At 45.9% G+C, this 138,055-nt stretch overlaps 2 protein-coding genes and 1 pseudogene across 5 annotated transcripts; 1 reads left to right on the top strand and 2 right to left on the bottom strand.

The window, feature by feature from the left end:
- Positions 1–13,306: 13,306 nt before the first annotated feature.
- On the bottom strand, positions 13,307–59,356 carry ALPK3 (alpha kinase 3). Its single transcript, XM_068537799.1, has 14 exons — positions 59,214–59,356; positions 54,040–54,078; positions 50,359–50,480; positions 39,931–40,048; positions 38,117–39,344; positions 22,344–24,435; positions 21,546–21,693; positions 21,043–21,170; positions 20,853–20,888; positions 18,354–18,634; positions 17,707–17,795; positions 16,680–16,903; positions 14,260–14,308; positions 13,307–13,652 (listed from the first exon to the last, which is right to left on the bottom strand). Exons 1-14 carry the CDS (start codon positions 59,354–59,356, stop codon positions 13,307–13,309), a joined length of 5,043 nt encoding a protein of 1,680 aa, XP_068393900.1.
- A 12,741-nt stretch (positions 59,357–72,097) lies between these two features.
- ZNF592 (zinc finger protein 592) lies at positions 72,098–127,250 on the bottom strand. Of its 4 annotated transcripts, none has more exons than XM_068558425.1 (10): positions 127,167–127,250; positions 109,405–109,488; positions 97,459–99,721; positions 82,656–82,834; positions 76,676–76,852; positions 76,236–76,395; positions 75,835–76,122; positions 75,495–75,607; positions 74,695–74,830; positions 72,098–73,474 (listed from the first exon to the last, which is right to left on the bottom strand). In XM_068558425.1, exons 3-10 carry the CDS (start codon positions 99,700–99,702, stop codon positions 72,974–72,976), a joined length of 3,798 nt encoding a protein of 1,265 aa, XP_068414526.1. In that variant the 5' UTR covers positions 99,703–99,721; positions 109,405–109,488; positions 127,167–127,250; the 3' UTR covers positions 72,098–72,973. The 4 variants fall into 4 exon arrangements, with proteins under 4 accessions (XP_068414526.1, XP_068414498.1, XP_068414507.1 ...); XM_068558397.1 differs by lacking the exon at positions 127,167–127,250 and adding an exon at positions 113,779–113,876; XM_068558406.1 differs by lacking the exon at positions 109,405–109,488 and having other exon boundaries at positions 127,167–127,237.
- A 6,804-nt stretch (positions 127,251–134,054) lies between these two features.
- Positions 134,055–134,543, top strand: LOC137760890 (large ribosomal subunit protein uL23 pseudogene; annotated as a pseudogene).
- Positions 134,544–138,055: the final 3,512 nt, after the last annotated feature.

Raw genomic sequence — 138,055 nt, 5'->3', positions numbered from 1 at the left:
TCTTTCTTTCTTTTTTTTTTCTTTGCTGAAGCTCAGTTCATAGGCCTAAACTCATCTGTAAATAAGAGCCCTAACGAAGACGCCATCTCTCTTCACTCCTGTCCCCTCTCTTTTTCTTCCCCTTGGGTAGCACCCTACCCTGTCCAAGCGCCAGCCTGGCTAAGCTCACATACCCAGGAGCACACACGCAAGGGCACACATGAGCAGGCCCATGTAGGGAAGTACACACACAGGCAGAGCCTGGGAAAGCCCAGCCACCCATGCACACACGCAAACGCAGACACACAGCTGCACGGAGAGGGGCAGGCTCCCCTTCCTACTCACATATTTGTGGTCAACAAGTCCCTCTCAGGGACAGACGGAAGCGCGCGTTTCCACGGGGACGGGCTGGATCCAACCTGCTTTCGCTTTGGCCTGTCTTCTCATCTCAGTGGAAATTCCTGGGCAGAGTCCAGAGTTGGAGTTGGCTGGGCCTCCCACCTAGCTCTGTCCAGCACGGTCTCCAGAGCCCAGGACCACGGCCGGGGCAGGGACCCCAGCCTCTCTCAGGGAAAAGAGGAAACGGGGCAAGTGGGCCCCACTCTAGGCCTGGCCTGCGGAGCTCCTGCCTCATAACTGAATCTGCCTTCCTCCTCAATGACGCCTTCCTCTCCACTCTTTCCTGCTCCCAAACAGGCCCACCTCTTCCAGGAAGCTCAGCTTTATTACTCTCACTCTCCCCATATCCCCTCCTGGGGCCTCCTTTTCCACCTGCCATCAGTGCTACTCAGTTTTTTGGATCATGTGTTTTATCGTTCATTTTGCATCTTACACAGTCTCCGTTTTCTCACTGGATCAGTAATTATAACAGCAACCTATTTTCCTGAGCTTGAAGATGAGGAAAGCAGTGTAGTGCCATAAATAGTAAAAAGTGTTTCAGGTCTAAGTGGTCTTGAAAACAAAACCAAATCACAGCTTGCCCTTTGGTTCCATTGCTTTTTAACTGACACCTAAGCAACAGCGTGCAAAGTCAATGGACAAAACCTTTAACATTTCAATTCTCAAACTAAACATTAAACTTATCTGACAGGATTGACAACATCTCCTTAATAATTAATCATACACACTCAGGACAAAATCCTTTATGATGCATAAACACTTCCTGGTAACACAGAGGCGGAGTTATCAGCACATGCTGGTTGTTTTGGAAGTCTGGGGACCATGATGGATGAAGGGTGGGGGGTACCCCTTCTCTTTAAAAACATTTTTTCGTCATTCTGATTACCAAAGTATTACACGTGCATCAGCAAACATTTAAACATTATAGAAATACACAAAACACAGGAAGTTAAAAATCCCTCTAATCTGAGCCTTCCAGATATGACCACCACTGAGCTTGTGGAATTTTTCTCCAGACATTTTTCATAAGTGAATACTCTTTTAGGTTATTCATTTTACAAAAGAGGCTTATACTTCACCAGCTTTTTTGCAATTTGCTCTTTTGGGTGGAGATCCACACTGTGCCCCACTCACTCTGTTGGAGGCTTGTGTGCTGCCTTGATTATAAACTAAACGTTTGTGGCATCATCTGGTTTATCCTGAGCAGAACACCTGCCACCATGGGCAGCTTCCACAGGGATGGGCTTGCAGCTGCCCTGGCAGGGGGCCTCATCAAGCCCCAGTGAAGGGCAGACGGGACTGTACCTGCTTCTCTGCCTCTGCCCACTTCTAACCTCTTCCTCCCCTCCTTCCCCCCTTTCCTGCTGCCTCTCCCCTCCCCTTCCCCCTTCCTCATCAGTCCTCTCCTCTCTCCTCCCCCTCCTCTCTTGGTTTCTCTTGGTGCCCAGAGAGAAGCCAGGAGGCACAACACATCCAGGAGCAGCCAAACTTGTTCCAAAACATTCCCTACACTGCACCTTAGAGCCTTGACATCTTCATGTGCCCTGATGTCTCAAACAAGGATTTAATAGGCTGTGTGTCTTGAAATGAACCCGGAGCTTAGAGCCCAAAGGTCTAGATTCAGTCCTGGCTCTGAAAGTTAACTGGTTTCCTCATCTGTAAAACGGTGGGTAATAGTACCTACCTCATAAATAAATACTGATGGGGATTAAATGAGTGAATGCAGGTGAGGTGTTTGGCAGAGAGGCTGGCACCATCAGGCTGGCAGGTGTCATCGCTGTCACAGGTCCCATCTCAGGGCTGTCTTGACGCACTGCTCTCCTCCTCCAGGCCATGAGACCCTGTGTTGCTCCCCTGCTCGTGGAAGGGCAGTCAACAGTGATCCTGGCCCCCAGAAACCAAGTGTTCTTTTCAGGTGAAATTTGGCTGAAAGCCACAGGCTGGGCGGTTGGGAGGCTGGGTGGGTTGGGATGAGACCCCAGGGAAAGAACAAGAGCTGGAGGACCTCAGGGGTCCTGGCTGTGCCCCATCCAGCTGTGTGATCTCAGCGTGTCACTTGACTCCCTGTGGCCTGCTTCCTGAGGAGATGATCTCACTGGGGTGATACAGTGAGGCCTGGAACTGAGCCAGGGCTGGGGTGCTGGGTCCAGAGCAGGGCGAGGCAAGGAATATATATATATCTAATGACACAGACTTGTCACAGTTGCAGCATTTGAACTTGTTGTATAAAAAGGAAATCTGTAAATCTATAACTTGGCAACATTTTACAACGCTATATATTAAAGATGGCTTTCTCAAGAAATCCAGAACCACACAGCCCTATGGTCAAACACTTGTGACGTCTGTGCCTCTGCTTTTAAAGGTGCTGTGATGGACAGTTGGCATGCCAGGGTTCGAGAAGAGTGGATGGTTTGAAGTGCTTGCCTTTACCTGTGCAAAATCAAGTGGCTGCCTCTGTTGCTATTTTACTGTAAATTTGATGGTGTCTGTTCCTGTTCCATTCTCCAGGGAGCTTCTCTGTAGACTAACACCACCACCCACCAAGTGGTGGAGATGCCGGTGTCTGGGTAGTCATGGTTTTCTGTTGGACATTTGAATGTGATAAACAATCCAGCAACACTGGGAAAATACTACATGTGGAATGTGCACGTTTCCAGGGGGCGAACATTGTCAGTCAAGAGGTTTGCAATGATTTCCTTCCTGCCAAAAATAAATATGTGAAACTGCAAACAAACAAACAGAAAGGCCTGCGCATTGCTATATATATATATAGCAACGTGTGTGTGTGTGTGTGTGTGTGTGTGTGTGTATCGTGTATCTTTCCCCCCTTCCAATCAAAACAAAACAGAAGCACTTAGAAGGATTTATAATGAGAAGGCTGCTCCACCTCTCCCATCCCTGTCCCATTCCTCAGAGGCAACCCCTTACCTGTTTCTGGCTTCAGTTCTCTGGGGTCACTCGTGTTTCAGGGGAATTCTTGGTCTGAGTGGTAGAGAGTCCTTTCTCCTTGCCAGACTCTGATATAATGAAGAGGATATTTTTACAAGGGGTGAGTGAAACACTCAGAACTGTAAGAGGCAGACCTCGTCAGAAGGGACGTTCAACAGTCCCCTTATTTTCTTCTCACAGTTCTGCCTGCTCTCACCTCTTGGCTCTTCATAGATAAGGTCTTTTTCATCACATCTCTTCATGTGTCCAAGCAGTGACTAAAAAGAGAGGCTCCTCCCTGGTCAAGTTCCATGAGCATGAGCTTGTCATTCCTCTTTCCTAAACCTGCTTCTCTCTCTCTTACACCTGGGCGGTTAGCAGAAAGGACATTCAATACAATGGTCCCTTTCTCATTTGGGGCATTGAAAGATGGGATTCCTATAGTCCTAGTAGAAATATGCTAAACTAGAAAGCGTGTACAAATTCTGATGACACAGAGCAACATACAAAAACTGAAGAAAGGGGACTTCTCTGGTGGCGCAGTGGTTAAGAATCCGCCTGCCAATGCAGGGAACACAGGTTTGAGCCCTGGTCCGGGAAGATCCCACATGCCGCGGAGCAGCTAAGCCCGCGAGCCACAACTACTGAGCCTGTGCTCTAGAGCCCGTGCTCCGCAACAAGAGAAGCCACTGCAATGAGAAGCCCGTGCACCGCAACGAAGAGTAGGCCCCGCTTGCCGCAACTAGAGAAAGCCCGCGCACAGCAACGAAGACCCAACACAGCCAAAAATAAATAAATTTATTAAAAAAAAAAAACAACTGAAGAAATATCTTAGACGTGTATGCCCTCTGCTTGTAACTCTTACACACTTTCCGTAAGAAGGGACCCTCACGAGACTGAGAGCACAGTGCTCTTCTAGCACCTATACAGCAAGTCCAGGTGTTCACAGAGGAAGGAAATACTCCAAACACCCAAAAGGCCAAACTCCCCTGCCCCAGCTTACTTGCCGTGACTATCCCAGCGTCTCCTGCTAGAGTCCACCCCTTGACCCTTTCTATTCATTGGGAACAGATGGGCACAAACGGCCATTATCCAGTACAAGATGAAAGAATGGGTGTGGGGGTTCATCTATCTCAGCAACAGTGAAGGGCTGGTAAAGTAAGACGCCTGGTCCCATGCCCATGAGGGCCCATGGCCACCAGGCAGGGGGATTTTCCCCAAACAGCTAAGAGATCACTCTTTCCAAATATTTAACTGGCTGCTACAATGTGAAATGTATTTCCCTTGTCTCTGTTTTCGTTTTACCTTCTATCCCTCCTGCCTTTCCATCTCATATTAGCTTTTTATATAATGAGAGGTTGAGATGTTTCCTTTTTCAGTTTGAAGCAGGTTAAGATGTTCCACAAAGGTAGGTCTTATTAATTCACGTCATCCTGTGAATGACGTGATTCAAGGATGATATCCGTGGCTTTTGTGGGTTTTATACCAAAGGCTATATCCTCCTCTGGGAGGCACAGTATTTCCTGCCAGCCATTGGCAGGGGCTGTGGGAGCTATTAATTTGGATCTCCATTGCCTTGTTGGCCCAGAGCCTGACACGGAGTCACAGTTGATAAGCTGGTTAATTATATAGGCAAAGATAGTTCCTTGATTGTTCCATTTTTTCCCTCTGTCAGGGCAGTGGTCTGATGTGGCATCCACTTAGAGCAAAGCCAGCTATTTTTATAAAAGTTTCCATGAGGAGGGCTGTAGGCCTCCTGGGAGGAGCCGGTCAAATGAATCTACCACAGACCAGTAGTGTCATAGGGGAGGTGCTGACAAATGGGCATCACAAGTTAAATACAATGGTCAGGAAGAACAAAAATGAACACCTCTGAGTGTCACATCTAGACACTGAGACTTTCCAGGTGCAGCTTGCTTCCCTCCACCCAGGTGGGATTCCACCAGTAACATCGTGCCACAGGATGCAAGGCACGGTCGCCTCTCTGACTGGCACCAACTCTCCTTCCTGCATGGGTCTGCCAAGCCTATATCGTGCCTCGCTGTGAGACACTGCTTTCCATGCCACTGTGCCTTAGGAGCAAGGTTCCCTCTTCCAAAGGCTGTGTCCCAGTCCCTTCACTTCCATGCCTGTTGGGGTTCGTGGAGAGCCTGACCCAGCCCAGGGGCTAATCACTGACCAGCTTGTGGGTCAGGAGGCAGTACTGACTGTTTCCCATGGGACGAGAGCTGGAAAGACGGTTTTCAGGGGTGGGGTGGAGATGTTGTTAACCACCCCACACTGAAGGAAGGGAGAAACACCAGGGTCTCCCAGCTTGGAGGAGAAGAGCAGCATGTGAGTGGGCCCGGAGATGGTGACAATGGCACCAGCTGACGGGTTGGCATGTGCCAGGAGGTGGCTAAGAGCTTTCCCTGCACTATCTCAGATAACCTTCATGATAACCCCATGAGGTAGATTCTGGTCACCATTTCCCCCCCAACCTGTCCTCCACCGAGGTGTGTGATGGAGGACCCGGCACCACAAATGGAGCGACTATTGAGAAGTTGAACAGCCTGGGGTAGAACCCCAGGCCACTGAGCCACGCGTTTTTATTTGGGAGATCTGAGCTGGCGTTTGAGGTGTCCACACCATGTTTCTATCTCACCTGCAGCTTGGCAGGCAGGATGGATTCTGGGCCCACACTTAGACCTAATGGCTGTGAACTGTATTCTCCAGTCAGACTCCATGAAACCAGGGATACTGTGTCTCTGAGCAACTTCCTGAGTAAGACCCAGCACAAATTCTACAGGGGTTGATTTAATGGGCACTCAGCCACATAATCTGAATAATTTGACTCCAACTGCTCTAAGAATATACATTTTGCCCTGTTAGAAAACAAGAGCCCTAATGAAATTTCTCTGCCAGTGACACAGTCTACACAGTAGGACACCTGATGCATCTTAAGCAGATTCCTTAGCCTGAGATGGGGATTCTCGTTCAAGTGATTTACTTCATACATCACGCATGAAGGTCCTTCATCTTCATGCGTGATGTATCCCCTGAGGCTGAGTAGACGGTAGCTGCTATCTCTCACTGCCCTTTGGAAATCATAGGAAAGAGCCATCTCTGAACCACATCAGTTCTGAGGTCTGAGGACAGTGCCTCATGGATTCCAGGACCTCTGGGTGTCAGTAGGGGATGCCTCTATTAAAAAAAGGAACACAGGCACAAAATGGAGTCACTTGTCCCTAGGACAGCAAACCAAGACTCTACTACAGTTTCAGCCACTCCCAGGAATGCAACCTTTAACCAATCAATCTGGAATTACCTGATGAGCACAGTGAGGTCATCTCATCTGCATGATAGATTTCTCCTTTTCCCCCAAGGGAAGGTGACCTTGCCTGAAATAATCCTTTCTTTCCTTTATGACTTTATGGTCCCACCCTCTTTCTGCCTTTAAAAACCTTCCACTTTGTACACCTCCTCAGAGCTCCTTTCTATTGATGCTTGCCAGATGCGATGCTGCCCAATTCATGAATAACGCCAATTAGAGCTTTAAATTTACTCAGCTGAATTTTCTTAACACTCCTGCCTAGAGCTAGCTCCAATCATAGCTCCAATCACTCACGTGCATCTCGGTTCCAAGGGCTTAAGCAACAAGCCCAAGCTCACATGGATAGTAGAGGTGGATTTGAACTGAGGTCTGTCTGACTGTTCTCAGCTCAAACAAACTTCTGATAATTTGGCTCCCCTTGAAGTTCTCCTTTCAGAAGAAGGGAAGAATTCCCTTGTCAGGTAAAGTGTCCAGTCTTCTGGATGGTTACATGTCTCATAAAAAATTAGCAAGGTGGGTTTTTAGTGTGAAAATTCCATTTCCTTGTAAGTTTAATGAATGAAACGCTCCCTGAGTGTGATCAGCTCAGGGGTACTGACAACATCAAGGTACAAAACTGAGACCCAGACCCTGTCCCACACAACACTGCTGGTCTGCCAGTAACCAGAATCCACAGTCAACATAACCCAGGGGATGAGAGGCAGAATCAAATCGGGAAAAAGAAGAGTTACTCCCAGAAGAAACTGTATGAGCTAGCTAATATACATTGCCAAAAAATATAGGGGAAATTTATGGAAACTTTTTAAGGCTGTTTGACCAAGATAGCAGAACAGAATTTTGATTCAGGTTTTGTTTATTGATATGTTCTCACTCACCAGAGATTCTATAGAAGCTCACAGCCAGATACAGTTCTTACCATTTGGGCAGGGGGAGGGGGGCTATAGATGGGGGTGGATAATACAAATCTGGACTAAATACTGACCCATGCTAAATTATAAGAAAAGACCAAAATTCCAAGAAAGGCAGGAACTCACAGATTTCAGGAAACAAGAATGCTTTATTGGGTCCCTGACATGCATCCAGCCCATCTGCCCTCTGTCCTCTGACATGACCCAGAAGATGGTCTCACTCCCTGCCGTGAGAAATTGGCGAGGCTCTGCTGGCTTTCCTCTCTAGGCCTGGAATTCTGGTTGGAAGAGCGCCTATGAAATGAACTTCCTGATCTCAGCAGCAGAGATAGACAGAAGGAACAGAGTAGAGGAGTCATCATAATGGACACGGGCATGGAAACCAGAACCCTAGCTGTGGTTAATTAGTCATTGGGTCCCAGGAATGAAAAAGACCAGACAGTGCCTAAGATACCAGCTAGTTACTACTGTAACCAAAGGTTTCTGATTGGGCAAAGAGGTCTGTCTCAGCTGCCAAGGTAGAGTCAAAATCTCCCACTTAATTTCCAGACTTTCAATGGAGAGGAAGTCAAATATCTTTGAAGAAAAACCTTATTTTAACACTTAGATGCATATTGTTAACCTTCCTTGCAGCCTTCCCCAAAGGGATCTGTGTTCACTTATCTGGGAACCGAAAGGAAAGGAAAGTACTCAGACTTGGGGAGAGGGGTTTTGTAGGACACTGGCTCCAAGCCAAGTCCAATTTCTGGGTACAATAGAAGAGCATGTGGTCTGCCAATCCATAGAGATGTTTAATAGACTAAATTTTGCGCCATAGTAGACCCAGTGGAATCTCAAAGCCAATGAAAGGTTATTTTGAGGGTACAGTTGAAATGGATATATTCTGAAACACGCATAACCCCCACAATGGCTCTGATTAGTGGGGTAAGAATGACTATAATAGGATAGGAGAAGCACAAGCCATCAGAATTCCCCCTCCCGACCGAAATGGTAAATCAAAAGTGATTCCGTATTTGTGAGGGAATTGTAGAAATTAGTGTTACTATCAGATTTGAGAGTGAAGTCATAGTGATTCTTACCACAGCTCAGCCTGGCCAATGCAAAACACCAGGAGGTCTTTGGATTGTTGTAAACTTTAAAACATGATGACTCCAACTGCAGGTGCTGTTCCAGAAATGGTCTTCTTGCTAAAGCAAATTCATCCAGCTCTTGGCATTTGGTATGAACCCTTTGTTCTAGTGAATTCATTCTTTTCCTCGATTTTGATGAGCAAAGAACATCAGAAGCAATTCATCTTCAGCTGGCAGGGCAGCAGTACTCCACTGCTGTCCTGCTGAATGATATATATTATCTTAGCTGTCCAGCTCTGTGCCACAGACTGCCTCACAGGGACCTTGACCTCAGCAATGCAATGTTCCAGCACGCTGATGGCATCATGCTGATAGGGTCTGGAGATCAACAGTTTCCCTAGATGCTTTGGTAAGACATATATATATGTGAGTCAAGAGGTGGGAGATAAAGCATGTGAAAATGCAAATGTCTGTTCCTTTGATAAAGTTCCTGGGGATCAAGGGGTCTATTGAGGTCAGAATAGATCCTCCATTAACGTAGGACAAATTCCTACATTTTGAATTCCTTACCACTAAGGCCCAATTCCAGGCAAAATTGTCAGTTTGGGGCACCTTGCTCCAACCCATTTACTGATTGACCCAGAAGACTGCCAGCTTTGGGCAGGGCGCAGAGCAAGTGAAGGCTCTCCAGCAGGAAAAGCCTTTAGCACAAATGATTCTGCCACCAGGCCACATGACCTGGCAGAGCCAGTGGTGCTTGAGGGATCTGTCTGTGGCATACTGGGGAGCCACATGGAGATTGTGACAAGTCTTGATTTTAAAAATATGGCAGGAGAACCCAGAGTTTAGAATCAAGTGATACGCTGGCCAACAAGTAACTATTATCCTTTTGACACACAGCCCTCTGACTTTACGCTGGGCTCTGGGGAGTCTAACTGCTTGGCTACAGCCTACCAGGCGGCCATGCTGGCCCTTATGGACAGGGCTTGTCGGATCCACCCAGCCCAAATCAGGCATGGCCACCAGCATTAGGTGAATGCTCCAGGATAGGGTTCTGGAGGCACAGGCAAGCTGTGTGTGGGCGTCACTCACTCTCCCATAACGCCTCCTCCTGCCCTACGGCTGAACTCGCCTCAATCTACACTTATGCTACGGCTTTAACAGGGCAGGAACTTACCTTGACCATTATGGGCCCTTCTTCTGGATTTGGATTTGCTTTCCTTACCCATCATGCCTCTCCCATCAAAATCCATGGAATTATCAACTGTTGTAAACAGCATTTTGGTATCCCCACATATTGCATTCAACCAGGGAATATACTTTATAGCAAAGTAATGGGTTGATGCCTATGGCCTTTGCTCATCTTGTCAGGATCCCCACAGTCTAGAAGCAGCTAGCTTGATAATATGGTGAAATGGTTTGTTGAAAACTCAGTTACGGCACCAGCTGAAAACAATACCTTGCAAGGTTGGGTAAGGCCTGCAAGATGTAGCATAAGCTCCAAACCGGCGACCAATTCATGGTGCTATTTCTCCTACAGGCTAGGAAGCAGGGTGAAGAGGGGCATGTTATCACTACATCTCAATGCGTTTCTCATATCTGAGGTTTAGGACGAGACTGGTGTAGAGGTTTTAGTTCCCAAGAAAACATATCTTCAAAAATTCATAGTAATGATTCAAGTGAATTAGAAGCCTAGGCACCTGGCCATCTCAGGTTGCTTGTATCTCTGAGCCACACATAGCTAGGATAGGAGTATATCTAGGATACGAGTAAATATAGTGACACGTAGGAGTAGCTAGGATGATTAACTCTATCAAGGGAAAGTATGATTGCGGCTACTTAAAAGGGGGCAGGGTACAGATGGACGTGGGGGTTTCCTAAAGTGCTTCCTGGTACTGCCATGTCCAGTGGCTAATGCCTGCCACACAGGCAGGACTGCTTAGGAACTGGACTTTGGAACTGAAGATTTGGGTCACTCCAAAGGGCAAAAAAATCCCTAGTCATAAATACTAGTTCTCATGACCAGTTATAGGAATGGACCGTAGCCTTTACTCATACTTCCCTTCTTGTTGGGTTATATAATTTCCACAGGTTGCAGAATTTCAAAAGGAGATTGTGATAAAAGAGGGAAGAGTATCATTAGTGACACTGGACTTTGGAAAATGGTAGCCTTGGTCATTATCCCTGGACTTAGTCATTGACTATGACCTTGAATGGTCTCCTCAAGCAGAAAGCGATTTGCTTTTGGTTGTGAGAGAGTTGTAGTGCATCAGATGGGAAGAAACGTGTGTGTGTGTGTATGTGTCAGGGTATCTTCTGTGGTTGCCTGCCAAGCCCTTTCTACCCTTCCACCCTCCACCATTCTTCTGGTAAGAATCCCCATCCTTTGGAAAACTACCTCTCTCCCAGTCCACGATGCCCTGAGCTCCAGGACAGGAATTTGAACCTTGAGTGGAGGGAGACCCACTGGAGCCAACGGCAGCAGCTCCTGGGAGGCAAGCTCTGGAGCTACCCTGGCTCCTGCCCTTCTAAAGGCCAACTGTTCAGCTATTCCTTTGGTTCTGTGAACTACCCCCAACACCCTTCCCATGAAGGTCCAAGTCCATTTCTGTTGCTCAAAACCCAAGAAACCTAATGGAAAGTGCCTCTTTTGAGACCACCTCATGCATCTTTGCCTCCCAACAGTGGTCAGCTCAGGGTCTGGCATAAAGTAAGTCTGCTCAGTATGTCTGCCGAATGAATGGATGAATGGATAAATAAATCAACAATATTCCAGCTCTCAGTTCACCAAGGCAATCTGGATATGCAGGCTGGGAGAGTTGGGAGCAAGAGGAAAAAGTGGGCAGAGTCACCTGAGCACAAGAGGAGGTAGAGAAGTCAGAAATGTCAAATGGAGGGGGGTAAAGATCAGGCAAGGAAAGGCCTGGGTGATGGGGTGGGGCTGGGAATGAGAAGCCTCTGCAGCTTGGGAGGCAGGAAACAGTCAGTGAGTAGCTGAGAGGCAGGAGCTGGTCGTCCCCCGGGCTGGTCTTGTCCCAGTGGAGGCAGCCAAAGACACTGGGCGTTTCCCCAGAGCCCCAGCTCTGCTCTTCCTTCCTGGGTTCCTTCCTTTGCATTCCTCTTCCAAATGAATGAGCAATTCCAAAGGCCTAAGAGCCCTCGTAAGGGGCACAAGCCATCATTCCATTAGTACAAGAAGCACAGACTGTCTAGCTGTGGCCACGGAAGGCTGAGGCTGAATGCCTCAGGATCCAAAACATGGATCTAGGATCCAAAACATGGATTCATTTTTCCAGTGGGTCCAGGGACTGTAGGACGCCTTCAGAGAACTGCCTGGGGAGATGGGACCCTGACCCCATATACCTACAACCACACCAGATAAGGGCGAGCAAGATACACAGTTGCTGCCTTTATTGCATTCCAAGGGGAGCAGGCTAGCTCCAGACCCACCCCATCCCAGGCCTCAAGGAAAGGTTCTCAGGAAGGGCCCAGGGTGCTGGGCCGAGCACAGCAATTCCTTGGGAACCTATATTGAGGCCCAGAGCTGGAGTTCCAGGGTAAAGAGCTAATGGTTAGGGGCAGGGGTCCTAATTCCCAGGCACAGAGACACTCCTCCACCCTGCACATGGGTGGATTGCATTCTTCCTACACCTCCCAGGTGCATACCCTCTGGAGAAGAGTCCCAGCCCTCTATCCCTGGTCAAGAGGGGATGTGAAATTCACTGTGACCCCACCTCCTTTCAGTACGGAGCACAAGGTCCCACAAAGTCAACACCTTCCCTCTGGCCACAGCTGCTGATGCAACCCTCATGCCAGCTCTCACCTCACGGGCAGAGGGCCTGGGAGAAGTAGGGGAGGAGTGTCCTGGGGTGGGCTGAGCGGCCAGAGGGTCTGCTCCTCACCTATGTATGGTGGGTAGGGTGAGGGTCAGGCTAGGGAAGCCCTTGGGCAGGGGAACAAACAGAACTCAGTGAAAGGCAGGCAACAGGCTGCAATTGGGCTCAAAGCCAGGGATGGGGGACAGGGTGCAAGGGAGCATGGGAAGCAGGTGACTGAGTGCCTGAGTGATGGGGGAAGGAAGAGCATGAACACACATCACCAAAGATCACTGCACAAGGATATGACAGTCTCTGGAAGGGCCCTGAGCCCCATTCGGGCTCAGGGACAGGTTAGTTGCAAGATAAGCTGGGATGAATGAGGCAAAATTACTCGAAGGAAAAGACACCCTGAGAGTCACCAGGCCAGACACTGCAGAGGAAGTCTGGAGCCCTGAGGACAGGGAGGGATCAGGGCCAAGTGAAGGGAAAAGGGTAGGTGCTGGCCTGCGTGCCCCCAGAGTACAACATTCACGGCAGGGCCTGGGGCAAGGGGTTGGTTGCAGAACTCATGCAGAGGACTCAGGGAGCCTCCAGCAGTGGCCAGTGTAAACTTCAAGGAGGGCTAGGCTGCCAGGCCCTGGGAGGTAGGGCCTGGGAGCCGCGGTGACGATGGCACCAGGAGAGGGCACCAGGAGAGGCCACCGGGCAGGGTGTCATGCACCAAGCATCTGATGAGGAGCTGAGTGAGGAGAGGCTGCGGGCAGAGGCCCCGAGTGGTGCCTCCTCAGTGCACCTGCTCCAGTTAGTCCTGTACTGGGAACGTCTCCATCGGTTCAAGCTGCTTCCTTGTTGGTCTGCTGCTGGGTGGAGGCCCCCAGCCTCCTGTGGGGGCTACCGCATGCCCTGGGCCTTGGAGCTTCCATCTTGGATGGGATGCTGTCCCAGTAACTGGGTGGCGACTGCCTCTGAGGCCTGAGGGGTGGCCTTGGAGCTTGGGGCACTCTTCCGGGTGCCCTGGGGACTGGGGGGGCCTTTCCTCTGGGGCTGAGGACTCAGCTGGGGGCCCCTCCTGCCGGCAGATGGACTCTTGGAGCCTTTGGCCTTGGCTTGGGGGTGGGCAGCCTCAGGGCCCTTGAGAGGTTTTAGCCCCAGCATCTCACAGAAGGTGTTGCACTGGTGGGAAGAGGCAAACTGGTCCAGCAGGGCAGGGAAACAGCTCTCCTTGAGGCCTTGGTATCTGCAGCCAAATAGTAAGAGCTGAGTAGGAGTCCCACCCAGAGAGAGAGTCCTTGGGGGACAGACTGTGGGGTGGCCACAGCCAGGGTGTCGTGCCCAAGGTACACCCTACCTTACCTCGGGGTGCTGGGGAGTCCACCTGGGGTCACCTCAGATGGCAGCATCCAAAACCTCAGTTCTAAACTGAGGTCTCATTACACCCTGGCCTGTGGAATTCATCAGGTGGGACATCACTTGGTGTGAGGATGATCTGCCTTATTAACATAAATTAGAGCAGACTCCAGCTCACCACTCTACTCACAGGGCCCTGCTTATCTGCACCCTGATGAGCTTTCACAAGTGAGAAGGAAGAGGAGCAGGTACACTGAGAGCCCAGGACTGTAGGTGGTCCTGTGCATGGGCGTCAAGAGCTACTGGTCCAGATCTGGGGTCAGGGGCACAGCAGGTGGGGATCAGTGGCCCCTGAGACATTACTACATGGCCACGGGTGCAAGTGGGACTCTTTGGTCACAGGTCTAGCACCTCAGGGATGGAGAACCAGAAGAACTTTGACATTTTACACCCTGAGCAGACTCTCAGAGGGCATTCTGTCCCCAAGAAGCACTCACCCTCGCAGTTTGGTAGCAATCTGCACATCAGTCATTTTCCAGTTAACCCCTGAAAAGAGAGAGAGTGGGGAGTTGATGGCATCCTGGACTGGTTCTACGGCCCCCATGTCTCCAAGATGGATATCACTTTAGATGGGAACTTACCAGATTGCAGGGCACATCTTCAGGTACCCTCTCATTGGGCATCACCCTGGCCTGTCTCATGGGCAGTGTGGGTATCTTTGTATTATTAGTAGTAATAATATTCCCATTTTCACAGGTGAGGAGATAGGCTCAAAGTTAAGTGACTGCAGCAAAGTCACATTTATTCATTCATTTAATAATTGAACACGGTCTGTGTGCGATGACCACCGTGAATCAAAGTTCAGTCTTTCTTACTCCTAGATCCAAAAGTCTTCCAGCTGTGCAATCCTGCCTCTACTGGATGAGATTAGGTCACAAACTGAGCTGGCCTCTGGCTTTGAGCTAAAACTCTCTCCTTCCTCATAACGGATTAGCCCATCTGGGCAAGAGGGAGAAGGTGGAAATGTGAAGGTATTTCAGGGCTGGGCCAGCAGAAACGTTAACACTGGATAAGACTGACTTCCACCTACTCATAAAGGCAGGAAGCAAGCACTTCAAGAAGCTCAGATGGGCTCCTAGGTTAAGACAGCCTTGAAGAACAGATCCAGGCAAGTGGTGACAAAGGAGACATTTCCCACCCTGGCCAGGCCACCCCAGCATCTTAGCATTCATGCGTCAGGCCTGTGACTCTCCTTCCCTGTTTGTACACTGTCCGGTTGCCTTCCTCCAGGAACCTACCTCTCACTAACAAGCCTGAGTACCCGTGGATGATAGAGTGGCACAAATGTGGGCTTGAGAACCAGGCACACCTGGATTTACATTTCAGCTCTGTCACTTTGGAGCTGTGTGTGCTTGGCCAGTCACTTACTATCTCTAATCCTCGACAGTAAAAGTAGGGATAATGCTGCCCATCTTGAAGGGGAATTGAGAAGATCACAGTATGTGTAGGACTATAACTTAGTGTCTGAAACACAGTAGTTATGCAATAAATATTAATTTCTTTGTCATTTCTCTTTCAGCATTTATCACAGTCCATTTTGCATTATAATAATGATGATCCCTTACACTTGCACAGAATTTTGGTTTGCAGAGGGCTTTCACAAATACAGTCTCATTTAATCTTCTTAACAAGTCTGAGAGATAGGCAGGGAAGATATGATTATTCTTAGAGAGGGAAAGGAAACGGAAGCTCAGAGAGATTAAATGATCTAACCTGTCTGAGCTTTTCTTCTCTGTAAAACACAGACCCAGCTAGAAAATGATGAGACCTAGGCTTGAATTTCTTTGACTCTCAAGTCTTTCTACTATATTATGTTATCATCTCATTGTAGAAATTGGTATACTTATCATAGCTTCTTGAGGACAATGGCTATTCCTAATTCACCTTTTTATCTTCCCAATATTTAGTAATGTTGGAAGGAAGAAAGGAAGGAAGGAAGGAAGGAAGGAAGGAAGGAAGGAAGGAAGGAAAGAAAAATTTATGAGTTAACAAATAGAGTGAATGATAATGGTTTGATGTGTTACTAGCCCCCCTCCCTTCAATATATAGAGTTGTATATACAATATTTATTGTATTAATATTTATTCTTTAACCCCAGTGCAAAGCACATTTAAGCCAGTTTTCTATCTCTGGCCCTTGGTTTTCTCACTTATTTACATCAGGGATAAAATGTAATAGTGTGTGATATTCCCAGCATTCCAGTCCTCTCACTGTAGAGAGAATTTTATCTTTTCCTCTCCCCTGCCCTGTCTGGTTACAGAGAGTAGGCCTGGAAAGGAGTGGTCAAAGAAGTAAGGAGAATTCATGCTTGCTGGCCTTCCTTTGTTGGGGAGAATCTGAGTAATGGGAGAAATAGAAATAAACTAAAAAGAAGCAAGAGAGACTAAGTTTGTTTACATAATAAAAAGCTACCAAAGACAGAGGGGGGAGCGGGGAAGGAGGAGACTGCAAAGCTATGTGTGCGGGGATGGAAGAGAGAGTTTAGGAAGTTGGAGAGTAAGAAAGTTCAGAGCAGAGCTGCAGGGAAGAAGGAAAGGGAGATTTTGAAAACGCGGTTGTGGGGTTTGAATTAGATCCCATGTAACGGTCTTTGAAGTAAATTCCTTTTTAATTTTAAGTGAAGCCTGGAGTGTACTCCTTTAAATACAACTGCAGTTATAGACTAGGCTCCATGAGGCCCTGATATGTATTAGCGTTGCATACAAAGTGGTTCCCGTCCAATGCACTTTACAAGGTTACTGTGAAAGCAAAGGAGAATACGTGCAAAAGTACGCTGCACACTAGTAAACGAGAACTGTGACCCTGCCCCTCCGCATGCTCTCCTGCACATGTACATGCACACCTCACACCCTCATACCTGCCAAATCTGTGACAAGGAAGCTGCCATTTGTCCACAGATACAGCCAGTGCTGGAAGGTCTGGCATTTCTGCACGGCCTCAGAGCTGCTAGATGCTGCTGGAGCCGCAGCAAAGCCCCATTCCCGGGAACAGTAAGACTCCATGGGCTTGCCCAGGTCCTCCTCCAGGGTAGCATATGGGATATTGTTTGCAGGCCGGTAGATCAGATACAGTGGGATGATCCTAAACATAGTGTCACCCTGCAGTGAGCAGGAAGTATGGCCCCAGAGAGCTCCTCCCTCCACCTCAATTCTACAATCTTGGATCCAAAAGGAAGGCCCTTCCAAGAACAGAACTCTCAGCTCTGAGCCTGAAGGACAGCAAGGAAGGGGGGTTCCACCCTGAGTTCAGGAAAGGAAATGGAGGCCTCCTCCATTCTCTGAGGTCAGTGGGATTAGAACTGAACCCTGCTATAGCCCCAGGAGGCCTCTGTGCTTGAGTGAGGGACTAAGACCTGTATGTGCCAAACAGAAAGGAATACCCCTGAGAGGATTCAACCAGACTGTGCTCAATGCCAGCTAGACCCTAATACTCAAGAGTTGAAGTTCCAAGTCTCAAAATGAAAACAATTTCCATGTGTAGCTGACTCCTACAAAAATCCACACTGACCCTGCCCACCTACCACATTAGAATCCTGACCAGTTTGCCTGGAAGCTTTAGCCTCCCCCATCACCTTCAGAGAGGCCCAGAACCTGCTGTGCCCAAACTCTGCAATCAGCAAAAACTGGGCAAAGGAGTGGGGAATTAGGGTGGGTGGGAGGAGACTGAAGACCAGAGCAGAAGCTCTTCTAAAGTGGGCAGTGAATCTTGAGGTCTTTATTTCTAGATTTTGTGGAACCATTGAGCTGAGCATGGGGTTAGCTGGGGGCCCATTTGCACATGGCCATTACTCAGAAGGCCCCCAGGAGGCTGTGAAATCATGGTTCTCTGCAGAAGCTCAAGTCAGCACGTCTGCACACTGCACGGCCCCCTCCCTGTGCACTTACTCAGGCACGTCCCCAAAGCCAGGTGCAGCCCGGGCTTCAGCCGCAAAGATTTTGCAGTACTCTCGACTCATGTTCTGGATCTTGCACCCCTGTGGATTGAAGAGAACCAACTCTGATCAGCAAGGAAGCATCCCGGTTCTCTATCGTGCCTGGCTCTTGGTGGGAAGGCCATCTGCTAGAGGCTGCAGGGAGGATCCCAGCCCTGGGGGAGGTGGGGTTTATTCCTACCCTCCTCCCTACTCTGCACCTCATTTTTCTCATTTGTAAAACAAGAGGCTTTGGACTTGTTTTCAAAGTGGTTTCCAAAGTGTGTTTCCTGGAGCCCTAGTGATAGATGGCAATGCCCCACGGGCCACACTGCAGAGAGCAAGGTACCGACCCCGCCCACAGTCACTCCCCTTTTAACTCCCAAATAAGGCTTCTGTGAAAGATATCTTTGAGGGCAGTGAAGAAAGTTTTCTGCTGAAAAATACAGTTTGAAAACTATGGCCCCAAAGATGTAGCCTGGACTACATCTCAGGCTCTCGTCGAGGTAAAGTTGAGACTAAGGTGGCTTCCTCCTCCATACCGGGCTTCCCAATAGGACCCAGGCTGGGAAGGGGAGGGATGAGAGAGTGGAAGGATGGGGCAGGGGGATGGGACAGTACCTGGATGGTGACGTCATAGTTTCTGCCCAGGAGAGAAGTCTCACTGCTGGGCCCAAACACAAGCAGGCTGGACACCTTGATGATGCACGTGAGGCCTGACTCGAAGATGGGTTCCAGCCCGTAGATGACCTTGGCCTGGGAGGCCTTCCGAAGGCCACACCCGTGTCCACTCCCTCGTAGCTCCTCGCTCACCAGGCGCCCAAAGAGCTTGTCCCCCCAGCAGCCAGAGTCAGCCAGACCCTTAGCAAACACCATGGGGGTCATCTCAATCTCTTCTCCAACTGAAGGGGAACAGGAGAAATGTGGAAAACTAGAAGCTCCCCACTGACTGCTGTGGGACCCATAGCACCCCACCACTCTGTCCATGACTGCTCTTTGGGTGTGCACGGGGGGGGGGGGCCCTATGGACTATGACCTCCTGAGGGCAGACACTGTATCTGGTAAAACCGCCGTCATTCAACAGTGCTCATGTGTGCACAGAGCAAGGGCTCAGCCAGTGTCTGTGGAAGGCCGGGGTTTTCTGAGGAAGCAGCAATCAATACAGAGTATCAGAATTACTTTGTTTTAGAATTCAGTGTCTTGATCAAATGAATAAATGACTCCATCTCAACCAACATGTTTGACTGAAACAAAAAGTTTGTGAGACAAATCCAGTAGCAGTAGCTCAAATTGGGATCACTAAATACCATTCTCCACTAAAAGGAACCAGAACTCCCTAAAGAAATGGTTGATTCCAGGTCTAGGGCAGGAAGTGTCCTAGACTGACCTGAAACATCTCTGGACCATAAAGCAAGTAAGGTATCATAAACAATTGGCAACTTGTCAGAAAGACACACAAGCCAACCTGAAGAGGCTTCTACTGGCAAAAAATGAGACAATCTTACCAACAACAACAACAGCAAAATAATTGCAAAGTATTGAACATTCAAATGTGTTAAAAATCCATACTTTCATAATTATAAGTTTAAAAAAACCTTCCCTCTGGAAAAAAAAACCCTCATTCATGACCTTTGGAGGATGTTAGGGCACCAACTCATTATTCTGAAATCTAATAAGAGCAAGGAGGAAAAGAAAGTATTTTTTCCTTCATTTTCTGTTGGACCTATATGTATCAGGATTACCAAATAACCATTTCTTCTTTTCCAAAAAATTTCAGCTAATGAATAAAGAAGAAATGACAGAATTAAAATACTCCATGTTGCAAACCTTAATGAAATAAAGGACTTAGGTGATAATCAGTGACTGCTAAAACCCCTAGATGATGACAGGGGTTGTATCAGATACCGTTTTTTAAAGTTTAAAAGGGATAGATCAGGCAGAAAACACCTGAATGAACCCAGTGATCACTCTTAACATTACTAAAACAATCAGACATCACATGCCTCCAGATAGGATGCAAAAGGAAATACACAGCACACCTGTGAAATGTTCACACAACCCAAAATTTGCACCTGAATTGGAGCAAGCATCTCAAGCTAATTACCAGTTTAGAGGAAGCACATCAATGAAGCAACATGTTAAATGGTGATATAATCAACAAAATCCAAAATGTAAGAAATTCTTCAACAAATAAATGGCAAGGGGGGAAAACAAATGAGGGAGAAGGAACTATTATACATTTGATAGATTTAAGGGATTATATTAGCCAAAAGCACTGAGTGGTTCCTAATTCAAATAAACCAACACTTATGAGAAAGTTGGGAAACTCTGATTGGATATTTGATGATAATAAAGTATTATTACTAAGTTTTTAGGCTTTTTTAGTTTTTAGGTGAGGTTATATTTGATATTGATTAAATTTGACTTGATAACTGAACAAAAGGCACTAGTTGAATGAATGAGTAAATAAGTGAATGAAGGAAGGAATTAATGTATTAGTTGGCAAATGAAGCTCTAGAAACCTTTCCATCACCAGCCACCTTCACGGTCCTAATCCTTAGTGTGTCTTTTGCAGGAGCAATACATCTCTTCCCCTAATATTTGAGCCTTTAAAATGCTTATCAAACTTCGGGGTGTATCACAATCACCAGGGCATCTACTGACATGCAATTGTGTTAGGTCCTACCCCAGAGATTGTGATTAAGAGTATCTGCAGTAGGGCTCAAGTAACTGCATTATCAGCAAGCTCCCTGCGTGAATCGAATGCAGGAGTCCACAGACCACTGTGAGAAACTCCGGGGAGGGAGCTGGCAGGGTGAGAAGTACCCTGGTGGCCAGTCCTGCTCTTGATCAAGGGCTCTGACATGGGCAAAGGGCACAGGCTGAATGAACTCCTTGTAGGACGTCCCCTTAGCCACTTCCTCCCCCCTCATCTTCTGAAACAGCTGTCCCCCCCCCCCATCCTCCTCCACAAACCATATCCTAAACTAGGAGGCAAAGGGTAGCTGTATGTGGAGATAAACATGGCATTTAGAACAGATTCCAAGTCTTTAAAGAAGCCCCTGCAGATAGCAGGGTAGGGACACAGGCCCACCCATTCCTCCCCCTGAGGGGAACTACCTTGACCTTCTTCTCTGGAGATGAATCCTGACAGCACTGTGTGGAGAAAGAGAAGAGAAAGCCGCTATCCTCAGGCAGGTCTGCCCAGAGAGAGCTCCACCTCTGCAAAGAGGACTGTTCCCCGCCGCCCCCCCCCCCCAGTGGGGGCCAGGCAGAGACCCCGGGGAGGGTGGGCAGAGCTCACACTCACCCTCGGGGCTGAGGCAGAAGTCAGTGGAGGCCGAGCCGTGCTCATTGTGGATGGTGCATCGATACATACCACAGTCTACGGGGGACGCCTGCACGATGGCCAGGGCCGCTGGCCCTTCATCCCCTGCACTGCAGAGAGGAGACCCTCTCCGTGAGGCCATCACCATGGCACAGCCCAGGGCCAGCCTGCGGTCCTGAGGCTTCGCAGACCCCGCTCTCAGAGAATGCTGTGAGCCCTGTCTCTGAGAGCTCTGGGAAGAGCTGGGCCTGCATCACACAGGTCAGGACTGCACTAGCTGTGTGACTTTGGGCAAGTGACTTAATACATCTGAGCCCCAATGTTCTCCTCTTCACTATGGGAATACTAGAATCTCCCTCATAGGGATCTTGTGAGGATTAAATGAGGAGGTAGATCCAAAGTGCTGGGACAATGCCCCCCACAGTATTGCTGCTGTAATTTATTAGGGAGCCAGGTCAGGTGGAGGTGGTACCCAGCTGGCTTACCTCCTGCCCACCTCGCCCACTGGGCGCTGATCCTTGGCCCATGTCAAGACTGAGTCACTAAGAATGTTGAAAAACTGGCACCAGAGCTTCAGGCTGCCCGAGGCATCAGGAAACTGCTCCACCCGAATCTTCCGGATCACCTGTGGGGCTGGAAGCAGGGGCACAGTTGAGAGGAACAAACCACTTCCCCTCCATCGTGTGCCCTCTCTGGCCCTACCCCTGCTTCCCAGGGTGTCCTTGGTGGCACAGGCTGAGAGAAAACGGGATTAAGCCTCCACACAGCCCTCACTTGGGTCCCACCTGTATCTCTGAGGCTTTTGCCCTGACTTCAAAGCACACATCTTAGCTAGAAAGAACATAGTATGGCACCTCCACTCCAGGCCAGGGAGAGCCTCACAGCTGAGGCTGCAGACAGCAGTCAAGAGAGGAACTTCAGTTTGCAGCCTAGGCTCCTAAACCTAGGACCCTGCGTTTGAATCTTGTCCATACCACTCTGTACTCGAGGGACAAGTCTGCAAAGAGGCGATTATGGTGGTGATGATGATGATAGAGCTAGGATACTACTGAAGCCAGGCCCTGTGCTGAGTACTTGATTTATTCTATCCCATGTAACCCTCACAATGTTACAAAGTTGGTACTATTTCCAACTCCAAGTGGCCTTTCTGATTCCAAAGCCTGTGGGATTATTACGTAAGAATACCCTTTACAGAGGTACGCTAAACCTCTAGCAGGCAGGGTTACCCCAGCAGGGCCCTGTTCCGGGCAGCCCGCTCCTGTGAAGCCGTACCTGTTGCTCACCTTTTAGCAGGTCTTTGGCTCTCCTTGGCTTGGCCGGAGAGCCCTGCTTGCCTTCCTCCAGGGCCAGCTCTGCTTCCAGGTCGCTGGCTCTGGGGCTGGAGCCCAGGGTTCCTGCTGCCGGCCCCTCCTCTGCCCGCGGCACCTCCAGCATGCCTGCCTTTCTGCCCTGAGTAGGGGAGCGTTTCTCCCGCCCTGGACTCCCCGGGGGCCCAGGTGCAAGACCCTTCCGGGGCCCCCGGGGGGAACCCGAGGGGCTCTTCCTTTCTTCGGGCTTGGTTGGCTCCCCGTCTCCTGCTGCTCTGACCTTAGGGAGAAACCTCTTCCTCCGGGCCCCCAGAGCCAGTTCCTCGGGCGTAGCTGCGGGGAGATCTGTCAGAGCTTCCCCTGGGATCTCCTCCTCTCGGAAGGGTTCCTGGGCTCCGCTCTCTGCTGACAGCAGTCCCTGCCCAGGGGCTGCCTGCCCACCCACCCCCACCAGCGCCCCACCCATGCCGCTCTCCTGGGAGGTCGGCAGGAGGCCAGGCCCCTCAAGGGAAACCTCTCCCTCACCCTCACTGGATCCTCCTGAGGTCAGCCCAGGGCCTTCCTCCTCACCTACCACGATGGCAGGGATAGAGAGGGGGCTGGGGCCAGGGCACCGGGCAGCAGCCAGGGCCTGACGGCCAACCTGCACCTCGCGGTCCAGGAGGCCGGTGAGGCGGCGGGAGGTACAGGGGCTCAGCAGCAGGGTCTGCGCGCTCTGCACCAAATGGTTGTTCTCCACATGCTCCAGGATGCGCCGTGACGTCCGGGGACTCAGACCGGCCACTTCCACGGTGGGGGCCAGATAGGGTGAGGGTGCCTGATCCCCAGTGGCAGCTTCCCCCTGGGCCCCGGGGCCCCTGCCACTCGTCTCTGAGCTGGACAGCTTCAGCAGCAGGAGCAAGTAGCTCTTCAGGGAGTCTATGAGGCCAGGGTCACAGGTCCGGGAGCCTGAAGTCCTCCCTTCCACACCGGGCACCTTGGCGCAGGCCCCCTCAGCGTCTGCTGCCCTGGTTCCTGGCGGGTGACTCCGGCTGGGGGTGCCCGGCCCCAGGTGCAGTGGGGGGGCAGAACTCAGCAAGGCCTGGTCCCCAGAGGGTAGGAAGGCAGCTGTGTTCATGTGCTGAGAAGCCGGGGTGCTGGGCAGCCGCTGCTGTGAGTTATCAGTCAGGCCAGCCCCAGGAAGAGAGGGCAGAGTGGGCACCTGGGGGCTCAGGCCCGCTGGAGGACAGCCACCCAGATCCACAGGCGGCACTTCTCCTGGCTGTTCCTGCTTGGGGCCCTGGGACAGGCCCTCCTCGGGCTTGTCCTTAACTGGACCCGACTGCTCTGGCCCTCGACATCTCTCTCCTCCCACCTGCTCCAAACTGCCCTCAGGAGGCAGCTGTGCCTTGCGCGTGAGGCCCCCCACCAGGGGACCTGGCACAGTTTCCTCACGGTTCCCGGAGGCTGTTCCTGCTGCCTCGTCAGATCTGAGCATAAAATCAGGTTTGTCTGGGACGGAGAACTCTTCTGGGGTCTGTTCAAAGCATTCAATAATCTGAGGGGACCTAGGATCCTCTGACGGTGGGCGTTTGGGGGCCCTGGACTGTGGGCTGATACCGGTCATGGGCGCCTTCTCTGACCAACATTTCATGGCTGTGGGAATGCTCCCCTCTGACCATGCCCCCTTGTCTTCCTGCACCCTTCTGTCTGCCTGTGTCCTCTCATCTGCCTGGGTCCCCACCTCTCCTCGTGCCATCACGTCCTCCTGGGAATTCCTGCCTGACTCTGACCTCTCACTTTCTTGTGTCACAACATCCACCTGTGTCTTCCTATCTGCCTGTGTCCTCTGGGTGGTTTGTGTTCCATCTCCCTGCGTCTTCCCATCCACCTGCATCTTCCTATCCACCTCTGTATTCTTCTTGCCTCCAATGTTCTGATCGGAAGATGCTCTCCTGTCCTCCTGGGTTTCTGTGTCCATGGGCTCAATGATGTCCTGACTTCTGGAGGTGCTGCAACCAGCAGAGACTGTATCAGAGCTGCTGCTGGCCAATGTGGTAGGAGCCATGGTTGCCTGGGACTCCTGGACCTGAGAACACACAGACAGAAGCAAGAACTTAACTACACGTGCCTTAGGATCTCTTTCCAATCCAATATCCCAGCCTCCTCTGACCTCATCCAGAACGGCCATGATGAGAATCCTGCCACCTGGTTTCTCAGGCCTGCTAGGGGTGACAGAGTCCCAAGCCCACCCACCCAATCCCTGATCCCAGAATCTAGACCAGGGAATACCCAGAATCCAGGTCTAGCTCTGGCCCTCCCCATCTCTCCCTGAAGAAATTTTGCCTCTCCTGACAGCCCCTGATCATGTGCTACCCCACCCCTCAACCCTGCCATTCGGAGGAGAGTGTCCTCTCCCCAGGGCTTCCGAGCAGTCAATCTGTGCCTCTCTTGTGGCACTAACTGCCCTGGATAGAATTAGGGGTGAAGTGGGAGAGTGCCAAAGGGTCTCCTTGACAGCATCAGGGACAGCATCGTTATTAATGCTGAGTGAGTGGTAATTACACAGTGCCATCCAAAGAGGGTTAAAGTCATTATGAATGACACCTATGCCAGGAGATCCATGAAACATTATAACGTTACCCTTCTGAACACCCGCTATTTGCAAAAACACTATGCTAGGCCCCTATTTATCACATATGTATTACCTCACTCCTCACAACAATATCAAATAGTTGCAAGAATCATCTCTATTTTAGAGATAAGAACACTGATGGTCAAAGAAGGAATATGGTTTGTCCATTATCAGATAGTAAGCGGTAGAGTTTAGTTTAGAAGCCAGGTGTGTCTAGCTTCAAATCTCACATTCTTTGTTGTTATACTATATGGTCACACATTTAAATATAATTAAAGGACCTTCTATCTAAACATACTGGCGTAAAACAGTAAATTGCCTCTTTTCCTGTTGGATATAATCAAAACCAACTAAGTAAACAAGAAAAAACAAAGCAAATTCCATTGTTAGTGGAAATGGAGGCTAATAAAACCTACAGTCTCAAAAAAAAAAAAAAATTGGGTAAGGATTGCCAAAAGCAGATAGATGAAACTCTGGGAGGTTGCAAGAGCTGTAGGATCACGGAGGACTGGGTGGAAATCAAGCAGAAGACATACAAGGGAGACGTCCAACAGTCAGGAAAAGAACAGTGGAGCAGCCTACCAGAGGCAGATCTCAAAAAACATGAGCAAAAATACACGAAAATTGCTAAGAAAATAGATTTTGAACATACAAGAACTTAAGGAATAGTGTTCCATGGCCCTGGAGGAAACTACTGGAGAACAAACTTTGGTCAACCAAAAGATGACTGGGGAAACCACAGCAAAAGAATTGATGGTGAACACTGAACATATATTTAACCATAGAACCAAGACTAAAACCAAAAATGTTTAGAGTGGCAGATCAGAATGTCAGTGTTTATGCCCTGACAATGCAGAAACGATACAACTAGCACAGAAGGGGAAAGGGGAAGAAGATGACAAGTGGAGTTAAGTGCCTTAATTGTATCACTTATACAAGCCAGGAATCAAAGGCATGACTCAAAGCTGAAAACCCAGGTAACAGAAATACAGCATATTCAACTATACAAAGATAGTCACTTAGAAATAAAACTGTGGGATAATAGGAGATAGAAAATGAAAGGGAAAAAAGGTAGGGAGGAAGTGGAAACATGATCACTGCTCATCATAAAAAAGTAAAACACACTGACTAAACAGATAAAATTATGGATGATATTACATAAAATTTAAATTATAAATTACTACGTACAAATATTTCTAAGTATCAGAAGAACCACACACAAAACCAAAGCAAACAGAACATATGAGACCTTAATATGTATTTAATTAAATTATATTTAAATTAAGTATAGAACTTAAAGTTACTTTACTGCATATGGAATTCTGAATGAATGGTATGAATACGAAAAAAATAGAAGAGTTTGGTGAATAACAGGAGCCATCAAATGTAAGTCTGACTGACCGAAGAATGTTAGTAAAAACACTCCTCCAACTTCTCTGAGAACCAGTAAGACACGAACAGACAAAAACACCTTGGAGCTGGGCTTCCCTGGTGGTGCAGTGGTTAAGAATCTGCCTGCCAATGCAGGGGACAGGGGTTTGAGCCCTGGCCCGGGAAGATCCCACATGCCACGGAGCAACTAAGCCCATGCGCCACAACTACTGAGCCTACGTGCCACAACTACTGAAGCCTGCGCGCCTAGAGCTCCAGCTCCACAAGAGAAGCTACCACAATGAGAAGCCCATGCACCGCGACAAAGAGTAGCACCCACTCGCTGCAACTAGAGAAAGCCTGCGTGCCGCAACAAAGACCCAACGCAGCCAAAAATAAATAAATTAAAAATAATAATACAAAAATAAAAAAATAAAAAATAAATCTGATTGTGACACTCCCCTCCTTAAAAGCCTCTCAGCAGCTTATCATCACTTACAGGCTAAAGCCTAAAAGTCCTAGCCTAAAAGAGCAAAAAGTTTAAGAATACTCCCTGCCCGGCAGGGTATGGGGAAACAGGCATCAGCGCAGCCTCTATGGATAGTAATTTGGCATTATCTAGTAAAACTAAAAATACTTATATTCTTTGGCCCAACAGTTCCACTCCTGGGAATTTAGCCTATAGATATACTTTCATGTGCAAATTCACATATATACAAGGATACTCATTGCAGCATAGTTTATAATAGCAAAAGACTAGAAATTACCTAAATTACATCAATACAGGATTGATCCAATGAATTATGGTACATCCACACCCCAAATAAATAAAATAAATACCCAAATAAAAAAGCAAGGTATAGGACAGAAAGTATCATATGCCACCTTTATGTGGAAAATACAGAGACACATATTTGTAAATGTACAGAAGATAGCTCTGGAAGGATGCCCAAGATACCAGTTACGGCAACTTATTTCAGGAAGAGGGATGGGGTGGTGGCGGTAGGGAAAGGGTGAAGATTTAATATTCTCTAAATACTTTTTATACTTTTTGGATTTTATACCATGTGCCTATGACACATATTTAACAAAATCCAATTAAGAATGAAAATGAATAAGTAAATAGACCCTTGTGTGATCAGTGAGGCCTGTCCTTCAGCAGGGGACCCAGGTCTGTCTCTCCAGGCTCATCTCTTGGGTCACTCCATCCCACAACACTAACGTACCATGCTGATTACTGTGCTATTTTATAACCACTTTGTTTTTTCTCTGCTGGACATTCTCAGCCTTCTCATTGCTCACCTGGAGAATTCCTTCCTTTCCCTGAAGACCTCACTCAGGTTTCTTCTCATTTTAGAAGACTTCTGAGTTCCCTTCTCCACCCCAAAAAACGTAAGTGGCTTCTTATCCTATGTATCCATGGCAAATGTACCTAATTCTATTATTATACCCTCATTCTCTGTGGCAGTTATGCATGTGTCACCTGCTAATCTGTGAACTCTTCCCTTTCAAAGAGGGCCCAGCACAGGCCCAGGGTTAGACTTGGTGTGCAATAACTATAAAGACTGACCTCTCTAAACACTATGGGGGGCGGGGGTGTGTGTCTGCATCTGGAACTGTATGGAGAAGTGAGGAGGAATGTCATGTATTTCTTAAAAATAAAAAACTGTGTGAGCTGGGGTGAACCTATCTGGTTCTCTGTGGGCTTTTTCATTACAAAGAACATTAGCAGTTTTAATTTGCCATCCTGTCTTTCTGTCTTCTCTGTAAAATTTTTGAGATTAAGGAACCAGTCTGAATCCCTTTGCATCCTTCACAGACCGAGGCACATAGGAGGTTCACAGGAATGAACCACTGAATGGCAAGTACTATGGCTTGTGACACTCTAAGAGGAGAGAGTGCTGGTTTGGGGAAGCAGGATACAAAGTCAGGGGCTTAACAAGGATGGAGCAGGGCATTGTCAAGGACCTGGAATCTACTTCCTTGATGAAACCCAGACCCAGGGCTCATACTGAGGCTTCATGATCTTTAAATGTTTGGTATAATTTTCCAGTGAAACCATGTGGCCCTAAAGATTTTGGGGAGGAGATTTAAAACTACAAATTCAATTTCCTTAACAGTCATAGCATTATTCAAATTATCGTTTCATTTTTACATGAGTTTTGGTAGTTTTTTTTTTTTAAGAATTGTTCTATTTCATCTAAGTTGTTGAACTTGTGAGTGCATTTTTTTTCATAATGGTCCTTTATTATCCTTTTAATGCTTGCAGGGTCACTAGTGACATCTCCTTTCATTTAGTTTTTTAAAGAGCTTTATTGAGGTATAATTGACAAAACAGTATACATTTAAAGTGTACAACTTGGTGTTTTGATATATCTATATACTGTGAAATGATCACCACAATCAAGCTCCTCTTTTGTTCTGAATACAGGTAATTTGTGTCTTCTCTTATTTTTTTTTGTGAGTCTTGCTAGAGGCTTATCAATATTATTGATCTTTTCAAATAGCAAGATTTTGGTTTAATTTTTTTCCATAGTTTTTCTGTTTTCAATTTCATTTTTTGCTCTTTTCTTTATTATTTTTCCCTTCCTTCTGCTTGCTTTGGGTTAGTTTTGTTCTTCCTTTTCTAGTTTCTCAATATGAGAGCTTAGAGTATTGATTTCAGACCTTCTTTTCTAGTATAAATATTTAATGCTATAAATTTTCCTCAAGACACTGATTTAGCAGCATCTAAAATTTTGATATGTTGTACTTTCACTTTCATTCAGTTCAAAATATTTCCCAATTGACCTTAAGACCTTCCTCTCTGACCCATAAAAGTGTGATATTTAATTTAAAAGTGTTTGGAGACTTTCCTATTATCCTCTGTCACTGATTTCTAGTTTAATTTCATTTTTGTCAGAGAACATACTTTGTATTATTTCAAATATTTTATATTTGTTAAGGTTTGTTTATGACCCAGGATATGATCTATTCTAGTGAATGTTTTATATGCACTTGAAACAAATAAGTATTCTGCTGTTGTTATGTGGAGTATGCTATGTGTCTATTAGATCCAGTTAGTTGATAAAGCTATTCAGTTCTTTTCTATTCTTACTGATTTTCTGTTTACTAGTTCAATTGGTTATTGAGAGGCGTGTTAAAGTCTCCAACTATAATTGTTGATTTGTCTATTTCTCCTTTCAGTTCTGCCAGTTTTTCTTCATGTATTTTGAAGCTCTGTTGTTAGGGGCAAACTCATTTTCATTTTCTTGAATTGATTCTTTTATCATTATGTACTTCACTATTTTTCCCTGGTAATTTTCTTTGCTCTGAAGTCTGCTTTGTCTGATATTAATATGGCCAGTCCAGTTTTCAGTTGATTAGTGTTTGCATTGTATATATTTTCTATTATTTTACTTTTAACCTACCTATATCACTGGAATTGAAGTCAATTTCTTTTAAAAAGCATAGAGTTGGGAATTTTTTTTGGATCCAGTCTCACAATCTCTTTTACTTCATGTGTTTAGACCACTTATATTTAATATAATTATTTATACGTTTGAACTTACATCAATTATTTTATTATTTGTTTTCTATTTGTTCCCTCTGTTATTTCTTCCTGTTTCCCCTTTCCAGTTTTCTTGTAGATTATTTGAAAGTTTTTAGTATTCCACTTTAATTTACATATTGTGATGTTTACTATATTTCTTTGTATTTTAATTATTGTTCTAGGGCTTACAATACATACACTTAACTTCCCACAGTCTACTTAGAGTCAACATCTTACCACTGCAAGTGAAATGTAGTAATCTTACGACCACATAGGTCCCTTTACCCTCTCCCTCTTTATATGTTACATTTACATACATTAAAAACTTTAGCAGACAATGTTATAATCTGTACGTTTTACCTTCAAACATTTTTTAAAGAATTCAAGAAGAGAAGAATAATCTATTATGTTTACCCAGGTATTTACAAGATTCCTTGTATCATTTCCCTTTGTCTGAAAAATTTACTTTAGCAATTCTTTTAGAACAGGTTTGCTAGCAATGCATTCTCTTAGTTTCCCTTTGTCTTGGAATGTCTTTATTTCACCTTCAATACTAAAAGATATGTTTGCTGAATGTAGAATTATAGATTGAAAAATATTTTCTTTCAGCAGTTAAAAAATATTATTTCACTTCCTTTTTTAACCTCCATTGTTTCTGATGAGAAATCTGCAGTCATTCGAGTTACTGTTCCCCTATAAATAGTGCGTCGTTTTTTCTCTGACTACTTTCAAGATCTTATTGTTGTTGTTGTCTTCAGTTCTCAGCAATTTGACTATGTTGTTCCCTGGCATGGAATTCTGTGGGCGTTTCTTATTTGCGGTTTGCTGAACTTCTTGATCTATAAGTTTGTGGGGTTTTTTTTGCCAAATTTGGGAAGTTTTCAGCCATTATTTCTTCATATATTTTCTCTGCACCACACTCTCTTCTCTCCTTCTGGGTATCCAATGACATGAATGTTAGACATTCTGATATTGCACCACAGATCCTTGAAGCTCTGTTCATGTCTTTTTCTCTCTGTTATTCAGATTGAATACTTTTGATTGACCTATCTTCAAAGTGCACTGACTTTTTCCCTATTGTCCTCATTCTGCTGTTGTGCCCAACAAGCAAGTCTTTTTTATTTCAATTATTTTATTTTTCAGTTCTGAAATGAACAATTTGTTCTTTATATCTTGTATTTCTTTGCCAAGACTTTCTATCTTTCCACTTATTTCCAGAATGTTCAACCTTACTTTTTGTCACTGCTTTAAACTCAGATAATTCCAACATATCTGCCATCTTGACATTGGCATTCTTTAACTGCCTTTTCCCATGCAAGTTGAGATTTTCCTGATTTTCTCATATGCCAAATAATACTTATTATATCTGGCACATTTTGAATATTATGAGATTCTAGTTTCTTGTATAAATCCTATAGAGAATGTTAATATTTTTGTCTGAGCAGACAATCTACTTGGTTGTGTTCAGGCTGCAAGTTCCATTCAACATTCTGAGGTTGTAGTTTCAACGTCAGGTCCATTTTCAAAGTCTTTGCAGTGCTATTCAGATCTGTCCTGTGTGTGTGCCACCCAGTGGCCAGTCTGGGACTTGGATGATGGTCTCTTAGTTCCTTTTGATACAATGTTCAGAACCAGATCCATGCATGAACAGCTTGAGAATAAGCCCAGGAATTTATAAACAGCTTATAAAGTCACTTTCCCAAACTTCTTCCTGTGCATGATCTACCCTTTACTTTCGGGGTCCTTAGGATTCCCTTTTCCAGTCCTCCCTCAAAGTTTTAGACCCCTGTGGCCTCTGCTACTGTCACTACCAGGAGATTCCTCTCCTATTCCTCAAGCCTGTTCAAAAGGGCTTCTCCTAAAGCTCTCTCTGTTCATCCTGATGCTTATTTCTGAGTTTCTGATTGCATTAAGACCAGGCCAGGGAATACTAGATTTTTTTAAGGGTAAATACTGCTGAATCAGTGGTACTTAATTCTGGTCTTATTCCTCAGTCTGTCTGCTCCTATTTGCTTATCAAAGTCATCAAGTAGCTGCACCATGCATTTGGCCCAAGTTTTTAGTTGCATTCAGTGGAAGATACAGGGTGGATGGTGTTTACTCCATCTTATCCAGAACTGGAACTACCATAACCGTGATAACTAATTTAACATTCGTTACTGTATTTTCTAGTTCTGGATTTCTAGTTGGTTCATTTTAAAGTCTTTGCCACTTTTTATAGTTTCTAGTTCTCTGCTGAAATCTTCAATCTTGCCTTTTTATCTTCTTGAATATAGAATGTATAGTTTTAGTTTTATAGTTCATGTCTGATAATTCCAAAAGTTGGAATATATTGTCTGCTGGTTTTGCTAGTTCTTTTTCATGTTTCTTTCTTTCTTTTTTTTTTTTTTTTTGCCACACTGCGCAGCTTGCAGGATCTTAGTTCTCCAACCAGGGATTGAACCCAGGGCCACAGCAGTGAAAGTGCTGAGTCCTAACCATTGGACTGCCGGGGAAGTCCCCTTTTTCATGTTTTCCTCTCTTTGTGTGCCTGCTTATCTTCATTTAGGTGCTGAATATTACATTTGAAACATTTTTCAAAAATAATTTGAGGCTTAAGATGATGTTATCATCCTCCAGATGCTTGGGAGCAAGGTATCTTGAACCACCTTAATCTGATTTCAAGGACTGAGATATTTCTTGGTCACCCAGGTAACTCAGAGTTAAGCCTCAATCCCCGTGAGGGTAATTTGCTCTGGTTCCCTTAATCCTATGGTGCAAACCTTCAGAGTTCCCAACCCAAAGACCAGGGGGTTTGCCAGGGCTACCACTCTTGAGACCATGGGCTCCAATTCTGGTCTCCCAAGTCCCTTGAGGCTGTCTACAACACTGCTGAGTCTCTCATTCTCCCCTTCTGGAGTGGCAAACAACCCCAGGACAAAAGCTATGCCAAATGCTGAGCTCACCATTCTGGATTTCCATCTCCTCCCAGATCCTGGGCAAGTGATTCTTCCCTTTGTTAGCTCTCCAGTGCCTTCAAGCAGACATTATTATATTTTGCTCAGCTTTATTAGTTGCCCTCAGTAGGAAAGTTGGTTGGAATTATCTAGCCCAGCATTACTGGAAGCTGATATTTAAAAAATGTTAGTTCTCTCCCCTTTCTGTCTCACTCCCAAGACTGGATGATGTTACAGTTAGTGCTAAACAAACCAAAGCAGAACACAAGACACAGAAGAGAAGAAAAAGTGTTGAGAGGCTTTAAATGCATCTAGGCATTAAGGTTAGGATAGGCAGGGCACTTCCCTGGTGGTCTAGTGGTTGAGACTCTGTGCTTCCAATGCAGGGGGCATGGGTTTGATCCCTGGTCAGGGAACTAAGATCCCATGTGCTGTGCGGTATGGGGAAAAAAAAAAAAAAATTTTTTTTTAAAGAAACTTTTTAAAAAAATTTTAAAAAGATTAGGACAGGCAGGTGTGCATTCCTACCTACCACCTTACCCTTGCTTCATGCTATTTGTCCTTCCCAGAATGTCTTCCTTCCTCTCTTTAACCTATCTAATTTCTTTTTATCTGGGGATATTATGGGCATTCTTTTATATTAAAAAAATTATATTTGATGTTTTTCTACTATGGTATTTACAGTAATAAACCCTATACATGCTGCCAACCAGCCTCTTCCCAGATGCCTTCTCTCGTGACTGCAGACCACCCCACTCTCCGTCCCTAGAAACCTACTGCAATAACATTCACCACAGCCTCTTTGCACTTATGGTTTGGTGCAAGTCTAATCCCCTGGATTCGTTAGATAATTTCTTAAGGCAACGATCATGTCTCTCCTCAAGCCCCCCTCCCTTCAACAGCTCTCAGAAAATACTTATATTCACATAGTCTCTGAAAACCAAAGCACCCTAATTATGCAAGGGGAGTTTCCACATATTGAGATGATCATCCTCAGGACCAGGACGTACAGGATGTAAAGACCTGTGAGGTCTCAAGGCATTCAGCAGAGCCCTCTCATGTCTATACCACCCACTCTGAGGATTTGGGCAGATGGGGCATTCCACCATATCCCCACGCTCCTGTACCTCAGCTCCAGAGATCTGAGCCAGTCTCAGAGAAGATCTCAGGTTAGGGCACTAAAAAGCAGCCTTTGAGGACACTGAAGGCCAGTTCCCATTCACCAAGTACCTTAGGCAAGATTGCTTCTGCCCAGGGAAAGAGCTCCCTGAATAGCATGGCTGGGCTCAAGGAGACGGTCTCTGGACACTCTTAACAACCCAAGAGGCCAGAGTTTTAGCATCTGCTCCTCATCCATATCCAAGATGAAAGCCTAACTTGAGCTGTCAGAGATACCCCTTATTTCCAGGAAAGGAAATCAAGACAGCGTAGGGAAGCAGCAGCAGCATATCCCAGAAGCAGAGGCCTTTAAAATATCTAACGCTAACAAGAGGCATGCTGGACCCATATGGAGAAAACAGAGCTTAAAAAGAAATAAGAGGGAATGTCCAGTGGTTAGGACTCTGCGCTTTCATTGCCAAGGGCCTGGGTTCAATCCCTGGTCAGGGAACTAAGATCCCGCAAGCTGCGCAGTGTGGCCAAAAATTTTTTTTAATTTAAAAATAAAAAAAGAAAGAAGAAAGAAGGCTTGAATGATAGAAACAAATACCATGCTCCTGGATGAGAAAGCTAAATATTAAGATATTGATATTTCCAAATTAATTCTTATATGTAAAGATACTTAATGCAGTCTCAATCAAAATACCAATGGTATAGAGACAGAAAGCAGATTAGTGGTTGCCTGGTCGTGGTGGTGGGAACAAGGATTAACTGCAAAAAAGGAACAAGGATCTTTTCAGGGTGATGGAAATGTTTTAAAACCGAATTGTGGTAATGGCTGTACAACTGTGAATTGTGTACATTGGACTGTACATTTTAAATAGGTGACTATTATTGGTGTATAAATTATACCTCGATCAAGCTGTTTAAAAATAGAAACCTAACAAATTTTACTAAAAGACCATTCAAAATTCAAATCTGACTAGTCTTCCATGAAAGGATTTAATATGCTTTTGATCTTGTTAAAAATAATTCATCATTTTTTTGAAAATGTAGTTTTTTAAAATGGTGAATATAAGGATACAAGGTAAAAAACAGTGTTATCTGGGAGTTTGGAAAAATTCAAACAATGATTCTAAAGTTTTCCTAGAGGAATAAACAAGAGAGAATAGCTAAAACATGTTTAAAAGAAGTATAAGAGGGTTGCTCTGCCAGAAATGAAAGCTACAACAATTAAAATGAGATCATCCTGGGGCTTCCCTGGTGGTGCAGTGGTTGAGAATCTGCCTGCCAATGCAGGGGACACGGGTTCGAGCCCTGGTCTGGGAAGATCCCACATGCCGCGGAGCAGCTAGGCCCGTGAGCCACAATTACTGAGCCTGCGCGTCTGGAGCCTGTGTTCCGCAACAGGAGAGGCCGCGATAGTGAGAGGCCCGCGCACCGCGATGAAGAGTGGCCCCCGCTTGCCGCAATTAGAGAGAGCCCTCGCACAGAAACGAAGACCCAACACAGCCATAAATAAATAAATTAATTAAATTTTAAAAAAAAATGAGATCATCCTGTTGTAAGAATCAACAAACAGATTAATGGATTATGATAGATGTATATATGGGAACTAAAATAGGCTTTAGTGGGTATAAAATTAGTGTATAAAGAAAGAATCACAAACTAATAGGAAAAGGTTAAATTTGGGGGAAATTACTTATTAACCAAAAATTGAGCTAGAGACTGATACTATGCTATACATCCAAATCAATTCCAGATTAATATAAAAGTCAAATGAAGGAATTCAAACAACAAAAATTATAAAAATACAGATATATATTTAACTAACCTTGGAATAAGGAAGAAAAGCATAAACACTATTGAAGAAATGTTTAAAATATGCATATTGTGGCATCTTACATAACCACTAAAAATGAAGTTTTTCAGATAATTTTTAGGAACCATGAAAAACTGCTCATGAAATAATGAGAAGTAACGAAAGCAGAATATAAAACTGAATCAGAATAACAATGTAAATCAAATTTTAAAATAATAAAATACATATACAGAAAGATTGGTAGATATATCAAGATGTCTTTGGATGGTAGAATTATAGGTGAATTTCTACTTTTTCCTTTCAGTTTTTAGAATTTTCCCCCATATTTTTTACTACGGCCATGTGTTTCTTTCATAATCAAAAAATAAGATTTTTTTAAAAGATTTGGTAGAATGAGAATATGAAAAACCAATCAAATTCAGCTACTAAAAAGCAACAGCTTCAAAAATACATATAGCTGTTAAATGCATTTTTCACATGTATGATACATTTCACAATTTTTTTAAGTACTAAAAAAAAAAGCCACACAAGCTCTTTGCAGGAACAGCAGAACCTCTACAGACAGCCTCTCCTGTGCCTGCAGTGCCCCAGCCCATTCGTCCCACTTGCGAGAGGCAAGGAGGGCCTTGCCAGGAGGATGCAGCCATTCTGGCTGTGGTATTCCCCGCCGCTGTGGGCAGAGAAGCCAGATTCACTCACAGACTTGGCCGCCAGCCTGATCTCTTCCCAAATGTGCTCCCTAGGGGCCCATGAGGGCCATCCCTACCATATGCCCTGCTGTCCAGCCTGTGGGCTGTCAGGCATGTGGAGCGGCCCCATCTGGGCTCCTAGGAACTCACCACTCCCGCTGCTGAAATCTCCTGAGACCAGGCGTGAGGGGCTGAGAGTCATGAACAGATTCAGAGAGTCTGGTTTGAGGTTCACCCCACTCCAAAGACCTCTGAACTACCGTCCCCACAGACTAACCCCAGCACCCTCAGCACACACTGAAATAAAACCATCTCCCCTGGCCACCCTTGAAACTGGTCTCTCCCTCCTGCCCCCATGAAAGTTCTCTCTGTGGGAAAGGCAGCCCCTCCCTGTTCTCCACGAAGCATCCTTTTCCCGCTGCCCTCCAGGAGGTACTGCAGCAGCTTTTCCCTCATGTTTCCCTTCACTGTTCCAAGAAGCCGTCTGTCTTCTGCCTTGACCCCTGTGAAACACTGCTTTCAGCTGCTCCTCCTGTCTCCTGGGACCCATGCTCCTGCTTCCTCTGCCCCAAGAAACAATTTCATCTTAGTTCCCGCCAAAATGCTGTCTCCACTTGGGGTTGCCAGATTTAGCAAAGAGAAATACAGGACACCCAGTTAAATTTGAATTTCAGACAAACAACCAATCATTTCTTAGTATAAGTATATCCCATCTATTTTATCCAACCCACCCCCAGTCTTGATACACTTTTTCTTTCTGCCCCGCTATAAAACACTCCTTCTCTCTAAACTCCTGTGAAATACTGCCTGCCCTCTGCCCCTGAAACACGAAACACTGACCAAACGGGATAAACTGTTTCCCTTCTGTTAATCCTCTCAATCCCGCTCCTCTCTTCCCTCTTCCCCTGCCCCCTCCCCCCATCAAACTCCTTAATGCTGCCACCTGGATGCCCCACGCTCCCCCCCCCGTCTCCACACAAAACCTCTGTCCTCTGTTGGCTACCTGATCCCCAGAAGAATGCCAGCACTCCTGTTCTCAGGGAAAACAGTTTGCCTCTACCTCCCACCACAGTAACGTCTCAGACCTATTGCCATTTATTTCGTTCTTAGCATGCACCGAGCCCTGGGCCAAGCACTCTGATTCTCACAGCAGCTCTATGAAGTAGGCACTGTTTTTATTAAGGTTTTATGACTTGCCCAAGATTACACAATGTTAAGGATAGTCAGATTTGCACATAGGTATACCTGACTCCGAAATCTTGGATAAAACCCCAGATCAAGTCAGAATTTTCTGGACAGTGGATATTTTTTAAATCTTCTAATAAGCATCCAGGTCAAGACCCACCGCACAGTACAGACCACTCCTCAGCCTCCCCATTCTCTTTCCTCCCCAAAGAACATCCTCTTCCTCCACCCCGCTCTGCGACACAGTCCCCTTGGAAGTGAACTTGCATGTTGTCAGAGGAGATGGTCACAGTCAGGCTGTGCTGCCCACACGCCTGGCATCTGGGGACTGCCTGGGGCGAGGCCCAGGCCTGTGGTCCCCTGCTCCTGGCCAGCACTCCACCTCACCCCACCCCCTTCTATAAATACCCCACTGCTCACTGGCTGCCGAGCTGTTGCAGCAACAGTTTCCATGAGGTCATCTCTCCCGAGCGGCCTCCAGCCACCCAGCACCCACACTTACCTTTCCTGGAGTCCCGTGGCCTGCTTGCCCCTGCAGCGGGCTATCCTGGGGGCTGTGTCTCCGCCGGGCGGGGGGTGTGGGCACTTGGGCAGAGGCCTGAGGCGGGGCCTTCCCTGAGCTCTGAGCCCCAGGTTCTGGATCTCGACTTGGGGAAGAATCAGGCTTGCAGCTGGCGGTGGGCTCCCCTTTGGGCTTCGGAGGAGCAAATCTCTTCCTGTTGAAGGGCCTAGTCTGCTGGGGGGCTGAGGGCGTGGGCTGGCCAGGGACAGCAGGCTCCCTCTCACCTCTGGCTTTGCTGGATACCTTCCCTGAGGGCATCTCTCCAGGTGTCCTGCCACTGGGGGTCTGGGCCCCCTCCTCCCCCTGAGGCTTGTCTGCCTGGGTGCTCTCCGGATACATGTCCTTCAGGGAGAAATACACTCCCTGGTCTGGGCCTGGGACAGGGGCCTTCTGGGCCTGGTCTTGAGTACCCACAGCAGAGGCTGGCTTCCTGGTGCCATCTGCTCCAGAGGACCCAGGCCCCTGGACGGCCCTGCCTCTGGGCCGGGTCTGAACCTGCTCCTTGTCCCTGGGCCCCTGTGTCCCACAGGAGTCAAGCTTGTCTGAACTGGGGACACAGTTTTCAGAGGAACGGTGGCTTCGAGCTGCCCTCTCTACCTCTGGCTTTCGCACACCTTGCTTAGGTTCCTCATCTTTCTTTTTCTTCTTGGCCCCAGACTCCTTTTTGGGGGCTCTCTGAGGCCCCAGCTCCATGGCCTTACAGATGTATGTCAACAGGCCACGCTCCCCAGCCTCCCCGTTCTCAGGGGCAGCCTCCCCGTTGGTGGTCACCTCTCCGGAAGCAAAACTGTTGATCAGGCCCAAACCTGGGTGCTGACCAGGCTCCATCTCTCCCTTCTGCCAAGCCACCGGTGTCCCGTTCTCGACCTCCCGGGTGGGGGCTGAGGGGACTGGCACCTCGGCCCCACTCAGCCGCCGCTTCCGCTGGAAGCGGTCGGGGCTGAGCTTGCGCAGGGTGTCGGCCTCTTCCACGGCCTCCTTCCCGTGCTTCCAGCTCTTCTCGATCTCACGCATCTTTGCCGCAGCCTTGCGCTTCAGCTTGGCGAACCAGCGCTGGTGGATCTGGTACTCGGTCATGGTGCCCACCTCCAAGACCCCTGAGCAGGACACAATTCCCTTGGCATTCTGGGCAGAGGCCTGGTAGATGGCGGCATCTTCTTCTCGACACCTAGAGGCAGGAGCATGAGATGGGAGGTGAGAGCCCCCAATCCCCGCAGCCAGAGCCTCGAAGAGTTGAGCGCCCTGCCCCACCCCCTGCCAGCCCTGCCCCGAGTGCCGCGCCCCACCTCTGATAGCACCAACTCCAAAATTCCCCACTACAGCTGAGGAAACTGAGGCTGGCAAGAGGGTGGGAGCTGGCCAAGGTCATGCTGTTCCAGGACAGATTAGACTTGGGGCCCAGGAGAGCTCCCTTCAGAAGCAGGTGACCCACACAGCCCCTTGTGAAGTAAGGATGACACAGGAGCTTTTTTGGGAAGCTGACTTCATGGAAAATGTTGCTATGGGTCAGGACCCCCTCTGGTTGCGCTCAGCTCTATGGCTGTCAGAAATACTCCCGCCCTGGCCTTAGGAGATCCCAGACACTGGCAGACAGACACGCTTCAGCAGGTGGCTCAGCTTAGCCGCAGAACCCCGCCTCCACCCCCAGATCCTGCCTGGGTGTCTTCATCCAACTGACTCCATTTCTAAGGGCAGACTTGGGCCATAGGACCTTCAGGAGGGCAGAGAGAGCAGAACAGGCCCTTCTCCCTCACCTGTAGAGCTGCAGTGTGTGGCGGTTGCCCTGATGAGTGATCTCGTATTTTGGCAAGCCACAGTAGCGGTCCAGCTCTTTGTCATCCTTGTACCAGGTCACCTCTGGCTCTGGGTATCCTAGGAGGGAAGCAGGAGATTGGGTTGCAGGGAGACCAGTTCCAAAGTAGTGGGAGGAGAGAACAGGATGCCATGGCTTCCCCAGACCACCTGAAGAGACTGGACTGGCCCACCTGCCCTGGGGCTTGTAGGAAGAAGAGGGCTATCATATGGCTCAGCTTATTTTTAGAAGCTAGGCCCTGTCAAAGCCTAAAACTGTTCCCCTTCAGCAGCTGGAAGGCAAATATAGAGGAGAAACTTCCTAGCTTCTGGTAAGAAGGGAAGCAAGGAGTTTCCAGAAAGCTTTGGCTGGTAATAATAAGCTTCCTTTCTTCAGTGGCCTGTTCTACATCCTCAACAGTAGTAACAGCTCTATCCTTGGAGGTCTCTCACCAATACCCAATATCAACACCACTGCCAAGAGCCCTCCTTCTTTCATTCCAGGTTCCTGAGCTGTTAGTATTATTTGATGACACAGCTAAAACATCCATCCATCCATCCATCCATCCATCCATCCATCCATCCATCCATCCAACCATTCACACCTACCTTCCCATCCATTCACTACTGTGAAACTGATTGAGGTATTTTCCCAGCCGCTCCTCTCTGGACTTCCAGCCCTACTCACAAAGAGCTTCCAACTGTAAAAGTCACATGTCCCTTCCTCCCTGGCCACTTGGCTGATTTGTCCAGTAATAAAAACATAATCAGTTAATCTAATCCAATTCTTTGACCTAGTATTTGGGAATTGGAACCTAGAGACAGTCTACCCTAGTGTCTGGAAATAACTTGGAAGGGGTACAGCCATATTCTGCCACATGGACTGAGAAGCAGACAAAGCTGGTCGACAGTGAGATGGAAAATGAAGTTGATGTTCAGGATAGAATAAGAAAAAGGAGAGAGAGACTTCTCTGGTGGTCCAGTGGTTAAGAATCCACCTTCCAATGCAGAGGATGTGGGTTCGATCCCTGTTCAGGGAACTACGATCCCACATGCCGCGGGGCAACTGAGCCTGCACACCACAACTAGAGAGAAGCCTGCACGCCGCAACGAAGACCCAGTGCAGCCAAAATTTAAAAAAGAAGACAGAGAGAGTCCCAATATCCTTCCAAATACTGGCTCCATTCTTTGCCTGGGCACGGCTACATTCCTACTTGTCAATTCCATAAGAAGCCCATCTAAGCCTTACCAAAAAATTCTGCTTCGTTTCTTAAACTGACTCCAATTAATTTGCAATGTTTACTAAATATTAAAGACTCCTAACATATATTCCCTTAAATACATATATATTAGGTGTGTGCTGACTGCCAAGCAAGGGTTATGAAGATATAGGAGCTTGACAGACAGCTCTCTGCTCTCAGGGAACCGACTGTACTATAGAAAAGATAAGACAGGTCTCCACACAAGGGAGGGATGCACCTGTATCTGGGTACACATTCTCTGTCTTCCCTACTGTCTATGGATAAACTACCCCCATGCCTATCTAAAGACACCCTCACTGCATCCCATCTCCTCTTGCCTCATCAAGGACATCTCTCCAACAATCATTCCTCCTCTCCTGCATCATCAAGCTTTTCCTCTCTTATATTATTCCCATCAGCATACAAGCCTCTGTACTGTCTCCCTTCTTTTAAAAGAACTTTCTTTGACCCCACATCCCCCACTAGCTCCTGCCCCCATCTCTCTATTCTCTCCTTTATAGAGAAATTCTTTGAAAGAGTTGTCTGTATTCACTGTCTTCACTCCATCTCCTCCAATCAGGCTTTTGTACCCACCGCGGCACCAGAATTGCTCTTGGCAAGGTCACCCATGAGTCACACATCGCCAAATCCACTAGCATTTCTTAAGCTTTGTCTACCCAATCTATCAGCATTGACCTTCCCTTCTTGAAACCTTTTCCTCACTTGCTCCTGGATGCCACTTCTTCTGAGTGCCTTTCCTACTCCACTGGCCACTTTTCCTAATCTTTTTCTTCCACCGCTCCCCCACCATCACCACCTAAGACTATAAGTGTTAGGCCAGGGCTCAGGCCTCAGAACCATTTTCCATTTTCTAGCCATAAAACCTAGGGGATCTAATCCTGTCCTGCAGCCTTTAAATAGCTATATCTTCCTGACTCCCAAATTTGTATCTCTAGCCCAGACCTCCCCTGAACTCCTGGTTTTTATTTCTGACTGCATACCTGACATCTCCGCTTGGAGGTCTAATAGGTATCAAACTTAACAAGTCCCAAACCAAGCTCCTTATTCCCCTCTCCAAGCCAAGTCCCACATATATCAGTAAATGGCAAATTCATCCTTCTAATTTGGCTCAGGCCAAAAACCTGGAGGCAATCCCTTATTCTTTTCTTTTCCTCACGTCCACTCCATCAGACGATTCTATGGGCCCTTCCTCCAGACTGTATCCAGAATCTGATCACTTCTTGCCATTCCCTGCCGCCAACCTGGTCCATTACCATCATCTGACACCTCAGTTTCTGCAACAACCTCCTTGCTGATCTCACTACTTCCATCCTGGCCTCTCTTCAGCCCATTCTCAGCACAGCCAGAGTGAGCCTTTTAAAATGAAGTAAATAAAGTCAAGTGATAGCACCCCTCTGCTCAAAACACCCTAGTAGCTCCCAGGTCATTAAGGCCCTCATGACGTGGGCCGCGTTAGCACACCGGCCTCAGCTCCTCCTGCTCTCTGCCTTGCTTGTGGTACCCCTGCCACATGGCCCTGCTGGCTGGCCTCTAACAGCAGGTGAGAACCACATCTGGATTCCTCCCACCTCTGTTCACACATTACCTCCTTGGAGAGGCCTTCCCTACCACCCCGTGTGAAACAGCGACTCTGTCTCCTTGGAAATTCTTAGCCCTCTTACTATGTTTCTTTTTCTTCATAGAATGCATTGCTGCCTGACATATTATACCCCGATGAGGTTGTTGGTTTACATCCATCTTCTCCAACTCCCTGGGGAAAGAACAGCTCCATGACTTGTCGGTGTTTTTCGTGCTATGTCCCCAGTTCCTAGAATAGTGACTGGTATGGAATCAACACTCGTTAAATATTTATAGATGAATGAATGAAGCAATGCACTAATGGCTCAGGGTACAGAGAAGGGAACAAGCACTTCTGGCTGGGGAATCAGGAAAGGCTTTATGGCATGAGCGGCATTTGAAATGGCCATGAGGGTGGGTAGAATTTCAGAAAACGTGGGTTCAGTGCCTGTACTTCCCCTTCATAGCGCTAATCACAATACTGTAACTGACTATCCCCTTGTCTGTCTCCCCTCCTAGACGTATGTCCCATGTGAGTCAGCATCATCTCTCCTTCACTTCTGTATCCCTACCACCTAAGATGGCACCTGGCGCAGAGTAGTTACTTAATAAAAATAAAAATCTGCTGGATGAGTGAGTAAATGAGGAAGGGAATAAGTGAGCAAACAAGAGGTGAGTGGGAAAGGCATGCCTGACAAAGGAACCACAACAGTAGAGTGTGGGGTGGAAAGCAGAGGGCACGCTGGGGAACTGTATACAGGAGTAGGGAGCAAGGGAGGTGAGGCTGCAGCTGGGTCAGCCAGGAACAAACTCTGGGCAGCCCTGACTGTAAAGCGAGCCCCATGTTTCCACAGTGAGCTAAAGCCCCTGGTTACATCACCGTGCGTGTCCTCACCATCCCATGGGGTGATCTCATCCCTACGAGGGCCCGGGTCAGAGCCTCCCTGCCCCATGATCTGCCCAGTCAGGCTTCAGCCTCCAGGGCATGAGTCCAGTCAGGCTGTAGCGAGAGGGCAGGGATGGGGCAAGAAGGGAACGCTGAACGGACCCCACAGCCACAAGGCTGGGGCTTCAGCCCCCATGCCACCTTTTGGTGCCTCTTCACTAGGTGGGGGCCAACCTGACAGCTTAGGGCTCCACGGCAGCAATGGATTCTGGAAACAACTTTATTTGGGGAGAAAACATTTCTTTGTCCCCTGGGTAATATGAACTGTATTCTGAAACACACAAAAGCAAGGGAGGTCCTTCACTCCCAGCTGCACACACACGTGTGCCTGTATGTGTGCCCACAGGCTGGCATGCATGCGTGCGCACACACACACACACACACACACACACACACGGCCCTGACCAGGAGAGCCCACAGCAGTACTGAAGCCTGAGGCCTTCCCTCTTCCCCTTCCTACACTGACACCTCTGCTCCACAGCCAGCATGCCTGAGTTCAGAACTCAGCTCGGAGACTTACAGCCTCATCCTAACCATTCCCATTTTGGAGAAGCTCAGATTCAGGAGAAGAATAATGATGAATGTAAATTTAGAGGTTTCAAAGAGCTTTCAAATATAAAATTTCATTTGGTCTTCATAACAAACCTGTGAAAACAATTGTGAGCATTTACTGAAGACTTACTATATGCCAGATACTGACCTGTACATTTTTCATGTATTATCTCAACTAATCCTCTCATAAATCCTATGAGGAATGTACTGTTATTAATCCTCAATTTAAGGAAGAGGAAATTAAAGCTCCTGCCCAAAGTCATCCAGCTGGTACACAGAAGAGCCAAAATTCAAATCCCTCTCTTCTATAAAACAGGTAAGGCAGGTGTTTGAATCCCTGTTTTACACAAAAGGAAGATGACTCAGAGAAATCAAGTAACTTACTCAGGGTCACACAGCTGGCACATGACAAAGCCCTTGGTGTCCTTTTCCTTATTCCACTGCTCTTTCCACCAGGGACTCTGGGACTAATATGTAAGTTTCTGCCCCCAGCAGTCATTATCTTAGACTTATTTCTCTAAAAAGAGTTTCTTCAAGAACTTGGTTCTGTCTAAAGGCTAAGTCCCTCTGTCCAGTTGGCCTGACACACACACACACACACACACAGGCTAACATAGAATCTACAACAGAGTTGAGGAGAGTGGGGGAAAGGGGTCACCATGCTGGACAGAGATGGGCAGCCTCAAGGAGGACAGTTGCACTCTGGCCAGAGAGGCCCCTGGGGGAGACAGGAGCCAGAAGGTCCAGTCAAGGCCTGCTATCCCCCATATGCCCACTCTGAGAGGGGAGAACCCCAGGGTCATATACCACTTCTCCAAGTCCCGAAGGGCTTCCCTCAGAGCTCAGCCAGCAGGGGCACTGGCACAGACTCTTCTTCCTCACCTGGACTAGGTCCTGACCCACCACGAAAGCATCACCTACTCTTGGCAGGGCCCTGCTTAGACTGACTCATCACAACCTCATTCAAGGAGTGCTACCAGCAGGGGGGGAGGAAGTGAGGTGAGTGTGGTCACTCTATCTCCACGGGACGAGCCAGGATCACCACACCAGTCTCATACAAAGGCCCGTCTGAGCCATACACCCATCCACCATCCTCCATTCCAGATGCAGGCGGAGGGGAGACCCAGTTTCTAGCCCTGTTTCCTTTGTTCCCTGATCTTTCTGCATAATGCTTTCCCTTCCCCCTGGCCCCTCTCTTACAGTCTACCTTTTCTCCTTGTTAATTGGGAAAGGCTTATTTACAGTGTACTATGGTGATCACAGAGACTTCTTTCTTAATCTGCTACAAAAGACTCAGGTAACCTGAGATTTTTTATATATACGTGGGGATGAGGAGGGGAGAGGAGGGAACTAGGTATGACAGTGGACTAAGGTGTGGATGTTAGAGACAGCTAGAGCCCTAGAAATCTTACAGCCTTACTCAGCAGAGTCGTAGATCTCATCATGGCAGGTGCTCCTGAGCAGAAGACCACGGCCCTGGCTGGTCATCATGAGACATGGGTATTATGGCAATTGAGGGGATAAAAGTTTGTTCCTTTGAATTGGGCTTGAGACAGGGAAAAGCTTACTCCCATGATGACCTTGGGGGCATCCAGTAAAATAGCCCAAGACTCTGTAAGTCAGACTCATGTCGGCGTCAGCATGTTGCTCTCAGAGTCCATGGCTACAAAGGACAGAATGGAAGAAGGAAAGGAGGGAGGCCCCCACAGCAGTTGCTGTTGTCAAGGCACCAAAGCTGCAGCTGCAGTGAACAGGTAATGCGGAAAGTGGAAAAGACACTGATTTTGTTGTCCACACAGTCAGGGTCACTGTGGTCATACTGGCAAATACGTACTGAGCGCCTTCTTCGTGCCTGCTCCAGAGGCACGATGTGTCAGGTGTGTGCTCTATCCCCCAGATCTCACGGTCTCACTGGGGAGAGAGATGTATGGACCAAGAAGCTGTACTGTGAAAGACAGAGCAAGAGCTCTCTGTGGAAATGCTGGAGATGACCACCTGGAAGATAAGCTGTTTGAGCTGGGCCTTGAAAGATGACAAGGAACTTGCCAGGCTTCTAGGTAAAAAGGCAGCATGAGCATACCATCTATTTTCACTCTCTCACCCAAACCCACTAAGCTACACTAATGAGATTTTTTTATTTAAAAAAAAATGTGTGTGTATGTATGTGTGTGTGTGTGTATACATATAGCCACTAAAAAAGGGGAGAATAAGGGCAAGGAGAGCAACAGGAACAACAACATTTGGAAAGCTGGAAAGCAGATGGACGAGTAGAAACTGACTTAGCAGACCCAAGACAGCTTAACCCAATGAGAAACTGAGAACTACCCTTTGAACACCAGAAAATCCTCAAAGGGCATGGGAACTGGCAACCAGATACCTCTGGAACTGGGGGTAAAGGGAAAGAAAGAAAGGTAAAAAGAGGTGTGGAAAACAGTCAGATCTCTGGATCCCCTCACCCACTCCATACCACTGTGTAACTAGCTGCTCCTTCCCCCCATGTCCAAAGATGCAGTTTAGCACCTGGAAAGGTAAAACTTTGCCCTGAGGGTAAGCCAGCTCGGTGGAGGGCATGAATATTCTATGGAAAAACGAATCTATAAAATAAATGTTTGGGCTTCCCTGGTGGCGCAGTGGTTAAGAATCCACCTGCCAATGCAGGGGACACGGGTTCGAGCCCTGGTCCGGGAAGATCCCACATGCCACGGAGCAACTAAGCCCACGCGCCACAACTACTGAGCCTGCACTCTAGAGTCCACAAGCCACAAGTACTGAAGCCCACGCGCCTAGAGCCCGAGCTCCACAACGAAGAGTAGCCCCCGCTCGGCGCAACTAGAGAAAGTCGTGCGCAGCAACAAAGACCCAATGCAGCCAAAAATAAATAATAAATAAATTTATTTTAAAAATAAAAAAAAATAAATGCTTTATGCTGAGAGCCCACCCAATCCTCTCATCTGCATAGCTTCCAGAAAACTCAGGCAAGACACTAGAAGAATACTCACTAGGGAATCTGGCTAGTCCAAGAGAAAGGAACTAAAGAAACTCACTTTGTCAGTTCCCAACTCTAGTGGTGGCCAGATCACCCTAGAGTGAAGACCCAAGGTTTCAGGCCCCTCCTACTTGCTCAGAACTTCCAATCAGCTTTTTACTCTCCTACTCTTACTCATTATCTGACAACCAAAGATTCCTAGATATCTAAGGAAAGCCTATAAACAGGAGATTAAGGACCAAAACAATTAAAGAGAAAAAAAGCAAACTGGAAGAAACACAAACCATGCAGGAAACGTTTAGAAAACTATCATTACTAGTCTCAGAGAGTTAAAAGAAAATATTACATTCATGAAAAGAACAGGATGTTTTAGAAAAGGATTAAAAAAGAGCTCTTATAAATTAAAAACCCAATAGAAAAGTTGAAATATAACACTGAGGGAATCTCAGAAAGAACAAAAAGACAAATAGATGAAAGGGAAGAAAAGATAAGAAAATAAGAGAATGAGTCCAGGGGAGCAGATATGCACATAACAGGAGTTCCAGAAAGAAAGAGCAGATAAAACAGGGGAAAGAAATCAACATCAAAATAATCTCAAATTTCTCAGAACTAAAGGCCATCAGTTTCCAGACTGAAAGCGTCCAAGCATGCCCCTGGATGAAGACACCCGTAACAAGATACATCATTATGAAATATCAAAACACTCTTAAAAGCTTCCAGGGAGAAAACTGGTCTCATGCACAGAATCAGGAATCAAACTGTCTTCCTACTCTGAACAGAAACTTTGGAAGCAGGCAGTGTAGTAATGTTTTCAAAATTCTGAAGGAAAATTATTTTCAACTTAGAATTCTATACCTAGTCAAACTCTCCATCAAGAGTAAAGCAGGAAAAAAAGACATTTTCAGACACAAGTTGTCTAACATTTACTTACCATGTACTCCTCCTAGGAAGCTACCAAAACAAGGATGTAAATCAAGAAAGAGACAAATGTGGAATACAAATAAACAAGAAATCCATTACAGGAGGGGTAAAGGAAATCCACAGGATGATGATGAAGGGAGATCCTAGGATGATGACTGTGTACCAGATGCAGAGAACAACTAAGTCATACTGGAGCAGAATGACTCAAAGGAGACATAGGTTGAGATCTTGTCCTCATAATGCCTCCTGCTATTGTACCATCTTTGGGACCTGATGAAGCCACTGGAGGATGTAGCTCAATAAAGCCAGAGAGTAAGCCAAGAAAAAGAAGACATGAGATCCAGGAAACTGAATCAAACCCAGAAGAAAGGCAAAGGGAAGACCCAGTATAACAGCTGTGTATTAGGCCTAAAAGGCCACCAGTTCACATAGAAGAATAGGGATGTCTCTAAGGAAAGTAAATGACAGGGTACTGATGGCATTGATCTTGTGGAAAGTTATTTTAAAAGGCTATTAGAGGGACTTCCCTGGTGGCGCAGTGGTTAAGAATCCACCCGCCAATGCAGGGGGCACAGGTTCGAGCCCTGGTCTGGGAAGATCCCACATGCCACGGAGCAACTAAACCCGTGCGCCACAACTACTGAGCCTGCGCTCTAGAGCCCGCGAGCCACAGCTACTGAGCCCGTGTGCCACAACTACTGAAGCTCACGTGCCTAGAGCCCATGCTCCACAACAAGAGAAGCCACCACAATGAGAAGCCCGCACACCACAACCAAGAGTATCCCCGGCTTACCGCAACTAGAAAAAGCCTGTGTGCAGCAATGAAGACCCAATAAATAAATAAATAAATAAAGGAGATAAGTGAGGGGAAGCAGAGAAGCACAGTAACATAGCAGATGCAGGAATAAGCAAGCAGCATCAGATGCTGCAGAGAGCAAAAGCAGCTTCTCCTCTTCACCAGGTTTGTGGGCTTTGGCAAGTCACCTAACCGATTCTAGTTTCCTCCTTTGTAAAATTTGACTAATAATAGCACTGACTTCACAGGGTTTTGTAAGAATTTGACAACAATGGAAACAGATAAACGTTGCAAAAGGTGTTATTCTGTACAAAGTTAAGGGATGCAGGTGCATCTCTGTGTCCCTCGGAAGAGTTCTCAGCTTTTAGCACAGAGGGTTCTGGGCAAGGTGAAAACTGCCCAGGGGAACCCAGTCCCAGAGAAGATGTTTAGCTGGCTGGGGCAGACAGGTCCCCCAGAATCAGGGCATGTCATAGCTGGAAACCACCAATGCCCTTGATTTACTGAAATAAATGGGCTCTTGGAGGGAATCTTGACCTGGTGGCTGCAGAGCTGGGAGAGGTAGGCACCCATTGGTGAGTCCTGCAGGCCCTGAAGCAGGTGGGGTTAGTGCAATGGAGCCACTGCTGGGACGTCTGGGGGAGGGATACAATGCCCAGGGCCAGCTTCCCAGTACCCTCACCCCTTTATTCTCCCCTTCCAAGGAGTATCTCTCTGCTTCCTAGTCTGCCAAACTGTTGCTTCAAATTCCACCACGGAGTTCAGTGAAATGCACACATGATAGTCTTCACTTCTAACACTTATATGGTACTTACTGTATGCCAGGTATTATTCCAAATGCTTTTCATGTATTCATACTATTATCATCCCCACTTTGCAGGTGAGGTGCTCGGCATCACATAATTGGAAAGGGGACAAGCCAGCATTCCAAGCCAGGCAGTCTGTCTCCAGGGTCTGCAGTCAGAATCACTATACATTATTGTCTCTCAGGCTTGAGACTCCCAAGTTTCAAACTACTCAACTGTAAAATGGGGATATTTGAGGAGTAGCCTTGAAAACCTCTTTCCACTGGAGAGCTTCTTTCCTTGGAATAAGATTCATCAGTCGTGTATGTATGCCTGAGGGTGAGGAACCTTTACAGAAGACAGGTTTTGAAGAAGAGCAGGGTGTATATGTGGCTCCAGAATGGGAGGGGAAAGGGACCCCAGCCCACACAGGGAGATGAAACTGGAGAGAAAGCTAAGAAGACAAATGTCAGCTTGCACAGTTTTGTGCACACAGCCAACCCCTCTCCATGCCTGTCCCCACAGCCCCCTTAGACCCTGACCTGTGCAGCAGCCCCGGCATGGATCATACAGATGGCCTCATTACCTGTGACGATGCAGGTGAATCGAACGTCGCTGTCCTCGGACACAGCCCGGGACTTGAGCGTGGTCTCAAATAGCGGCTGGGTCTCCTCTGTTAGCTGAGCAATGATGGAGCAGAAGGTGCTCCTAGGAAAGGCAAAGAACTATTCAGAGCAGCCTTTCTCCCACCTCCACCGCGTTATGCCACACCCCGGTGTTGCCCAAGGCAGCTTAAATCTTACCATGTCCATCCGTCATCTCGTGGCCATGGCTCCTGGGCAAGTCTTTCCTCAAGAGAGCCTAGGCCTCTTGGCCAGGTTGGGACCAGGGAAGTTACCAAGGGGCTGAATGGGATCCTGACACAGACCCATTACAGTAGGCAGCATCTGACCATGGACCAGACTCCTGAGCATGCCAGACCACCAGTCCTGGCATCCCCATTCCATCCTTATTGGGAAGTCTTGCTTCACACTCCACCTTTCATCTCCAGGGAAGCTCGTGCATGGGGGAGACACACACATGGATAGGCCCAGCCTCAGAGATGGAGACCCCAGCACAGCAGAGCCTCCATTCATGCCACAGAGGGAAAAGCCAGCCAACCCCATGTATACATAGGTCCTAGGAGCTCAGGGGCCTCTCCTAAAGCTTAGGCTCAGAAGAAAAGCCCCTGCGTTTGTGAGCATAGACCTATAGTAGACAAAGAATAAGCTGGCCAATGCCAGGGGTCTAGACACAATGGTGGCCTCTAGCTCCTAGGAGTACAAGAAAAGAAAGACTCAAATGAATTCTCACCCTAAAGAGGGCTATGGACTTCCAGTGGAAAGCCAGTCAGGGCTCCCTTGCTCCCCCCTTAGATCCACATGCTCAAGTGAATACATGGCTGGCAGCTCCAGGACCAACCAGCAAGACCGCCATATCACAAACAGATCCACCACTGCAAAAGCCAGGGCTTTTAGTTCCCTCGTGATAGTCCATCTTCCAGGACTCAGGGGCATTTGTGGGCTCACTGAGTCCAGCACAGACTCACCAGCACTGCTCAGCATTTACAGTCCTCTCCTGCCTGCACACACGAGCAAACCACCATGCCAGACCCTTTCATGGGCCAGCAGAGACACAATGCATCCCTAGGCGTGACGTGTAACCACATAGCCAGGTTGTGTGGTGCACAAGCCGTGCCCAGCCCTCCTCCCCCTCCCAACTCACACAACTTCTTGTGAGTAGCAGGGAGGACTGTAAGGGGTAACGTGAAGAGGAGCAGGAGGAACTGTGTTGTGGGGGGAAGACAAATCATTCAGAGCTGCCTTTCTCTGAGCCTCAGAGGAGGGGGTGGTCGCCCGCGGGCAGTGTGTGTCTGCCTGTAATCTCTCCACCAGGAGCAGGTAAGAGTCTGTGGGAACACAAGCAAATAGGAGCTAAACCCTACTTTGTGGGGAGGGCTCCACATTCAATTTATCATTTCTGTGGTTATCATTCTGGACTTGAGTTTGAGGAGAAAGGTCACATCCCAGGAAGAGTATCTGGAATCAAGTAAGACTTCTGGACTGAGGGGGTCCAGCCATGGTTTCTATACAGGAATGCAGATGCCTGGGCCTTTGAGCAGTTGACAGGAGTCCTCCCCCACAAAGACTACCCAGAAAGGGGATCCCAACTTCTCACGTGCCTGAACGCTTGAGTTGGGACTGCAGTTAAGGCTGCCATAACACTCCCTGCCACACTCTCACCTGGAACCTAAGTAACTTATTAGACGGTTTTAAGAACTGTCTTCTTACAACTTACTGTTGTAAGAACTTAACTGTCCTTTCCTTTCCCTTTTAATTCATTCAAAATAGAGGGTCCTTCAGGACCTAGACTATCAACTCCCTGACACTCGGGAATTACATCTGAAAACGTTTCTTGCTGCTCACATACTAGCAGCAATTTCTGACTTTGGGGAATACCAAATCCCAACCAACAGTTTCTAAAGGAAACTGCCATGCCAAAAGTAATCAGACTTCTATGATTTTGCAACTAATTCAAAACATACCTAATTATGTCCTCCCTACATAATTTGAATCCTACCCTACTCATGAACATGAGCCTGGATCTCATATTCAGCTTAGGCTCTTAGGGATGAAGCTGCTTGGGCAAATCTAAGAAAATAAGCTACTGGGTAAGTGAGAAAACAGGAAAATTATGCTTTAAGAAAATCTGCAGAGACAAGTGCTCACACTAGATATTCAACAACAGGTAGTTATGTTATTTCATTACTTTTTTTGAATAAGAAAGAATGCTTATCTTCTCAAACTTTCCAGACTAGGTCCTAACTGTATTATTAACTATATTAACTGCTGAAAAGTATAGTTAGAAGAACGCCCTCTAGGAGAGTGGATCGAGGGTACATTTGGGGGGACAGGGAGAGTCACTGCATATACTATCATATTCTACTGAATGTCACCCACTTTCTGTTCTCATTTTCCAAACCACTCAGACATGGGATGGACTCTGAGTCTACTGCTTCCTGTCCCTTGGAAAGCCAGGAAGTCCATGCATCTGAAAATGGTCTGGTCCCACCCTGACACCTCCAGGTCCTTCCAATTCTGTGACTTCATGAGGATATCACAGCCTAATCATGTGTCTCTATAGAACACCAGAATCATCACTGGTTTTCAACATGTTCAAAGGAACCTAACCCTGCCCTTAGGTTTGGTTATTTACCTTGCTTTAAATAGACTTCCAAGACCCTCTCTCTTTTAGCACTTACCACACTCTGCTTTGAATTAGTTGTGATACCCTCTCTTCTACCCCTTCAGACAGTGAGCCACCCAGAACAAAGGTCTCTCAGTATTCTTGCCTATCACAGGAAACATACATGGTAGACACTAATTATTAGCTATTCAGAAACCAGTTAGCTACGCAGAAATCTTTCTCTGTGTAAAGAAACTGCAGCCAACTCTCCCCAAATCTACCAGAGTCGGGGATGAGGCCCAAGTGGTTGGAAGTAGCCAGGAAACGTTCCCATTTTGATCATAATTGTCAGTTCAGCCAGGGGTGGAGAGCTGTCCCCAGCTAAGGAGGCAAGAGGACAGTCATTCAACAGGCAAACCCGGACCGTGGGCCTGCTCAGGCCCCGATCTGTCTCTGAAACAGATTCAGAGAACAAGTTAATGCAGGAATACACTAACATGGTATTCCCTGACCTTACAGGGTTCACAGCCTGCAGAGGTGGAGAGGAGCCAAAGGAAAGGGAAATTGGGAGAAAGAGATGACAGAAGGAGAACTTAAGGGACTGAGGAAAAAAAAATTTTTTTAAGGAAGCAGCCATGGTTAGAAGATAAACAATAAGGTTGGTTTCAAACCTAGATATGTGGTTACAAAAACCATGAAAGCCTAGGATGGGGGAGAAATGGGGCACATGACTGGTGGTTCTCTGTTCTGGTCCCATGGTGCCTCTCCCAGGGGCACAGAGATACAGTTGCAGGCATCTCAGGGACCCTTGACTATTTCTGGGTCCCGGCACCCCTTTCAGATGGTCCATGCAGGCATCAACTCTAGCCCCTGTGAGACCCATGCTCACATGAGTGCCCTCTCACACCCTCCCCAACCACCCTCCACCTTCCCCTCACCCCATGCAGCCTGGTTAGTGCAAAAGCAGTCACCCAGAGTCCCCTCAATGCCCAGACCCAAGAAAAAAAGCAGTCAGAGAAATGTAATGCAATGGTGCGTTTACCTTCCAGAGCTGGGGTGAGACAACCGGTTGCTTGATAAGCTAAGCAAAAACAGCAAATGGAATCATTAGGCCAAAAAAGCAAGGAGAGGAGGAGGAGAAATCAACAACAGTCGGCAAAGTATTAATCGGCCACCATCTGGGGCCCAAGGGCTTTTCTATTAAAAGGGACCAGCTGTCTTAGTTGGCCTGCTCCAGTTAGCAAGTGGCCTTACCACCCGACACAAATGTATCTGAAACCAAGAGCTCGTTGAATGCAACAGAGTCCAGGGAAATGGTTAGGCAGGAAGGAGGCCCCCAGGGGCTGAGCTTTGAGAAAGGTGTGTCCCAGGTCCTTGAATCACTTATGGCTTCCTGGCACGGTTCCCCACTCTGCAGCACGCCAGCTTGGGGGCAGCTCCTGCTTCAACCCTCGGCCTTTTTGGGGAGAAGAGCCCCGGTTCCTGGAAATCCCTTCACAGGCTGGGAAGGAGACAGGTGGCTTGGAGAACACCCATTAATATGTTAAAGTATGGTTGACCACGCAAGGCAAACCAGCTGGGAGAGTGAAGAACAGGAGAAGAACAAAGCAGTTAATTCAGGAGCTAGGAGGCACCCAGTTCGGTCAGACCAGCACAAGGCCCTTTACACTTAGAGGCCCTGATCATCCCTCCTGCCCCGGGGCAGCTGAAAGCGGACACCAGCTACGGGCTGTGTAGGCCACTGGGGGGTGAGGACTCACACAGAGCTGCCCCTTAGTGGAGGTCCAGCCCACTTGATATGAGTCAACTTTTGCCTCTGCCTCCACTTTTCCTAACACAAATATCTCCAGTGGAGTCTAGGGCCATGATCTCCCACTGCTCTCTGGGAGATCTCAGGGGCCACCCAACCACACTCACTGCCTTCAGTCTGTCCCCACCATGAGAATAGCTCTCCCTTCGTTATCAGCAGTCCAGTCTGCTCAATGGAACTCTGTCTGCACCTCTAACCACTGACAGCCTGTAGCTTTATAACCAAAAAAACCAAACTCATCCTCTACCCCAAAACATGGTTTCCACTCCAGTGCTCCTGGGTTTGTGGATACTACCAGCACTCTCCCGAAGCTGTAAATCTGCCATTTTGGACTCCTCCTTCTCCCTCCCAAGTCCAGTTAGTCAATAATTCTAGGCCCTTCTTTCTCCTTTTCTATTCCTGCTGCTGTGTTCTGATCTAGACCCTCGTGGCTCCATACTGGATGAGCACACAATCCCCTTCTCCTTCACCCCTCATCACACCACCTCTCTGAAAAAAAAAAAAAAAAAAAAAAGCTACAATCCCCCCACTGTGTATTTTATTGAGTCTCAACTCCTTGACTGGGCACTTAAGGCCCTCCCTCACCTACTCACACCCCATCACACACAGTTCTCTACTTCCCAATACTCAGGTTCCACTGTAACCAGGCCTGTTGCCTAACTGGCATGGACAGGTCCATTCCTGGTCTCTTGAGACTTCACTTCTGTCCTCTCTGCTTGGAAAGCCCTCCCTCTTTCCTTCTGCTCGTCTAAAAGCTGCCTACCCAGCCTTCAAACCTAGCTCTTGTGGCTTCTGTAGCTCTTGGCACAGTGCCAGGCACACAGTGGGTCTTCAACCTCTGTTTTATGGAAGAAAGAGCGAGAAAGAGGGAAGGGGAGGGAGGGAGAGAAGGGAAGTATATCTTTCAGCCTGGAAGGGTCCTGCCCCCCAGAGGGAGCTGCCGCTCCAGAATGCAGCTGCCTTTGCTCACAGCTTTAGAAATCCTCTGGAGGCCAAGAGGGCACACCTCCCATGGTTTCAAGGCACTGGCCAACTCCATCCTTTCCTGACCATGAACTTCCTTTGCCTTTCTCCTCAGAATGGAGAGATTTCTCCTTTGTTGGGTCTGGATTTCTTCCCTAGGAAGGAGAGGGAGAGAATCAGCTCTCTAATTCAGACAGAAAATGATAGGTTCCACCTGCAAGTGGGCAAGGACCTGAACTGTGATAGTGCCCCCTCCCTGGCTCTCTCTAGGGCTGGTTGTGATGCTCTGCTCCCTGGCCCCATCATCCTGCTTTCTCTAGGCCTCACCCTTACATAATTAGCCATGTCAGGAGGAGTCCTGGGCCGTGGAGGCACCTTGTCTTCAGCAGGTGCCTGTGTGCTGCTGACTGGGCCAGAGGTAGGTTCAGGGCTCTCACCCAGGAAGGGAACTCCCCATTTACTGACTGTGAGTGGGTCAGAATTAGAGGCATCAAATGTTGGGGTAGAAAGGCCTAAAAGAGTTCTTAATGATACCTTCATTATATAGAATGGAAATTCAGGGCCCAGGAAGGAAAGGTCTCTTCATAAAGGAGAAAAGTAGGCCTGGGGGGAGAGGGGGTGGCAGCGCGGGGCACCAGGACTGGCCCTGGAAGCTGGGGCCTCCCATTCTTCCTGGCTTTCATATATTCTGGGACATAAAAGGCCCTCAGAAAGTCCTGGCCTGATGCCTCAGTTTCCCTGAAAGCCCTAGACAACCTGCCTGACCCAAGCAGAATAGAAGAGGCGTCACAAAGCTGCTCCTCCGAGCCCACCTGGACCAGAGCGTCCAAGAAATGAGGGGTCAGAGATTTCTGGAACTTCTAAGTGTCCTTTGGAAGCAAGTTAGTTATAACTGCATCCACCCGACTGTGGTTCCTTAACCTACTCTAGCTTACCCAGGCCCCACCTTCCTATAGGGGTGAGGTCCTAGAGGCTGGTTGCCCTAGGAGGGAGGGCCTACAGTTTGGGGGGATTACTTGCATGTTGGACCTCCGACCCCAGGGGTACTGGAAATATCCTTGAGCTGACTATGGACTGGAAATCCCTCCAGGGTTGGAGGAAGGAAAGGTATGCACAGGAAGACAGGTTCTAGACCTGGGCCAAGGCTTCTGGTGGCCTGGCTCACAGCACAGCTGTCCATCGGCTCCCAGGGGCAGCCCACCCTCCCAAGGTCCCATGAGAATGATGACTCACAAGCTCCGTGATAGGTGTGTATCAAGGTAGACCTGAAAACACTGAAGTCAAGAGTGAGTGGGACAGAACCTGCCTCTCGATCAGAATTCTTGGATAGTCAGGGCTCATCTAGGCTGGAGCCAGGGTTAGCTGGCAAAGTCCTCAAGGGACCCTCTTTCTCCTCCATCTCTTGGGCCCTCTTCCCACCCCCACAGGCAGTCAGGTTGCTCTGAGAGACAGAAGACTATATGGTTGCCTGCTCTAACACAGGAATCAGGCCTTGATAGACAGCTGTGAACTGCCTCCGCCCCAAGTACCCAACACAGCCCCATTCACTTTCACAGTCTCCCCTCTTTGGCCAGAGGTTTTTCCAGAGGTAAGAGAAACCTAGTCTTCTTTGTCCCTCAGGACTGGGGGCGGGGCGGGAGTCTGTGGCCAGCTGGCAGAGGCAAAACCAGAGCCCACAGTCCTGGGCTAGAAAACCCTCTCTCCCACTGCCCCAGCCCTGCCCCTCCAAACACTTGATGAAAAGAGTCTCCATTTAAGAACATTCTCACTTAGGTCCAAAGGGACTTAAGCCAGACATTTCTAACCCACTTGCAGTTCTCAGGCTGACACACTGCTTTGCGCTCATCACAAGTGCAATTGTATCTACCATACAACTTTTCAGGTGGCAGCTGGAGTGTGGACATGTGTCCACTCTCCAGCCTTTTTCCTAACAGCCCAGATCCCCTGCCCTCCCAATTCTGCCTGGCTTTCAAGCCACCCCAGTGTTGTCTCTGAGAAGGGCCCTGCTTCCCGCTTCTCCTTGTCCCACTGGTATTGACAAAGGCCAGACACAGGAGGCAAAGCCCAGACAAATCACTGTGACAAGTATGAGACAAGCGTGAGGCTCCTGGAAGGCAGTCAGCTTCACCATGGACTGGAGTAAATATACAAATGTCATTCCAGTTTTTCCATAGAGCCAGTGGCTAGGAGGAAGGGGCATTCTTTCCTGGCAGCCAGGGACCTTGTCGAGTCTGACTCAGTCACTAACACCAGCCCTCAGCCCTGCCCCAGACATGTGACACCATTTGACGAGTTTTATGCAGAAACCGGTTCCAGTTACATTTGAACTTTTCCAACTCCAAGGTCAACAGAACTCAGCCAATCCACGAGGAAGTGCCTGGGACTTTTCCTGAATGTCCTTGATGCCTGTTTTTGTGCTGTTTTAAGAACGGAGGACAAGAAGTCTCCAGACAGCTTCTCAGAGGACTGGCTGTTTTCTGTGTAACCTACGGTAAGACAAGTTCTGGGGCTGGGACACAACCACTAACCCAATAGCCAACCATCACAATTCCCTTTGGAATAGACTCCAGAGTTGGAGGGAAACTAAGCTGCCCAGAGGGGACAGGAAGTGTCCGTCTCCATGTTAATGCACGTGTCCCTGTGTGTCTGTGTGCCTTTGAGTGCCAAAATGCCCCTCTATTGTCTGCAAGTCTTTACACGGGTGGGTAGCCTAGCTCCTAAAACAAAGCATCCACACCTCTTTAATTCTTGGAAGGGGAGTAAATGGCTCATCATTTCGGCCCCTTCCCTTGGCATCCCATTCCCCCAGACTGGGCAGGGCAATTGGCTTCCTCAGAGCCACAAGCTCTGAATCTTCAGGCAGGGCCGACCAGCACCTCGAGCCACCCCTTCACCTCACCAGCCCCCACCAAGATCCCGGGGAAGACCAAAGTCCTGGGCCCAGAGGAAGACCCCTCTTTGCAGAGTTTATTTTTTCCGCTGAATCCGGAGCTAAGCAGCCCCCTTCAGGGCAGTGCCCCTAGCGCCCCCCCACCTACCCCTCTCCCCTGCCCACCCCCGAGAATGTTCTCCCCCTCCCTTCCAGCCGGCAGGAATGTCAGCCTCTCTGGCTTTCCTTATCTCGAGCTGTGGAATCCGAGGCCCGGGAGTCGCTGAGCGAGGGGCGAGGGTGAGGTAGGGGAGATAAGGAGAGCCTTCAGGCCCCTGTGAATCACCCCAAAGTAGGGCCTTCCTCGTCCCCAGAGCCTCGCATTGCTGGAGGCTAGAGGCCTACGGGCCATGAGAGGTCAGGGGAGCCGTGAGGGGCCGTGAGGGGCCGTGAGGGCCGGTCCGGCCTGACCATGTCCCCAGGCCTCGGGCCGGCGCGCCAGAGGCCCATCCGAAGGCCTCCGTCCTCCCGACGCGCCGCCCCGGCCCAGCCAGGCCCCCAGGGCGCGACTCACCTGGTCTCAGGCCGCACGCTGAGCAGGTAGCTGCGGCTGGCGGGGCTGGGGATCCACATGGGTCCGTCGTCCTCGCCGTCGCCCCCCGCCCCGGACCGTCCGCCCGAGCCCCAGCCGCGGCCGGGGGCCCTCCACGACCCCATGCTGCTGCCGGCCCGCGCCCGCAGCCGGCCCCTGCCCTTTCTCCAGGCCCCCGCCCGCCAGGTCCGCGCCGCCGGCTGCCGCTCCCGCCCGCGGCGGACGCGCGCCCCTATTTATAGCCGCGGGCCCGGCCGTCGTCACCTGCTGCTGTCCCTCCCCCGGCCCGGCCAGCGCGGCCTCCGAGGCGCCGGGGGGCGCCGGGCCGCGGGGGCCTCGCCAGCCCCGCCAGGCCCTGCCTGAGGGTCCGCCGATTCCTTCCCTCAGCCCACCGCCCGACGTGTGTGGAGCGCCCCCTCCGCGCCCGCAGCCGCCCTGGCGTCGGGGCCAGCCGCCCGGGGAGGCCTCCCGGAGCTAGAGGGGAAAGGGGGGTGCGGTTCTAGAAAGGAGACCAAGCATATGCTCCTCACCAGGTCCCTAGGACCCAGGCTTCCTGCCAACCTTCCTTCCCTGCTCGCGCCCCGTTTCGCAGGTGTGGAAGCTCGGACCCAAAGCCCTGGAAGGCCAAAGAAGCCGGGGGCGAGGGGGCGGAAAAGCCGCTCGGAACCTGCGGGCCTGGATCCAGTGGGAGACCAGGGAGCCAGGGACCCGCCCCTCTTGCTGGCAGCAGCCCTGACTGACCCTGGCCTTGCCAGTGGCTGTTGATCCAGCACTTAGACAAACCCAAACCCACATACCTGCATAAGTGACCTCAGTTCCGGAGGAGGCCAGTACTCCTCAGAATGTTCCTCTCCATTATCTAGTAGATTAAGGGTTCAGTAAACACCTCTAGAATAATTGAACCCCCTTCTCCACCCTGTTCAGTCTCGATTTCCCAGCACCCGAGGGGGAAATGGGCTGAGTCCTAATGCCCAGAAAAACAGTCATTCAACAATTTCTGAGAGCAAAATTCTAAGCACTGTGTAAACCTGGTTGTAAATATTGGGAATGACCACAGTCTGTTTACCCATTCTTTCGTCTCCTACATCCTTGAGAGCATCCAGAAAGTACCTGGAGCTGGATGGTTATAATTATTAGAAAGTTGGAGGGCTTCCCTGGTGGTGCAGTGGTTAAGAATCCGCCTGCCAATGCAGGGCACACGGGTTCGAGCCCTGGTCCGGGAAGATCCCATGTGCCGCAGAGCAACTAAGCCCCTGCGCCACAACTACTGAGCCTGCGCCCTAGAGCCTATGAGCCACAAATACTGATCCCGAGTGCCACAACTACTGAAGCCCACACACCTAGAGCCCGTGCTCCACAAGAGAAGCCACCGCAATGAGAAGCCTGCGTACTACAACAAAGAGTAGCCCCTGCTCGCCGCAGCTAGAGAAAGCCCACCCACAGCAACAAAGACCCAACGCAGCCAGAAAGAAAGAAAGAAAGAAAGTTGGAGCAAAGGAGTACAACCTCTCTGTTCTAGAAGCTACACTCACATCCCCACTCCTTTTGGAAATGGCTCTTCCTTCACTTTCACTGTGTGGTTCCAATGGCAACTGCCTTGATCCTACATGTTCCCTTCCCCCCACTCCCCGCACCCTCCCTTCTGACTCAAGCCAATCTATTCATGGTACCCATCTCCCTGACCACAGAAGCAAGCATCAGACCCAAGCTGTGTCAATCAAGGTTCTTCACCAAAATGTTTTCACCTGGAATTGGGAAAGAAAACCTGTCCCTCTGTGGTGGAAAGCTGTGAGCTGCAAGGTCCCAGCTTTTAGCAGCCATGTTTCTTGCTGTGTGGAGGAGGCCAGTCTGCAGTGAGGAAGAAGGAAGCTGACACAGAGAGAAGCAAAGGCAAGGGGTACAGTGTCCTGATGGCTTTCAGGTGCCTTGTTGCAAGTGTTCCTGTGATCCACCTTTGTCCATGGCCTTCCTGCAGTTTGGCAGTTCAACCATTTCCTGGAATCCATACCCAAAAGGTTCTCCCTTTGCTCAAGCTGATTCAAGTTAGGCTTCTATTAGTGGAATCTAAGAGTCCTAACCCATACTAAAGCCTTGTCTTCTAATGAGCCCGAATTTGCCACATTTGACCACATGCCCCCATTCATCCTTGTTCTTGGCTCTCTGGAGGTGGGCGTATTAAAATCTCTTCAGGGCTTCCCTGGTGGTGCAGTGGTTGAGAATCCGCCTGCCAATGCAGGGGACATGGGTTCGCGCCCTGGTCTGGGAAGATCCCACATGCCGCAGAGCAACTACGCCCGTGAGCCACAATTACTGAGCCTGCGCGTCTGGAGCCTGTGCTCCGCAACGAGAGGCCGCGATAGTGAGAGGCCCACGCACCGCGATGAAGAGTGGCCCCCGCTTGCCACAACTAGAGAATGCCCTCGCACAGAAACGAAGACCCAGCACAGCCATAAATAAATAAATAAATAAATAAAAAAGAAAGTGTCAGAATTTCCCTCCTTTTAAAAAAAAAAAATCTCTTCAGTTGTCTACAGGACAGTCCTGCACATATCTGAAAGCCTGCTTGGAGTTTTGGTTCATTTTTTAAAGTGATTACCCATGTATCAGGCTATAGCACATGTGCTAGAGGCAAGGGTCACAGGATCTGTGCCTTCAAGAATCTTATGGTCTCATAGGGGAGACAGGAATATAAGCAAAATACAATGCAAGGTGAAATGTACAATTATAAAGCCATGCATAGGGGAGCATAAAGTATAGAAGAAAGAGTGGTTAGTTGTGTCTGGGGATTTGGTTAGGACAGTTTACAAGGAAGAAACTAAAGCTGAAGAAGGGTTTTGATAATTGCGTAGGCGCTCACAAATAGACTCTTGTGGGTGGGGGCAGGTGGACAGAATATTCCAGATGAGGGAATAGTATGCACAAAGATATGGAGGTGTGAAGCAGCTTGGCATTCATGTCACTCAAGTGTAAAGGATTTGAGCAAACAGAGAGAGAAGTGAATTAGGCAGAGGCCAGATCCTGAAGGCCTTGCCTAGTACAATGAAGAACCTAGAATTCCCTTTTAGGCCATTTCTCATGACAGTGGATATGGTGCTGCTAGTTACCCCAGTGACTCTCCAATTTATCAATTTCCTTTTGAAAATGTTACACACATACCCCCACCGAGGTCAAACCAGAGTAGCCCACGATTGAATTAGCACCTCTCTGGGTCTGGGCTCCACACAATTAGCAACAACTTTTCTTTTTCTCCTTTGGCTGCCTTGGGTCTTCATTGCTGTGTGCGGGCTTTCTCTAGTTGTGGCGAGCAGGGGCTACTCTTCGTTGTGGTGCACCGCCTTCTCATTACGGTGGCTTCTCTTGTTGTGGAGCACAGGCTCTAGGTGCGCAGGCTTCAGTAGTTGTGGCACGTGGGCTCAGTAGTTGCAGCTTGCAGGCTCAGTAGTTGCAGCTCACGGGCTCTAGGGCGCAGGCTCAGTAGTTGTGGTGCACGGGCTTAGTCGCTCCGCAGCATGTGGGATCTTCCCGGACCAGGGATCTATCCCGTGTCCCCTGCATTGGCAGGCGGATTCTAATCCACTGCGCCACCAGGGAAGTCCCAGCAACAACTTTTCTGGCAGCCAAATTATTTCACTGATCCTGAGCCTGTAAATTTTCAACATGAACCACTGTTCCTCTAAGTCTTTCCCACTCCTGCTTGTAAAGTCTTTTTTTATCCTAAGTGCAAACTTTCACCTTTTTTTTTTTTTAAAGTTAAATCTCATGTTCTTCATCTCACGTTCCCTTTCCTTCTTATCTGACTCTTTGAATTCTGCTCCTGTCATCCATTGTATAATCTATCCTTCCCAGCTTCTTGCTATATGCCAATTTAACAAGCAGACTTTCATGATGATACAGGCACAGCTGAGTAAGGAGTGTCAAGGCGTTCAAGGATGAAGAGATGGAAAAGGCACAGTCTCTTTCCTGGATTTACTGCCTAGCAGGAGAGAGAGGATATGTAAAGTGTTGTTTAACAAGAACTAGGCTAGAAGTCCAGAGACTCAGGTTGTAATCCTGCTCTTCCACTGAGTGGCTGTGTGACCTTGGGCAAGTGGCTCACCATCCCTGAGCTTTATCTTTCTCCTTTGTTAACAGGAGTGAGGTCATGATCCTTTATGATCCTAAAGGTCATAGCTGTTGATTCAGCAAGTATTTATTAAGTCTCACTGCTGACTACTACACTCCAGGCATTATGGCAGTACTGAGGGTGCAGAAATGAATGTTATAGTCTCTACCCTTGAGAACCTCTCAAGCCTGAAAGAAAGACAGAAAATTAAAACAGAATCGCCATCAATCCTCTAATAGAGGTTTGCACATGAGAGCACAGAGGAGCGCGTGCTGTGGTTCTGTGTTTGGAAATAACCATAATACAAGGCAGTCAGTGTTTGCTATTAAATAGAAGTACTGATGAAGCGTTGTAGGAAGTTGCTACTGGTGCCAGGATGCCCTCTCCCGATTGTTCTGAACTTCCTGGGGCCCCAGAGTAAACTGGGTGCCCGTGGTAAGAAAATCTCAGGCTACTGTTAATTAACATCCTTAGCTCAGTGTAACAAGGGAAGCTACTCTCAGACTACGACAGGGTCTCCCAGGACATTGCGACTCAACTACATTAGCTCCTCTCATCAAGGTCTGGATGAGTTTGAACATGACTTTTATTTTGAATTTGTCCCATCCCTGCCCTTCCTACTCAGCTCTCTCTCTTCTAATACTAACAAAATTCCAAGGGAACAATCCACCCTCCTTTGAAGCATGGGCCAAGGGCATACATTACCTCATATTTATTAGCTATCAGGACACCATTCCACATTTCTCATCATCTTCTACCTGAACTTATTGAATTCAGGCCACCTCACATTGAGTGCCGCCGTGCAGCAGGCTCTGGTCCCCTGCCTCTCTAATAACTCAGCCAACAACCTGACAGCAGGTCCACTGACTTCATCCTCTCAGAGACCTTCACCCCCCCTCCCTTTAGCAACCCAATCAAATGTCCACCACTTGAACCTCGTCAGAGGAATTTCTCCACCTCTAAAATGCCATCCTGTTATCCTTCCATGTACCAAGCCTGCCTTCAGCTTTAGGGCAACTCCAGACTCCAACTCCCCCATAACTTCTCCGCTCATGAGTTCCTTCCTGACTTCTTTATGATGCCCATCGCATCCCCATCTACACACAGACATAGTGTAGAGTGGACAGTAACTTCAACTACAACTGTACTTTCCTCAGGGATCTCATTTCACTTGCCCCTTGACCTTCTACTAAGTTTGCCTTGCTGGTTCCTAACCTGGAGTCTGGCTGTGGGCTTCTCGCTCTGAGGCTGGCCAACATTTCTGGTTTCCAACCAGAGTCCGATCTCAGGCAGCTTGGCAATCCTCTTACGTTTCCCCAATCTGACCTTTTCCTTTCCCTATAGCAACTGTTCCAAACAAGATTCCAACCTCCCCTCGCCTTCCCCGCTTGCAGTGGTCAACGGTTCCTTCCAAATACAGGGAAAAGTGAGACCATTGGTGAGAACTTCCACTTTGAAGGAGGACAGGCTATCTATATCATTCCTGAGTTGCACTAACCTCTGCTTCAAAACGTATACTGTTCCTCCCAAGGCGCTCAAACTTCTGCTCTATCAGCTCTTCCTGTCCTCCCCTGCCCGGCCTCCTTCCTCACAACCTGTGAGGATGATCAAATGTTTGTTTTCCCTGAAATATTTACCTTATCTTTCACTTCCCTTTACTACCTTTACTTCTCAAAAGAGACCAAAGGAAACCAGTCATGTTTTCAAGCAGTAATGGGTTACCAGAATTGGGTGATAAAGTGCAAACTTTGGCCTCCTGAACAAAGCAGGAGCGTCCCCACGACCAGAGCTGAAGCAGACGTCAGAGCCAGGCCTGCCCAACAAGAGTGGCCAGATGCCAGTGCCTGAGTGTCACCATGGAGCTCCTAGGGGTCAGAAGAGGTCCCTGGCCGGGGGTAGGAAGAAGTCTGAGTGGAAGCACATGTGGCCCCAGCTGCGAGGAGGGGAGGAAATGGGGGCAGAGACCACTCAGGGTTGGCAGGAAGAGAACTTGGCCTCCACCTCTAGCCTTGTCCTGCCACTGTGAAGCCTCAGCACTCTCTAGGACACTTCTGTTGGGGGTCCCCCCAGCCTGTGTATGGACATCTCCAGGGATTAGAAATATGCTACTCCTCCAGGTGGCCCATTTTATTTTTAGGAGGATCTTCCTTTTATGGAGTCTAATTCTGTTCTGCCTTCTGAGGCCACACAGAGGAAATCTCAACTCCTTTTTGATATAATAGTCCTGCAAAGGTATGAAAAAAGTGATCATGAAACATTTCTTGATGAAACCTCAAGTTTCTTCAATAGCGCCTTGAGTGAAATGGCACTGAGGGTCCCGCACCAAGCTGGATGGTCCCCTCTGAACATGTCCACTTTGCCAATGTCCACCTTAAGCTACTGTGCCATGAATGTCACACTTCACAGGTGAGCTCTTCAAGGGAAAGTACAACTATCATCAACCTCACTCTGGTCAGTAGACTTTCAAGATCTTATTTTGCTTTTCTGGCACCTATGTGGACTCAGGCTGAAGTACCCTTTTCCACAAGCTATGGCACAGGAATTGAGGTCAGAGGTCAGTGACACCTTCCTTATGAAGCATCATCAGCTTCCACACCGGTTATCAAAGCTTCCCAGACCTATGGCCCATCTCAGTGCAAGTCATTAGTAGCATAGTAAGTTAATCAAACACATGTCCATCCCCCCAGTTTGCTCTATTTTTCCTTCTCTTGATTCCACTCATTTTAAAGGTCTCAGCCCTGAGCTCAACGAAGCCCTAGATTTCTGCTGGCCCTGCCCTCCTGTAGGAAACTTCTGCCCTTCTGCTGCAAGCTGCCCTTCCTGCCAGCCAATCTGCAGTGCTCTAGACTGCTTGTCTGACCACCCTCCGAGAGCTCCCACAGCTCCCAGCTCAAGGCAGCTGAGTCCCTAATCCTGGAGGGTGGAGACTCTAGGTCCTGCTGCTCTGGGATGAGCTGGCCACTCTGGCACTCCAGGGATTGGAGATGTGGCCACAGCTGTGCTGGGGTAAGTGGACACCAATTAAAGGATTACTGGCAACAAGAAGCCACTCTTGATTCTGGTTTGATTGGACAGGGAATTTGGGACTCAAGTGTAGAGCTGCCCTAGCCAGGTGCCCTCCCCAGTCCACCTATTCTGATTCAACATCCGATTAGAGGGGCCAGGAATTTCTGCCTCAAATGTAGGTCCTTTCCAGAATAAAGTTATCATTACATGAGAGGGTGACTCTGTGGTCAGGGGCAGCAATTAGATGGTCAGGCCCAGGACACAAACTCCACATTCTTAGAAAGACACCCTCCCAGCCCAGGCCTCTCTGGGTCTTCTTGCAGAGTGAACTGGTCCTTTTGCTTCCTTTCAAGTCTTTTTTTAAGGGTCCTTCTGTATCTCAGCCAGCCCTCCTTTTCCACAACAGCTACATCTTCTCATTCTTTAAAACATGCTAATACCTCCTGGCAATAGTTGCTGCAATTACTGCTCAACCCAAGGGATGCCATTGACAAACCAAGCCACTGCCTCCATTTTTGCTAGCACCTGCCACACTTCCTCCTAATCAGCTACTCCTACTTTCTAACCCCACCACCACCATCATCACCCATCCTAAAAGTCAAGTGTTATTTCCAGGTTCTAAACTCTCTACCTGTTCTAACTCTCCTGCCTGCTCCTTCACAACTTTCTGTGCCTTTCCTTACCATCACCTCCCCACTCCCCTCACCTCATGTTCTCCTTTTCCCCATTTAAAAATCATATTCAAAACCCTCCTCAGATCCAGCCGAGCGTAGAAATGCAACTCCTCCTTCTCAGGCAAAGAGCTTCTTAGAAAGCAGAACTCACCTTCCTCCTCAGATACCAAAAATATGCAACCTTGTCTATATACACAACAGGTCTTAGGGCAAAATTTCAAGCAACTTGGTCTAAGGACTAGAAAACCCCAGAGGAAAATAGGAATTGTATACAGTGTGCCCTGGGCTATAACTGAAAAGGGAGGCCTGGAAACAGTGGAGCATCCTAGTTTAAAATATCAAAGAGCAGCTAAATCACTCACTTCAAGCATCAAAGATATAATCAACTTTCTCCGTTTTCACAGAAAATAGAGGCAAAGACTATGGGATTAAGTTTTAGAAGTAATATCCAGTAGACTTTAGTCTATCTATATCTATCTATCCATAAATAATACCATGCCCACCCATGAAACGAGATGGTGCTACTGACCCACTGTCACATGAGCACTCACTATGGTGGATGCTCTTCCCAGTTAGAATTGACTTAAATGGCTTTATCGTATCCTTTTGACACATTTTCCATACAATCAATTACACATTTGTTGAGTTTTCAGTATTCATGCACTAAAAGCTCAATTTCAATTTGCAAATAATAGTAAATATTATAAAAAATAAGAGCATGTTAAAAGGCCAATACATGACACAATGAACTAGTTCAAGAATTCATCTGGACCTAGGTCTCTAATGAATAGATACCTGGGAAACAGAAGAATCTGAAGATGCTTTGGAATTACAAAGTAAACAGTTCAAACTTGGAAAGGCTTGACAAAAGCCAAAAGAAGTAGTTACTCATAAAAGAACTAGAATTCTAATTGAAAAAGCAGAAATCTGATGCAAATTGAAATATAAATAAATGCAAATAAAAGTGATATTGCCTTGGGGGAGGGGGCCAGTGGGGGGGGGGTCTTCCATTTTTGTATATGTCTAGGCCAAAAGTCAATAAATAAATAAAACAATTAAACAAAGGAAGAAATTCAATAAGAGATCTTGCCTTTAGGAAAGTCCCCTCTATTTTTACATAAATATATACAGGATCAAGAAGATAAAATCTAGCCAGGCTCAATTCTAGATCCCCAGGAACTTAAAACTCCCCCCGCCCCCAATTTGACAGATGAAAGAACTGAGGCCAAGAGAGATCAAATGACTTAGTTACAGAATCCAGACTGGAACCTAGGGCTCTTGATTTCTAGTCACTGGATTTCTTCATTCTATTACACTGCCAGTGAGTTTATTCTCAAGGCTATGTAGAAACAGGGAAAATGTCCAGACATAATGTTAAGTAGAAAAAAGTAGGGTACAAAATCAGAGGCAGTGCAGTGCTAGTCACACCTGAGTAATCTCAGATCTGCCCCTTACTAGTTCCATGACCTTAGGGTCAACCACTCTGAACCTCCAAAAGAATAATAGTAGTATTGATATTTACCTCATAGGATTGTTATGAGACTAAACAGGAGAAGGAATGTGAGAATAATGTCTGTGATATAGAAATGTTTGATGTTAACCACTGTTATTATCATAATTATACCATAAACTCAGCTGTGAACAGAACAAGGACTGGAAAATGATATGCAAAAATGAAAACAACTGCAAAGATGGGATTATAAATATGCATGTTTTTTATTTCTCTAATAATGCTATATCATTTTCCAATAAGAAAAAGGTGTTGTTTTCTTTTTTTCAGCCGTACCGCGCGGCTTGCAGGATCTTAGTTCCCCAACCAGGGATCAAACCCAAGACCCCTGTAGTGGAAGCGTGGAGCCCTAACCACTGGACCACCAGGGAATTCCCCAAGAAAAAAGCATTTTAAATAGAGACCTAAAACAAAAAAACAAACTCATACTGGGACTTGAGTCTTAGTCTGCTCTTTCCTCCAGAGGGACCGAAGGCTCCCAGTTTCTAAGACTGCTGTGGCAATTGTTGGTGGAAAAGGTCAGGCTTTGGACAACAGCCTGAATCCCCTGGAAAAGACAGGGAGAAATGTTCCAGAATCCAGAAGATTCTGTCTCAGATCACACCCTGAGAGAACTTTGTAGCTACCGGTTGAATCAGATTCTTTCAGTCACGCATGCATGCATTAATTCAGTCATTCAAACATTCTTTGAACCACTAGTGTATACAAGGAACTGTGCTAGGAGCTTTTAATGTATTAGACTCACCCACTGGATGAATTTAGAACAATCTCCATTATATAAGTGGAAAAAAAAAGCAAGCTTCAGAACACTGTGTGTATAGAATGCTACCATTTGTATTAAAAATAGATATATAAATATACATATTTAAAAACTTATAAATGCATAGAATTGCTCAGGAAGGATACATAAGATATAGAAACAGTGATTAATTCTGGAGAGGGGGATGTGGAACTGAAGGCTGACCTCCATTGGGAAGCTTACTTTTCATTGTATTCTCTTTTTGCATTGTTTGGATGTCTTACCATGTATGTGTATTAATTTTTTCAAAAAATGAAAAAAAAATTTAAAAACAAGTAAAAGAAAGTGTGCCCAGAGCTGAATACACAGTGATGACCAGGGCAGGCAGAGGGGTTTTTCTGCAGTCTCGGGGAAGGCAAAGTGTGTTGAACTTGCTGAACCACAGCTGTTTTCAAAAGCCAGACTGTTTACATAAGTTAAGGGGAGAGCTCTTTCTACACCAATTAGCTTATAGTAATTCGGCATATCATTTTACAGAGATAAAGGAGTTGGAAAATAAATACTAGTCATTTGTCAAGCCTTAGAGTGTATTAAATTGTAGTTTCTACAAGGGTGGGGATCTTATCTGTTTAACTTGATCAGTAGAGCATTCACTCCAGCAGATAAGTGCTTGTTACAGCAAGCATTTTCTGATAACAAATGATATCACAACTCTTTTAAAACATCTTTAAAAAAAAAAATCAGAAGATATTGGACCCTGAGGGAACCATGTTCCCTGTGAGGGCTGGGCCACTTTTTCTGGAATAGCCTCACCAAAATGATGATCTTCAAATGGCAAGATAAATCCCAATGAGAATGAAAGGTCACAGAGACACTGCATGTGCTTCCGAAAGCCACAAGCAAATGTGATTCACAGGGCCCTCCTTGGGGTGAAAAGGCACAGACTGACTCCAAAGAGAACCTGGTGCTCAGTGGGGCACCCCAACTGCAGGGGAGGTAGGAAAGCAGATGTCTGGATGGCTGCAAACTGTTGATAAGCTGGCAGCCAGCCAAAGTAGCCGGGTCACTAAGGCAACACAGCAGTTGACATCATGGACTTTAGAACCAGATGGGCTTGACTTACAAGGTCACCCAGCAACTTATTTAACCTCTCTGAGCCTCTGTTTTCTTCTCTGTAAAATGGAGGATAACTGTGAGATCACTGTGAGGACAAAGTGAGAATCACTGGAAAGTGTTTTTAGAAAGATGCTGGGCCCACGAGCAGGACTTAAAGTGCTGTTAATCACCACTCTTACTAAACAGTGGAGAGATGTCCCAGACCAATCATAACTGACCATCAGCATCCAAGTCTGAATAGCCGGCAAGGTACACTCCACCCTGACATTGATAGTGTTTCATAGTCAAGTCAATAATCCCTGACATTGATAGTGTTTCATAAACTAGAAAATGCTTCCATACTACATTGATAGTGTTTCATAAACTAGAAAATGCTTCCATACTTATCACCTCACAAAAGCCTGTGAATCGAGTTGGATGGGAAATACTAGGTCTATCTTGAAGGGGAGGGGCTGGTGAAGTTAAGAGGGTTTGTTAAGAGCTGGTTGAGGGCAGAACCCAGGCTGTGACCCAGGTTTCTTGGTGAGTGGCTCGACGTTCTTTCCACTCCATGCCATTCCCAGGAAGGAGATAGATCTGAGGTCAGGACAGGTCAAACCTGTGATTTCACCACCTCCTCTCCCCCCCCCCACCCCCCCCACCCCCCAGCTCCAGCTATACTATCTCTGAGCAGGAAGTGGTTCCGCCATCCATTTCAAACGCTTCCATCAGCCTCCTCTATAATCTGTTCCTGCGAATGGCCCCGGGTGCAGGGTGGGCACCCTGCAACTGGAATTAGGAAGGGATGACAGCTGAGTTGGGGCCAGCTCTGGCTCTGCATGCAGCCGGAATCAGGCCCGGTTTGCCCTCGCTGCCTGCTTGGGAAGCAGGGACATGGTGGCCTTGCCAGGTATGGCAATCATTAAAAAGCACTGTTTCTCTGAAACTGAAACAAGCACTAACCTTTCCCAATGCCATTAGCATTTCCACTAAAAATCTGGCATTTGATAGAGGAAGACATTTTTTTTTCAATTGTGAAAAGGTCAGGCATATTTACCTGATTAATAATTTATCATCGATATTCAATGTCTTCCTTGAAGGATCGCCTCTAAGAATGCAGTCAGCACCCACTTCCCTTTGCTGCACTAGATCCTGCCGGGCCCAGTCCCACATCCCACCCACACAGGGCTGCAGCAGCTACTCGGAGCAGAGGTCAGAGGACACCTCCACACAGCCGGCTCCTTGCGCTCGGTCAGGTCCTAACTCTGCCATCAGTGAAAAGACAGCCCAGCCTCCCATGTCTAATCCCAGTGCTGCCACACCCGAGTTCCCTGTGGCAGGGGTGATATCAAGGCCTCTTGAATGGTGCAAGAAAAGTACAGAATTCCTCCCTTCTATCCCTCCCCCTCCTCCCACCAGTAAAGGTTTCTCTTAGTTTGAAAAACCGTTTGTAGGAAAGATGGAGGTGCCCAGGAAAATTTCAATAGGCCCTAAAAACCAAGGCTGCTAGCTCAGGGGAGAACTTGGAGGTGACTCTCGACCAGCATAAGGCCCTCCCCTCACCCCTTCAGAAGTACTGAGCTCCTGGTTTCCACACCACAGCTCCAAGGTCTAGAGAGGACGGTCCTTGGGCAGCAGGAAACAACTGTTCTCCCTCAGAGATGGGACAATGAGGGAAGTCTGAGGTGGACTAGGGTAGGGCCAGGCTCACTGGAAGAGGAATACAAGAGCCTACCTGCATGGTAAGAAGATTTTTTTATTTGAAATAGTCTGAGCAACACGGGTGCAGCTGAGAGGACGAGGGGCTGGCCTGCCTGGGGCAGCAGCCTCTCTAATGGCACAGGAGCAAGAGTACAAATATCCCAATGTCTCTGTGCCCCAAACCCCGCTTGTCAGGAAAGGCAGAACAGCAGCAGAACAAGGACGCACAGCTCCTTCTGAAGGGGGTCTGCCTCTCGGTGCCTGCCTGCCTTGGCTGCGTTTCCTGCTCTCCCGGGTGCCAGACAGAGGTGTGCTGCAGAAGTTTCTCCCCCCCACACAGACAGGATGGGCCAGTGTGACAATTAATTCTCCAGGACTCTTTTTGGGGGAACGAATCAGAGAAGACAGAAAGGAAGGGCATGGTGACCAAGGGCCCTCTGCAAGCCAGGCTGGGCGAGCTCTCTGAGAGGGACTGCGCCAGCACCCTCATCCCCCTTCCCAGGCTCCAGTGGCAAGAAAGAGAGCTGCTGTCAGGAGGCCCCTGGCTGAAGGCAGCGAGCGGGGAGCCTCCCAGAAGAGCACAGCCGCCGAGGGGTTTCGAGCTGAGGTGACAGCATCGGGGTTGGGCCACTTAAGCAGCCTGGGGCTGGAAGGACGCAGACAAAAGTTGGGGTACCAAGAAGCAGCACAAAGCCATAAATAACAGAAGCAAATTCAGAGCTGTGAGGGTCCTGGGCGACCCCGCCATCTCCTGGGGCCGGGGGACACCCAGCTCCCAGAAGCTCAGGGCAGACACTGCTCCAGGGCCCAGCCAGCCACACTCACACCGGGGCGGAGCCTTCTCTTTCCCACTGTCCGCACGGCAGGTGGAGGACACCACGGCACCACCCCGACTGCACACTGCAAAGCTTCCAGTCACACCTGCGGGGACGGTGTGTGGCTGTCCCGGTCCTGAGAGGCCTGTGGTTGACTCTGAGCATCTTGGGCACCATCCTCGTCAGGGGCCAGGCCCAGTGACCTCCTGGCCTCTGCGTCACCCAACAGAGGCTCCTCGGCACATTCTTCCAGTCCGTTCTCCCTGGTCTCCACGGGCACCTCCTCCCCAGAGCCCTCCTCTGGCTCTGCCGCCTCTGCCTCTTCCTCCTCCTGGTCTCTCACCTTGTGGACGATGAAGAGGTGGCGGCTGAGGGAGCTGGCAGAGGTGTAGCACAAGCCACAGAGGAGACACTGGGCTGTGGAGCTGTCCTTCTGGTGCTGAGGTATGTGGCTCTGAAACTCGAGCCCTGAGTCTGTGGCAAAGCTACATTTCGCACACTGGAAAAGGGACTTGTGCCTTTTGGTGGAAGAGACAGTCGCGCCATTGCTGGTGTCTGGAGCATCCCCTGCTCCGCTGACTGGTCTTTTCAGATGGTTCACCTGGAAGGGGAAACGATGTGAGCCCGAGACATGAGCCCCCCAAACATGATAAACGCAGCCCAAGGACTCACAGAATCACCACCCAGGCCAGGCTCACCCCAGCCCTAAATTCTGGTTTAGGTTTGATTTGTTTCTTATGTTTTTGTTTAATGTAACACATACATGTGGCACAACATTCCAAAGATATGGGAAGGGTGTAGAAAAGATTAAGTCCCTCCTACCCAGCTCCCCAGCCCTGCTCTCCAGAGAACACCGTATTGCCTGGGTTCTGTGGCTCCTCCAAAAGATATTCTATCCATACACAGAAATAAAACTACTGCCTTTTACGAAATGATAGCATTACACGCACACTTTTCTTCACCCTGCTTTTTTCACTTAAAGACATATATTGACGTGTTTCTTTATGCCCAAGGCCAAAGATATCTGACAGATAAATCTTGGAAGCCGAATTGCTAGATCAGAGGATGGATGCATTTGGCAGAGAAGGGAGGGTATGCATTTTAATCATAGCCAGATGTCGCCAAAATGTCAACTGACACCCTTCCTGCTGTGTGTGAAAGGGCCTTTGCAGACCAGGGCCCTTCTCTGAATAGCCATTAAAGAAACTCCTGAAAATCCAGGCAGTCTCCCAGACATGCCTGCCCCTCTGAGGAGCAGCCCCCTCGCCGTGGAGTGGGAAGAGCCCGCTGTGAGGAGGCTGATCCAGAGGCTGGCCAGAAAGGGACTAGGGCACGAAATAGGGATGAGGCCATAGGGCGAAGGTCCAGGATAGCAGGAGTCTAGGTCTGGCTCCTCTGTAACTGGGGGTGGGGGTGAGGAGGTGACTCAGCCAAGCATGGCCACCCTCACCTAACAGTCAGCCCTGCCCACCCCTGCCTCCTAGGACTGCAGAGGGGCAGAAGCAGGAGGGTATGTGTGAAAGTGCTCTGACGGCCACAGAATGCAGCATGCACCCAAGGAACGGGGTCGCAGTGACAGGGAAACAAAAAGAAAACACGGTCAGTGGGCTGCCTCGTGGGTCTTTGTTCCCGTCCTTTCTTTGTGTGCAGTCCCCAGGCAGGTCACACAAGACTAGAGAGTGACTGGCATTGAGGGACGCTGTCACTGCTGGCTACTCCATGGCCACAAGGACAAATGGGCTCCCTGTAGCCTTCCTAGTGCCCCTCCAGCTCCAGCCTCACTGGGCAAGCTGCGCCAGTGGGCAGGGGTCCCACACTCACCTGAGGGGAATGTCCACCCGAAGGTCTGACTTTGGACGTCTGGCTCAAATCAGGGTTTCTGATACCATGCATAAGGCTGATGTGGCTCTCCAGGAGGGAGGGCCGAGGAAAGCTGGGGCTGTCCTCTGTGCAATACCTGCAAAAGTACAGCCGAAAGAGGTCATGTAAGATGACAGGCTCCAGGGCCCAATGGGGCCAGGCAGGTCTGGCAGGCAGGCAGAGGCAAAACTGCTTCTGGCTCCAGCAGGGAGAGAGTTTGGAGCAGGCAGGGTGGTCCTCAGGCTGGCTGGGTGGTGCTGGGTACTCCCCAGAGAAATCTAGCCAGCAAGCCAGCCAAGGTGGCAGACAACAGCAAGTCAGAGTCTCTGCACTGGCCCTGAGCTATGACTGCACTCTCTGCTCTCTGATATCAGGGTCCAGAGACCCAAGTGCTGGGCTAGTAGTCAGCCTGAAAGAGTGGCCTCTCCTGTCCTAAAGTTCGGACAGATGGCGTTGAAGCCTCACAGCCGAACGGGGCACATGCTCACATTGCCACCAGTCCTCTCAGGGCCCTCCACTGCTGACTGGCAGGCCAGCCTGGGGTTAGGGCGTTGGGAAGGGGTAGGGCTCCAGAGCCACCAGGCTCTAGAAGCTTATTTCTGGAATGCCCTCATTTCTGACCTAGCCACAGCATATTCCCGTTAGAAACCTGCTTATCTCTTGCCTTTGAGCCCTAATCTCACAGCAGAGAAAAGGCCCAGTGGTACTATGGACAGTCTTGATAAATTCAGGCCTCCTGGCTCCCGCCCCCAGGGACTCACCCACAAGTGTAGACTTTCTTTACTGTGTCATGGTTGTTGCGGATGTGTTTGCGCAGGCTGTTGGGGGTGTGGAAGGACTGTTCACACTGCCGACATGGGTACCGCTTCAACGTCTATGGGAGATGACAGGATGCAAAGCATCAGAACCATAAGACAGTTCTGGGTGCATCTTTCTTCTCCGATGATGAAGGCAGAAAGGAGGATGCCCCAAGACCTCAAGATCTGTAGTACCCACCATGTCCAAAGCACCAGGAAGTCGTCCACATAAGGGGGCTATGACCCCACAGGACAGAAGTCCAGAGAATCTGGGGCTGCACTGTACCTGTGTGGCTTCACTTACCCGACCGTGGCTCTTTTTCATGTGGGACACATAGCTCTCCCGATCAGGAACCCACTCCTGGCACTCTTGACAGGTCCAGCCAGTGTTCCTCAGCCGGGGCCTGGCCTCACCCCTGCGATGGGCTTCAGGCCTGCCCCAGCGGCTAGAGGGCAGGGAGCTGCCCCGAGCAGCCACATTAGTGGCTGGGGGTTCAGTGGGAACTCGAGAGCCAGGGCGGCTTGAAGATGTGTCTGCTGAAGATTGGAGGCTTGACAGCTCGTCCACGTTTCGGGGAACACCGTGGGTGCTCTGGGGATGGGGAGAGCGATTACTGACTGGGCAAGGGGAAAGATGCACAGAGTCAGACCCCCGGCCTGAGGCATGTGCCCTTCTCCCCAGCCTCCTTCCCCAAGGCGTCCCACCTTGACATGTTGCATCAACTCTGGCTTCTGCAGGAACAAGAGCGGGCACTCAGGGCACTTGAAGACGCCCACCTGCGCCTTACTGGCATTCTGGTAAAAATGCTGCTGAATGTGCCTCTTCTTGTTGAAGACCATTTCACAGGAGCACTTATAAATGAGCCTGACGAGACAAGCCCCAGCGTGTGAGGTAACCAAGGCTACGCTGGCAGAACCACAAGGCCCCTCCACCCCATCTCTGATCTCTCTGAACCAGAGTCAGGTTTGGGAAAGCAATACTCTGAGCCAACGTTGATACTCCGCAGACTCAGGATGTCTTTAGAGGACTCCAGGCATCTCTGCCACTAGCCCAGGCTTCCCAGTCCATCCCAACACCTCCCCACAGAGCACCCAAGCTATCAGCTCTGCTCCCACAGGCCTGCTGGCCCTGGAGCTGCACTCACTGGGAGGGTCTGTGGGGCTGGGTGGGATGCTGGGTGGCGCTGTGGTCCGCGGTGCTACTGGCAGTCTTGAAGGCCATGGGGCAGAATGCACATTTGTGGAAAACCTGGCAGTGTCGCTCCTGGATGTGGCTTTTCAGCAAGGCCAAGGTCAAGTGGACTACCCCACAGTGGATGCACCTGGATAACAGATGTGGGGGGTGCGGGGGGAGTAGGCATGTCAGACGGAGAAGTAGTGTTGGAAAAGGAGGAATGGAAGACAGGAACAGAGCCATCTCAGGGACCCTCCCTCTTCCCCTCCCTCGTGCACTCAGTCTTCTATCCTCCACGTGTACACCTTGAGAGCCTGCTTGCCGCCGCCTGGCACAATGCAGTCACCCAGGGTCCCCCAAGCCCAACACCCAACCTGGTAGAGAAGGGGGAAGAGAGCCTCCCCTCCCCTCACTGGCCAGAGAATATTCTTCTGCAAACCAAAAACTTGAACCCAGCCAAGAGAATCTGGTGGGAGTGGAGAGGGTGGAGAATGGTTCAAAAATGACATCAACAGTATCCATTTAAGTGTGATAACAACTGCAGGAGTCCAAGAGGAATTTTAGAAGGAGACTGCAGAAAGCCTGTGCCTTCCCGCAAGCTGGAGCCAAACAGGCAGGGATGTTCACTGAATAAAATGTACAATTACGGAATGCTACATTCGCCATAACAACCACATTAAAATAAACAGCCCTCGAAGCCCAAGAAGAAATGCTCTAGAGCAGCACTGTCTGATGGAACTTGCTGTGATGATGGACATGTTCTATATTGCACTGTCCATGTGACTATTTAAATTTAAGTTAATAAAATAAAATGGCCAGTTGCACTGGCTACACTTCAAGTGCTCAGTAGTCACATGTGCCTGATACTATTTTGGGTTTTCTTTTGTTTTTTAATAAATTTATTGATTTTTTTGTTTATTTATTTTTGGCTGTGTTGGGTCTTCGTTGCTGCGCGCAGGCTTTCTCTAGTTGCAGTGAGCGGGAGCTACTCTTCATTGTGGAGCGTGGGCTTCTCATTGCGGTGCGTGGGCTTCTCATTGCAGTGGCTTCTCCTGTTGCGGAGCACGGGCTCTAGGTGCGCGGGCTCAGTAGTTGTGGCGCACGGGCTTATTAGTTGCTCTGAGGCATGTGGGATCTTCCCAGACCAAGGATCAAACCCGTGTCCCCTGCATTGGCGGGCGGATTCTTAACCACTGCGCCACCAGGGAAGTCCCCCTGATACCATTTTAGACCGTGCAGCTCGTAAGTGTTCTACTGTCTCCTTGGTGGGACTATGGACAACATTTTTCTTTTTTTCCCTACCAATTCGTATTTTCTGAGTTTTGTTTAGTGCATATATCATTTTTGTAAAGTATCAACTGTCTTAAACCGTTTTTCTGAAATTGAGGTCTGCTGGACTCCTCTTTCAACTTCAAAATATCTCTCTATAAACACTGTTTCCTTCCTTCAGTATCAGAAAATGATGTGACCTTCCTCCAGGCTAACCTGCATCTATTCAGGTTCCTAGACCCTCTCATGTGTTCAGTCTTTCTTCCTGCCTATAAACACACACAGGTCTCCCCTACATGAGAAAACACCTTCCCTGCTCCCAGCTATTCCTCTGGAGATAACTATTATTTTCTGTTTGTTGCAACATTGCTTGCTCCTATAACCTTGACATCCCAGTAGGCTAGATAGAGGCTAGAAGAGAGGCTGTTGCTTTACTGAAAGGACATCCCTTCACTTAAGAATTCTTTGACTCCCAAATATTAGCCTGCATTTCAATACATTAGCCCATTTTTGCAATCCACATAACTCATCACAGAATCCTGACCAGTCCTTTTTGTTTTTCTTCCTTTTGTGTGTGTTGGGGAGTGGGGGTGGGGGACAGAATCACCTTTTGCAAACTTAATTAGCAACGAGGAGAAGTTTACAGAACCCAAAGCCTTTTCGCAACTGAGGCCTATGAGCATTTGTTACTAAATGTGTACATGTGTTACAGCAACTATACAAACTACTTACACTTAAATTATATTTTCTTTTCTCTCCTGCTAAACAAAATAGTGACCAACTCCTAGCACACAGAAGTACATCCATACCACAAGTAATTATGAGGAGAAAAAAAATCCACATATTTCCAAATTCATCCAAAGTGGCAAATACACCTGATGTGTAAAGAATCTCTTAAGTGGTTTTATTTGTGCAGTTTGACCAAACTCCTACAGGAGCAATGTAAATGCGACTGAAAATCCATTCTATTTACCCAGCAGACATTCTTGGAAGAAACCTCACGGAAAGTAAGAATATAAAGGGGTAAAAGAACATGTGCCAAGTAGCCTCAGTGAAGGACTGAATCAAGCAGGGTTTACAAACTGATAAAAAACTCTGCAGAAGAGAAATCCAACCCTATGACACAGCTCTTTACCAACTGTTTAAGAGAAAAAGAGAAAACAGACAATTATAGAACCATATGCTGTCAAACACATAAAGTTTTAGAAAAGATAAAGAACAGTAAAATATTTAGCTTTGCCAATAATCACAAATAATAAGAAAATAACACATTAGTAAACAGTCTAAACTTGCTCCCTTACGACACTGGTCACTCTCCAAATTTTCAACAAAGAGCAGAATAATTTATAGAATTCTAAAAATATAATATTGTGAAACTCTGTAGTAGACCTCAATGAAATGGAACATAGGTACCTTCTGAGAATTTCCTAAAAAACAGTAATACCCAGAGAATGGGAGAAAATATTAGCAAATCATACATCTGACAAGGGACTTGTAACCAGAATATATAAAGAACTCTTACAACTCAACAACAAAAAGACAAATAACACAATTTTTAAATGGGCAAAGGATCTGAATAGATATTTCTCCAAAGAAAATATACAAATGGCCAATAAATTTATGAAGATATGCTCAACATCATTATCCATCAGAGAAATACAAATCAAAATCATAATGAGATACAACTTTATACCCACAACAATGGCTATATGCAAATGTCAGACAATAACAAATATGTGAAGAAATCAAAACTCTCATACACTGCTGGTAGGAATATAAATGTGGTATAGCCACTTTGGAAAACAATCTGGTAGTTCCTTATTTTACTGCTAGGTATATATCCAAAAGAACTGAAAACATGTGTTACATAATAACTTGTACATGAATGTTCATTAGCAGCATTATTCACAATAGCCAACACGTAGAAACAAAAAAAGGAATGAAATACTAATATATGTTACAACCTGGATGAATCTTGAAAACATTATGCTAAGACCACATATTATATGATTCCATTTGTATGAAACGTCCAAAGGAGACACATCTATGAGACAGAAAGTAGTTGCTTAGGGTTGGGGGGATGGGAGGATTGCAAATAAAGGGTTTCTTTTTGGGTGATGAAAATATTCTAAAATTGATTGTGGTGACTGATTGTACAACTCTGTGGATATAGTAAAAACCACCAAATAGGACACTTTAAATGGGTGAATAGGATGGTACGTGAATTACATCTGACTAAAGCTGTTACCAAAAAAACACATTAATAGTTGAAGATCTTAAGTATAATGAATACTGTATTAGTGTGTATATCTTCTGAGTTCAACCATAGATCATTGAAAATTTTAATGTCAATATCTTCAGTAATCCCTCTAGCTGAATCATAATACTTTTTTGTCTGACATTTCTTACAAAGGCTTGATAAACTAAATTCCTTTTGAGACATTAGGTTTCTTTCTACTCTTACAGAAGAAAGTAAAATATTTAATTACAAGACAAAAAAATGCTATTAATCCATCTGTGTTATTGAAAATTTCTTGGATTCAAGATTCAAATACAAAAATTAAAGTGTTGATTGCATTGCTATTGGATTCGATTTGATCTTGAAACAAGCAGCATACACTTAAGTCAAAGTTAGAAAGATATTTTCAAACTTTATGAATACTGCTAAAAACACAGGTTCAGGTGTTTGGTTTTAAAATGTAGCCTGGGGTGCTGCCCAGCAATGCTCTTCTGCAACACAGTGGCAAGGGCTTTGTATAACCCCATCTCTGGATTATTTTCTTCCCACACACTTTAGCTTCTCCATTCTCCATAACATGTAAAAGAAATCAGTCTACATTTGGAAATGCTTATACCAAGAGAGAAACCTGGAAGTGATCACTAACCACTCCCCATCCCTCACCCCAGTATACAAACTATCATCAAGCTCTAATGTTTCTACTTCCTAATCTCTCTCAAATTTACCTTCTCTCCATCCCCACAGCCATGCCTTAGCTGAATCCCTCAGTCTCTCATCTGGATTGTCACACAACCAGTCTCTAATCTCTCCCCTCTAATATACATGTCACCTTTCCAGAATGATCTTTCTAAAACACAGATCCAGCTGGATCACTCCCCTGCTGCAAATCTTTCTGTAGCTCCTCACTGTCCACTGGATAAAGTCCAAACGTCTGCCAAGGAATACAAGGTCTTGCATGGCCTGGCCTCTACCAACTCCCTAGTCTCATTTCTCACCCTTCCTCCGGTTCATCCTGACCTACATCTATTGAAATGCTCATCATTCCTGTAAGCCCTTTTATGTGTGCTGGTATCCCTTGCCTATGCTCTTGCCAGATATGCTCTCCCCCTTTCTTCTACCTAAAACCTCCTAATATCTCCTCTATGAAGCTTTCCTGACCATTCCTCAACTATGGGACTTACCACTTTGAATCGTAATTACTTGTGTGCATGTCTGTAACCTATCAGACTGAAGCCCCTTGAGGGCAGGAGCTGGGTCTTAATCATCTTTGTATCTTGAGTGTCTGGCACAATGTTAAAGACAACAGTAAGTACTCAAAAAATGTTTATTAAATGAACTAAATCAATAAAAAAATTTAATACCAAAGAGAAGAAAACCTTAATAAATTTGGGCAAAATTATATTTCTGAAGTAAAAATGATCAAGTAAAGCATGAGAAGATGTAGAAACTCCCAAGCAACCAGTAAACCAGTAAAGGAGACCTGATTGCGTCAATGTAAAATGATGGATCAATGAGTTTTGGAGGAAGTGTTCTCCCTCATTTTGATCTTTTTCCTGAAAATGACTTCTTGCTTATATTTCTTCGACACAATGGAGAAGATTCAGTTTAATTAAAATAGAGTTTTCTCGGTTTTACCATGAAGCTGATGATTTTTTCCATTCTCAGGTTTTGCTTCTCACAAACTGACAAAAACTAATCAACACAAAGATACTAGAGTCCTTTGAGTTTGGCATCTTGCCATTTGTTAACAAAAATTGAGAACATTTGAAAGTACTGACAGTTGTAAATTTATTACTGAAATAGTACTTTAAAATTAATATGCCAAACATGATAACTTTGTGAACAAATTTATATACTTTTAAAAAACAAACTGATAAAGTGAATGTTATATATATTCTAATCTCCCCCAAATCTTCCCATTTAAAGCTTTTTTTCTTTTTTTTTTTTTTTTAATTTATTTATTTTTTATCTTTTGGCTGTGCCACGCACGGCATGTGGGATCTTAGTTCTCCAACCAGGGATCGAACCCGCGTCCCCTACAGTGGAAGCACAGAGTCTTAACCACTGAACAGCCAGGGAAGTCCCAAAGCTTTTTTTTTTTTAAATGTTTAACTTTTTAACTCCTTATTCTTCTTCCCCTTGCTCTTCTGGTTCCCTACAAGATAAAAATGTCTGTCCACATACCAATCAACATTCTTCTCTTATTAGGCTGGAGCCCAGGCCCCTTAAGACCAAAACTCATTTTTTTTTGGCCGTGCCTCGTGGCTTGCAGGATCTCAGTCTCCCAACCAGGGATTGAACCCAGGCCACAGCAGTGAAAGCACCAAATCCTAACCACTAGACCACCAGGGAACTCCAAAAACTCAAGTCTTAAATGAGTTCTGGTCCAGAAAAAGAACCAGCCACTGGGCAAGCCCAGGACAGTGAGTCAGGTAGCACCCACCTGTAGCCCACCTTGCGGGCATAGTGCAGGCAATTCTCCTTTACATGGGTCTGGAAGTAGGCAGAGCGACAGAGGGCTCCACACTCCGGACAACAGTAGGGGGACTTGTGGGCGTGGATCCGCTGGTGGGCACAGAAACTGCACTGGTTGGGCAGCAGCATCTGGCACACCTGGCAAGTCTAGGAAAGAACAGCAAGAAAGCAGTTCACGCAGGAGCCACAGGCCTGTAGCTCTCCAATCAGAGCTGTCTGGCTTTCCTAGGACATGGGTCAGAATGACCTCCTCCCCCAACCATTCTCTCTTCCAGCTCTCCTGGGACACTAGTGAAATCCCCAGGCCTCACCAAGTGTTGACACTGACACCCAAGCGAGCTTTGCCTCTCACCTTATTAATCAAAAACAGACCTGATCATATCTTCCCAAAGATTAGTCCTACATGTAGGACTGTGAGTACTTCTCTCCTCTGGCTTAGCAGAGGACCACGTTTTCCTTTTCAGAGGCCCAAGGCACTTCTTGAATTCTAAGACCTCATTACACTGCCAGACTCACCAGGGCCTCTACCCTAGCTCAGCAGGTTCCTACTCAACAGCTTTAGTCAGCTGGCTCAGGGACTTCCAAAGTAGACCTGAGCCTACCCTGGTTAATGCTCAGAAGCCCCAGTGCAGACTAACTGAGCTTCCATATCCTCAGCCCACTCCGGGGGGTGCCCTGAGCCACAACTGACCACATACACCCACAGGAAAGCACAGGATAGGTAGCAGCTCCTTTGTTCTCAGCCCCAGGAGAGAACCAGAGGCTAACAAGTCCTACAGGCAGACTCATTGAAGCTCTCTAATGGGGAGAGCCCAGAGAGGGAAAGCAAGAGACTAAGCTGGTGCCTGCATCTGAAGAGGTCCTTCTTAGTAAAAAAGGGACAACTGTACTACTCACTGAGGGGGCCACTGACCTGGGGTCAGAGGAGTGCTCAGAAGGATAAGTTGTTAGGGAGGCCAGGAAAAGATCTCTGCTTTAAGCAGCAATATCCAGAATGTAGGGCCTCTACAGGACAAACAATCCAGCGTTTTCAACAAAAAAAATTTCAATGGAAAAAAAAAGATTAAGGGAAGAGGAATTTACAGATTAAAAGAGACTTAAAAGACATTTTCAGTGTATACAACTGCACTGTATAGCCCTTATTTGGATCCTGATTCAAGCAAGCCAAGTGTAAAAAGAAACGAGACAATCAGATATTTTAACCCTAACTTAATGATGGCAATACTGAGACATCTGCCACTTGATATTAAGATTTGATAGTAAGGAATTATTATTAATTTTGAGATGTGATGATATTATGTCTATGTTTTGGTATTTTTTGAGGATAAAGCTTTATCTTTTAGATATACATATACTGAAATAGACACTATAATGCTGGGATTTGTTTAAAAACAATCTACTGGGGGAGAGGTGAGCAAGAACATAGATGAAACAGAATAGATGGGCCACTGAGTTGGTAACTGTTAAAAGAAGGTTCATTATACCGTTCTTTCCACTTTTATATATGTTTGGGACATTCCATAATAAAAGTTTTTGTTGTTGTTGTTTCACTATTGCTCTAGGTACAGAACAGTAAACAAGTATGCTATTTTTTGTGTAAAAAAGGAGGAAATAATCACTCTCACACATACACATACACACACACATTTGTTCATATTTGCAAAAAAGGAGCAATGGAGCGATAAACCAAAAGTCAATAAAAATGGTTACCTATGGGGAAGGAGAGAACAGGGTGAAACGGACAGGAATGGAAGCAAGACTTTTCTGAATATACCTTGTTATGTAATTTTGGAATCACATAAATGTTTTACATAATTTCAAATACATATACAAAATTAAACTAAATAAACAAAAGCATTCCCTAAAATTGAAAAACAGAAACTACCTAACTATGTATCAAGTAGGTGACATAACCATGTAGAGAAAAAAATTATACCCAGTGACTTTTAAAACATAGTATTTTGACTTATATATTCTTAATATGATATATTCTAAGGACAAAAAGAACTGCAAATACACCCTCAACTTTATGCAGTTATCCTAACATTAGAAATAATATTGATTTTGATATTTTAAAATTGGTGTGTATGTGTGTGTGTGCGTGTGTGTGTGTAGTAAGAAAAGCTTAGGAACCAAGATTTTCAGTATAAAATCAGTTACATAAAAAGGATAATCTTACATTTTAATACCAGCATAAACTCATGATCTTCCTTTCCTCTTTTTAAAAATATATTTTTTCGCTCTGACCACTGAAAAGGCCTGGGAACAGATATATCCAGCAGAATAAGCATCTCTGGTGCCCAGAATGTGGTCTCTAAATATCATTTCTCACACACATACACACACAAAAAACCCTGGCTTCTTGGAAAAACAACTGACTCTAGGTTTAGCACAAGAAATGTGCCCAGGACATCTTGTTGGGGCTCAAAGTAAGAAAGCTTCTCAAGGTTTAATGAGTTCCTATCAAAAGGACACAGGAGCCAGCTTGAAGGGGCTCCCACTGATCAAAGATGGGATAATTGAGCATCAAAAAGAATGACTCACAGGACTTCCCTGGTCACACAGTGGTTAAGAATCTGCCTGCTTGCTGAGTACTGCCTTATCTCCTAACTAGTTTGGGACATTAGCCAAGTTAAAATCAGTAAGTGCTATAAACCACTTTATGTTGTTCCTGTCAGATTTCACCACCAGGGTGATAGATGGTCTGTGTTTGGAATGTATACACAGCTTGTGTAGAAAGGTGTGAATCAGCTTACAGCTTAAACCAACCCAAACAAGCCAAGTGGAGACTGAGTCCAGGTATGGACTCAGGAACAGTGGACACCATCATGCTTTGAGAGTCACAGATCACTATCTACAACTTGGCCGCAAACTCGTGGCAAACATTCCTGGCAGCAAATGCAAAAACAATAAATGTTGTGCACAACAATTAAAAAAAAAGTAGAATCTGACTGCCAATGCAGGGGACACGGGTTTGATCCCTGGTCTGGGAAGTTCCCACATGCCACGGAGCAACTAAGCCCGTGCACCACAGCTACTGAGCCTGCACTCTAGAGCCCACAGGCCACAACTACTGAGCCCACGTGCCACAACTACTGAAGCCCGTGCACCTAGAGCCCACGTGCCGCAACAAGAGAAGCCACCACACTGAGAAGCATGCGCACCGCAACGAAGAGTAGCCCCAACATGCCACAACTGGAGAAAGCCCGCGCGCAGCAACGAATACCCAATGCAGCCAAAAATAAATAAATTTATTAAAAAATAAAATAAAATAAATACTCATGAGATATTTAAAAAAAAAGAATGACTCACAAATCAAAAACATACAACAGATTCACAGAAAAACAAAAAGAAGAGGACACAAGCATAACACGAAAGAAAACCATCAAACCACAATAGGAAAAACAAAAAGAAAAAGAAAGGAACAAAGAAGAAATACAAAATCAACTGGAAAACAAGGTTTAAAATGGCAATAAATACATATCTGTCAGTAATTACCTTAAATGTCAATGGACTAAATGCTCCAATCAAAAGACACAAAGTGGCAGACTGTTGATTAAAAAAAAAAAAAAAAAAAAACAAGAACCTATAATATGCTGTCTACAAGAGACCCACTTTAGGGTCAAGGACATACAAAGATTGAAAGTAAGGGGATGGAAAAAGATATTTCACTCAAAAGGAAATGATAGGAAAGCAGGGGTAGCAATACTCATATCAGACAAAATAGACTTTAAAACAAGGCCAAAATGAAAGATAAAGAAGGACACTGTATAATGATAAAAGGATCAATACAAGAAGAGGATATTACACTCGTTAACATATATGCAGCCAATACAGGAGTACCCAAATGCATAAAATGAATACTAACAGACATAAAGAGAGAAACTGATGGGAATACAATAATAGTAGGAGACTTTAACATCCCACTCACATCAGTGGACAGATCTTCCAGACAGAAAATCAATAAAGCAACAGAGATCCTAAACGACATACAATAGAACAGGTAGACCAACTGATATCTTCAGGACATTACATTCAAAACACACACAATACACATTCTTTTCAAGTGCCTGTGGAACATTCTCTAGGACTGACCACATACTAGGATGCAAAACAAGCCTCAACAAATTTAAGAGGACAGAAATTATTTCAAGCATCTTTTCTGACCATAAGGGCATGAAACGAGAAATCAACCACAGAAAGAGAAATGAGAAAAAAATGATTACATGGAGACTAAACAACATGCTACTAAAAAACCAATGGATCAATGATGAAATCAAAGAGGAAATTTTAAAATACCCTGAGACAAATGACAATGAAAACACAACCATACAAAATCTATGGGATGCAGCAAAAGCAGTTCTTAGAGGGAAGTTCATAGTGATACAGGCCTTCCTCAAAAAACAAGAATAAACTCAAATAAACAACCTAACCTACCACCTAAAAGAATTAAAAAAAGAACAAAAAACCCTAAAGTTAGCAGAAGGAAGAAATAATAAAGATCAGAGAGGAAATAAATAAAATAGAGATTAAAAAAAAGTAGGAAAAAAACAATAAAACCGAGAGCTGGTTCTTTGAAAGGGTAAACAAAATTGACAAATCTCTGGCCCGGGTCACCAAGAAGAAAAGAGAGAGGACCCAAATAAACAAAGTAAAAAGTGAAAGAGGAGAAATAACAACTGATACTGCAGAAATACAAAAAACCATAAGAGAATTCTATGAACAACTATATGCCAACAAACTGGACAACACAGAAGAAAGGATCAAGTTTCTAAAAACATACAGCTCACCAAAACTGAATCAAGAAGAAATAGATAGGGACTTCCCCGGTGGTCCAGTGGCTAAGACTCCATGCTTCCACTGCAGGGGGCATGGGTTTGATCCCTGGTTGGGGAACTAAGATCCCACAAGCGACGGGGCACAGCCAAAAAGTAAAAATAAATAAAAATGTTTTTTAAAAAAGGTAAAATTGGGACTTCCCTGGTGGCGCAGTGGTTAAGAATCCGCGGGCCAATGCAGGGGACACAGGTTCGTTCCCTGGTCCGGCAAGATCCGACATGCCGCGGAGCAACTAAGCCCGTGCGCCACAACTACTGAGCCTGCGCCCTAGAGCCCGCGAGCCACAACTACTGAGCCTGTGTGCCACAACTACTGAAGCCCGCACACCAAGAGCCCATGCTCCTCAACAAGAGAAGCCACTGCAATGAGAAGCCCGCACACCGCAATGAAGAGTAGCCCCCACTCACCCCAACTAGAGGAAAGCCCACGCACAGCAACAAAGACCCAACACAGCCAAAAATAAATAAATAAAATAAATAAATTTATTTTTTTAAAAAAAAGGTAAAATCATCATTATATGCAGATGACACGATACTATATAAAGAAAACCCTAAAGACTCCACACAAAAACCACTAGAACTGATAAACAAATTCAGCAAGGTAGCAGGATACAAGATTAACATATAGAAATCTATTCCATTTCTTTACACTAACAATGAAATATCAGAAAGGGAAAGTAAAAAAAAAAAAAATCCCTTTCAAAATCACATCAAAAAAAAAAAAAAAACCAACAACGATGCAGCAAAAGCAGTTCTAAGAGGGAAGTTTATAGCAATACAATCCTACCTTAAGAAACAAGAAACATCTCAAATAAACAACCTAACCTTACACCTAAAGCAATTAGAGAAAGAACAACAAAAAACCCCCAAAGTTAGCAGAAGGAAAGAAATCATAAAGATCAGATCAGAAATAAATGAAAAAGAAATGAAGGAAATGATAGCAAAGATCAATCAAACTAAAAGCTGGGTCTTTGAGAAGATAAACAAAATTGATAAATCATTAGCCAGACTTATCAGGAAAAAAAGGGAGAAGACTCAAATCAATAGAATTAGAAATGAAAAAGGAGAAGTAACAACTGACACTGCAGAAATACAAAGGATCATGAGAGATTACTACAAGCAACTCTATGCCAATAAAATGGACAACCTGGAAGAAATGGACAAATTCTTAGAAATGCACAACCTTCCGAGACTGAACCAGGAAGAAATAGAAAATATGAACAGACCAATCACAAGCACTGAAATTGAAACTGTGATTAAAAATCTTCCAACAAACAAAAGCCCAGGACCAGATGGCTTCACAGGCAAATTCTATCAAACATTTAGAGAAGAGCTAACATCTATCCTTCTCAAACCCTTCCAAAATATAGCAGAGGGAGGAACACTCCCAAACTCATTCTACGAGGCCACCATCACTCTGATACCAAAACCAGACAAAGATGTCACAAAGAAAGAAAACTACAGGCCAATGTCACTGATGAACATAGATGCAAAAATCCTCAACAAAATACTAGCAAACAGAATCCAACAGCACATTAAAAGGATCATACACTATGATCAAGTGGAGTTTATCCCAGGAATGCAAGGATTCTTCAATATATGCAAATCAACCAACGTGATACACCACATTAACAAATTGAAGGAGAAAAACCATATGATCATCTCAATAGATGCAGACAAAGCTTTCGACAAAATTCAACACCCATTTATGATAAAAACCCTCCAGAAAGTAGGCATTGAGGGAACTTTCCTCAACATAATAAAGGCCATATATGACAAACCCACAACCAACATTGTCCTCAATGGTGAAAAACTGAAACCATTTCCACTAAGATCAGGAACGAGACAAGGTTGCCCACTCTCACCACTATTATTCAACATAGTTTTGGAAGTTTTAGTCACAGCAATCAGAGAAGAAAAAGAAATAAAAGGAATCCAAATCGGAAAAGAAGAAGTAAAGCTGTCACTGTTTGCAGATGACATGATACTATACATAGAGAATCCTAAAGATGCCACCAGAAAACTACTAGAGCTAATCAATGAATTTGGTAAAGTAGCAGGATACAAAATTAATGCACAGAAATCTCTTGCATTCCTATACACTAATAATGAAAAATCTGAACGTGAAATTAATAAAACACTCCCATTTACCATTGCAACAAAAAGAATAAAATATCTAGGAATAAACCTACCTAAGGAGACAAAAGACCTGTATGCAGAAAATTATAAGACACTGATGAAAGAAATTAAAGACGATACAAACAGATGGAGAGATATACCATGTTCTTGGATTGGAAGAATCAACATTGTGAAAATGACTCTACTACCCAAAGCAATCTACAGATTCAATGCAATCCCTATCAAACCACCACTGGCATTTTTCACAGAACTAGAACAAAAAATTTCACAATTTGTATGGAAACACAAAAGACCCCGAATAGCCAAAGCAATCGAGAAAGAAAAATGAAGCTGGAGGAATCAGGCTCCCTGACTTCAGACTATACTACAAAGCTACAGTAATCAAGACAGTTTGGTACTGGCACAAAAACAGAAATATAGATCAGTGGAACAGGATAGAAAGCCCACAGATAAACCCATGCACATATGGTCACCTTATCTTTGATAAAGGAGGCAAGAATATACAGTGGAGAAAAGACAGCCCCTTCAATAAGTGGTGCTGGGAAAACTGGACAGCTACATGTAAAAGAATGAAATTAGAACACTCCCTAACACCATAACACAAAAATAAACTCAAAATGGATTAAAGACCTAAATGTAAGGTCAGACACCATCAAACTCTTAGAGGAAAACACAGGCAGAACACTCTATGACATAAATCACAACAGGATCCTTTTTGACCCAGCTCCTAGAGAAATGGAAATAAAAACAAAAATAAACAAATGGGACCTAATGAAACTTAAAAGCTTTTGCACAGCAAAGGAAACCATAAACAAGACGAAAAGACAACCCTCAGAATGGGAGAAAATATTTGCAAATGAAGCAACGGACAAAGGATTAATCTCCAAAACATACAAGCAACTCATGCAGGTCAATATCAAAAAAACAAACAACCCAATCCAAAAATGGGCAGAAGACCTAATTAGACATTTCTCCAAAGAAGATATATAGATTGCCAACAAACACATGAAAGAATGTTCAACATCATTAATCATTAGAGCAATGCAAATCAAAACTACAATGAGATATCACCTCACACCGGTCAGAATGGCCATCATCAAAAAATCTACAAACAATAAATGCTGGAGAGGGTGTGGAGAAAAGGGAACCCTCTTGCACTGTTGGTGGGAATGTAAATTGATACAGCCACTATGGAGAACAGTATGGAGGTTCCTTAAAAATCTACAAATAGAACTACCATATGACCCAGCCATCCCACTACTGGGCATATACCCTGAGAAAACCATAATTCAGAAAGTGTCATGTACTAAAATGTTCATTGCAGCTCTATTTACAATAGCCAGGACATGGAAGCAACCTAAGTGTCCATCAACAGATGAATGGATAAAGAAGATGTGGCACATATATATAATGGAATATTACTCAGCCATAAAAAGGAACAAAACAGTTATTTGTAGTGAGGTGGATGGACCTAGAGACTGTCATACAGAGTGAAGTAAGTCAGAAAGAGAAAAACAAATACCATATGCTAACACATATATATGGAATCTAAAAAAAAAAAAAAAAAAAGAAAAGAAAAGAAAAAAAAATGGTCAGAAGAACCTAGGGGCAAGACGGGAATACAGATGCAGACCTACTAGAGAATGGACTTGAGGATACGGGGAGGGGGAAGGGTAAGCTGGGACAAAGTGAGAGAGTGGCATGGACATATATACACTACCAAACATAAAATAGATAGCTAGTGGGAAGCAGCTGCATAGCACAGGGAGATCAGCTCGGTGCTTTGTGACCACCTAGAGGCGTGGGATAGGGAGGGTGGGAGGGAGGGAGATGCAAGAGGGAAGAGATATGGGGACATATGTATAACTGACTCACTCTGCTACAAAGCAGAAACTAACACACCATTGTAAAGCAATTATACTCCAATAAAGATGTTAAAAAAAATCACATCAAAAAAAAAAAAAAAAAAAAAAAAACAACTTAAGAATAAACCTGACCAAGGAGGTGAAAGACTTATATGATGAGAACTATAAAACATTGATAAAGGAAACTGAAGATGTTTCAAAGAAATGGAAAGATATCCCATGCTCTTGGATTGGAAGAATTAATATTGTTAAAATGGCCATACTACCCAAAGCAATCTACAGATTTAATGCGATCCCTATCAAATTACCCAGGACATTTTCCACAGAAATAACAAATAATTCTAAAATTTATATGGAACCATAAAGGCCTCAGAATTGCCAAAACAATCCTGAGGAAAAAGAACAAAGCAGAAGGCATAACCCTCACAGATTTCAGACAATATTACAAAGCTACAGTAATCAAAACACCATGGTACTGACATAAAAACAGACATATGAATCAACGGAACAGAATAGAGAGCCCAGAAATAAACCCACAAACCTACAGTCAATTAATCTTTGACAAAGGAGGCAAGACTATACAATGGAGAAAAGACAGTCCCTTCAAGCAAGTGGTGTTGTGAAAGCTGGAGAGCCATATGTAAATCAATGAAATTAGAACACACCCTCACACCATACACACAAATAAACTCAAAATGGCTTCAAGACTTAAATATAAGACATGACACCTTAAAACTCCTAGAAGAGAACATAGGCAAAACATTCTCTGACAAAAATTGTACCCATGTTTTCTTAGGTCAGTCTCCCAAGGCAATAGAAATAAAAGCAAAAATAAACAAATGGAACCTAGTCAAACTTATAAGCTTTTGCACAGCAAAGGAAACCATAAATAAAACAAAAAGACAACCTACAGACCGGGAGAAAATATTTGCAAACAATGCAACCAACAAGGGCTCAATTTCCAAAATATACAAACAGCTCATACAACTCAATAACAAAAAAACAAACAACCCAATCAAAAAATGGGCAGAAGACCTAAACAGACATTTCTCCAAAGAAGACATACAGACGGCCAGTAGGCACATGAAAAGATGCTCAACATCACTAATTATTAGAAAAATGCAAATCAAAACTACAAAGAGGTACCACCTCACACCAGTCAGAATGGCCATCATTAAAAAGTCTACAAATAGCAAATGGTAGAGAGGGTGTGGAGAAAAGGGAACCCTCCTATACTGTTGGTGGAAATGTAAATTGGTGCAGCCACTATGAAAAACAGTATGGAGGTTCTTCAAAAAACTAAAAATAGAGTTGCCATATCATCCAGCAATTCCCACTCCTGGGCATATACCCAGACTAAACTATAATTCGAAAAGATACATGCACCCCTATGTTCATGGCAGCACTATTTACAATGGCCAAGACATGGAAGCAACCTAAATGTCTCTGGACAGATGAATGGATAAAGAAGATGTGGTATGTTTGTATGCACACATGTACACACACACACACACACACACACACAATGGAATACTACTCAACCATAAAAAAGAATGAAATAATGCCATTTGCAGCAACATGGATGGGCCTGGAGATTATCATACTAAGTGAAGTAAGTCAGAAAGAGACAGACAACTACCATATGATATCACTTATATGTGGAATCCAAAATACGACACAAATGAACTTATTATGAAACAGAAACAGACTCACAGACATAGAGAACAGACCTTGGTTGCCAAGGGGGTGAGGGGATTAAGGAGGGATGGATTGAGAGTTTGGGATTAGCAGATGCAAACTATTACATAAAAAATGGATAAACAACAAGGTCCTACTGTATAGCAAGCACATGGAACTATATTCAATATCCTGTAATAAACCATAATGGAAAAGAGAAAAAAAGAATGACTGAACACATAAACATACTGAATATATAGAAACCAATAAATTCATTATAACACTACCACTAAAAATAATAGAGGAAGACACCTCATACCGATTAGGGTGGCTACTATGAAAAAACCAGAAAATAACAAATGTTGGTGAGGATGTGGAGAAATTGGAACCCATGTGCACTATTGGTGGGAATGTAAAATAGTACAGCCACTGTAAAAAACAGTATGGGGGCTCCCCGAAAAATTAAAAATAGAATTACCATATGATCCAGCAATTCCACTTCTGGATATATACCCAAAAGAACTAATATTGTACAACACAAGGAATATAGCTAATATTTTACAATAATTATAAATTTTGGAGTATAACCTTTAAAAATTGTGAATCACTATATTGTACACCTCTAACATAATATTGTACAGCAACTATAATAAAATAAAATAAAATATTTGATCACACAAAGAAAGAATTGAAAGTAAGGTCCTGAAAAGATATTTGTACACCATGTTGATAGCAGCATTTTTCATGATACAACTGGAGGCAACGCAAGTGTCCATCAATGAATGAATGGATAAACAAAATGTGGTATATACAACAATAGAATATTATTCAGGAAAGGAAATTCTGTCAAATGCTAAAACATGTATGAACCTTGAAGATATTATACTAAGGGAAATGAGCCAGTCAAAAAGAGACAAACACTGTATGATTCCATTTATGTGAGGTACCTAGAATAGTCAAATTCATAGAAACAGAAAGTAGAATGGTGGTTGCCAGGGGGAAAGGGGAGGGGAGAATAGGGGGTTGTTATTTAATAGGTTTAGAGTTTCAGTTTTGCAAGATGAAAAGAGTTCTGGAAACTGATTGCACAACAATGTGAATGTACTTAACGCTACTAAACTGTACACTTAAAAAATGGTTAAGATGGTAAACTTTATGTTACGTGTGTTTTACCACAATTTTTAAAAATAATAGAGGAGGGACTCATAAAACACCATTTAAGATTGTTGGGGCATCAATTCACTACTGTGAAAACTGTTAACTGAGGGAAACAAATTTATCCAATTTTCCAACATAAACTGTATTTCAGGGTAACCTAATAGCCCTCAAGGAAGAGGAAAAGATTTTATACAGAATTCCAGCTAATAAATGAGAAAGAAATAATAAAATTTAAAACAACCTCCTGCAACTCCTAATAAAATTACTGACTCAAGCAGCAATTATTAACGGCTGCTAAAATCATTAGGTAAAAAGATAGGAAACTTTATAAGGAAGGGATCTGAACATCACCAACCTAAACTCACTGATCAAGTTTAGCATCATTAAAATGGAGACAATCAAGCACATTGTGCCTCCCTGAAGTAATGAATTATGAAGAACACAGTATTCCCACTCCTCAAGACGAATCTAATCAAGTCTTCATTGCTAACTTCTAGTCTACAGATAAAATATGGGGTATAGAACAAATTAACTGTATGAGGAAGCAATCAGTCAAACTCAAAATTACCCTGAAAAATTCTCAGGAAGCAATCAGTGAAACCCAGAATTGTCCTGGAAAATTCTCAGGACACACGAACCAGTTTCTTCAACAAAGCAATGATGTGAAAAATAAGGGGGGGCAGGGAGCCCTTGTTGGGTGGAGTAGGAAGAGGTACTGCTCTAGATTGAGAAATTTCAAAGATATAACAAACAAACACAACACTTGGTCCACATTTGGTTTCTGATTCAAAACAAGCTCAACTGTAAAACGACAATTTTGACATGAAGGGAAAATTTGAATATGAATTGTATTAGACAATGTTAAGGAATTGTTATTAATTTTGTTAGGTGTGATAATGACATACTTAAACAAAAGCTTAAGAACAAGAAGAAATAATCTCTCTGTGCTGACATCTGTCCAACAAGGTGGCTTGGAATGTAAGGGGAAGGACCCCTCCAGCCACTGCAGAGGGAGACATAAGTGGTTCAGACTCCCAGGAAGAAGTCAAAGGCCCAAGCATGCTGTCCTACAGTCCCTCCAGCAGAGTTGAGCCCAACCCCACCCCACTGGTCCACTGCCTGCCCCTCATATGGCCTAAAGCTTGGGTACCATCTTGGGAAACCCAAAGCCAACAGCCATCAAGGTTAGATTTTGATCCCAGAACTCAAGCCCTCCCCTTTCCCTGAGACTCTGAGGCCACATTTATTGGCAGGAGATTTTGTGAGAGAACAGAGCTGGACTGAGAGAAGCCTGACAGCAGTCCCTCCCTTTCCCTCTGGGGGGCCCTCTTGTCCAGCTCCCACTGAAGGAGAATGACACAGAGAAGATGCAGGATGAGAAGGGTGCCAGCCTGGGATCCTACACCCAGACCTTAGCCTGCTCAGATTTTAAAAGGCGAGTGAAGAAAAGTGTGGGGGAAAAACCACAGGCACAGGCATCAGACCTTCACTGGCAAAGGTTCTGATCAGATGACCCAGAAGAAGTGATCCTGTCCAAGTCAACCATGCTGGTACAGCAGGAATACCTGAAGCCCCAGAGGAAAGGGCCTGGGGGGCCCACACTCCACCGGACTCATTAGAAAGAAAATGCAAACTGAAAGAGAGAAGGTGAAGATGGGAGGCAACAGTGACCTATGGCACCTTGCTGGCCCCTTGCAGGGGCTGCCTACTGAATTCCACCTCCTGTCTCTAGCCCAACACTCCCAAGGCTGGTCTCACTCCCAACAACTCCCTGTACCTCAAACCACTTTGCACTTTCCCATACCTTTGTTCCCTATACCTGGAACACCCCTTGCCCCTCCCCCTCCTCCAAACTCATCCTTGCAGGTCCAGCTCAAATGTCATGTCCACGTGGCACCCTCCCTATGTCTGGAACCACGAGGAATTAGTCCCTCTGAGGAACTCTATGCAACTATGTTATAAGCCTGTTTTCAGCCCAGTCTTAGCCTGCCGCACACTCTAGCAGTTCGGGTAGGGAGCCCTGCCCTTGCTGAGCCATCGTGAGCTCCTGGAAGAATGGTGCGACTTCCTCCTACGGGCATCCCTGCTCTTGACACAGAGCCTCTGTGCACACAGGCAACACTCGATAAACAAGGGCAGAGCTCATCAAGACACCAACAGGTGCGTGGGTCACTGTGAACTGAAGTAAAAAGAGCTGGTTTGCTTTCCTTCCAGGCCTCTGTGGCCCTGGCTTAGAGAGGCTTGGTGAGGGGCTGGGCTTGGCTAAGTTGTTAAGGGAGCCACCTGGAGAGGGAAGAGAAGAGCCTTCTGGAGGCCTGCTTCTTCAGAGCACCTTGCTAATACAGACAACCACTGACACACAAGGTGCCAAAGGGTGTTTTCAGCATGGAATGCCTTAAGTCACTCACACACACACACACACACACACACACACTCATCAAGTTCTCATCAAGCATAACCAAGAATCAGAACAAGAGATAAGGGCAGCTGCTTTCTTAGTGGTGAGAACAGCGATGAAGGGAAGAGGCCCCAAAGCCTTTGACGCGGGGCCCACATGTCAGTCTACTCTCCTTCCACATCAACCCTGCTACTGGCCCTACGACAGCTTCCCCAAAGGGATTCTGCAAACACAGCTATGTCCACCGTGGGGCACAACAACTTGGTAAAGACAAGGTTCTCAGAAGTACAGACTGAGGCGCAGGGCAGTGATGCACGTACCTCCGGCCCCAAGTTCTTTGGGCACGTGCAAGGACTGTGCTGACAGCTGACAGAGACCAGGGGACCATCCAGCAGAGCCCTAGCCCCGGCCCAACAATGGACCCTGAGAGCCCAACAATGGACCCTGGGAGCGGAGTGTCCATAAACACACTCGTTAAATCTTCAGGGTCTCCCCTCAGTTGTGGGAAGGACGCTTTTCCCAATAAACACCAAGCACTAAATATCCAGGTGGGTCGCTAACCAGCAAGCCAGATTCCTCTTCTAGGACTCTTAGGATGCCACACTGCCCCACATCAATGAGCTTCTCTCTCCATGCCCAGTCATGGAACCGTGCGAACCAGGGGCCTGACAACTATCACAGAGAGGGTCTGCTTACCAGCCCCTCGGTTTCCTCCGTCATCCTCTGGAAATGTGCAGCCATAGCCATGTAGTCTCGCATCTGCTTGTGACATTCGAGACACTTGATACTGTGCCGGATGAGCCTCACAGGGTCTGGGTAGAGCGGCAAAGCTGGAAGCGGGGGGCTGGCACTGCTTGAAGTGAGGCCGTGTTTGGGGGAGGAGGGGGGAGCCGGGGTTGCTGGTGCCATGGAGTTCGCGGGGGCCGACACGAACATTTGGTCCGCAGAGATGGGCTTCACAAGCAGCTGAGAGCACTGCATGACGAGCCCCTTGCTCTTGTGGTCACGGGCGTGCCGGAGCAGGCTGCACTTGTTGAAGAAGAGCAGCGTCTGGGAGCACAGTGTGCACAGCACCTCGATGTGGACGCTCCGCCGGCCGTAGTGCTGGCTCAGGCTCTTCTCTAAGGCAAACGCATCCCCACACTCCAGGCAGCAGTACCCACTGGCCGGCACGTGGATCCTGCTGTCCGCAGGCGGGCTGAGATTTGGCGCGTAGAGGGGCACGGGGTTGGAGCTGTGGAGGACCTTGTTGAAGACCTCCACAACCAGTGGGGCGGCCTTTTTCACCTGGTGGACCAGGGGCACCGACATCTGCGTGAGCTGTGGCTGGCTCCGCCTCTGTGCTGAGGACTTGGCCGTCACGGATGCGGCCACACTGTGGGGGACCAGATTCAGGTTGGCCAGGTGCACGGCTTTGGGCAGGAGGTTGGCAGGGGCCAGGGTGGATGCCTGCAGTGCTGTGCTCTGCTGCTGCTTCTTGCCCATCTGTGAGCCCGAGGCAGCCCCCTTTGGGCCCCGGGACCCAGAGCTGCAGCAGGAAGTTGAAGATTCACTGGCTTTTGTCATGCTCTCATCCCCCTTCCTGTCACCCTGGGGGCTCCCTGAATTTGTGCCCACCTCAAGAAAGTGCTCCGCCCCAGACAGGGCAGTGACCTCATCCTCTGGCACCTCGCTCGGAGCCTCAGCAATGGCGCTTCCTAGAGGTGACCCAGCAGGGGACTTACTGGGATCATCAGGGTCTGGCAGGATCCTTGTGACAGTCCGTTTGATTTCCCCTGATGATGTCTTAATGGTTTTGATTCTGACTTTGGGAATTGCTGGTGGGGAGCTGGCAGCCACAGAAGGGGAGCCTTTGCTGCTGCTGTCACTGCAGATGCTCCGAGGGCTGTCTGATGGCTTGATACTTTTTCTAGTGGCCTCCAGAGGGCTCCGGGGACTCTTTGGTGACTTGGGCATTTTGGGGCTGCCTTTGGAGCCCTCTTTTGTGGGCCCTGAGGGATCCTTTGTGTGGGTAGGCTGATCCTCCTTGGTGACACTGGCCACTCGTTTAGCCTGCAGGGCCACCAAGGCTGCAACACAAGAGGACAGCTTGGAATGAGCTGGCTTAAGACGCTGCCTAGGGGGCACTGACGAACAGGTACCTAGCTCCGAGGCAAGCCCCTTAGGCTCTCCGATACTGTTGCCGGGGTGGCTGTTGAACTCCAAAGCTTCCCCAAAGAATCGACTGGTATCCAGCTCCTTGTGAGGTTCCACTGCCTTCTGCCCACCTTGCTCGTCTTCCTGCTGACTCCCCAGGGGCAGGGGTTCTGGCTTGGGTTCTTTCTTACAAAAGTGATCAAACATATGCAGCTCTGGGACTGGAAACTTAGTCAGAGCCTCCAGGACCGGGCCCCCCACAGACTCACACCCAGGAGGGGGTGGGAAATAACTGTCAGAGTGCTTGGGCTTTATCCCAAACCCATTATCTTTGATGGCATCCTCGGGTTCGGGGCTGGAGATTGGACTGAACTGGTTAAAAGTTGGTAAGGGCTCTGACTTGGAAGGTTCCAGCTTGCTGGCGAAACTCCTGGTACTATCTCCATTCATGAAAGTGGAATCAAACTTCCCACAGTTGTGGCCTAGGTTGTGGGGATCTGGAGGCAGGTCTGAGCCCCGGAATCCATTGTGTAGGAGGCTGGGAGCAATGTGGTCTTTCTCCACTTCAAATGACTCCTGGCGGCTGGTGTTCTTGACGATGACACTCACGGCTGGCACATCTGAGGCTGATCCTGAGTGAGACAAGGACACATTCTCATCCATACACATGCCTGGAGGTTTGAGGGGACTCTCATTCTCCTCACTAGGGGTCTGGATGGCCTCCTTGGCATCAAGGCTGGTGGGGTCTGGGATGTCAAAGGCAGCCAGAAGGTCATCAAAATCTGGAGTTTTCATATCCCCCATGGCTGGATGCTGGCAAGGGCTGTAACAGAAACAGAGAACAGAATCAGTGATCACCAGGATCCCACTGGGCTCTGCCCAGCATCATCTTCATCACAAACCCATCTCGCTAACACACATGCAGCCAGCACGCACATGCACAAATCCCCATGCTATGGGAAGTCACACACCTGAGTTTTACCCCAACAGGTTTCCAAAATGCTGGGGACATTGGGGGAGGAGTGGAAGAAAAGTTAGTATGTCACTAGTGACAAGCCTGCCTGGCAGGCTCTAAACATTAATACGTGGAAATTCCTGGTTGGTTGCATAGCCAAAAAGAGGGTACACTCACACCACACTCCCTCAATTTCTCAGGGAATATCATCACTCCATGATCATAAGCATTAGCAAAAAACCAATCACTCAGCCCTTTAAAAAAAAAAAGCATGGCTCAGCACCTCCGTTCTTTAGAAAACTTCTGATTCATATATGAGACTTGGCTATAACTTCTGCTAATTTACTCTTAGTAATTAATCATTAACTTTGTATAACTTGGTTTTTTGCTGCATGAATTCAAGCAAATCCAAAATGATTTGCCACTGCTAGGATTAAACAAACTCTAGCAGATTATATCATCCCCTAGGTGTTTTTTCTCTAGTCAGTGTCTGCTTGATTCCTTAATTTTCACCCCAAATCTGTTATTGGTTGGTGAATTGATCACTAAACCTGAGGGACAGGGTGACTCTCAAAGAAGCACACAGTTATCAAACTGGCCAGGGAATAGTTTTAGAGAAGTCCTAAATTTTATTTTAACTTAATACACAAAGGAAAGAAAATCCTGTTTCCTTCATGATCTGGAGAAGCAGCAGAGCTACAAAACTACTGCAAAGGAGGAAACCCAAGATCCTACGAAAGAGGCCTTCCCTTAGGAAGTTACTAAAATACTCACACTTAGATAAGACATGAAGCTGCCTGGCTCAAACCTGCTGGAAAGAGGAAGAAAAAACCCCACTATCTCCCTTGTTCAGCCCATAAATCCTGCAACTGCTTCAGCATCCCAGAGCCTTATTTGCTTAAGTATTTCCTACACCATGTCTGTACTGAAAGCCTCTGTGAATGCAGATTGACACAACTCTTTTAGAAAGCAGTACAGTAGCTGCACAGAACCAGATAAGGGGTAAATCCTTGGGTCCGGGAACCCCACTGCCAGAAATTTATCCTAAGAACAAAAATTCCCAAAAGCTATATGCAAAAGTGTACAGCATTATTAAAACAACACAAAAAGGAGACACCCACATACACACAAAGAATCTAAATGTCCAAGGACAGGGAATGGTTAAGTAACGGATAGACTATTACGTAGTTATTAAAAATCCCAATTATGAAATCTATGTAGCAACATGAAAATTACTTAGTATTAAGATTAAAATAAAAAACAAATACAAAAATGTTGTCAAACTATGACAATGTAAAACTAAGTATGCATTTGAGCCAAGATTAAAAGAGAAAAGTAATTTATGCAGGGTGGTGGGATTACTGGTGGGTTATTTTTTCACAACTTTTGTGTGTGTGTGCTGGTAGATTGCCTTTATAATTTTAAAAAGGGAAAATAAAGAAAAAAAAACAAAAATTAGAACCACAGGGGAACAGCTGGCAGAGATATATCTATTGCCATCCCATGGGATCAACAGGCTTCCAGGTTTGGTTTCTTGTCCCACCCCACCAAGCCCCAACAAAACACATCTGCCTTCTTAAGAGTTCTCACAGAAAATGAAACAGACTGCCCCATTGGGAAGATATCTAATTATGGTAGATACTAATAAAGTGAAATACCAGTTAACTAAATATGAGTTGGCAGAATATCTCCCTGAAACGAGATGTAAAGTTTCTGGACAACAAATGATTGTCTGGTGGAATAGAAGTGTTGGAGCCCATAAGCGAGGGGAATATACTGGATATCAGTGGAAGCAATCAGCATCCCAATACCAAGTGAACTACTATGCAGGCTGATCCCAACTATAAGGAAACACCTATGTGGTATTTGCTTTATAAGCTTATCTCCAACTCCCCCCTATCCCCCTTCAGTCTAGGAAAAAAGATTGAGGGAGAAGGGTGGAAGAGATTGGTCTTTTTAAGGTGCTGGGAAAAGCCTGTGGGGGAGGAGGGGTAGTAGTTGGCAGTGTGTGCAAGGATTATCGAGAAGTCTACTATTGTTTAACTCCAAGTCACAGAGGCTTTGAGCAGAGAGATACAACATGAAAGTAATGACGTTCTCCACACAGAGAAATCTCAGGGATTGGCCAAGAATGGTCAGAGGTCAGAGCAAAAAGTATCTTTTGCTAGGAAAATCAGAGCTAATAAATGGTGTGGTAGCTCAACATCAGCAGCAGGAAAAACTTTTTTTTTTTTTTTAATTTATTTATTTATTTATTTTTGGCTGCGTTGGGTCTTCGTTGCTGTGCACGGGCTTTCTCTAGTTGCAGCGAGTGGGGGCTACTCTTCATTGTGGTGCGTGGGCTTCTCATTGCGGTGGCTTCTCTTGTTGCGGAGCTCTAGGCGCACGGGCTTCAGTAGTTGTGGCTCGCGGGCTCAGTAGTTGTGGCTCGCAGGCTCTAGAGCGCAGGCTCAGCAGTTGTTGCGCACGGGCTTAGTTGCTCCGCGGCATGTGGGATCTTCCCAGACCAGGGCTCGAACCCGTGTCCCCTGCATCGGCAGGCGGATTCTTAACCACTGCGCCACCAGGGAAACCCAGGAAAAACTTTTATAACCTTTGAATTTTAAATACCAAGGCTGATACTTTTAAAAGCCAAAGATCAAATCCTTTTTTCTATTTAGCCCTAGTAATGACAACCAAAATCAGCAGCAATCGATAACTGTTAAAAGACTTACAGTGGGGGACTTTCCTGGTGGTCCAGTGGTTAAGACTCCGCGCTCCCAATGCAGGGGGCCCGGGTTCGATCCCTGATCAGGGAACTAGATCCTGCACGCTGCAACTAAGACCTGGTGCAGCCAAATAAATAAGTAAATAAATATTAAAAAAAAAAAAAAGACTCACAGTGTGCCCAAGTGTCTGTACTTCTTTAAACTCTGCTCTAAAGTAAGTACTGCATTGTTTATAAGTAGAAAGTAGAAATTAACCAAAATGTACCCTGTTATAAAAGCAAAGGAAAGGGACTTCCTTGGTGGCGCAGTGATTAAGAATCCGCCTGCCAACGAAGTGAGAGAGTGGCATGGACATATGCACACTACCAAATGTCAAATAGATAGCTAGCGGGAAGCAACCACATAGCACAGGGAGACCAGCTCGGTGCTTTGTGACCACCTAGAGGGGTGGGATAGGGAGGGTGGGAGGGAGATGCAAGAGGAAGGGGATATGGAGATATATGTATACGTATAGCTGATTCACTTTGTTATACAGCAGAAACTAACACAACAATGTAAAGTAATTATACTCCAATAAAGATGTTAAAAAAAAAAAAGAATCCGCCTGCCAATGCAGGGGACACAGGTTTGATCCCTGGTCCGGGAAGATCCCACATGCCGCAGAGCAATTAAGCCCGTGCACCACAACTACTGAGCCTGCGGTCTAGAGCCCATGAGCCACAACTACTGAGCCCGCGTGCCACAACTACTGAAGCCCGCGCACCTAGAGCCCATGCTCAGCAATAATAGAAGCCACTGCAATGAGAAGCCCACGCACTGAAGAGTAGCCCCTGCTCACCGCAACTAGAGAAAGCCAGAGCGCAGCAACAAAGACCCAACGCAGCCAAAAAAGTAGAAAAAAAAAGCAAAGGAGAAACTGCAAAGAAAAAGACTACCAATAAAAAGTTCTATTCATCAAAAACCTGCCAACGCATAGTTAAAAAGCCAACAACCAAAAGGAATATTTGCAACATATGATAATTACTATCATTAATATCTTTATTAATATGTAAAAGGTCCTTAAAAAGTAGTTAGTAAAAGATAATCAACATATTAGAAAAATAAGCAAAAGTGATGAGCAGGCACTTAAAAAAAGAACAACCACAAATGGACAATTCATACATAACAAAAGTTGCAACCTCACAAAAAATTAGAGAAATACAAATTAAAATCATGAGAAACATTTTTGGCTTATTAAATTCACCAAAGTTTTACTAAACTAATAATCCCCAGTGTTGGCAGAGATGTGGCAAAATAAGCATTTTGAAAGTAATAGAAATTGATACAACCTGTCTAAAGAGCAATTTAGCAATACATACATAAGGCTCAATAATTCCACTTCCAGATATTTATCCTAAGGAAATAGAGATGCATGTGACAAAAATAATCATTACAGAATTATTTATAACAAAATTATTTTATGGGGCTTCCCTGGTGACGCAGTGGTTAAGAATCCGCCTGCCAATGCAGGGGACACGGGTTCAAGCCCTGGTCCGGGAAGATCCCACATGCCACGGAGCAACTAAGCCCCTGCGCCACAACTACTGAAGCCTGCACTCCTAGAGCACGTGCTCTGCCACAAGGGAAGTCACCACACTGAGAAGCCCACGCACCGCAACAAAGAGCAGCCCCCGCTCGACACAACTAGAGAAAGCCCGCATGCAGCAACGAAGACCCAACACAGCCAAAAATTTAAAAATTAAATAAATAAATTAATTAATAATTTTATAACAAAAAATGAGACACAACCTAAAGTCCCAACAATAGGAATTTGGTTCAATAAATTATGGTCTATTTACACAATTAAATACTAGGCATCATTATAGATCAATATTTAAGACTATGAGAAATGCTCCTAAAATGAGGAAAAAAGATACTGAAGTGTATACACAGTACAATCTCTATTTAAAACAAAAAAATTTTTTTACTATACATAGTTCTTATGAAAAAGGCCAGAGGAATACTCTAAAATGTCAAAAATATCTCAACAGATAATGAAATTATTTTCTTTCATTTTTATCTACATTTTCAAATTATTTATTCAAACGATTTATTTCAAATTTTATTGCTTAAGTAATTTTATTAAATTATATTTTTAACCCATGAAAAGAAGAAGAAATTAGGCAGGCCAAAAAATCTGAGGCGCTTGGGGCTTCCCTGGTGGCACAGTGGTTAAGAATCCACCTGCCAATGCAGGGGACACGGGTTCGAGCCCTGGTCCGGGAAGATCCCACATGCCGCGGAGCACCTAAGCCCATGCGCCACAACTACAGAGCCTGTGCTCTAGAACCCGCGTGCCCAGAGCCTGAGCTCCGCAACAAGAGAAGTCACTGCAATGAGAAGCCCGCGCACTGCAATGAAGAGTAGCCCCCGCTCGCCACAACTAGAGAAAGCCCGCATGCAGCAACAAAGGCCCAACGCAGCCAAAAATAAATAAATAAAATAAAATAAATAAATTTATATTTTAAAAAAATTTGAGGAGTTTCTTACAGAGGACTCTAAAAATCACTACTATAAAACTCTTTAAGCACATCTGGCATGACTCAGCAAGGGACTGCCAGCTAGAAAATCGGTGAAGTAACTTAATTAAAATTAAAGGTGTACTCAAAATAAAAAGCTTCAGCATACACCAGTGTCTGCAACTTGCTGCAAGCAGCCAAAGTTGGAAAGAGCAAACCACAGACGTCTGCCTGCCTACCTTGCCTGGGGGCAGTCCTCAGGACCCAGAGGTGATGGCCCCTGCCCCATGTCCACAAATACCAGCCTAGGAACCATGGCTCACCCTGCAGAGCACTCAGCAGGGTTCACCCTGAAGCATCTGAACAAGCTAGATCCACACATGGTGAGCTCACCCAGTGATCTAGAATGGCCTAGTCAACAGGCAAGGCAGGCTCCCCGGTTCTCTGAGCCCTAGGCCGAGAGCAAATTTCACTCAAAGGTGAGAAGGTGGAACCATGCTATGATACATACAGCCCCCTTGGGGGTGAACTGGCAGACTGACGCTGTATCCTCTCAGGGTAAGTTTCTATTCAGGGAAGATCTGGAAACTAAAACAAAAGTTAGACAGTGAATATAAATACCCAGTTTTTATTGCAGGGTCTACTAGCTGCCCAGGAAATTCTGCCAAACAGTTAAGTAAACATATAAACTAGGTGAGAGGGAGGGAAGAACACCTTAATTTTAAAAGGGCCTCATCAGGCCTAATTAACCTATTTGAATTCTTTGTGGGGATAAAAACAATATGATTATGGCAGAACTAGTAGGCAGAATTTCTAATGCCAAAATTCCACCAAAAAACAACAAACTGAATTCCATGTTGCATGTATGTTTGTCTTTATATGATTGTGATTTATGGGAAACCATGAACGACGGTGTTTTTTAACCCATTGACCAGTTCTGGACTGGAGCTTGATGCTTTCATAAATTGCCTAGAATGATAGTTCCCAACCCAATGGGGACCCAACTTCATATCCACAGATGTGTTCCCAATGACCAGCCATTAAAAACACCACTACTGAATGAGACTCCATGAAAAAATTAATTTGAAAAGGAGGTCTCAATGCTTTGGGAACCAATAATCTAGCAGAAAAACATTAGGCTGTAAGATTCATGAGGGAAGAGGCTTATCTGTCTCGTTCACCACTGCATTCTCCATTAGGCAGTCAATAAATATTTGCTGAAGCAATAAAACGAAACCTTCAAGACTGCAAATGGCCTAAAAGCTGTTCCAGAAATGAAAATGCGAAATTAAAAGACAAGTTCTCAGGAGGCTGTATGAATAGGCGAAATTATGGCAAAGGAGCATTAGTGAAAGCAAATGTGAAAGAATGTTTAGGGAAAAGCAATTCCAATTATACTGGAATGTATATGGTTATGGTTAGAATAATGGGTTCTAAGCTAAACTGTTCAATAAAGAAGCATCAGCTTAGACTGTTCCCTTAAGACACCATGTTGCATGTTTCATCACAAAAGGCCCAGAAAACACTGGGCATTATCAGAAAGGACACTGGAAACAAAATAAAACTTGTGATCCTGCCCTTCTTCACAACCACTCAGTGTCCACAGAGAGATGTGCTGAGCAGTTTTGGCTCCCCACACTTTAAGAAAGATGTACCAGAGTTGGAAAAGGTCCTGAGAAATGAGACTGAGTAGATGGAAGAGCTTTCTAATGAGAGCCTAAAAATTAGAACTCTATTTTATTCTAGAGAGATGAAGATTTAGGGGAAAGGGGGAACATAATTAAGTATAGGTTTGTTCATCAAACCTCAGACACTAGAGAGCAGAGGGCAGCATTTTTGAAGTTTGAAGTAAATAAAAGATATAGACCAAAACCAACAACAACAACAACTTAATCCATTAGTCAGAAAATATATTGATATTGTTAAAGGTAAAATATATAAATGTAGTAACATCCACACTTATTCAAATCTAGAATTTTTTTTTTTTAAAGGCTCTGAGAAACTAAGAACGAGGAATTGTCACTAAATCCATGAGCTTTCTTTCCCTCAGCATTGAAGCCTTTGAATTTCAAATAACGTTAAACTTGATCACCTGTTTTTCTTAACAATATTAAGTTCAGCAATAACAGGACATCAAGGGGGCAGAGACACTCCAAATTTAAGAAAAGTCTGATCTCTATTCAGTATATTCTGTCTAATGAAACAAGGTAACATCACAGATTTACACGATGAAAATGAAAGACCACATGATTTAGGGAACACTGGGCTGTGAGACAACAAAATTGTTTCCTTTTATTTGTCACCTTGTTGGATGAGGACTAGAAGGAAGGATGAATGTATGTATGTTTTACAACCTGTAGGTGAACTCTTTACCCTACTGCCCCACATGACTGAATATGGCGTAGATATTGACATAAACTGTGTTCAATTATTGTTATAACAGTTAAGAGTTTAAAAATGGATAAATAGGGGCTTCCCTGGTGGCGCAGTGGTTAAGAATCTGCCTGCCAATGCAGGGGATGCGGGTTCGACCCCTGGTCCAGGAAGATCCCACATGCCGCAGAGCAACTAAGCCCACGTGCCACAACTACTGAGTCCGCGTACCACAACTACTGAAGCCTGCACACCTAGGGCCTGTGCTCCACAACAAGAGAAGCCACCGCAATGAGAAGCCCGTGCACCACAACAAAGAGTAGTCCCTGCTCGCCACAACCAGAGAAAAGCCCGCGTGCAGCAACAAAGACCCAATGCAGCCAAAAATAAATTTATAAAAATAAATAAATAAAATTTCCCTCAGCTTTCTATTTCAGAAGGAACATCCCAGGGGATAACAAAGCAAAAAATAACTCAAACTGTATGAAACACAGAGAGAGAGAGAGAGAGAGAGAGAGATTATTTAGCAGACCCTAAGAAAGTGCTTGAGTTGGTTCCCAGGTGGGAGAACTTCTGTACCAGGAATGGAAACTGGGCAAGGGGAAAGAGAGAATGAGCAAGCAAGCACAAGAGCAAGCTGCTACTCCCAAGACTTGCAGGAACTTCAGTCTGGACTCTGGCTGGAACATTGATCAGAAAGAGACACTGCTTCTATGGGTGGTAGAGAAGGGAGCTCAGTGAAACTTTAGCTGGATCAAAGGAAACAGAAAAAAAGAGTTCCATGTTCCTGGACCCAGAATGAAGCCCCAGACTGGTAATAGTAGAGCTAAAAGAATACGAAATTGTGAACCACAGGGAACTAGCTTTCACCCCTATGCTGTCACCAATTACCTATGTAAGGATCTTAGGCAGGCCTTGGTTTAATATGTAAAATTAAACTAACTTGAAGGGTCTCTGAGACCTTGAACAGGCTAGGCTACAACAGCTGGGCAAATTAATCTAGAACTATTGGATTTCTACATAAAACTTAAGTCCTAAAGTAGACAAGCAGACTCTCTACCACATATATACTACTGCCCTCCTGAATACACTTCTGAGGCCTTCTTATAGGTCTAAGTGATCCCAAGTCACAGACGTTCTGAGTCAATCAGTGGCCAATGCTTCATTTCATGAGGCACCTGGCATTCTAATTATTAGCAAAGAACAGCCCAAAGAGATTCTCAGCAGTATACAAGAAAACAGGTGCCCCTACAGACCCAGGCAAAACAACAAAGCGTTTCACTTGTCTTTTCCTCTATCTGGTCTTAGTCCTGCCAATGCATATTTTGCCAGAATGGTTGCTGTAAAGCACTTATCTGATCACAGAGACGTCCCAGTTCAAAATCCCCATCACCTTCAGTAAATAAACTCTTCTTCCAGCATGCAGAAGCCATTCCCATCTGGTCTGTGTCCACCTCTCCAGCCACTTCCCAGGGTACATTTCAGTCACTGGTGTCAGAGCTTGAGCTGTTCCTCCTGAGTGGCCCCAAACATAAATCTGCCCGAGAACTCCTCCTCATCCCCAAGCTCCTGTTCCAGGGCCCCACCTCCTGGATGCCTTCTCTGAGTCCTCTGCCCTTCCCTTCCTCCCTTCCTCTATGGCAGCACTTCCCACAGTAGGCTGGGATCCAGAGTTTTCTCATCAGTCTGTGAGTCTCCCCAAAATTGGGGTCATGTCCTTTACCTTTATGTCCAGGGCCTAACACACCTGGTTCCCAATGGTATGGGGGCTGTCACTGCTCCCACCCCTCCCAGAACCTTCCCTTGAAGCCTCTCCAAACCCTGGGTGATACACCTGTCCCTGCCTGCCCTGCCCAAGATGTCCGTCACCCAGAGGCAGCTTCTCTTCTCCCCGTCTAAGCCCTTCCACCCCAACCAAAAATTCCATTTCCCAAGAACAGAATTGCATTGCAAGCATTCTAACAAGACTCACAGGATGTTAGAGCTGAAGTGGACCTCAGAAATGACCTGGTCCAGTGGCTTCCAAATGCCCGTCTGCAGACTGCTGCTGGACTGACTGCAAAAGAATAACATGGGGAGTGACTTTAAAACACAGAATCCCAGGCTCCACTGTGGAAATTCTGATTCAGTAGGCCTGGGATGGATCCCTGCATTTTTTTTAAAAGCTTCCCAGTTGATTCCAGGGCACTGGTCTAGTCCAACCTCTTCATTTTATACATGAAGAACTGAGGCTCAGAAAGGGGAAGTTCATCCATCAAATAATTACCAAATGCCAAGACTTATGCCAGGCACTGAGGACACAAAGGGAAGGCCCAGACCCTGTTTTTGAGTGCCCTCCCCTCCACAACCCACTGAAAACACCTCGCAACCACATACCTGTGAGTGCCACCAAAGGCTCATCAAGGGGACACAGGCTTCCTATAGGCAAGGAAGGGAGAGGGACTTTCTCTGACTGCCCTTGTCAGAAGTCATCTCATCCTCCCTTGTGCTCCCTTTTGTTTCACTTATTTCTCCTCATAATTTTCTACCTTTAATGTAGTACCTTTAAACTACCTTTAATGTAGTTTACCAGTAAAATGTTCTCTCTTGTGCTATTTCATAAGCCCCTCGACAGGCACTCACTGAATCATTAATTAATTGGTATCCCTCGATTCTAGACTTGGATTTCTACTTGGATAGGCATCTCAAATCTAATATGTCCAAAATCTAACTCTTGATTTCCTCCTACCTTCTTTCTCATTTCAGTAAATGACAACTCAGTCCTTCCAGTTGCTTGGGCCAAACCTTGGCATCTTTGAGTCCTCTCTTTCCCTCATACCCTTCATCCAATCCATAAGCAAATCCCGTCAACTCTACCTTCAAAATCTATCCAAATCCAACCATTTCTCACCACCTCCAACCATCTTCTTCTCTCTCCTGGATTCCCACAAAAGCCTGATGACTGGTCTCCTTGCCTCTCCTCTTTGCCTCTACTACTCACTCTCAACACAGCAGCCAGAGTGCTGCTTTTAAAACATCCACCAGATCATGTTCCTCCTCTCCTTAAAACCCTTCAACACCGTCCCACCTCGCGCAGAGTAAAATCCAGTCTTCACCCCAGCCTACATGGCCAGGATGATCTAACTGCCCTCTGTCTCCTACACCTCTCTCTGTTGCCAGTCTGCTCCAGACTCCTTACTGCTCCTCAACCAAGCAGGGCATACTCCTGCCCAGAGCCTCTGCATTTACTATCCCCTCTGCTTGGAATGTTCTTCCCCTCAGATCTCTGTGGGCCCACTCCTCACTTCCTTCAGGTCTTTATTCAAACACCACTTTGTCAGGAGCCTTCTATGACCATTGTGCATAAGATACCAATCCCCACCCTCACCATCAATCTCTGTCCGTTTAGTCTGCTTTGTTTTCCTTCACAGCCCTTATAGCATCTGACACATTATATAATTGCTCATTTATTTATTGTCTGTGTGTAAGCTCCACTATGTTTACTAGATGGTAATCCACCATTAGAAAGGGGGAGTGATGTGACAGGCTCATCTGTCCAGAAGGAAGATTGTTCAAGGATAGTCACAGATTCCTAAGCAAGTTTATTACCAGTCAAGCAGCTGGCAAATTTGCTATATTGTTTGTATTTAGCTTTTTAAAACTTTTTATAAATAGAGAGACCTTGAGTGGTGATGGGGCCTTGCCGGAGGAAAGGGTCTATCTGAAGTCGCACTTGTCTATGAACCCTGGGCCCCTGCAGAGCTAAGTTAAATATTATATTTTATTGGTGGAAAGTGCCTACTGGCCATTGTCCCCACAATAAGGTCATCTGTCTTGAGGTCTGGATCAGTGTGACGCCAGTGGAGGGGGAAGGCTAGCTCTCAGAACCGCAGGGAAGAGGAGAACACAAGGTGGTCTTGAGTCTTAAGACAAGAGGATACAACTCTGTGAATATACCAAAAACCATTGAATTACGCACTTTAAATGGGTAAACTGTATGGCATGTGAATTATATCTCAATAAAGCTGTTAGATTTTTAGAAAAGATAAAAAGGAAGAAAAGAGGATAGAACCGAAAGGAACTGGGATTATAAAAGACTACAACTGACTGGGATGATACAAGTGGAAACTAGGTATAGGCAACAAAGTTTAAGCAGAGCTAAGAACTGAGATAAAAACTGATACTTTGTAACCAGTACCCCCTTTTCCTTTCATTACTTGAAACAGATCTCAGCACTAAGCGACACTACACTTTGTTAAAAGGGAACAAGACCCAGAGACAGAAAAAAGAGACAGGACTCCTCTTGTTCACACGCCATCCTTGAGGAGTTCCCCCCCACTGAACTTTGTAAAAGCATCATCTCTTGGTAGTAGGGATCCCCTAATTTAGGTAAGAAGCCAGTAGCCTCAGACCTGCTGGGAACCAAGCCTCCACTCCCTGAATAAAAGGGCCCCAGAAAAGAAAAAGTGGCCATTCCGCAGATCACTCCTTCCCCAGCTCTGGTACCCCTGTGTTTGGTGGCTCTGGGTGTGCCACCAATCTCATCTACCACAGGCAAACCACAGTCCCAAAGATCCCGAAATTAAAAGGTTGGGGTGGGGGACAAATGTACTATTAGTATTGGAGTGTCTCTTCAGTTCCCTTAGGTCACTAAGGAGTTTAGGAGCTGGTGAGTCAAGGGCCTGGTAAAGGATGCCTCTCCCAGGTACTCTACTCTCACTCCTCTTTTCTTTTTCTCACACCTCCACACACACACACACACAGACACACACACACACACACACACATATACTCTTCTCCTTCCCGTTCCTCTCTCTCCCCCTACTCCTTCCTACATGCCCCTCTCCATCCCTCCATCCCTTTCTCTCTTCCCCCCTCTTCTCTCCCTCACAGATGTTCTTCTTTATCCCCTTGTTCCTCCCTCTTCTCTCCTTCCCCTCTCAAAAGAGATCTGGGTGGGCTCTTTCACCATGGCTGCTCAGACCCAAGGGCAGCCAGCCTCCTGCAGGAAAGCAGGGCGCCAGCCAAGGCAGCTTTTCACCAACAACCCAGCATGGCAATGGACCCAACATCCAGGTGTCTGCATGTATGCCCACTGTATATGTCCCTGGTGATCCAAGGGAATGATAGAAAATAATGTGTTCAAAGGACATCCCTATGTGCCCTTCCACCATCAGAAAAAAATGGAATATTAAAAGTCCTTATCTTTTTAAGATATTATCTGTGAAATGTTCACAGATAAAATGATGTGATATCTGGGATCTGCCTCAAAATAACACAGGGCAGGAGGAAGAGAGCAGGGAGGGCATGTATAAATGAGACAAGATTGGCCATGAAATGATAACTGTTGGATCTGCATAAGGAGTGCATGGGAGTTTATCATATCATTTTCTCTACATATGCACATCTCAGCACACTAGGAACCAGACTCTTGGATAGTGGACTCTATGGGTGCAACTAGCTTACCACCAAGATCACACCCATTAGGATGGCTATGATCAAACAAAACAGAAAATAGCAAGTGTTGGTGAGAATGTGGTGGAGAAACTGGAATCCTTGTGAATCGCTGGTGGGAATGTACTGTAGCCACTATGGAAAACAGCATGGCAGTTCCTAAGGAAAATTACACATAGTGGATATAACACTTCCAATTCTAGGTATATACCCAAAAGAATTGAAAGGGGTCTCAAAGAGGTATTTGTACATCTATGTTCACAGCAACATTATTCGCAATATCCAAGAGGTGAAAACAACCCAAGTATTCATCAATGTATGAATGGATAAACAAAATGTGACATAAATATAAAAGGGCATATTATTCAGCCTTTAAAAAGGAATGAAGTTCTGATACATGCTAAAACATAGATGAACCTTAAAGGCATTATGCTAAATGAAATAAGCCATATACAAAAGGACAAATATCGTGTGATTCCACTTATATGAGGTACCTAGAGCAGTCAAATTCACAGAGACAAAAAGTAGAGCAGTGGTTACCAGGGGATAAAGGGGAGAAAGGAAAAGGGGTTGTTATATAATGGGTACAGAGTTTCAGTTTGGGATGATGAAAAGGTTCTAGAGATGGACGGTGGTGATGGTTATGTGAATGTCCTTAATGCCACTGAACAGTACACTTGAAAATGGTTAAAATGGTGTAAATCAACTATACTTCAATAAAAATAATAACAAAAACACTAAAAAATTCTTGGATCCCCTTAAAATATGGTTAAAATGGTCAATTTTCTTATGTATGTTTTACCACAATTTTTTAAAATAATGATAACTACCAAGGAACATTGAAAAAAAAAAATCACTTGTGTCCCAACTCTCAGCTCTTCAAGGCCAGCTCAGGTCAGCCTAGACATCATACCTCAGTGAGGTTCTCAAAACAAGGGTGTGGTGAGTATTGCTGGGAGTGTAGAGCTGTGGAGAAAGGAATAACTTCTACCTATAGGCACATGGTCTAGTTTCCAAACACCACCTAAGGAAAGAAGAAAAATAAAATGTTTTTTAATAGGTCTGAAGGCAAATGTTAAAGTAAGTTAATAATAATAATAATAAAGTGTAGGTCAGACCCTGAGAAGAATCTCCAAACCTAATTCAAAGCGGGCCTCAAATGTAGTCAAAGATAAACTATCCCCAGTCCCAGATCTTCTCCCTTTCGCCTAGCATAGTGTGCTGGTTCAGAGCCCAGACTCTACGTGGGTTCAAACCCCAGTTCTACTACTTGCTAGCCATGTGACCTTGGCCAGGTTTCTTCACCTCTGTGTCTCAGTTTCCCCGTATGTAAAATGGGGGTTATAGGGGTTAAATGAGTTAATATTTGTAAAGCTCTTACAACACTGCCTTAAACATAGCAAATACACGTGTTTGTTAAGTATTCTGCCACCGACCTCAGTGGCCAGCAAGCTTTACCTCATAATTTTTCAGAGTGCCCCTGCAGACCACTGAATCCCTAAACGTCAGGCTGACTGGATGCATGCACAGGGGACAGAGACAGGGCAAGTGAAGGTCGGTTACCCCTCCTCGCAGCTCATCCTCCAGTGCTCAGGAGGGCTGAGGAAGCAGAGGACCAAGGAGTGAGCAAGGGGACCAGGGGGCAGGCAGGCTGGGGGAAAATCACAGGTGGGGGAGAGGCAGGGAAGGGACAAGTACCAAGCAGGGGATGAGAATAAGAGAAGACATGGGAAAAGCTGGCAGACACTTTTTTTTTTTTTTTTAATCTAAGTGGTCCTCAATTGTAACTGAACATCAGAATCACCTTGGGAACTCTGGAAGCTACTCATGCTTGGCCGCAATCTCCCAAGATTCCAATTTTATAGGCCCGTGTGGAGAAACTAGTTAACAGTCCATCAAGTGCATGTACCCACAAATGACAATAAAAAGTCTCTTTTCTAATTCCGCTCACTCTCACTCTAATTCTGCATTCCCTCGCTTGACTTCATTTCTGTCTTAACTTTGACAGACCAGCATTTAGTTTGGATTCTAAATAGAGATATAGACAATATTAACGGAAAAACTTATAAGGGAATGGAAGGAAACTCATTATTCCAATTCTATAGAAGGGAAATACAGAAAACTTTTTTTTCTTTTCTTATTTGGACCTTCACATTTCAAAACATAAACTAACAAGCAGACACTGTGCTGTCCAGATGAGGATAAAGTCAGAAACCAGGGGATGGGGTAGGGAGTGTCTTAGATCTGATGTCCAAAATAAGTTAGTTCTGAGGTGCTCCAATGAGTGTGCCTGATTATTTATTCCAGGGTAACCTCAGTTCCTGCAGACACTGGATTCTTTAGGGTTATTCAGACCATCTCTGGTGCCCAATAACACAGTTTGGCTGCAGAGAGGGGCTGGCAAACCTGAGCATCAGGCTCCATCCACCCAGGCTGGCTGCTTCTCTCAGGTCACCCTACCACATACACAAACATGGATTTATAGGAACTTCACAGTTTATATAACACTATTGCCACTTCACAGGGAACTCGCCAGTTGAGTGGCAGAACCAAGACTAATGCTGAGGCTCCTGCTTGCCTCCAACCACCAGACTGCCCTTCCACTCAGGAACTCTGAACCAGGAGGTCTGACTTCACATTTCAGTTTCCCAACATCCTCATCTTTCCAAGGTGCTACTGTATATGGCACACATTTTCCTTCAACTGGTATTGAGACATTCACTACAGCCCTTGCCACAATTATGACACACTTTAGGGTGTTGTAAGACCAAGATTAGAAAACAACGTACTAGAACACTGTTCTAGATTAGAGGTTCTTCCAACACCAGAAAGATTAAGAACTGTCAGAGCCCAAGAGATTCTAGGAAACCATTAAATTTAAGCTGCTAACTCTACGAGCAAGGAAATGAAGGCCCAGAGAGGTGAGGTAATCAAATGAGATAAAGTACATAAACTGAAGAGTTTTTATTACTGTGACAGATTCCTGTTATTCCTGGCAAGGTGACTGGCCCTGCCTTAGCTTCCCAGAGGGCCTGAAGTCTCCTACTCACAGTTACCCATTCAAATCTCTCCATCAAACACCCAGTATAAGGCTTATTAACCCTCAGACTAGTGATTCTAGCCCTGGAAGCACATTAGAAACACCTGGGGAGCAGTGTTAATACCTAACCCCACCTCAGGCCAATTAAATCAGAATCTTTAGGGGTGGGGCCGAGCATTTTTTAGAAAACAACCCAGAGGACTGATGTTGTCTGGGGCTGGGAACCACGGTCTTTAGACCAAAGTATAGTCCAGGGACCACTGGCCTCAAAAATCACCCCAAAATCTTGTTAATGATGCAGACTTCTGAGTCCACCTGCAGACTGACTCAATAGAAATAAAGTGGGTCTCGGGACTTCCCTGGTGGCGCAGTGGTTAAGAATCCACCTGCCAATGCAGGGGACACGGGTTCGAGCCCTGGTCCGGGAAGATCCCGCAAGCCACAACTACTGAGCCCTCGTGCCACAACTACTGAAGCCCACGTGCCTAGAGCCTGTGCTCTGCAACAAGAGAAGCCACGGCAATGAGAAGCACACATGCCGCAACGAAGAGTAGCCCCCGCTTGCCGCAACTAGAGAAAGCTCATGCACAGCAACGAAGACCCAATGCAGCAAAAATAAATAAATTAAATAAATTAAAAAAAAAAAAAGAAATAAAGTGGGTCTCAGGAATCTGAAGCTGTGACAGTCATCCAGTGGTTAGAGAACAACAGCACTGGCACTGAGTGAGTCTTGGAAGTCACACCTGTACTCCAGCTGACCCTGGAGTCCTGGATGGCCCCAGTAGCTGGCCTGGGAAAGGTTCCCAGATGATTCAGACTCTGGTGCCCACTCTAAGCTAAGAGCCCCTGAAGAAGCCCCACTGCTTCAATCACCAGCAGCTGTGGCAAACCTTTCAAAAAGAGAGGTAGAGTCCATCGTGGTTCTACACAGCCACCTCGGGCTTCCCATCTCACTCAGAGCTACGGCTCAGGCCCCCACTAGGATTTACAAGCCCAGTGGGTCCACCCTGGCCTCCTCTCCCATACCTTCCTCCTCCTCACTCCAGTTTTTCTCTCCACCCTGACTGCTCTTCCCTCAGATAAATGCATGGCTCCCTCTCTTACTCCTTCAGAACTCTGTTCAAATGTCCATTATCAGTGAGACTTCCTTATTTAAAGCAGAAAATCTGCCTCCCCACCAAACCTCTCTATCTTCCATCCCAGCTTTGTTGTTTTTCTCTGTAATACTTTTCACCATCTCTCATACTTTATGTTTTACTTGTTTATTGTCTATAAGACCTCACACACTAGATTACGAGCTCCATGAAAGTAAGATTTTTGTTTGTTTTGTTCCCTGTTACAGTCCCAGTGCCTATGGTGCCTGGCACAGAGCAGGCACTGAAATATTTATTCTAGGAATTAATACATCAGGAAGACCAATCTTAAAACATAACTTGTACCAAAAGATCATAAAGAAGCTGATTATACCAAAATCACTTCTCCACTGATCTCATCTTGGCAGAAGCCTTTTTAAAAACAGGCTAGAGGCCTAATGAAACAGAAGCCATTTAGAAGTAAGTATTTCCCGTCAATTAATCCAATCCAAATGGGTTTGTGAGTCAAAGACAATTTGTTCCGAGGAATAGATAAAACTATGGAGACAGAAAATGGAGTTGAAAGAAGGTAATCGAACAAATGGATTTCAGATACTGTCCTGGTATATGTGTAGGTTCAGAAGAAAACCAGAGAGCACTTACAGCTACTCTCACACAGGAAAGTTTCCAGTGGACCAAAAAGGACAGGCTCCCATCCAGGGTTACAGTTGGTGAGATGCAGGCCCAGTGCAGGATACGACGGCCTGCTTCCCACCAGATCCATCAACCTTATGAACCTGGAGAGGACCCTTCCTCTTTCCCTTGTGCCCGCTTATCCCCACCCGCTTCCAAAACTCATTTGAAACCATGGACAGTACTTTAAGCTCTACCAAGTCGGGAGCACTAGAAGCTTTTGTCAAGGCCACACAGCAGCTGGGGAGAATTCTGCCATTACTAAGTCTCACAGATGTCATCTGTTCTGCTCCATGTCTCCATCCTTGTCCTTGTTACCGCTTCCCTCGCCACCTCTGGTCTCTCCCCACAGTCATCCTATATGTCTAAGACCAATCTTCCCCATCACCATTTTCACGGGTCATTCACTCTGCTCAAAAACTTACAATAATTTCCTATAGCCAATCACATCAGCTCCAACCCTCGGGCCAGACTTTTGAGAACCTCCGTCGTCTAGGCCTAGACTTTAAATTTCAGCAGCTGCTTCTTCACCCGCCTCAAAGCACCAAATCACTGCCTTCACCTTCAACAGCACCAGTAAGAGATGAGACGGTAGAGCCTGGAACAGACTGGACCACATCTCCAACCTCCATTCCTGCCCAAAGCATCCTCACTCTCCACACCATCCATACCCATCCCCCCACAACAGCTTCTAGCCACACTGTCCTTTCCCACTCGACTTCCACAACACACACACACACTACACACATACATGCATGCTCATTCATTCAACTGATAATATTAGTTGAGCACCTCCTAGGTGCCGGGCCTTATCCTAGTCACTGTGGATACCACAGTGAACAGAACAGACTAAGTCCCTCCCGACGCAGTGCTGACATTCCACTAGGAGACAAATGGACACAAACAAGCAAATTCATGATATGTCAGGTAGTCATATAGCCTTTCTCAATAGGAGTTCAACTGTCCTATTGTCTCAATAGGAGTTCAGTAGGAAATCAGAAAATGGTACGACTACATTCTCAATTCTGAAGCAAGTGAGAGTGCAAGCCATGTGAATACAGGGGAGAAGAGGTTTTAGGCAGAGAAAAGAGCAAGCAGAAAAGCCCTGAAGCAGGGAAATGCTTGGTGCATTCAAGGAACCCAAACCAGAGCAGAGGCAGTCACAGGAGATGGGGGCGGGAAGCAAATAATGGAAGGCCACTGTGAGGACTTTCACTCTTAGATTGAAGGCTATAGGAGGACCTGGGGTAAAGGAGCGACATGCTCTGACTTTCATTGTAAAAGGATCACTCCTCTCTGCCGTCTATCATCAGGTAGTAAAATTATGAGGGACTTATTTTCTTCTTGAATGTTCCAAAATTTTCTAAACTGAATATATATATATATATTTTTTTTCTTTTTTCTTTTTTTTTTTTAAGGCCGCACCACACGGCTTGTGGGATCTTAGGTCCCTGACCAGGGATCGAACCTGGGCCCCCGTCAGTGGAGGCTCGGAGTCCTAACCACTGGACTGCCAGGGAATTCCCAAAATTTTTTTTAAATTTTTATTGGAATATAGTTGATTTACAATGTTGCATTAGTTTCAGGTGTACAGCAAAGTGAATGAGTTATACATATACGTATATCCATTCTTTTTTACATTCTTTTCCCATATAGGGCATTACAGAGTACTGAGTAGAGTTCCCTGTGCTATACAGTAGGTCCTTATTAGTTATCTATTTTATATATAATAGTGTGTATATGTCAATCTCAGTCTCCCAGTTTATCCCTCCCCCTCACCCCCTTACCCCCTGGTAGCCATACCATATTTTCTAAATGAAGGAAAAACAATCTTCCTAATCCTTTAAGACTGAGCCCAAATTCCACCTCCACTCAAAGCCCCCTGTACCAGTGCTAGGCCATGCTGTACTCTAGACCCTGGCCATCAGGACCACTAGGGTGGTCCCAGTGTTAGCAGTACCTGCTTACAGCAACTAATGTTCATGAAAGTTTCTTCTGCTGCCCTCACTTCTCTCCTGTCATGCAGGAACATGTCCCTTCGGACCCTCTTGCCCCAAGTGCCTGCCTGGGTCCCAGTCTTTCTCGCCATTAACTTAATTAATTCCTGGTAATTAAACTTACAGTTTAGTGATGAACTGCTAAAAGACTGACCTCTCCCAAGGGGTGTAAATACTTTTTTTATTCTTTATACAGTTTTTTAAAATAAATTTTATTTATTTATTTATTTATTGCTGCACTGGGTCTTCGTTGCTGCGTGCAGGCTTTCTCTAGTTGCGGCGAGCGGGGGCCTGCTCTTCGTTGTGGTGCGCAGGCTTCTAATTGTGGTGGCTTCTCTTGCTGCAGAGCACAGGCTCTAGGCACACGGGCTTCAGTAGTTGTGGCACTCGGGATCAGTATTTGTGGCTCGTAGGCTCTAGAGCACAGGCTCAGTAGTTGTGGCGCACAGGCTTAGTTGCTCCGCAGGATGTGGGATCTTCCCGGACCAGGGCTCGAACCCGTGTCCCCCGCATTGGCGGGCGGATTCTTAACCACTGCGCCACCAAGGAAGTCCCGGGTGTAAATATTTTAAAAGGGGACACTAAGTGGAAGTGCAAACGTCTTAAGCCTCAGAGGAATGCAGCTATAATGTTGGAACGATAGGCACTGGGGTGCCTAGTTTGTGGGTAGGTGGCTACCTTCTCCTAAAGGGTACAGGTGCTTAGAAAAGCAATGTCAAAGGGAGACAAGTGAAGTAATGAAAGATGAGATTACATCATTGCCACCACCTCCCTCCTCCCAAATGGCCATTCAATCCATTTTGGGTACCAGAGAATGTTCCCCAGAGGTAACCCCAGCCATCTCAGAGGGGTGACTTGTGTGAAAGTAACCACCACCCTCAGAAAGAAAAGCCCCCTTAAGACACTTCTGGTCTGGAAGCAAATTGTTCTGCAATTGCTTTCAGTGGGGGAACTCCTTGAGGGCAAAGTTCATCTCACATGATTCTTTTATGCTCCACAGAGCATCCAGCTCTGTGTTGGGCCCAGGGTGGGCCTTTCATAAACAACTGTAGATAACTGATCATTGATGGCCCAGTTGTAAAAAGGCTCCAAAGGATTTTTTTTTCCAAAAGATTTTAAATACACATAAGCATTCTAACTAAGAACAACAGTAGTATTAATCACACACCTAATATTTTTAAGGTCCTGAAGATTTATAGCCTTAATGAAGTCTCAGACAGTGAAGCAGTTTTTACGACCTCAGCCAGCTCAGTTCAGGTCTGGAGAGTCTGTCTAACAAGGCAAAGACAGAGAACAGCCCTTGTCCACACACACCCGAGCCTCGGCTGGGCCAAGCCCCAGAAGAATCTGAACAGCTGCTTGCTGCCCACCCCTGGACTCCCTTCTCCTCCAAAAATGCCAAAGCTCTGCCTCAGAGGTGTTTTTGGGCCCTGGAATAGCCTTGAGAGGCTTGCAGTTACAGTGGTCACCTTGAAGGTCACCTACCTTCAAGACCTCTCTCTCTGGTCTCACTCTGTCCTTGGCTTGCTAAAGAACAACTTTAACTTCAGAACTGAATTGGCAGATAGGAGTAGAATGCTGTAAACTGCAGCAAACCAGGGGAATAAAAGTGGAGCCAGAACCCACTCCACTGGCTCACATTCAGCTCCAGCTTGCCAAGGGCAGTGTGGGTAAACGTTCCTATGCCCAATGACTGGATGGATATAAGGATGAAGTAGCTCCCTGCCTCACTCCCAGGATGGGCTGAACCTCCAGTAGGAGGGAAATTCCAGGAATGTATGTGAGGTTTATACATAGGAACCTCTCTCTTTAGCATCCCCCATGTCAATGTGTAGGAGACTAAGAGCCCTGTGGTCCATGGGAGAGGGTCCAGGGCCATGCCCAAAAGAAGTGACTTCTTTAGAAGCATGCCCCCCAAAAACACCCAACAAATGAAGCTAGAAGCCAATTCATTCTGCTCATCAGCTCCTCCCAGATGGGTGCAGCCGTGGCTCCCTGAATTCAGGAACTACCCCGATCAGAGTTTCTAGCCTAATTCACCTGCTGGGGAGAGCTGTCTTTACTGCACATCTACCAAAGGCAAGCCTCCTTGCCTACCAAGGACGGACAGCCAGTTCCAACATCATACCTCTTCTAGAGGGACATATTTCTGGGCAGTTTGAGTTTTTGCTTTAGGGCATTCAATGTTTGTCTCTAAAATTAAAAACAGATTTACCCATTGTTTTTGTAATGATGACATATAAGCTTATAGAAAATTCAAATGACAGGCAAAAATATAAAGAAAAAAGTAAAAACCACTCTAATCTCACCACTCAGAGGTAAGATCTGACAGTAAACTCTGTTCTGCAGAAGAAGTGAACCTATTCTGGGTTAAACCTAGGGTGTTGCTCTTGCTTTTCTGGATAAGTCTGTGGATTTGTTTTCAGAAGACCCTTAATGCCACCCCTGAACTACTTGAAAAAATTTCAGGGGTCACCAATATTTCTGGAGCTCACAAATGGACATAACAAAGTCATACAGACTCCCTGCCCCCCACACATACTGACTTGAGGCCAGGAGTTCATCTGTTCAGCAGACATACCCCTTTTTTTCACTCAACATAGCAGAAGTCTTTCTACAATCAATCACATAAATAGACATCATCATCCTTTTCATCTCCTGGAGCATGTAAATGAGAGGAAGGGGGACACCATTACCTCTTGATACAATACCTTTAGAATCTGAAATGGAGTATTTGGGTAAATGTGACTTTACCCAAAGTCACACAGCAAACAGAGGACACCTATTCTCTGCTGATGGATTTGAGGAATGACTCTGTGGTGACACCAAACTCAAAAGGTGTTTATTAACTTTTCTTTCAGTCATAAAAAGGATCCAATGTGCCATTTCAACACATACATAAACACTTCCCACTGTCAAATAAAAATGAATGGTTGGTTGAAGTAGCACTTTTATCCCTAAAAACATTTCCCAAAATTAATAAGCTAATGGATATCCCATCCTACACGCCTAAAGCATGAAGGGGGAGAACAATGGACCAGATGCCCACAAATGGAAACATACACAGACTGTGGGTACATGCAACTGCTCCACCTCACAGGCATCAACACTAGGAACTCTCTCCTATTCAGGATGCTCCTATTTTTGCAGGAAAAGAAAAAGTTAAAACAAACGCATATAAAGATAGCGCTGGAGATAAACGTCTAATAAAAACACGAATATTAAAACAGTAGCTCTAGGTTATAGGATTTATCAGTTTTATTTCATTTGTATACCTATCTGAATTGCCTAAATTTTCTACATGAATGCTCTTTAGAGTTTTAAAAGAAAAATAATTAATCCATAATCTAGGTTGGTCTATTTGGATTTTATTTTTTGCTGTAGAAAAATACAGATTCAAAACTCTAGAGGGTCCACCACTCGTCCCAGTTTTGTGGAAGCAGAAGGAAGTGTTAAGACGAAGCTCAAACCTCATGAAGACTGCAATCCAACAGGAAAGCTCACCATGACCAGGCTGAGTAGAGGGCAAGAATTATTACCTTCTTTTCTGTCTCCAGTGTGTAGAGAAGATGAAAATCCTAAACCGATCTCTCCTTCAAGTGCAACCAAAAGAAACCACCCCTGCCCCACCTCTTCCAAGAGTTCACAGACCTCTGCTCTCTGAACAATTTCCAACGCATCTGTCCACAACCACCCCTTGGCCACAAAATTACCCACACCACTTGGTATCTGCATACCTTCTGCAGTAATCCCCTTTTCCAATACTTTATTTCTAAAAAAGTTATTCCTCCTTTTCCTTAAGTTTCACAAACACAGGATCCCACCCAAACGGTACAGAATCATTCATTCTATCAATTAAATAATCATTGTTAACTACACTGTATAGAGCTTGAGGAAAGATTATGTTAACAAAAAGGGTTAGTTTTCATGGAGCCTGAGAAAAACAAACGGGAATTGAGGAGCAAGAGTTTGTTAGTCTGTCCCAGCCCTGGCCAGAAGTCAGGGAGTGGGGGTGGGGAGGGCCATGGCCAGAGGACAGAAACATCTGTCATTCTGCAGTTTCATTTCTCAAGGCTAGTTATACCCTGAGTTTATGCATCAGTCTCTTCCAAGTTTGGTTAATCAGTCTCCCTGGATCCAATCAGCTCTGCGTGCCCTACAAACTGAATTTCAGGTTTATGAAACTGAGAACAAGATCCTGAAGCACAGAGATCCCACCAAACTAAAGTCACCTCCCAGGATGACATCTGTCTCCACTCTCTAACAGCAACACCCATCACGTGATATGTATTTGATGTATCCAATAGTCTCTGATATGTCCCTGTGACTTACAGAATTAAATCCAAACTTGACCTGCCTTTCACAAGCCCAACTCAGCTTCCCAGCCTCATCCCTGGACAAACCAAGTCTCTCATGGCTCCATGCTTTCACACATGACTCTCTCTTCATAGACTGCCCTTTGCCCAGTCTTGCTTGCCTGCAAAACTTCTGTTCTTCCTCTAAAGCCCAGTTCAGAAGTCACCTCGCCCTAAAGCCTTCCCTACTTCCCCAGGCATTTATTTCTTACTGCCCCCAACTGTAGCTCTCTAACTACAAAGGCTTTAGAGAATTTGTTAAATACATTGTAGCTTATTCTTTTAATTATCTGACCTCCCCTGGATACCCTGAGCTTCTTGAGGCAAGGAACTCACATTGTATCCATAAGCCCTAGCACAGTGTCAAGACTGAAATAAGAGATCAACCTTGAAGGACTGATCACATGGAACACTGGCATTAAGTTATTTAGAGGAAAAGAGTCTCAAAATATTCAAGAATTAAATTATCTATATACTTAATCTCATCCAAAATGACAATAGGGCATGGAGGCAGCATGGGTGTTTTAAAATTTTAAGTAATAATAGCAGCTAACATTTGTACTAAGTTAATTTGATCAGCACAACCACCCTAGGAGGTAGGTACATTTTTCTGCATTTAAGCTGAGAAAAGCTTGAGGCTTTTCCAAACAGGAAACTGAGGCACGAGAGGGGTTAAATAACTCAAAAACATCCAGTTAGTAAGTGGCAAAAGCAAGACACAAACTCGGTAGTCTGGCTCCAGAGCCAGTGCGCTCTGGAATCAGGAAGATCTAGGTTTTAATACAGATTATGTTACAAATATGGCTTTGGATAAGAAATCTAACTCCTCCGAGCTTGTATACGTAAAGGAGGCAGGACAACCCCTTTCTCTTAAGAGTGCAGGGAGGATTAAGTTAAATATGATAATGTTTGCAGAAGTCTCTAAAATGGATTCTCCCACCTAATAGGCACTCCATAAATGTTCATTTATTTTCCTTTCCCTTCATAAAAGCTGGGCAAAACAGTCTCTCTGAGGAAAAGGATCCTCCCCCAGACTGCTTGAGGCTTTCCAAAGCAGATCAAGTAGTGTGGCCACTCAACACAGAAAGCCTTCCTTGCCTTACCTGTTTATCTCTGTCCATACCAGAGTCCTTTTAAAATGTAAATATCATAATGTCACTCACTTAAAACCTTTCAAAGGTTCCTAATTACACCGGGGATACAATCCAAACTAAGGAGGGAAGGCATTCCGTCCCCAAGGCCCCCAGTGATCTGACACACCTCTCTATAAACTTATCTCCCCTCTCCTTTTCCCCCTCCAGCCATACAGGCCTCTTTCACTTCCTCCAACTTGCCAAGCTCTCTGCTGCTCCACACATGGTTAACTCTACACCCTCCTTCAGGTCTCAGCCTAAATGTCACTTCCTCAAGGGAAGCCTTCCCTGAGCCCCCAACCCAAATCAAGGCCCATATCTCTTACCACTCTCTTCACCTTTCTTTCCTTGTACTCATTACAGTTTGAAATGATTAGTTTACCACTTCCTTCAAAGTTTTATTCAAAAGACACCTTCTCAGGAGGCCTTTCCAGACCACTCAAATATAAATTCAGTCCCTACCCAATAACTCATATTCTCCTTCCCTATCTTCTTTTTCTCATTACCACTTATTAACAGACTATATTTTTATTATATATTTTATTGTCTGGCCCCTTAGAATGAAAGCTCCACAAGGGCAGTTATTTTTGCTTGCTTTCTTCACAACATCTAACAATGGCTGGCACATATTGGTTGACAAATATTTGTTGTTGAATGAAATTTCAAGATTATTTATTATCAGGCCTTCTCACTGGTCTATGAGCTCAAGCTAAAACATGTCTTTCTGGTTTCCCACTGTACTCCCAACACCTAGTCCAGTGCCTAGCACATAATAAGTGCTCAGAAAATTTTACTAAATGAATCAAAGCCATGACCAGTGGAAAAATTGGAAAATGGTCAAAATATGTGTTAGCACCTTGCTTCCTCTTCTCTTTCACTGTATAATGTACCTGTGAGTTTGAGGAAACAGACCCCTGAAATCCCACCAAGCACCTGCCAGGCATCTATCTGTCCACATCCTGTATCCTCAGCCACACTGTACACACCAACAGATGCACTGTGCAGGTCCTCCAGAACACAGAGCTGAAGGCAAGTGGGCCAACCCTATGCCAAATACCATCTTACCCCCCAGTCCCATTCTCTGACTGCCAGTCCTTTTCTAGGCTAGTCCTGGGTGCCAGACATGCTGCCCTGGGTGGGCCCGTGGATTTATTCCAATCCAGGACTTTTAATGCCACCTCTGGCCTACTCAAAAAAGAAAAAAAAAAGTTAAAAATCCCTGAGCAGCTCGAATAATCCTGGGGTTCTCAGAAACAGACATACCTAAGGTCGTACGGACCCCTCCCCCTCACATGCGCTGATCCAAGGCCAGGAGGCCATCTGTCCAGCAGACGCTCCCCGTCCTCCCTCGGGTCACATTGAGCCTTTCTCCCCGGGTTGGCAGGAAGAGCCCCTGCAGAAAGACAATCTCCACCCTGATCAACAGGCCTGGTCACCCCCTGGGCCCCCAACTCTGGAGCAGGAATACCCGTCAGCTCCCGAAGAAACCTCCCCCAGGGTCAGAACTTGGGCGGAGGTGGGGGGAGGGACTGAGGGGCGCCAAAAAAGGTCGATCCCCCAAGTGTCTGTCCCGTGACGACGCCAGCTCTTCGGGCGACCGGGACGGTCCGGCTGACAGGGCGCCCCAGCGGGGTAAAGTGGCACCGTTATCCGTGCCTGGGCGGGGGGCCGCGGGCCAACGCCGAGGGCGACCGCCCGTCCCGCGCCGGGAGGACAGCAGCGTGCCCGCCCGGCGAGGTAGCGGCGGGTCGGGGTGGCGGAAGGGGCAGGCTGCCCGTCCGCCGGGGGTGCGGTGGGGTGGCGGCCGGGGCCCGCCAGGCGGCGGTCAGGGGAAGTGGCTGCCGCCTCAGGCGGCGAGCAGGGTCCGCCTGGCTGCAGGGCCGGGCCGCGGTGCGGGCGCGGGCTCGGCCTCGGCCCTGGCTCCGCTCAGCCCCGGCTCGGGCTGGAGCAGCCTCGGCGGCGGCCCCGGCCCACAAGCCCCGCCCGGCCCGGCCCGCGGGGGGCGCTTACCTGGCGGCGGCGGCGGCTGCAGGCCCCGGGCTCGGCCGCGCGCGTCCCCAGCGCCGGCTGCGGGAGCCACAACATGGCGACGGCGGTGGCGGGCGGGGCTGCGGCTCCGGGGGCGGAGCGGGGGCGGGAGCCGGCCTGGCGGCGGGACCTGGCTGGGGCCGCGGGCGGGGGTTGGGGGTGGGGGGGCAGGCGGAAGGCGGCTTGGACCTGGGCACCCGCCCAGGGCGGTGCGGCTGAGGGGCTGCCCCGGCCTGGGCCCGGCTTCTCGCCTCTCGCCTACCGCCTGCCGCCTACCGCCTACCTCCTCCTGCCCCAGGCGGGCTGCGCGCACCGACCCGGCGGTGGCGACAGCGGCGGGCTGGGCGGGGCGGGGCGGGGGCGGTGCCGGGCAGAGCTGGACCCTAGACCTCGCAGACCCAGGCCCGGCCCCCGCCCTCGTGTGACCCGTCTGCCCCGCCGAGCACCCGGCGCGATTCCGGCCCGGCGGCCGCTCCCTGCAACCTGGGCCTCTCGTTCTCTGACCGGCCTCCAGGGCAGGGGCCTTCGGTCAGGGCCGAGGTCCCCCACTAGAGGGCCACGATCTGCCTACGCGGCTGTCTCGCCCCAGCGGACAGCGAGCGCCTCTGGAGCCGGCACGGCGTCCTCTTCCCTCAGATCTGGCACCTAGTGGGGCCTAGTAGGCTGTTAAGTGAAAAGTAGCAGAGGTGGTGTGGGCCTGGCACTTAGTAGGTGCGCCCTAAATGTTCGGTCATCGCTGGAACTAGGGACTTGCAAGCAGGCCTGGAGGTGTGGGGCGCTCTGACATGTTGTCTCTGGGGTGACCGTGAGACCCGCGGCGAACAGAGTTGGAGGCCTGGCAACGGGTGCCTCCCAGGGGTAGACTGCAACATCTCTGAGTTACAGGGGAAGCTATGACTGTGCGAGGTGAGAACTCGGAGAGGCGGGCAGATGGCCAGGGCAGGACCTTCCAAGAACCCAGAGTACCTGGAAACTGGCGGCGTTAAGGTGGCAACTAGGTTGAGGGTGTGAGAGCACGGAGATGAGGCCCTGGTGTCTGGCAGTGAGCACCCACTGCTAACCACGGAGAAATGCCCTCTGAAGAACCGGGAGAGAGACGCCAATTTGTTCGAGAGGTGCAACTGATTTTCAGCCAGGGCCTGCTGTGGGCCAGGCTCTAAGCTGAGTTGACCACTTGGGTAGGGGGTGTGTGGTAGTGAAGCGATGAAGGCAGTAAAGGGTGATGATTCCAGAAGTTTGGCAGGAAGAGGGGGAAAAGAGTAAGCCTATAGCTCCAGGGGTAGTAAGAGTAAAGGAGAGAGGTGATTTTTATTTTTATTTTTTCCTATTTGAGGAAGAGCTCTCAAAGGAGCTGAGAGGGGAGAATAAAAGATAAGAGATAGGATAATTAATGATGCGTGATCTCAGAAAAGAAAAAGGAAATAGGGCTGGGAAGGGAGAGGAAGAAATCAGAGAAGAGGCACACCCCTTCCTGCTAGATTTAAAGGATACACATAGATAGAAATATTTTGAGGTGGGGAGGCATGCATACTCAGTCCTGCATGTTTCCATGGGTCAGCTGCCTGGATGCCCCACAAAGTCAACCATAATGCTGCTGGGGGGTCACTGCCCTTTAAAATTTAACTGCAATTGGCTCAAACCCCTATTCCACTTAGAGTGGGAAACCCAGCATACCTGCCAACATTTCCAAAGATTCACGGGAGAACTTACATTTCTTCAAATTATCACTGGCCCCAATTTCTTATTTCCAAAAATATACTCCATTGTGCTCTTTTAGGAAATTTGTCACTACTCCCTGGATACCACTCCATTTATATTCCCCCAAAATACAGTACCATGCTTGTGAAAACAAGCAAAATGCCCAGTGTTATATGATTGTTAAATTATAGTTCATTTGTAACCATTAAAAATCATGTTGAACACATTGTAAATCAACTATACTCCGATATAAAATTTAAAAATTTTAAAAATCATGTTGAAGAAAAAGATTAATGACATGGTATATACTTGTAATTAAAAAGCACATCACAAGATGATGTGATACCAGGACTTCCCTGGTGGTCCAGTGGGTAAGACTCTGTGCTCCCAATGCAGGGGGCACGGGTTCAGTCCCTGGTGGGGGAACTAGATCTCACATGCATGCCACAACTAAGAGTCCACATGCCGCAGCCAAAAATAAATAAATAATAAATAAATATTTTTTAAAAAGATATGATACCAGCTTGTAATATATAAATATACATAAATGTGTATCACACATAGACTTTTTTTTTACATTTATTTGCATTGGGTTTATTGGATAACACTATATTGAATATCTTTAATCCCAGAATCTGCTTATTCTTTTTTTAAATTGAAATATAGTTGCTGTACAATATTATACAAGTTACAGGTGTACAACATAGTGATTCACAATTTTTAAAGGTTATACTCTATTTATAGTTATTATAAAATATTGGCTATATTCCCCATACTGTACAATATATCCTTGTCACTTATTTTATACCTAATAGTCTGTACCTATTACTCCCCTACCCCCATATTGCCCCTCCCCTTCAAATTTTTTAAAATGCAAGGTGGAGAGCAGGGTAGAATATAATTCCATTTTTTATAAAAATTATATATATAATTAATATTTACACACATATATATTTGCTTATCCAGGCATAGCACATATCTGATGGACACAAATGAGACTGGGGAGGGAAACTAGATGGCTGGGGGACAGGAGCATGAGGGAGACCTTTTATCACCGTATGCCCTTTTGTGCTCTTTGAATTTTATACCATGTGCTTTACCAATAAAGAACAAATAAATGCAATTTAATTTTTTTTAATGCATATACTTTTTTAGTAGTGTTCTGGATCACCAGGTATAAACAGGAAAATAAAGCAGGGCTCTGGACAGCAGACCTAGCTATTTCTTTTTTTTTTTTTTTTTTTTATTTATTTATTTTTGGCTGCGTTGGGTCTTCGTTGCTGCGCGCGGGCTTTCTCTAGTTATGGCGAGCAGGGGCTACTCTTCTTTGCGGTGTGCGGGCTCCTCATTGCGGTGGCTTCTCTTGTTGTGGAGCATGGGGTCTAGGCACGTGGGCTTCAGTAGTTGCGGCACACAGGCTCATTAGTTGTGGCTCACGGGCTCTAGAGCCCAGGCTCAGTAGTTGTGGTGCACAGGCTTAGTTGCTCCGCAGCATGTGGGATCTTCCCGGACCAGGGCTTGAACCCGTGTCCCCTGCATTGGCAGGTGGATTCTTAACCACTGCGCCACCAGGGAAGTCCCAGGCCTAGCTATTTCCAAAGTCCCCTCCCGTGCCTAGAGGCTGCATGGTGTCCATCAAAGAGCATCACAGAAGGAATCAGGAGACTTGGCTTCAAGTCCAGCCTCTGTTACCAACTCTCTGTGCTGCCCTGTACCGGTCACCTCATCTCTCTGATCATCCCTTTCCTCTTCGGTAAAATGGAGGCAATAGTACTTTTGAGCTACGTAATATAAAATAATATCACACATAGATTTTTTAAATGGTATTTTTATTTTCTTCTGTGACTTCTTATTTTCTTATTTTTACAGTAGTACATTAATATTTATCTTGAAATCAGGAAAAATGATATTTTAAAGTGTATTTTTATGAAAGGTATTTTTTTAAAGATATTTATGGAATTCAGAAGAAAGATATTAGGAATCAGGAAAGGAAATTGGAAATGGATATTTGAAGGATGGATGGGACTTTGGCAAGCAGAGACGGGCTAGTTGAGGAGGCTGCCCTATGCAGAAGGAAATAGTACAATGATACAGAATGAGAAGTTCAGCAAACACCAAGAGGTCAGTTTGGTTGGAGCACAGATTCATGTGGAAGAAATTTAGATGAATCAGTCTGGACAAGTAGGGCAATAGTCCTGAATGCCAAGCTGAACCCTTTGTAATTTGACAGCTGGGAGAACCCTGGAGCTTGAACTGTGCAGGTGATAAATTTTAAAATAAATGTTCCTGTATCCTCTTCCTTAATGAAATTCTAGGTTTTAGCCCTTCTACCCTAATGATATCTGGGCATCTGATTGACTCAGAGTGAAGAGGTAGGGGCAACAGTTTTTTTTATTCCAGCTGTTCACAGAGTGAGAACTGGCTCTTGCTTCTCTGGTTATTCATTACTACAATTTTTATTCACAAGGCAGCAGTTTCAGAGAGCAAATTAGCAAAGAGTGAAAATGAAAGGAAGAAGAAATGTGCATTTTAAACCAATGCTTTGCAAAAACTTTTTTTTTTTTACAACTTTCTATGAGGTCAGCTTTTTCTTAGATTCCATATGTAAGTGAAATCACACAGTATTTGTCTTTCTCTGATTTATTTCACTTAGCATAATGTACTGAAGATCCATCCATGTTTTCAAAAATGGCATGATTTCCTGCTTTTTTATGGCTGAATAATATTCTTTGCACTCTTTTCTGACTGTGAACCTCCATAAGAAATATATTCCACATCTCAACCCAGAATATATACACATGTGCACACAGACACACACAACTCTGAAACAAAACATTTCATGAAATATTACCATTTTATACAATGCATTCTGATATTTTCAACTTTATTAGTTTTATTTCTTTTTAAATAGTGGTCATTGATCTTATGACCCATTATAGGGCTCCAAAATGCCTTAAAGGACATTGAAAAAAGGCTAGACTATTATTCCCTATGTTTGCAGTTCTCATTTAAATATCCATACAGGCAGTGACCTTAAGTTTGCCATGTTTACATGTCCCAGAAAGCCTCAGGACAGGCAAGACTCTCTCAGGATGTGGTGGGGGAGAGAATAGAAGGATTGGCAGGAGCCATGTTTGAGTTTCTCTTCCCTTCTCAGTAAATATTTCCTGATATCAATATTTCTCAGGAGGCATAAATGTTTTCTCCTTTGTCTAGCTTGAGATATAGACTGAACTTCAAACAAGATTAGACTACTGCCTGCAGACTACCAGAGACAACTATTTATTTGAATGAACAGAATCATGGACTAAAATAAAAGGGAAAATAATATGTCTGGATTGTGACAATACATAGAAGCCATCTGATCCAACGCTGTTGGAGCACTATAGGGACAGTAAATTTTATCCCTTACTTAGAAGTTTGGAACCAGTGAAAAGCTGAAAATATCAACTTTATTACCAATAAAGCTGAACTGAAGAACGTTCTGGTTGATGACCAATAGGCTTTTTACTATTCTTTGAATTAAAATAATCTCCCCCAAAACTCCAACCTACAACTTGCAGAGGTCTAGCAACTTTAACCACGTATGATTAGAGAAGATTGCCCTCTGTATAAGGGCAGGCAGATCCAAATTCACCAATTAGGTAGGTCACCTGGAAGAACCAGGACAAATTCTCCTACCTGACCTCCTATGGGGAAAAAAAAAAAAAAAAAAAGAATGGGGAACAAGGATTTATCCCTGCCCAAACAAATTGGACCTAGCCCAATAGTTGGTCAGTTAATTGGAAAAGTATATTAAAGCAGTGAATTAGAAAAAGTGACAAATACAAACCTTAATATTTCATTTTCATTTCAAACCTATAAGGAACACCCACTTGCAAATCTTTTGATGTGAGGTCAAACCTTTTATGTGAGCAACAGTGGCGATTAGAATTCTTGAGTTGTTTTTCTTACATAATTCATATCCATGATATATTTTCTGTGCTTTCCAATTCGTTTTTTTAAAGTTGACTGAGGGGGACTTCCCTGGCGGTCCAATGGTTAAGACTCCGCGCTTCCACTGCAGGGGCCACAGGTTTGATCCCTGGTCCAAGAACTAAGATCCCGCATGCCCCGCAGCATGGCCAAAAATAAAAAATTAAAAAAATAAAGTTGACTGAGGACTTAGAGCTTCTTGCAAAGCAATATAACTAGAGGCTCCCTCTTAAAAAAAAAAAAAAAATCCTTCTTAATTCTCTCACTCACGTCTGGTTTGACAGTAATTTTCAACTGGTCTCTAATATTTCCAAAGCATTCAACTGACATTTCATAGAAACAACTCTTTTTCATGCTTATGTGTCATCAGTTTATGTAATTTTAATTAAATTAATTATACTCTGGCAAACAGCTGTCATAAGCAATTTTGGGATCAAACACAGCAGATTCTTATTAGGCATCTAACAAAACTGGTAGGAAGAAGTATGTAGATATTCCAGAGATGGACTCACTAATCCAAAGCATTCAGCAGGCATGGGCATTAGTCAATATGTTTATTTGGAGGGAATGGAAAGTGTTGATTCCAGAGAGTTCATCAAAACAAAACCGGTTAATGCTCATATACTAGTATAACCAACTCTGGGTGCATATATCTTAACATTCTTCTTCCATTATGTATCCACTTTATAAATGTTTATTGATATTCAGGACAGTGCCAGGCACTATACTAGGCCCTGAAGAAGCACAGCTCACTGAAAAGGAAGAAACTGGTATGCAAACAGGATGAAGAGGCAGGATGGAGAAGGAGGAATGTTAAGGAGCAAATCCCTTTACCTTCTCTCTACTCCATCCCCTCAAAATCACTGTCCCTCCATTCCCACTTAGCTTAAAAATGGCTTTAAATATCTTAGGATTGGCATGGCTATCACAGAAATCCCCATGGTAATACCACCTACTACATTAACAGTATATATATATACATATATATACACCTTATGTACTTTCCAGTGCTAATGAGATGATGCAGTTGGTCCATTCAGAGAAAGCTGTGGCAATGGGAATTGGTATAATCCTCTTAAAAAGCAATTTGACAGTACTTCCAAAGAGCCTTAATAGAGATGTGACTCTCTTTTGACTCATCAGTACCACTCCTAGAAACTTTTCCTTAAGAAAAAGTCCTCCCTCCTTTTCACAAAGATGAGACTGAAGGCAAAGAAGGAAGCCCCTGCCCCTCCCAAAGCCGAAGCCAAAGCAAAGGCTTTGAAGACCAAGAAAGCAGAGTTGAATGTGTCCACGGCCAGAAAAAAGAAAAAAAGATTTGGCTGTCACCCACCTTGCCACAGCCCAAAGCACTGAGGCTCAGGAGGCAGCCCAAATATCCTGCAAAGAGCACCCCTAGGATAAATAAGCTTGATCGCTATGCCATCATCAAGTTCCCCCTCACCACCAAGTCAGCCATGAAGAAGACAGAAGACAACACACTTGTGTTCATTGTGGATGGCAAGGCCAATAAGCATCAAATTAAACAGGCTATGAAGAAGCTCTATGACATTGATGTGGCCAAGGTCAACAACTTGACCAGGCCTGATGGAATAAAGAAGGCATATGTTCACCTGGCTCCTGACTATGGTGCTTTGGATGTTGCCAACAAAATTGGGATCACCTAAACTGAGTCCAGCTGGCTAATTCTCAATATAAAAGTTTTCACTAAAAAAAAAAAGAAGAGAGAGAGAGAGAGAGAGAGAGAAAGAAAGAAAGAAAGAAAGAAAGAAAAAGAGAGAGAGAGAGAGAGAAAGAAAGAAAGAAAGAAAGAAAGAAAGAAAGAAAGAAAGAAAGAAAGAAAGAAAAGAAGAGAAAGAAAGAAAGTTAGTTCTACCCAAAAGAGAATGGCCACATGCCTAATATTTACTACAACCTTATTTGTGATAATGAAAGTTTGAAACATTTGAATAAGTAACTTATGGCATGCAACATTGTATAACTTACCACTGAGTATGTAACAGAAAACATTTGATTACATATTAAATGAAAAAAGATATAATTTGCTCAACTATACTGAGAACCATTGAATTATATACATTTAAAGGGTGGGGCTTCCCTGGTGGCGCAGTGGTTAAGAATCCGCCTCCCAATGCAGGGCACAAGGGTTCAAGCCCTGGTCTGGGAGGTTCTCACATGCTGTGGAGTAACGATGCCCGTGCGCCACAGCTACTGAGCCTGCACTCTAGAGCCCACGAGCCGCGCAACTACGGACGCCCGCATGCCTAGAGCCCATGCTCCGCAACAAGAGAAGCCACCGCAATGAGAAGCCCACACACCGCAAAGAAGAGTAGCCCCCGCTCGCCGCAACTGGAGAAAGCACGCACGCAGCAAGGAAGAGCCAACACAGCCAAAAATAAATAAATAAATTTTTTTAAAAAAAAAGGGTGAACTTTTGGGAATTCCCTGGTGGTCCAATTGTTAGGACTCTGCACTTTCACTGCCAGGGCCTGAGTTCAATCCCTGGTCGGATCCACGTGTGGCCAAAAAAATATAAAAAAATAAAAGGGTGAACTTTGTGAATCATATCAATTTCTTTTAAAAAGATAAAATTCTCCATTTTTACTTTTGTGTCAGCCAAGATCAGGAGAAAACAGATGGCCTGCTCGATGTGTGTAACTGAAGAAAGTTAATGAAGGGGCAGTGTATAAAGATGCTGGCAGGGTTGAGGGAAACCAGCAAGGGATAATGAAATACCCCAGGGCTAATGCTGAGAAGCCATTATCAACCATAGGCCTGAAGGGGCAAAGAGATGGAACCAGTGCTCAGTTAGAGCAACAGATGAAGGAGCGGGAGGGCCAATAGGAACTTTGACGAATACAGTGCTCTCTCTCTCTCTCTCTCTTCCTGTGGTACCTCCCACTGGCTGAACCCAAGAGGAAGCCTAAGGGCAAGTGACCCCAGATGACGCTGCCCTTCAAGGTCAGCCTCTAGAGAAGGATGGAGAGGAGTGGATCTGGAAGCAGATTATCTAGCAGGTATGTGATCATATAGCAATGTGAGAACCATCTAAACATATGGTCGAGGACCTTAAGGGAACCTGGAAAATCAGGGTTTGTAGGGATAAAAAGTGGAGGTAGTTAGAGAATGGGTAGGATGGGTAGAGGGGGTAGGAAAGATTTAACTCAGGCTGAGACAAGGATGAGAGCCAGACGCGGGAATGATTTATTGTTTGGTCAAATACTGAGCTAGAGTCTGAGGTCTGGAAGAGATTAATAGGAGATACAGAGCTAAATCAGAGTGTAGCATTAAAAATTCTTCCCCTATTGGCTATTACCCAGCCGTGTCTCCTTCCCAGCTAAACTTCATGCCTTCAACAAGTAATTGTTTAGTACCTATTATGTGCCAGGAACTGTTAGGCCCTGGGGATTGAGGAAGGAACAAAATTAACATCCTCGCTCTCCTGGAGTTTACATCCTGGTGGGGGGAAAGAGACAACAGATAAGTAAATGTAAGTCAAGGGTGATAGGTGCTATAAAGAAAAGCACAGGAGAGAATGGAACTAAAATTCTGCCCATTCTACCTCTTAAAAAAAGCCCATACATGCCTACACACAGCAGAGCTCCTGAGTAAATCAGGACTTTGATATCTCTCACCTGACCTAAGATCAGACTATCCTAACTGATCTTCCCGCCTGCAGCACACTCCAACCAGTCCTCCACTCTGCTGTGAGGATCTTTCTGAAACAAATCTTGTCAGTACCCTGCTTTAAAAAGTACCCTCCAGGAACTTCCCTAGTGGTCCAGTGGTTAAGAATCGCCTTCCAAGGCAGGGGGACACAGGTTCGATCCCTGGTCGGGGAACTAAGATCCCACATGCTGTGGGGCAACTAAGCCCAGGCCCACGCACCTCACCTGTAGAGCCCACGCGCTCTGGAGCCTGTGCGCCACAACTAGAGAGAGAAGCCTGCACTCTGCAACTAAGACCCGACACAGCCAAAAATAAAATAAATAAATTAAATTAAATTAAAGAATGTTAATGTTAAAAAATTGTTTATACTGAGCCTGCGCTCTAGATCCCACTAGCCACAACTACTGAAGCCCGTGCGCCTAGAGCCCGTGCTCCCCAACAAGAGAAGCCACCACAATGAGAAGCCCACGCACCACAATGAAGAGTAGCCCCTGCTCGCTGCAACTAGAGAAAGCTAGCACACAGCAACAGAGACCCAATGCAGCCAAAAATAAATAAATAAATTTATTTTTAAAAAGATTGTTTAAATAATAAATAAAAAGTACCCTCCAATGCTCTTGTTTGCTTACCATGTGGAATAAGGCCTAACCTCCTTATCATGGACCTTATCTTCTGGATCCATCACTTGCATGTACCTCTTTCATTCTCCTTTTCTGTCAACCCTAATTGTCTGTAGTCTATTGAATGCTGCCCTGTCTCTCATTTCTGTACCATTGTCCATACTGCCCTTTCCGTTTGGAACGTTCTCCAGGACCTCCCCACCTCCTCCCAAGGTTGGCAATCTTCTTATTCTTTTAAGCCCATTAACTGCCACCTTTTTGGTCAAGCTTCCCTGACCTTCCCTGGTGTGAGGAAGTATCTTCCAGTTCCCACCTTTGTGTTATCAGTACATCTTACTGTATAGGTACCTCTAAATGTACTTATCATACCATATAATTCTATTTCTTGGGGCTCAGGTGTACATGATGGAGTTAAATATGTTCCATGGGTCAGGGACCCTATATTCTTTTGTTCATGTGTGACCATTTTTTGTTACTTATTCAACCTAAAAACTAGAATTGACAACTTACATATATCCCCCCATCCAGTGCTTAATCTTTTTTTCTTTCAGTTTTATTGAGATATAACTGATATAGAGCACTGTGTAAGTTTAGGCGTACAGCATAATGATTTGAATTTCATACATTATGAAGTGATTACCACAATAAGATTAGTGAACATCTATCATCTCTTATAGATACATAATAAAAGAAAGAGAAAAAAATTGTTTTCCTTGTGATGAAAATTCTTCGGATTACTCTCTTAACAACTTTCACATATAACATACAGCAGTGTTCATTATATTACTCATGTTGTACATTACATCCCGAGTACTTATAACTGGAAGTTTGTACCTTTTGACCACCTTCGTGCAATTCCCCTTCCCCTCCCCATCTCCCTCCCCATACCCTTGCCTCTGGCAACCATAA

The sequence above is a fragment of the Eschrichtius robustus genome, chromosome 1, assembly GCF_028021215.1.
Source record: "Eschrichtius robustus isolate mEscRob2 chromosome 1, mEscRob2.pri, whole genome shotgun sequence".
NCBI classification, from domain to species: domain Eukaryota; kingdom Metazoa; phylum Chordata; class Mammalia; order Artiodactyla; family Eschrichtiidae; genus Eschrichtius; species Eschrichtius robustus.
This window is presented reverse-complemented; position numbering and strand designations above follow the sequence as displayed.

Excerpts from the sequence above, each read along its gene's own strand:
- ZNF592 (XM_068558425.1), bottom strand. The coding sequence starts at position 99,702 with ATGGGGGATATGAAAACTCCAGATTTTGATGACCTTCTGGCTGCCTTT. Across the intron at positions 76,853-82,655 it reads GCCCGCAAGGTGGGCTACAG|GTGCATCCACTGTGGGGTAG; the intron begins GTGGGTGCTACC and ends TCTGTTATCCAG. Across the intron at positions 76,396-76,675 it reads CAGCCCCACAGACCCTCCCA|GCTCATTTATAAGTGCTCCT; the intron begins GTGAGTGCAGCT and ends TTGTCTCGTCAG.
- ALPK3 (XM_068537799.1), bottom strand. The coding sequence starts at position 59,356 with ATGGGGTCGTGGAGGGCCCCCGGCCGCGGCTGGGGCTCGGGCGGACGG. Across the intron at positions 39,345-39,930 it reads CACACACTGCAGCTCTACAG|GTGTCGAGAAGAAGATGCCG; the intron begins GTGAGGGAGAAG and ends TCCTGCCTCTAG. Across the intron at positions 14,309-16,679 it reads CCTTGTCACAGATTTGGCAG|GGGTTAACTGGAAAATGACT; the intron begins GTATGAGGGTGT and ends CTCTCTTTTCAG.